At 40.9% G+C, this 144179-nt stretch overlaps 3 protein-coding genes across 4 annotated transcripts in view; all 3 read right to left on the reverse strand.

The window, feature by feature from the left end:
- Positions 1 to 9752: 9752 nt before the first annotated feature.
- On the reverse strand, positions 9753 to 50189 carry FCRL5 (Fc receptor like 5). Its single transcript, XM_058660476.1, has 17 exons — positions 50064 to 50189; positions 41878 to 41898; positions 40359 to 40610; positions 38646 to 38900; positions 38082 to 38360; positions 36356 to 36637; positions 34744 to 35019; positions 32616 to 32894; positions 23446 to 23724; positions 20321 to 20599; positions 14892 to 15173; positions 14404 to 14517; positions 13772 to 13799; positions 12748 to 12830; positions 12489 to 12557; positions 9941 to 9972; positions 9753 to 9865 (listed from the first exon to the last, which is right to left on the reverse strand). Exons 1-17 carry the CDS (start codon positions 50092 to 50094, stop codon positions 9776 to 9778), a joined length of 2931 nt encoding a protein of 976 aa, XP_058516459.1. The 5' UTR covers positions 50095 to 50189; the 3' UTR covers positions 9753 to 9775.
- Positions 50190 to 70578: 20389 nt separating this feature from the next.
- On the reverse strand, positions 70579 to 97841 carry FCRL4 (Fc receptor like 4). The gene is made up of 12 exons (XM_058655944.1): positions 97628 to 97841; positions 95248 to 95268; positions 90169 to 90423; positions 89056 to 89310; positions 88502 to 88786; positions 87458 to 87745; positions 83565 to 83672; positions 74381 to 74408; positions 73454 to 73536; positions 73160 to 73228; positions 70819 to 70850; positions 70579 to 70720 (listed from the first exon to the last, which is right to left on the reverse strand). Exons 1-12 carry the CDS (start codon positions 97656 to 97658, stop codon positions 70667 to 70669), a joined length of 1509 nt encoding a protein of 502 aa, XP_058511927.1. The 5' UTR covers positions 97659 to 97841; the 3' UTR covers positions 70579 to 70666.
- A 31605-nt stretch (positions 97842 to 129446) lies between these two features.
- Positions 129447 to 144179, reverse strand: part of FCRL3 (Fc receptor like 3) — a 17197-nt gene continuing 2464 nt past the window's right edge. Inside the window, exons 2-13 of one of the 2 annotated variants that reach the window (XM_058660477.1) lie at positions 143974 to 144179; positions 143242 to 143502; positions 142720 to 143004; positions 141678 to 141962; positions 141029 to 141307; positions 136267 to 136545; positions 135792 to 135917; positions 132692 to 132719; positions 131839 to 131951; positions 131557 to 131622; positions 129870 to 129901; positions 129447 to 129783 (exon numbers count right to left, since the gene is read on the reverse strand). The exon at positions 143974 to 144179 is cut by the window's right edge and continues 37 nt beyond it. In XM_058660477.1, coding sequence (XP_058516460.1) covers positions 129640 to 129783; positions 129870 to 129901; positions 131557 to 131622; positions 131839 to 131951; positions 132692 to 132719; positions 135792 to 135917; positions 136267 to 136545; positions 141029 to 141307; positions 141678 to 141962; positions 142720 to 143004; positions 143242 to 143502; positions 143974 to 144179 — 2104 coding nt within the window. In that variant the 3' untranslated portion in view covers positions 129447 to 129639. The remainder of the gene's footprint in view (positions 129784 to 129869; positions 129902 to 131556; positions 131623 to 131838; positions 131952 to 132691; positions 132720 to 135791; positions 135918 to 136266; positions 136546 to 141028; positions 141308 to 141677; positions 141963 to 142719; positions 143005 to 143241; positions 143503 to 143973) is intronic. The other variant, XM_058660478.1, reaches the window with a different exon arrangement.

Genomic DNA, 144179 nt, shown 5'->3' on the forward strand with positions numbered 1-144179 from the left:
AAAGGAGGCAGAACCAACAGTAGGCTTGGAGACTCATCCCTGGACAAAGGTCCCTTTTCTCCGCTCCATCGGCTATCCGCGGCTACTCCACGCATCAGATCACATCCGATTTAGATCATGACTGTTTCAAACTGTCTCATTTTCCCTGAGCTTGTATCTCCATCTTGTCATTTAGCATTGACCATGACCGCTTAGGATTTTTTTTTAAAGATTTATGTTTTGAAAGGCAGGAAAGGAGTCCAACCCAGCATGTGTTGACTCAGCTGTCCCCAAGGGCTCTTGCCGGTGTGACTCTCTGTAATCTCAGGCCACATGGCGTGCTGCATTTCTTGGCCCTGGAGGTATTCCAGCATAGGCAGGAAGGCCATGGGGGCCCCCAAACAGGAGAAAAGTACAGGGTGGGTGATCTTTATTATTATCAATTATTGAGGTCTCCTGTGTCACTGGAACTTAACAATTAGATAGTTGTCCTTTCCCTGGCCACTCCTATATTGCATAACCAGAGTCACAGTCATTGAGTCCCTGGGTGGAGGAGTGGGGTGGCAGGCAGAGCTTCTGACGGTTCCCTGACCCTACCTGTACCCTATGACTGCTTGGTTACAGCCAGGGCATCTCCTTCCTCCTCCTCTCTCTCACAGAGCCTCATCTATGTCTGGGCGGAGTGAGAGTGCAGCCTGGGCAGCTGGAACGAAGCAGAGTGAGGGTCACCTGCATCTCAGCCTTATTCTTGTACCACTTTTCCAACCTCTATCCCTGACCCACTGGCATTTGTGACCCTTCCCTCTGCTTTCTCTCCCAGGCTGCCTGATGCCGGGACATCCACAGCGCTCACAGCTGCAGGATGTGCTGCGCCCCATCCAACAAACCCTTTTCAACAACAGACCCTGTGGTGTGCCTCTAGGGAAGTCACCTGTCGGCTTTTTTTTCCTGGAAAATGAACGAATAATATTCAAATCATGGAAGTCAGTCTGTGAAACGCTGACTGTGGAAGTATGCCCAAACCTCCCATTTAAACATCCTTCCTACATTAAAGAAGATTTCAGATGATTTTTCCTCATTTTCTTCATATGGATTAGCAGCAATTTCACTTTATGTTGCGGGAGGGACCAATAACAAGTGTCAACAACTGCAAGCTGGCTGGCGAGCACTGCTAGGTCACCTCCACCTCAGGACATCTGTGTGATATTTACACTATCTTATCTACTTCCTTATGGGAGTCAGTCAAGCAGCTGGTAGTGTTTTTCTGTTTTACTCAGAGACCAAAGAGTAAGCACTAGTGGAGTGTGCAGAAGCCAGGTCTTCCGGCTATTACGTGTTTTTTTAAAAGATTTATTTCATTTTACTTGAAATGCATAGTTTACAGAGAAACAGGATGAGAGAGAGAGAGAGAAAATCTTCCACCCACTGGTTCACACCCAAACAGCTGCAGTGGTCAGAGCTGGGCCAGACCTAAGAGCCAGGAGCCAGAACTTCATCCCAAGCACTTGGGGTGTCCTCTTCTCCAGGTGTACTAGCAGGCAGCAAGATCAGAAGTGGAGCAGGCAGGAATCAAACCAGAGACCATCTAGCATGCCAGTACTGCAGGTGGTAACTTAACCTGTTACACCATAGTGCTAGCACCCTGGTTCTCAAGTTTTGGGTGTCGCAACTCCACTAATACTTCTGCCCATGAGCCTCTTGAAGGTGTTCAATGAAGTCATTCAGAGCTGGAACTTTAGTGCTGGACGGTCCCAGCTCTGTCTTAGTGATTGTAGCCTTGGGTTAAACTAGTTTCTTTCAGTCCCAGTTACTCACTCAGTAAAGCAGGAATAACAGTGGGTTCTTGCTGTATAGCCTGTGTTGGGAACACTAACCTGAGCTATACAGAGAGCTGAGCATGATATCTGGGCCCTACCTGATCTCTTAATACACGGTAGCTTATGGCTGGGTCTCTATAGAGTGAGCGGTGTTGGTCAGAGGACAAGATAGATAGCAGGGTCCACTAGATGAAGTAGAACTGCATGAGACCTTGCGTAGGTCAGCCAGATGTCAAAGAGCAAGATGGACGTGAAAGAGGACAAAGGGCATATCAGAGAGAGAAAGCAGAGTCAACCTTGGACTTGTTGGCTTTCTTTTAACCACAAAAGTGAGGAAAACAAAGTCTTGAAAAAGGCCCACACATTAATAGCCCTCCTCTTTACCAGAGTTCGGTAGCAACTGAGAAACATGTCAAGGAGTTTAGTCAACTCACAAGATGCCTGGACATGGAATAAAATGTTAATGTGGTGTTTCTGAAAGGATGTGTTAGGATGATGTGATTAAGCACTCCAATCATAGCATACCTATACAAAGACAGCTCTAATAGTGAAAGTTTTATGTTGAAACTCCCGGGGAGCACAATGGACAGATTCCTAAAGAAATGGAAGTACAATATTTTAAGTTAAAACTCTGTCTATCTTCCTCATTGTCCTGCTGGCTCCTTGGAGTCCTTTATTGTTGAGGATGAGGGGTGGCTCTTCCTGTACCTGGAGTGGACAGGGTGACTCACAGGACATGCATAGTTCTTTTTTTTTTTTTTAAAGATTTATTATTATTGGAAAGCCAGATATACAGAGAGGAGGAGAGACAGAGAGGAAGATCTTCCATCCGATGTTTCACTCCCCAAGTGAGCCGCAACGGGCTGGTGCTGTGCTGATCCGAAGCCGGGAACCAGGAACCTCTTCCAGGTCTCCCACGCGGGTGCAGGGTCCCAAAGCCTTGGGCCATCCTCAACTGCTTTCCCAGGCCACAAGCAGGGAGCTGGATGGGAAGTGGAGCTGCCGGGATCAGAACCGGGCGGCCATATGGGATCCCGGGGCTTTCAAGGCGAGGATTTTAGCCACTAGGCCACGCCGCCGGGCCCAGGACATGCATAGTTCTACCAGCACCCCAGGAACCCTATAAATTCAACACCAGGTAACTGGTATACTTCCTTTCTCCTCCACCCAGTGTTTTATTTTTAAAAATCCCAAGTATCAGGTAAGTTGAAAAGAAGACTAGTACAATGAACACTAATATGTCCTTTTTATGGTCATCAATTATTAATATTTATGCAGACATAATTATTTTCTATTGTTCTTTTCCTACACACCCACCCACACCTACTCACCCATAAGACAGAGCTCTCTTCATTATCCTTTCTTTTTTAAGTACACACAAAGACACATAGAGAGAGATATTCTATCCTCTGGTTCACTTTCCAAATGGCCACCATGACCCCAATCTGGACCAGGTTAGGAGCTTCTTCTGGGTCTCCCACAGGGACGCAGGGGCCCAACCACTTGGGTTATCTTCTGCTACTTTTCCAGGAGCATTAGGAGAGAGGTGGGTCAGAAGTGGAACAGCCAGTACTCAAACCAGTGCTAACATGGGATGCTGGTGTCGCAGGAGGCCACTTTACCTGCCATGCCTAATGCCATCCCCTAGAGTTTTCTTTCTTATCTATCTGAAAGTACTTTGCAAAGTTTAAAAATGTATTTTGAAAGTGATTTTAAAATTAATGATTTGATAGTATTTACAATATAGAGGCCACATTCAACTTTCCCCAGTTGGGCTCTGAATTTCTCTAATGGATTTCTTAAAACCCAGAATCCACTTGAGTTTCCCCTTTGACTGTCCTAGCTCTATAGCTTTTCTGGGTTGCCCTCATGTTGTCATCTTTCATGACATTCGAATTCTGAGGCCTTTCAGTCAGAATGCCTCATCGTCTGGATTTGTTTGTTTCCTCCAGTAGGTTCTAGTTAATCTTTCTGGCAAGAGTCCTCCTTGGGTGAGATTATGCAGCTCCCTTCATTGCATCAGGAAGTACATAGAGTCAGTACTCCCCACTGCTAGTTAGGCTGCATTGGGTCTCTCCGTTATAAAAGTCCCCATTCCCTTTGAGGAGTCGGTACCAGGGGTGGCGATGCATTGAGATCCTGACAATATCCTCTTGCACAGCAGCCTCCCTTGTCCTGCTCTAATGCTGTTGGTGGCCCAAACTCAGTTATTCCTATGAGAAAAAAAAGTATGATTTCCTCATGTCAGCATCCTTCTATGTAGATTGTCTGTGGCCATCTGTAAGGAAGAGCTTTCCTTTGCTCCCTTTTTAGGGGAACGGGACAGGGAAGCATATTTACCTTTAAAAAGTCAATGCATTAGAATTTCAATATTTTCAATATTATTGTTTATTAACCCTGATATTCTTTTTTCATGTTCAAATTATCCTAAGCTTAACTAGTAGGTTAAACATACTATTTAAAAGATTTTGGAGACTGAATGGGACATACCAGACTATCTCTGTGCTAGCTCCAGAATCCAATGATTTTAGACAACAAATTCAATCTTTTAAAATACACCAATAAAATTATGTCCATAGAGCCCAATACTGAGTGTTCCTGAAGAGGTTAGTGTCTAAGTCATGCAGGCTTTTGTAATATTTGTCTCACTACAATGACATCTGTCAGTTACATCCGTCCTGCGTCTATGATCTATAACACAAGTGGCAGAAATAGTCTAGCAAGAAGTTTGTTTAGGCCCTGTGCAACTATCATTCTGGGTTAGGGGCTGCACATTCACGTAGGCAGTGCCTTTCTTCCCTGATCAGGGATTTTAAAATCCCCCTCTTTGAAGACGGCGCTTTGTCTTCTCAGAGTTGCTTTGAGCAGTTTGGTAATGTGGCCTTCCTAAACAGGTTGTGAGCAGGCTTTTTCCTAGGGGCTTTGAGATACCTTTGCTGCTGGCCTCTCTTGATTTGCAGCTAGACCAAAGAAATCTGCTACCTGGTTCCACTTTCATGGTAGCTGCATGTCTGTCGTGAAGACAGATGCTTCTTTCTTTAGAAAGACTCTGCCAAATTTGGGTCAGCAGACCCAGCCCTGCCCAACTAGTTAGGCTCTTAGCATGAGAAAGCATCAAAATCCAGGTGGCATACAGAGAATTCCACTGTTTTTGTACTGAAAGCAAAAACTACCACTCTGTTCTTAACATGCCAAAGGCTTAATATAAATGTTCTTTTTAAATGGCTGAATTTTTGCTAGGGTCACAGATATTTAGAGAAGCTATATCACTTCAAAGAAGTGTATGCACCTTTTCAAAGATTTTAGGGTTGCTGAGTCTGCCCTTTCAGAAACCACATTTCTGGCAGCTCATGATCTAGCCCCACATGCCCATGTCTGACTGAAACTCGCTTAGCTCTGGTTCTCCACAATAGCTTGAAAGCAGACGGCTGTGTGCAGTAACCCAGAATGGGAGAATATAAATTCATAAGGCAGGAACAAGAGACAATGGAAAAGGGAGGGAGGGAGGAGGACACATGCTGTCAGGGTGTGTGTTCCCAACCTGGCCACCACTTTGTAACTGGTTGATTGCTTGGTCTCTCGGGATGTCCTCCTATCAGACTTTGCATCTCTGATAGGTGCGCTTGAAAGGATGGGATGAAGGAACTAGAAACTGGGGAGAGAAGCCTTCAACGATGGCTCCAATATCTCACTACCACTCACTTTCTTCAGTCCAGTAGGGAAGCTCAAGTTGGAGGTGAAGTTGCATGGTATGCATAAAGGAGCAGTGTTGGGTCATGTCCCCAAGTTCCAGGAGGAACAAGGACCTTTGGTAAATGTAGCAGTCTGAGTTTGCAACCACAAGGATAGTGTGACTTGTGACTGCAGCCAGTCCATCTGGGAGGATCCAGCACATCTGCCTAGCATTCCATACCTGGTTGCCTCAAGACAAAGCCTTCCCAACTCAGGAAACCCCACCCCAAAGACTGCAGCCTGGAGTTCAGGGCCTCTCTCCCATGGACAGTAGCTAAAAGTCACCTTAGCTCCATACAGACTGCTGGCGACTGATTGCTGTAAACAGCCACGGTGAAACCTGGCATGGCCTGTGCCAGGTGAGTACCACCAACACATAAAGCTGTATTCCTTAGCTGTGGCAGATGCTTACGACTCTTCTGTGTGGTTTGCTCCCAGCCCCCCCTCCATTTTCCTGATTTCTCAAAGTTTTAATTCCTGTGAGGTAAGGATTAGCCCCTGAAACTGCATGTACGTCTCTGTCAGATGAGGCAGAGCCTTTTAAAGCTCACAGCAGAAGCCTGCGCTCACCTGGGACACATTTCATAAGGGACAGATGAAGGTGTGTCCAGACACCTGCCAGTAATACAGGTGTTGTATAAGATATCATTCATCTCAGAGTAATGGCTGGGTTTGGTAAAATTGCTTTATTACTATCCTCAAAAAGCCCTTTGAGATCCAAAAACATGAATTGAATTTCCCTTGAATAAACATGATACGCTATGGCTAGGTGATGTGGTATAGTAGCTTAAGCTGCCACCCACAATGCCAATATCCTTTATGGGCATTGGTTTGAATCCCAGTTGTTCCACTTCTAATCTAGCTCCCTATTGTTGGGCCTGGGAAGGCAGTGGATGATGTCCCAAATGTTGGGGCCCCTGCCACCTACATGGGAGACCCAGATAAAACACCAGCTCCTGGTTTCAGCCTGACCCAACCTTGGCTTTTGCATCCATTTGGGGAGTGAGCAAGGACATGAAAGATCTCTCTTTCTCTCTGTGTCTCTCTCTATGTAACTCTTTCAAGAAAATAAATACATATTAAAGCAAAGAAGTGAGTCAGTGAAGTTCCAGATGAATTTGTGGAATTGAGTGTGTTCATTTGTCAGGGAGTCTTAGTACTCAATATAGTTACACATTGTTGAGCACAAACTGTATACCAGGCACCTTGCTGGGCTCTGTATATGAAGGTACTTTGAAACATTTGTGGAAAATTGAAATTAAAAGATACATCTATTTTGGTACAAGCATCTTAAATTTGTATCTTTTCCATGAAAAGTCCTCATCTGCGTGAGGCAAACATTCCTGTAACAGAGCAATGTAGGGGGAAAAATCACAACCCCAGGGGCAGGACCCCTGAGTTCATTTCAGCTAGCTTGCCACTAACTGGTTGTATAACTTTTAGCTAATCCCTCTGTCCTCTGGTTGTCAATTTCCAACTACAAATTAGGAGTTCGCCTAATAGACTCCAGGTTCCCTACTAACATTGGTCATCATTGATTCAGGGTCTCACTGTCTCAGTGGGCTGTGGGAGCCCAAAGGAGGGACATGGCGTCAGGTGAGAGCTGATCGTAGAGCTGGGGCTCACAGAGGGCAATAGCCACTGGGAGAGGGCCATGTTGCAGGGAATGTGGAGGAGGAACTTCCTCTGACGGGGGCACCATGGGAGAGGCTGGAGATGTGGCTGGGCAATGCTCCATGGAGGAAGGCGTGGTGTGTCCCAGGCAGGATTTTATTTCAGGGAAATATTCTAAATGATGCCTACCATACAAGCCACCGAATCAGAGATCAACAGACACTGTGGAAGTAAACTGAGTGTCTGAAGGCTGAGGCGGGAGAGAGCAACTTTGAATTGGGAAAAATAAGGGGTGTACTCATGTACCCTTCTCAAGAGAAGGTATGAGGCCTGGGATGGGGAAGCCGGGGGTGGCCGGGGGTGGCAGCTCCCTGGGCAATGGCAGCTGGTCGTGCCCTGGTAAGGGGAGGCTTGGGGAGGAGCAGTGTGATCCCCGTGACTCCCCATGGAGTGAGCCCAGTGCTGCAGAGCCTGCCTGCTTCTCATTGGGGCTTGCCTCTCATTGTGTCCCCTGGCCTGACTGCATCAGCCTCATGTGAGAGTGTGATCACAGTGCGGAGTCTCAGGCTCTCCCTACCCCTGCTGGATCCGAATCCTCAAGAGATCTCACAAGTGCACTGCAGTGGGAGACACACCCTTTTAGCTAAACAGAGTCTTCTTCGCCCCACCTCTGCTTTTAATGTATTTCCTATTCAGGGAAGAGATAAGTGCCGTCAGGATTTCCCAGGGAGTACACTGGATCAGGAGCCAGCTTGACTACTCATAGTGTTTTTCTCATGCATGCATTCATTTAAATAGTAACCAAGCACCTGCTCATAAACCAGTATGCTTCCTGTCTGTACCCCTGGTCCTCATGCCTTGATTTCACTCAATTACTTTTGGCAAGAAAGAAACAACCTGGAACTGGGATGGGAAATCCATGCACTTGATTGCCACATAGGCATTATCCTGGTGGCAGGGAGGCTGCCCTTAGAGTTGCATAGAAGAGGTGTGTGAAATGCAGCCTTACTGTGGAGAGAACCATGACAAATCCAATGTACCCAAAGCATGTGCATTCCATTTAGCAGAACTTTACAGCAGCTCCATGGGTTGATGGTGGTGAGAAATACACCTGCCAAGAGCAGGACCCCAAAGTGGAACAGAGGTTCTGTCTTCTTAGAGAGCTGGTAGGATGTGTGTAAAAGCAGGGCCTGAAACAGCAACCAAAGCTGAAGCCCACTGAGAGCCAAGAGACACGATGGGCTGCTCTTTGGGAGGACTGCTGGGGTCAATGCACTGGGTGTGGATGGCATGAAAGTGTGCAGAAAACAGCTTCCTTGTTGGCAACGCTGCGAGGAGCTTCCATCTGAATGGTAAGGCCTGGTGGATGTCTCTCCAACCACTTCAATGCAGTTTCATCCCCTTTGTATGGACACTCAACCACCCCGCTAACAATTCTGTAATCCATTGAGGCATTATTGTTTGCCCTTGTGAGATGGGTTTTGCAACCAATGTGAGCTTGGGAGTTAATGTTGCTGATCATGTCTTGGTGAGTGGGAGTACGATTATACCCATGCCGTTTCTGGACACCTTATTGTGTCCCTAACCATGGTCTCAGAATCTGGTTCAGATATGTAGTGTGCCTTCTGGGAAAGGGTTTGATAAGTATCCTAAATATTAATGGAAGTGATGGGAGGTTGGGCTGAAACTGCTATGGTGATAAACACAATTACTATAATCTTAAAGGCTAGCCTGTCCTTGCAATTATTTGAAGCATAGAAAATGTATCTGTTTCAATTGCTTTTTATCATTTTTGGCTGGGGGAATTTAAGAATGCTTTTATTCATAGAGTTATGCTTTTAATTATTGTTTGATTGCTTATGGGGTTGTAGAGCCTGTAACTGTAGGGAGATTTAATATTTGAAAATTTTGTCTTGGAGTTTTATGTTTTTTTCCCCCTTGTAACATATTTTTCCCATTAAGTGATTATAAATTCTAGAATAGAATAGGAATGTAGTAGGAATGTATTACTGATTAGCAGGTAATCTCATGTGGCTTGGCCTTGGACTCCTGGTTGTCGCTCCATGGCTACTACTCAAGAATGAACAACAGCTTGCTTGAAGAATAAGAATATTGTATTTGAAGAATTATCTTTAAGGGCACCTGTTTAACTGTGAAGTACAAACAGAATGAGCAAATGCCTGTGCGTGCCCCCTTAGTCATGAAGTAAAAATAGAACAATTAAACGTTTGTGCAAAAGGTTATGATGTGGCTGGGTAAATTTTTTAAAAAATTTAAAAACTTCCAGCTTTTTGAGCTGTTAATTGAGGACACCAATTGACAGAGTCCACGTTTCTCTTTTTTTTTTCTGACTCCACATACTCTTTTTGAGCTCCAAACTTGGCTGGAACTGGCTTCCGGCAGAGAATCATGTTACTGGTAAAACACTGCCCAGACAGAGCTGTAGGCGACCAAACAGATGGAGGCAAGCTGGACCCCGGGCTCTAGTCAGACTGAGGGCACTGGACATGGACACAACGGTTACAGGAGGCACCTGGAGCAGTTTCAATCTTCCCCTCTCAGTGCTTCCGCCTCCACCCCCCAGGACAATGCTGGGTGCAGAAGATGAGACAGCAATTGGGGGGTGCTCGGACTCATCTGTGAGGAGCTGAGGCGGTCAGGAGCTGGGCCCTGGAGGCTGGAGTGGAGGCCACCTTTACCTGGGAGTAGACGACAGAACAGTCCTAGGAGAAGGATGCAAGGGAGTGAGGCCAGAGCTGCAGCCCACAGTGGGAGGCCTGGTAGGGCAGGGGACTCACCTTGTTCCTGAGCAGTGTGGGTGCAGGGGGTGCTGTGAAAAGAAGGAAAGTGCTCAACTGTTGTGGCTTCTAGCAGCTGCCATGTCCCTGTGCCGCTAGATCCCTGCCCTCTTCAGTTGGCCGTTCCTCCTGGTCTTCCTGCTGTGCTGTGATTGCCTTGTCCTACGCTGTCCAGCCCTCACAGCACTGACCAGCCCTCTCCACAGGGTTTCTTAAAACAGAGATATGTATGTTTCATCTCATCAGCTGTATCATCATAGATTCATCTGTGTAATGAAGAGGGATGTGGCCAGGTCCACAGTTGCCTCAGCCTGGGTCCCGGGCCATCTTTGCCACCTCTGGGGCCTAAGTTATTAAACATCACCTGCCTCTTGTCACATCTATGTGGCAGGAAAAATAATGTCATCTGCCTGCAGCATTAATGTAAAGTTCCCTGGGTTTACACATATGTATGTGTGTTTGTGGTTGTGTATGCATGATTTTCTACCATCTACAGGTGCTGAGCAACTTCTATGTACCAGGAAGGGTTCTTGGTGCTGTAATAAATCACACCCCAGTTATTATATGGTACAGTATATGGCATTGTTCTCTCTCTCTCTCCCTACACACACACACACACACACACACACACACAGAGAGAGAAAAATAGAGAGACAGACAGAAAAAATGAGAGGGGGGGAGAGGAGTACCCAACTACAGGCACACTTCTAAGGGGGTGGATATAAATGTGTATGTTATGTGTTTATTTATTCAAACACTTAGAACTGTACCAGACACCTAAGAGTTTCTCAACACATAATAGAGAGTGGGAATTATATTTTTATTGTGTTAACATCAAGCTGGAGTGAAACATGACACTCTCGGTACGGGGATCTCCCCTTTGGTATTGAAATCAACAGCACTGAGAAGCAAAGTTTCAGCCAAGTTTGGGCTCTGAAGACAAACTGTGATTTGCCAGTGAGATGACTTTAGGACAACAATTTAAGGTGCTCGTGCCTCAGTTTCCTCATCAGTAAAATCAGGAATAACTGTGTTTTCTTCATGGGGAGTTGTAAATGAGAATGAGTTTCTACATGTTAGAGGGTGCTATGGAAACAATATTGGGCACAGACACAATACACCTGTTCTCCCACAAGACACTGCTAAAGCCATACGCGGCTGTTCACGAAGCAGAACTGGAGAGGAAAGCATGTCCCTGGATCTCCTGACTGCAGATCACTTGTCACGAGTGATGACAGATGACACAGCTGGACACACTGCTTAATACCCTACTATTTTCACATCATTTCCACATCTATCATCTCACTTTACCCTCAGAATGACTCTAAAAGATACTGTGGCAGTAAGGATAGTGTTCCCCCAAGAGTGTGCATACCATGTTCCCTGGAATCTGTGACAGTGTCACCTTAACTGGAGAACAGGACTTGTCAGATGTGGTTTTGCTGTGGCCCTTGAGGAGATAATTCTAGATCGTCCAGGTGGTCCCAACAAAATCATATGAAGTCCTAAGATTGGAGTACGTTTTCCAGCTGTGGTCAGGGGATTATGGAAGCACAGCCAGAGAGATGCACCATGCTGGCTTACAGAACACAGTAGATGAGCATGGGCCGAGGGAAGGGAATGGCCTCAAGGAGCTAGAAAAGGCAAGAAGCAATTCACTGCTGGATTCTCCAGTAAGGAACGCAGCCTTCCCAACACCCTGATTTTATTTAACATCCTGATTTTAGTCAAGTGAGATCATGTCAGGCTTTTAACCTACTATGCTAGAACATTTTGTAGGTTTTTTTTTTTAAATTTCTGCCAAGTTTGTAGTAATTCATCAGAGCAGCAGCAGAAAGCAACTACATGCATGTAGGTAAATTATATGAACTGGATATCTGTGTCCCTCTCCAAACTTATCTTTAAGCTTATCAAGCTATAACCATGATAGTATTTGAAAATGGGACCTTTGGGAGGTAATTAGGCCATGACCCTTTTAATGCACTTATAAAATGAGAGAGAGAGAGAGAGAGAGAGAGAGAGAGACTTTTTTCTCTGCTGTGTGAGGACATTGAAAGGGGGAATCTTTATGCAAACCAGGAAGATGGACCTTGACAAGAACTTTATTGTGCCAGCACTTTTATCTTGAATTTCTAGCAACTGGAACTATGAGAAACAAGTTTGTTCTTTTAAGCTAACTGGTCCATTGTATTCTGTTATGGCAGTCCAAACTGCCTAAGACTATGGGGAATAATAGCCCCATTCCATTTGCAGGTGGGAACATTACAGCTCTGAGAGGCTATTGTTTTACTTAGGCACAGGTACTTAGAGCACTGGCTGTAGGTTTTGTTACTTGGGTTATGCTGAAGTCACCTGTACAGAATGGAGAGTGCATTGGTGCATGGTGGGCTTGGAATGAACAGCAAAGGCACATCCCGGCCTCCCCCGATGACTCAGCGTGAGAGGCAGCATTGGGCCTTGTTGACCCAGATCTTGTGAGTGAACTACATACACAGCATCAGCTTGTCCAAGTTGACGGTTGATCAGAAAAGACCCTCTTCATTCTTACCTGTGAGCTTGGCTTCCCCTCGGATTCTTTTTACTTCTGAGTAAACCACGTCTCTTCCTCTAGGATTGACTTGAAGAAAAGTTGGAAGTTTTAGAGGATGTTAAGGTTCTTGCCTCATGTTTGACTTCCTTCCTCCTCCCCAAAGCTTATTCTCTGGAGGACTAGAACCCTTCAGACTTCTGCACAATCCCCTTACCTCTCCTGCCCAAACCTACAACCCCTGCTGCCCCTGCCAAAATGGAAGGTTTGCAGTCCTCACCATTGCTGTACACTGGTTGCAGCTCTATCCAGGCTGGTACGTTGTGGTAAGTGGGCTCTTGGGGATCTGAGTCTGACGGGCTCCTGTGCAACACAGAAACATCAGTGTTCCCAAGAAATCTCGGTCAAGTAGCTACAAAAATCCCTGGCAGTCACTTTTTTTCACACAGACAATTGCCAAACTTGGAAATAGACAAGCATAACTAACGGTTTGTGAGTTTTGCATTAAGAATCATGACAAAGGAATATTATCTATATTGCCAGATTTTTATGGCCATCTAGTATGTAACAAATACTGTTACTATGTTTATAATATCACTGCTTGTTCTACTGTATACCTGCTTTATAGTGGAAGAATGGAGCTTCTGCAAAGTGAAATGATTTACTGAGATCATGTAGCCAGTAAGGAGGACCTGGCACTAAAGTCTTTACTCTCAAAGCGGTCTAGGTCCCAGAGAAATCAGTCAACAGGCCCTGAGAAGCTCTGGATATCTTAGGTATTATTACCATGAGCTTGCCGAGGAGTAGTTTGTGAGCCATAGTGTGGCTCGTAAAAGTGGCCTCAAGATGCAGAATGGTGGTCCCCTCTTCATAGGCATCACAGTTGGATGGCAGAGTGCCCTCTCTGGATGACCAGGAATTTGACTTCCCTCTCCTGGTTTTCATTCCAAGAGATGTTAATTGAATTGACAATGTCTGCAGTTTTCCAGGCTGAGCAAACTAAATCATCTCAAGATACGAATGGGTTTCGTGGTCAAATTGGTCACTTGGTCAACCAAGGTAGGCATGGTACAAACCTTTGAGTGAATAAATGAAAAGCAGCTAACACTTGACAGGAGCAAAGAAGGCCTCTGCACTTCTGATGGTGGGTGAATTTCCATGTTGTTTCCTTGAGGTCCCCCAAGGGCAGAGACAACAGGAAGTAGAGGCAGCCCACCCAGCCACATGAGCAGAAGCTGTGCTCTTGGTGATAATTGGTCCAGTTCCATTTCATGAACCACCCAGGAGTATAGCCTTCATCTTACCTGGAGGAGTTAGAGGAAGGCTCTCCCTCTGCAAAGAAAAGCAAATGAGCATTGGATTCATGAAAGCAAACCCTTACCAGGGGCATGGCTCATACGAGTCACACCTGGAAACTGCCAGGAGTTGCTGCCTGATGAAGTCTGAATCTTTCTTTGCTAGCTTCAAGAGAGATAGCTGATTTGGCAAAACTACTATAATTATACCTGCCCTCCAAAAGATATAATTATAATGTGGAAGTGGAGACCACATCTCACAATCCTTCAACCTTGAGTTTTAAAAGACAATGGTTGATGGATGGAAGCAGCAAAATAGACTTGAGTAGCTATACAAATATCATACCTTAAAAAAAAATTCATAAGTTGCCCAATCCCATTTGTTCTCTGTTTTCACTTCTGAGTCTTTCCCTCCTTTTTATTGTTTGGGAATCTTCGGGGGTCAAGGGGGACAACACTGCAGTTTGTAAGGTTAGATAAAGTATATGATTTCAAGCCATCTTCCACTTAAACGGCTGTTTTGAATGTTTGCATTCCACAAGTATGCATTATAGCGCACCCAGAGGGAAAGGAGTGAGAATAGGGGAAGAGAGAGCAGGAGAACTGAGAAGAAAAGAGCGTGGGTTCAAGGAGCGACGAACCTGCTTTTTTCGAGAGCCAGCAGTAGAGCAGCAGTGCACCTGCAGCAAGGCCCACCATGAACAGTGCCCCGGTGACTGCTGTGGCAACTGGACTGCTTCTGTTCTCAGTCAGCCCTGAGGGGGAAACCAGGCACATGAGCGAGAGAGAGAGGCATGAACAGCCTCTGCCCCTGACACTGATGCCTAGACCTGAGACAGAGGAGGACTCTGGGTGATCAGGACTCCTGGGACTGAGTAGGTGTTGGTGTGGCCTCTGTCTGTGCCTGGCCATGGCTGATGGGCAGGATGGGCTGTGGCCAGTGAAGAGGCGGTTAGCTGATGACCTCTGCCTCCAGGAGTGTTCTTTATCTTTGTCCTCCTTCCCACATCCTATCACTTGGAGATCCAGCAACTTTGTGTATCTGACCCTGTGGGTATCATGTGGGATTCCAGAACGCCCTTGGAGGAACTATTTGTCCACATTTGTAACCTGGACATAAGAAACTTACCTGAGATGGAGAGTGTCACCACTTCACTGCATTTGGTTTCCACCTGATTGTCGGCCTCACAGGAGTAGTTTCCAGAATGTTCTGAGGTCAGGGAGAAGTTGAATGATGCTCCTCTTCCTCCAGAGGGTGCTGAGAGGTTCCCCAGGATGACATTCTCATGATAAAATCGGTACAGGATTGGGGGTGAGCCTATGAGAGCCTCACAGTGTAGCTCCACTATGTCCCCCACCACAGCCTGGGCCCCAAAGACTCGCAAGGTGAGGACAGGGCGAGACACTGGAACTGAAGAAGAGGAAAAAACCACCATATGTTTTTATTCCTAACATATTCATAAAGAAAAAGATATATTATAAGCAACTGGAAAGAGATCTCAGTCTTGAATACTAGACTGGAACACAAATGATAGACAAAAATCATCATGTTTGTCTATAAATAGCTGTCAAGGTGCAGAACATATCCAATAGAAACTGTAAAAAGCACTGAAATCACTAAAAACTTCAAATAGCTAATAAATATACAGAAACAAATCTTATCTTCAGTGTTAATGGAATATATGCAAAAAACAACATCCATAATTTGCTATTCTTTTCCCATTCATCAGATTGGCAAAGTTCAAATAGGTTCATATCACTCATGAGATTGCAGATTATCAGGCATCTTTGCTCTAAGTGGGAATGCAAATTTAAGACACAGTGTTTAATGGCAATTTTGCAGAATACCAAATTAATTATGCACAAAAGCTTTGACTTACCAAGTCTACTTCTCAGTTCATCTCCTTTAGAGATAGTGTAGAATATGCCAAGACAATTGTAAAAGGATTTCTATTGCAAACTTTGGAAAAAATAGGTAAAAAACTAGAGGCAGTCCAGGCACAGTAGCCTAGTGGCTAAAGTCCTTGCTTTCTTTGCACACACCAGGATCCCATATGGACATTGGTTCTAATTCTGGCAGCTCTGCTTCCCATCCAGTTCCCTGCTTGTGGCCTGGGAAAGGAGTTGAAGATGACCCAAAACCTTGGGATTCTGCACCCACATGGGAGACCAAGAAGAAGCTCCTGGTTTCAGATTGTCTCACTCTGTTCATTGTGACCACTTGGGGAGTGAATCAGCAGATGGAAGACCTTCCTCTTTGTCGCTCCTCCTCTCTGTATATTTTCCTTTCCAATATAAATTAAAAAGCAATAAATCTTTAAAAAACCTAGAGACAACCTAGTGGACAAGGCAATGAATTGGGAAAGTCATCCAAGTTGTACTTTTAAACTAAAGGCAAGAAACAGTTTTAACAGAAAACTACAAGCTGTATAGTGTGATTCAAGTTTGATAATAACAATTCTATGCTTATAGACTATTTCTAGAAGAAATATGCATGAAGCATTTAGCAGTGGTTATTTCTGGTGCTTAGAAAGTACATGAATATGCAAAGATGTGTCAACAGGTAAAAAGAGTATGGCAATAGGTAAAACGAGGACTATCTTTCTTTTATATTTTCTAAGGATTTATTTTATTTATTTAAATGGCAGAGGGAGAAAGACAGAGGAGGGGGAGGGTGGAAAGAGGGATATATCTTTCTTTGACTGGTTCCTTCCCCAGACGCTCACAAAAGCATAGACTAGATCAAGCCAAATCCACCTAGGTTTCCCATGCGGACAGGGGTTGAAGTATTTGGACCATCTTCTTCTGCTTTCACAAGTGCATTACCAGGGGGCTGAGTTCAAAGTGGAGTAATCAGGACTTGAAATAGTACTTGGATGTGGGGTGCCAGCATGGCAAGCAGTCACTTAACACACTGTACCACAGCACTGGCACTTCTACCTTTATTTTTACATTGTCCCATTTGTATCATTCAAAATTTTATCAAAACTACTTATGTATTCTTGCAGAATAGTATCTTACCAAAAACTAAAAGGTTTTGTTAAAGTATGAACATGAAGGATGAAGGAATTTTGTAGTCTAGATTAACACTGAGACTGATAGGGCCATTTTTCAACCTGGATTTCCCATTATGCCTGTAAGCTATGACTCCATTCTTCATGCTTCAGTTTCCTCTCCTGAAAACTGGGTATCCTCACAGGCATATCTTCATGGTTACATGCGACTTTGCATGTCAAGCCCGAAGCACACTGCTTACCACGTGATGAAGGCTCAGTGAATGTTAATGATAATGTTGTTAGGAAAGATGATAATGAAACATTTACTGCTTTCCATGACCCATGCTGTAGTTCCAGAACTCAGGCACCACTCACCTAGGCTACAGAGGAAGACTTCAGCTATGATTGCAGCAGCATTAGAAACAACAGACATTGTAACTAAGAAATCATAGAAGTGTTGTTGTAAGGAGAAGGGAGCAACACTTGGTCACTGACACATGCCTCAATGGGGGAATCTTAAGAAGTAGTTGTTGAACACAAGTAACAATAGTTCCTGTGACTCTTAGAGGAAAACTGGATGAGGCAGATGCTGTTGATGGAGGGGAGAACCATGAGTTGGCCGAGTGGAAAAAACACGATCAGAAATCAAGTCACCTCTGGATGTGAAAGGAATGATCACACAGGCTACTTAGGAGAGATTCTGGATCCTGGGCTAGCATTGCTGATTGAACTTGGTCATTGAACTGGCCCATGGGAAACTAGGAAAAGGAGTCCATGTCTTCCTGATGCTTATAGTGTTTCACAATCTCTCGCATCTCTGGGATGTATCCCAGGAACAGAGATAGTAAGTTCTTCCTTCGCACATTTCCTTCATATTCTGTTTGTCCAAATCACAGAATTCTTTTTTTTTTTTTAGATTTTAAAAATTTTTTAATTTTTATTGAAAAGGCAGATATACATAGAGGAGGAGAGACAAAGAGGAAGATCTTTCATCCAATGATTCACTCCCCAAGTGAGCGCAACAGCCGGTGCTGCGCCGATCCGAAGCCAGGAACCTGGAACCTCCTCCAGGTCTCTCACAAGGGTGCAGGAACCCAAGGCTTTGGGCTGTCCTCAACTGCTTTCCCAGGCCACAAGCAGGGAGCTTGATGGCAAGTGGAGCTGCCGGGATTAGAACCGGCGTCCATATGGGATCCCGGTGCGTTCAAGGCGAGGACTTTAGCCGCTAGGCCATGCCGCTGGGCCCCAAATCACTGAATTCTAAGGCAGGGTAACCGACACTTGGTATAGCATGTCAGCACCAGATCAGCACCAACAGCCTGCAGCACCAGATCCTATATGGGAGGTAATTTGAGTCGTGGCTGCCCCATTTCTGATCCAGCTCCCTGCTAATGTGCCTGGGAAGGCAAATAATGATGTCTTAAATGCCTAGGCTCCTATCACTCACAAGGGAGGCTTTGGAGAAGTTCCTGATCCTGGCATTGGTCTGCCCGCCCCACCTTTTTTTTTTTTTTTTTTTTTACCATTATGGCCATTTAGGAAATAAATCAATAGCAGGCAGATCTCTCTCTTTTTCTCTCACTCACTGTGTCCTTCTCTTTTTCTTGTTATAACTTTGGTTTTCAAATAAATAAATAGCTCTTTTTAAAAAAGAATTCTACAGCAAGGGAAGACTGTGATCTTCATCTTGTCTTATTTATCCAGTGTGAGTGAGGAAATTTAAGTTAATATAGGACAAGATGCTTGGCCAAAGTCATACTGCTTGTTCTTAGGAGCTTGGTCTAGCACCTTCTCTAAGCAAGTGTTTGGAGTTTTTGTTTTATTTAGGGCCTTTTAAAAATAGAAGCAAAACTCATTTTCTGTTGGTTATTACACTTCAAGGCAAGAGAACAAAAGACAGCTTTGAGAATTCGATTTCTATTCCATAACACCCTGCTCTAGATTTCTCGCCTGGAAACTTGATTCCTTGCTTTAAGATATTTCAGCATCTCCCCTGGAAGGCTAGACACACAGCTACTATTTATATGGGATGCTGTAGAAATATAAGGAATATTAACTCTATGGTAATAAAAGAAGCTCAAGAGAAGCTTATTGGAAGTCAATGAGAAGAAATCAGACAAGGAATGTTGTAATCTTTTAGAAGTTTCTGGTTTCCTTTCAGTATCATAATTTCAGATCAGAATATAGTCTAGGGTAAGCATTTGGAGTGCCCAAGTTTCGATTCTGATTCTGCTTTCCAGTGCTGCTTCCCGTTGAGGCACATCCTGAAGGCAGCAGGCGATGACTCAGGTACCTGAGTCCCTGCCACCCATGTGGGAGATCCTGACTGAGTTCCAGTCTGCCAGCTTCAACCTGGCCTAGCTCCTAGGGGAGTAAAGTAGCAGATGGCACATCCTTGTGTGTTTCTCTGCCTTTTAAATAATAAAAAGGAGATAGTTTATGGTCTAAAAACACCATTACATTTTGTGGGTTTTTTATTGGTTACATTGCAATACGTGACACAGTTTTATAGGCACTGGGATTCCCCTCCCCTCCCCAAACCCTCCCCCCATGGTGGATTCCTCCACCTTGTTGCATCACCACAGTTCAGATTCAGTTAAGACTGTTTCATTGCAAGCATCTACCAAGCATAAAATCCAGCATCTTACTGTTCAGATAAGTTCAACGGTTTCTTGGGGAGACCATCTCTGGTCTGAAGGTAGAGCCGGCAGATATCATCCCAATCAATTAAAAGCCCCGACATAACATCAGTAACAATTTATAATGTTATTGAGTTAATTGACATGGTATTGAGTAACCAATATGTTAAAAAAAAAAGAATGCAAGTTCTGAATCATATCCTGTGACTTATTCATTGACATTTCAATTGTAAGTTTATACACAACCGGGTTCTATACACCTTAAAATGGCTATAGATTACTATTTAGCTCTCTCGTGTCTATTTTAATTTTAGTATTTAGCAGTTTATAGCGTTGAAGCATGATTTTGCTGAACCTGGCTGTTTTTCAGGTAGTCTAACTCTGTAACTCTAATAAGAAATGTGTCAACAGTTTAGGTGAACAGTTTTAGGAGGGGTGTGCAGAGAAATCTTCAATACCCTAGTGAGGAGTAACTAATCTTTGCGTCCTACCTAGTGAGGTATAAGTGCATCCACTCTGACCGTTTCCTGTCTAAGCTTTCCTTGTTGTTCTCTGTCAATCTATTCTAGATTTTTGTTTGTTTGTTTGTTTGTTTGTTTGTTTGTTTGTTTTGAGGGGTTGTTGGAGCGATCCTGATGGTCATTGCGAGAGAGGGTGGGGACCCAAAGTCAGAACCAGGCAAGGACCAGAGAAAGCTCCCCTACCATTACATTTTCATTGAGATTTTATCGCATTTAAGAAGACTAGTTGACCTGTGAGCTGGGAAAGTCAAGGTTCCTTAAAGCTACTATAGGAAGGACCCAGTCTTTAAGTGCTATTGATAGGAGGGATGTGTGGGTTCTATGCCAACACATAACCCTGAAAAACTCTATATTTCCATTTTCAATTCTTGATTGTGCTGGTGGTGGGCAGGATCAACTCACCTGTAACGCTGAGTGTCACTGTATTACTGTGCTGGGCTCCCAGCATATTTCTGGCCTCACAGGAGTAGTTTCCAGAATGTTCTGAGGTCAGGGAGAGGTTTAGTGATGCTTCTCCTCCATAGAGGGTTGAACTGCTCCCAAGGGTGACATTCTCATGATAAAATTGGTACAGGATTGGAGGTGAACCTGTGAGGGTCTCACAGTGCAGTTCCATGACATCCCCCACCACAGCCTGGGCCCCAAGGATTCTCAAGATGAGGACAGGGCGAGACACTGGAACTGAAGAAGAGGGAAAACAATCATCAGATCCTTTCGCTGGAATATATTCCTCCTAATAAAAGTCGTTTCAAGCAGGGAACATGCTTTTTCACAGTCTTTAAGACTCTTCTGACATTATTCATAACTCGGGAGTAACTTCATCAGTTTTCAGAAAACAATAGCATACATGTAATACTACACATATTTGGAGCACTGGGAAATGCAAACTCAAGTATGTTTGACAAATCTGAAAACAAAGATTACACTGAAACCTGGACATGTCAGAAGTCAAAGGAGAACTGAGGAATGTGAGAAATTAGTGAATAGAACTTGAAGAATACGAGGCAGTCAGCTTATACATAACCAGGGAGGCAATTCAGAAGTGAAGCCCACTACAGAACAAGTACTGACGAATCTGTTTGCTTATTGTGTTCATTCATTGAACAGTAATAGGGTAGTAAGTAGGTTGTGAGACCCTGATGGAGATTCAATGGAGAGAAAGCTGTAGTCTTTGCTCTCATGGAGCTCAGAACCTAAAATGGATGACAGGGCAGCAATTAAACAGGAATACAAACATGGAACTCAAGTGTCAGTAACTGATAAAAGAAAGCAAAGGACAGGGTGCAATGGAATGTACATCATTGGGACTTAATCTAGCATATACCAGTTGGAAGGAGTATCCTCATAAAGTGACATATGAAATTAACCACATGACGGAAGATCTGGTATATGTAAGAGCCCTGAACTGGGAAGAAGCTGGCCCTGATGAACTACTGAAACAGGGTGGCAGCATCACTCAAAGAGTCTGAATTGGTCACAAAACAGGAGGCTGGACGCTGGGTAGAGACTCATTAGCTGTGCTGGAGATTCTGACCTTTCATGGAGCAATACAAAGTCTATAAATCTACCATTCAGGGGTGTGAGGTTGACCCAATGCTTTCGTTTAAAAGACTTCTGATCTTCTTGTGTAAAATGACCCTAACTGGGGCAGAAGTGAGTAGTTAAGTAGAATTGTGTTAATTATAAATAATGTTAAATTTGACCTGGATAGCAGTGGTGGAGATAGAAAGAGATTCACAAAATGTTTACGAAGTAACAAATTAGACTTAGTAGTTGACTGACCATGAGGAGTCATGAGCTTTTGAGATATTTGAGTGCAGGTGAGGTGTGTGCAGGTGCTCAGATGAGAGGTCTCATTTAGAGACAGAAGTGTAGAAGTCATTATTTGCAGATGTGCAGAGCACTTATGGATAGCATTCTGAGGATCTCCAAGAAAAGAGAAGATAAAGGGCACAGCCCTCAGTTCTTGAACATAGTAGTGCTTAAAAAAATATAACAGAAGAGGTTAGGAAAAATAAGACTGAGAAGGAGTGGTCAGAGAGAGGGAAGAACTGCAAGAGGAGAAGTTTGTTAAAATTAAGGAAGAGAGTGTTCTGAGAAGGAAGAAATGCTTACCACAGCATGTGAGATTTTAAAAAGGAGAAATAAGACAAGTTGTGAAAACAGACTGTTGGATTTAAAGCCATGGAGGTTTTGTGTAGCCTATTTAAGAACTGCTTTGAGTAAGAGGTCAGAAGAACGTAATGAATTAGTACCTAGCAAGTAATGAGGGAATGGAGCAGACTTGGGAAGCTGTTTCTGAAAGTTTAGCTATGGTGGAATCTAGGGTGGAGGCATAAGTGGGATTTGGTAAAGCAGATTTTTTTAGATATGGAAGCACTGTAGCATGTCAATGCTGAAGGAAAGTAGTCAACAAGAGATGTCGGAGGTAAGAGGAGATAAAAGGATAGCAAGAGTTTATGAGAATATATGAAAAGTGGGATCTAGGGATTAGGTGGAGGGGCTCACTACATGTGGGGGCAGAAAAGTCCTCCATCCACACCATAGAAAGACAAGAGTTGAATTAATTTATGAATACAGAAAAAGACTTAAGTTTGGTGGTAGAAGTTGAGGGTGACATTGGATTAGGGAGGACGTAGAAGTGGTAACAAACTGGAATTTCCATAGATATATGAATAATGGTGATAGAAGGACTTGAAACAAGAAGAAGGATGGGAGACTGCTCAGATAGCAGGTGCTTAAAACTCATTTTGGAGATGCAATGGTGTGTGCTTGTGTGTGTGTGTGTGTGTGTGTGTGTGTATGTGGGAAATGTGTATGTGTGTATGCAGAGAAGAGGATAGGGCAAGGTACTGAGTGGGCCACACCTGTGGATATGATTCATAGTGACGGCAGAATGTCAGATAGAGAATAAGATACCAAAGCCTTCATTTAGAGTGGACACAGCCGGGAGTTCAGCTGACAAGGACAAATGGGAAACAAGGATATTGCTGAATGGACAGGAACATGTAAGAAGGCAGGAGAATCATGTTGGGAGGTTCCTCAGAGGGACTCTAAGCCACACTGGGACAAGGGCAGGAGAAGCTAGAGAGAAATTTGTGAGCCAATAAGAGAATGTGCTTGCGTTTTTAATGACTGATATAAAACTGTGATCACATTATCTTCTGAGGTGAGACATAATAACTTCATAGCTTTCTTACTGATCACTATTGACCAGGATATAGTTCGTATTTTGAAAATTGTATTCTTTGTTGGGGGAATTTTGGTCATTGTGGACAAAGAGTGTTGCCATAAAGAAAAATTCATGGAGAGAAACAAAGGTACAAGTTTCTGAACATGTAGAATTTGAAGCTTCCAGATAGAAGTCACGTAGGCAGAAGACATGTCATAACATCATATATCAAACTGTAAAGGAAACAGAGTTCCAATCATCATATATCAAATTGTAAAGGAAACAGGGCTGCCTGTTGGGGAAGGTTGGAGGAGATAACGCATCCCTTGAGCTGTTAGTCAAAGAATCAACTCACCTGTAACAGTGAATGACATGGTGTCACTGTGCTCAGTTGCTACATCATTGTTAGCCTTGCAGGAGTAGTTTCCAGAATGTTCTGCAGACAGGGAGAGGTTGAAGGATGCTCCTCCTCCTGTGGGGGCTGAGTGGCTCCCCAGTAAAACATCTTCATGATAAAATTCATACAGGATTGGGGGAGACCCTCTGGAGGCATCACAGTGCAGCTCCAGCACGTCCCCCACTACAGCCTGCATTCTGGGAGCCCTGAGAGTGAGGACTGGGCGAGACACTGGAACTGAGGGAGCAAAGAGTTAATTGACATGAGTTTCTTTTTTATAAAATAGCTCCTCATTTACACATGCACACACACAATCAAATGATACAGAATTATGCAAAGTAAACATATATAAAGGTCTATACTTGTCAACGATGTCTTGAGTATTTGGTAAAACTGTCTAGATCTTTTCTAAGCATAAATACACTAACTCACATGAACACATAATCAACTCACATATGTGGCAATATAATACACACACTGGTCTACAATCTGCTTTTTCCCTTAGCAAAATATTGTGATTATTTTCTACGTCATTACTTAAAATCTCTATGACTCACTTAAAAATAATTTTTATCCAGGTCTAATTTTTAAAGATTTATTTATTTTTTGTTGGAACTGCATTTTACAGAGAGAAGAAGTGATAGAAAGATCTTCCATCCACTGATTCTATACAAGTGGCTGTAACGGAAGTAGCTGAACGTTTCTGAAGCCAGGGGCCAGGAGCTTCTGCAAGAGCTCCCAGGCAGGTGTGGTGTCCCAAGGCCTTGGGCTATCTTCTACTGCCTTCCCATGCCATAAGCAGAAAGCTGGATGGGAAGTGGAGTAGCTGAGACACAAACCAGTGCTTATATGGGATCCCAGCACTTGAAGGTGCAGGATTAGCCAGTTGAACCATTGCATTGAGCCTTCAGCTCTAATTTTCATAAAGTGAAATTTCTTAAAATTACAACTTAATAACTTTGAATTTTTTTTATAATCACAAAGTATTTCACTGCAGGGATTTGCCATGAAAACATTCAAGCAAATCTTTAATAATGAGACTATTGCTATTTTTCAAGGTTTGGATAATGTTGCTTTGAAAACAACTCTACATTTGTACATGAATTGCTTAGGATAAATTCTCAGAAATGGGCTTTCTAGGATAAGTGAATATTTTTAATAAATATATGTAATACCAGGATGAATGGATCAATTTATGCTTATACTAATATTATATATGAGAATTTCTGTTTTCTCATTTTCCTTACTTTAATGATTTATTGTCTTTTTGCAGTTTTACTGTCTATAGTTGTCCCATTTGCACAATTCACTTATTTTGTCCTATGTAATCCTACACACTACCAGTGGAATGTCCATGAAACTTTGATAATTTATTCATGATGGGTTACTGTCAATAAAGTGTTAGTAACTGATTTATAAAATGGAAGAATTGAAATCTGTTCATTTTTAAAAAACTGTTGGTTACTTATTTTTTTCCATTTCCCATCATCAGAACAGCAGTCATGGGAAATAGCTGTTCTTTACTTCCACTTCTTCTGATCAACTGATTTGTTTTTTCTCTGATACATTTTTTTCTTACATTTTCAGTGTAACAATAGTTACTTTCTATTCTGTAACCACAATTATCACAGTTGACTAGCCTGTGTTTCAAAAACTATATAAGTGGTTTACAACTTTTTTCTCTTAATTAAGGCCTCTTAATTATCCATATGTAGTAGATCTCCATAGTCAAATCTCCTTCTTCATACTTACTTACTGCCTTTCTACTTTGTATTCTGCATTATTTTCTCAAACTGATTCTTCATTCAATTAACCGTTTTCAAAGATACCCATTCCATTATTATTGCTTGAAATTTATATTTCAATTCTAAAATGATTTTATTATTTTTTCTCTTGAATTTATTAGAATTTTAAAAATCTTTTCTGAATATCTTATCTCTTCTCCGAGTATTTTAAATTGCTTCTTGCACTTTACATGTGATCCATGCTTTCTTTAATTATATTGGAAATAGTCACAAGAACATGAGCTTTTTTTTCTTTTCCTAAAGTGATTTTTCTTCTTCTTCCTTTTTAAACATCTTTTATGATGTCATGATTATAGAAGCCCATTACACATTACAGAGCATAAACAGCTGTGGATTTTAAGAAATAGCAAAATTGGACCCAACATGATGGCTCAGCGGCTAAATCCTCGCCTTGCATGCGCTGGGATCCCGTATGGGCTCTGGTTTGTGTCTGGGGTGCTCCACTTCTGTTCCAGTCCGTCTGTGGTCTGGGAAAGAAGAGGATACCTAAAGCCTTGGGGTGCTACACCCATGTGGAAGACCCAGAATAAGCTCCTGGCTCCTGACTTTGCATCAACTCAACCCTGGCCATTGTGGCCACTCGGGGAGATCTGATAGAAGATCTTTTCTCTTTGTCTTTCCTCTTCTTTGTAAATCTGCATTTCCAATAAAAATAATTTTAAAAGAAATAACAAAATTAAGAAAAAGAAACTAAGCAATCGTAGTAGTTTTGCCATTATTAATGTGCTCAAACCTTCCAAAATGTATAGTGGAAAATATAATGCATCTGTAATAAAGATGCTATTGCTTTGTAGTAAAATTAACTTTGGGCCTTAAATCAAGAGCTCTGAGCATGAGTTCAAATTCTGTGTATGTAGTAGTGAAAATTTGGACAAGACACAGTAAAGTAGACTTAAATTTGTTTTCTAATTCATGAAATAAGTAAATTGGTAAATACTCGTACTTTTATCCTACATAACATTGTTGTATATGCTTTTTATATTTACTTTTAAATATTAAGAACTAGAAATTTTAATACTTTGCCATATTCATCTCATATATAGACATGCATGCATACACAAAAGTACTAACTTTTTCTTGAAAACAGGATGCTAATGTTACAAGTGTGGGATTCATGAGAATGCTCATAAACTGAGGAAAGAAGGGCATACTGTCACATAGTGTAACAAAGTGAAAACAAAATGTATAATTATCTGTATACCAAGTAACATGACAACCACTCCATTTTAAGCTTCCATATATTGATTCCTACATATAAAAGAAAACGTGATATTTGTCTTTCTGTGTCTGGCTTATTTCAGTTATCATAAATGATCTTCAGTTCCATCCATTTTGTTACAAATGTTGAAATTTCACTGTTTTATGGCTTAGTGATATTCCATTATGTATAAAATTTTATATTTTCTGTCATATTTTTAAAAGATCTATGTATGTATTTGAAAGTCAGAGTACAGAGAGAGAGAGGGAGGGGTGAGCAAAGAGAGAGAGGAGAGAAAGAAAGAGAGAGAGTCCATGTGCTGGTTCACTTCCAAGGTGGTTGCAAATTTCCAAGGCTGGACCAGGCCAGAATCAAGAATCAGGAGCTTCATCTGAGTCTATCATGTGGGTGGGAAGGGCCTGAGTATTTGGGCCGTCTGCAGTTTTCCCCAGGCCAATAACAGGAAGTTGCATAGGAGTGGAGCATCTGGGATTCTATCCTGTGCCCTTACATGATGCTGGCATTAAGGTGGCAGCTTGACGCACTATTCCACGACAGCCCCTGGAATACTCTTTAAAAGATATATGTATATGTGTATTTCTGTTTCTTTTTATAACTTAAATGCATCTATGCAAAGTCTACATTTTGAATCATTTTTGCTTACAATTTTATCCTGCAATGAATGAAATTATACTCAGGGTCTGGTATATGCTATATAACACTGTGAGTGTGTACTGCAGTAATCTCAGGGCTGCTGGTAGGTTCAAAAGGTGTATTCAGTAGAAAAACTTCCCTGGAAATGATTTTAGTAAACTTTACAAATTTTAGGAAATATTTGGACATCCAGGCTCAGGAGGGTCAGAGGATCTTTAATAAATTCAACAGAAAGATCCTTCATGAGATGTGTTGTGATCAAACTGTCAAAAGCTCAGGAGAAAGAACTGTTTCTAAATATTTAAAACAGCACAGGAAAAATATTAAATTGCATGTAAGAGAATCCGCACTAGACTAACATCAGACTTTTCAATGGGCATTTAAAGATCAGGAAAATGGAACAAGGTGATAAGCTCAAACTTCAGAAAGAAAATAACTGACAAGCAAGAATGTTCACACCCTTCAATGTTAGCCTTCAAAACTGAAGGAGAAATAGTCTTCTCATGCCCAGCATAAACTAAATGAATACACCATCACAAGCTAAGCCTATCCTGAAAATGCAGAAGAAATATTACTCTAAAATAATAGGATGATGGTCACTATTATGAAAACATGTGAAAGTAAAAAATGCAATAATACAGCAGATTCAAAAAAAGAGAACGAGATTTAAATTCTATCATTACAGAAACTGCTCAGTTTTGAATATGAGCAGTAAAAAAGGAGGAAAGAATATACACACAAAACAACCAGAAGGAAATTGCCAAATTAATAGAAATTCCTCTTTGCTTATTAGTAATAATCTTGAATGTTAACAGATAAAAATTTCCAGTCAAAAGATATATACTGGTTAAATGGATAAAAACCAAGATTCAGCAGTACACCACCAGCAAGACACTCATTTCAACAATAAGATTCAGATGGTTTGGAAGAGGAAAAAGTAAATAAATAATATTAAAAAAGATATACAGGTGGCGGATGAATTGGTTCAACTGACTGATTCTCCACCTCCATGCACAGGTATCCCATATGGGCACTACTTCGTATGTCAGCTGCTCCACTTCCAATCCAGCTCCCTGATTAGTTACCTAGGAAAGCAGCCTCAGGACCACTGGGATGGGCCAGTGCCTTGGGACCCTGCACCCACACGGCAGAAGCTCTAGGTTCCTGGCTTTTGATCCGCTCAACTCAGGCCATTGCTGCCATTTGGGGAGGAACCAGAAAATGAAAGATTTTTCTATCCCACCCTCTCTCTGTAAAATCTGCCTTTCCAGGCCCGGCGGCGTGGCCTAGCGGCTAAAGTCCTCGCCTTGAAAGCCCTGGGATCCCATATGGGCACCAGTTCTAATCCCGGCAGCTCCACTTCCCATCCAGCTCCCAGCTTGTGGCCTGGGAAAGCAGTTGAAGACGTCCCAATACTTTGGGACCCTGCACCCACGTGGGAGACCCGGAAGAGGTTCCAGGTTCCCAGCTTCGGATCGGCGCGCATCGGCCGTTGCGGCTCACTTGGGGAGTGAATCATCGGATGGAAGATCTTCCTCTCTGTCTCTCCTCTGTGTATATCTGGCTGTAATAAAATGAATAAATCTTTTTTAAAAAATCTGCCTTTCCAACAAAAATAAGTACATCTTTCATAAAAGATATACAAATGGAAAATGAAAGCTTTTAGGAGTAGCTATAATTTTACTAGACAAAGTAGACTTCAAGCTGAAAATCTTCAGAAGAGACAAGGAAAGTCACTGTACAGTGACAAAGGAATCAATTCAACAAAATAAAGGGACACACGCATATGTATATGTAATAAAATATAAATAAATAAAATAAAGTATAAATAATTCTAGGGGACCTAGAATTATTATTAAAGCTAAAAGGAGACATAGGGAAATAGACTTCTATTATATACCAATAGTTGGAGGACACCAACATATCATTTTCTTTTTTTTTTTTTAAGATTTAATTATTTTTACTGGAAAGGCAGATCAGATTTACAGAGAGAAGGAGAGACAGAGAGAAAGAACTTCTATCTGCTGGTTCACTCTCCAAATGTCTGCAATGGCTAGAGCTGAGCCAGGACCTGGGAGCTTCCTCCAGGTCTTCAAGTGAGTGCAAAATCCCAGAGCTTTGAGTCATCCTCTACCACTTTCTCAGGTCACATACAGTGAACTGGAATGGAGTTGGACAACCTGAACAAAGACTTGTGCCCATATGGGATCCCAGCACTTGCAAGGTGAGGACTTAGCTATTGAGCCATCATGCCTGTCACAACATACCATTTTCATCAATGGGCAGGTCATCCAGACTAAAAAGTTAATAAAGAAAAATCAGATCTAAAATAGTTACAGAATGTTTCACCTAAGTGGTGAAACATTAAGCATCAGCATTTAGAGCATTCTGTAATGACTGCATGTAAGCCTCAAACCAAAGCACAAAACATTAAGAAAGAGAGAGAACGAGCAAGTTGGCAGCCAAGTCACTGCAGTGACCATTTCCATACAACCTTTGAGCAGCTATGTATGCACCAAGACATCTTTACAAGCTGATTCTGGTATAATACAAAAAGAGCACAGAAGTAGAGTTGATTACATAGCCCCTCCTCCAGCTTCAGGTGGCCTACAATGGAGAGAGATGACTTTCTCTCTGCTTGCCTGAGGGGATTAAGTCCATATCTTGGACTTGAAACCAGCATCAGGTTGTTTTCTACATGACAATCTGTGATAGACAAAGCCCCAAGACCTCTTCTCCTAGTTCCTTATCAGCAGGCTGAGGCTTTGAACCATGCTTGGCTAGACTGCCTCCATAACTCTGCATCCAACCTCCATTAGACAGTGATACAAGACTCCTAACGCTGGGAACGATGCAGCAAAGGGAACTTGGGATCCTGCCTGAACCACAGAGCTGAGTCAGCGCTGAGAGACTCAGTACCTCTTAACGCCCAAAGGCCTCTGCACCCGGGTAAGGCCAGAGCTTCATAATATCTGACTTAAAACATACAACAAGGCTGTTGTAGCCAAAAAATTTGGCATAAAAAGACACACAGACCAGTGAGTAAAAGAACAGAGAATCATATTTCTATAGCCAACAGATTTTTTATGATGTCAGTAGCAGCACACTTTACAGAAAGGAAAGTTTCTTCCATCAAAGGCTTTGGGAAAACCAGATATCCATTTGTAGAAAACGGGACCCAGATTCCCATCTATCATACACAAAAATTAACCCATTTGGATGAAAGATTTAAGTAAGATCAAATGTCATGAAACTACTGGAAGAAAACAGGGGAAAAATTGGTCAGAACATAAATCCTGGGGAAGACTTTTTAGATAAGAACACAAAAGCAAAATCACAAATTACAAAGGGCATTATATTACACTAAAATGTTTCTGCACAGCAAGAGAAACAATCAACAGACTGCAAAGAAAATCTGGATTATGGAAGGAGAAAAATATTTTCAAATTCTTCATTCAAGAAAAAATTATTTTCCAGATTACTCAAGAAACTCAGGCAACTCAACCACAAATAATCCAACCTGATTTTAAAAATAATGGGCATATGGCATGAATAGATATTCATTTACTTAAATGGACAACAAGTATATGAAAAAATGCTCAGTATAATTAACCTTCAGAGATATTCAATCAAAAAGCACAATTAGATATCACATTACTCACATTAGAATGACTATTATCAAAGCTATAAAAGCTGATAAAGGGTCCCAGCGTAATGGCTTAGTGGCTAAAGTCCTCATCTTGAATGCGCAGGGATCTCATATGGGCACCTTTTCTAATCCCAGCTCCCTCTTCCCATCCAGCTCGCTGCTTGTGGTCTGGGAAAGCAGTTGAGGATGGCGCAAAGCCTTGGGATCCTGCGCCTGTGTTGGAGACTCGGAAGAAGCCTCTGACTCCTGGCTTTGGATTGGTTCAGTTCCAGCCATTGTGGCCGATTGGGGAGTAAACCATTGAACAGAAAATCTTCCTGTCACTCCTCCTCTCTGTATATCTGCCTTTCCAATAAAAATAAATAAGTCTTAAAAAAAAGCTGGTGAAGATGCAGAGAAAGGGGAACCCTGAAACTGTTGATGGAAATAAAACTGCATCAAATTTTCTCAAAAACTGGAAATACATCTGTTGCATAATTTGGCTCTCTACTGGATATGTATCCAAAGAAATTGAACTCAGCAGATAAATTGAAACATCTGTAGTCACACATTGATTGCAGCACTGTTCACAATGTTAGGATATGGAATCAACCTGTGTGCACTGTCTGATGAATGGATAAAGAAACATGTTATATACACACAGTGAACTATTATTCAGTCATCCAAAAAGAGGAGTGTAATACTGTCGTTCGTATTAATATGGATGGAACTGAAGGACATTGTTTGGGACTTTGACAAGTGTTTCTCATCTTCCTCTTTTTCCTTCAGGTTTCATGAACTCTTAGGTTTGGCTTCCTATCTCAAATCAAATAACAGAATTCTGGAGCTCCAAAGGATCTTGATTATTGCCTTATCTGACATTCAGTACAAAACGATGATACTGAGATAAAGCTTAAATGCTTTGTACAAAGCATGAAGCACCTATCGTCATAGCCAGAGAGAGAATTTAGGTCTTCTGATGCCTGGTTACCTCAACAAGTTGAGCAACACATTTTTCATCTCTATTGACTCCCTGGGAAACTTTGTGTTGTGCGTTTGGGTCTCTAAAAAGTTATTTTCATAACTTTAATTTAGCATATCTAGTGTTGTCCAAGTGCCCCTCCTGTCTTGGTCATAAATTGTTTAATGGAGATTGGCAGTTGGTTTAAGAATAGCCCATTTGGGCTGACATTGTTGTGTGGAAGGTTGAACTGCCACCTGCAACACCAGCATCTCATATCTGAGTTTGAGGGTTGAGGGTTTGAGTTCCAGCTCCCTGTTAATGCACGTGAAACGGCAACAGAATATGGTCCAGGGGCTTGGGCCCCTACCATGGGAGACTCAAATGCAGCTCCGGTCTTCTGGCTCCAGCTTGGCTTAGCCCCAGCTCTTCTAGCTTTTGTTGAGTGAGTCAGTGCCTAGAGGATTCTCTCTCCTTCCATTTGACTGTTGTTTTCTTCTCCCTCTGGCATTCAGCTTTTAGAAACACTAACTCATTCACTAACTAACTAGATAAATTTATCTAGAAAATATAGGAAAGTTCATTAAGAAGTTTCCCAGTGGTGAGTGGAGGCTTTGAAGCTAGGCTGTTCAACTGAAGTTAGACTAGTTAGAACCATGACTCAGGCACTGACCCATGCAACGGGAAAGTTGTAGCAGACACTGTAATACTGAACTTTCTCAGAGGTCTGTGTGAAGACTGAATGAGGACCTAGGTCAACAGATAGGTAACTCACTGAGAGGAGAGACAAGAGTGGGGATCAGGTTGACTGGGGTGAAGATGGAAGCTTTCTAAAGGGGTTGGCAACAGAGAGGTTGGGATTAGTGTAAATCCAGGGCATACCGGTGATGGAGAGACTCACTGGTTCACTGTACTGGGTACCAAGGCTATTGGAAGCACTGCAGTGGTAGTTTCCAGAATGTTCTGCTGTTGCAAAGAAGTTGAAAGATGCTAGTCCTTCAGAGGTGATTGATTTCATCCTCAAGGGGACATCCTTATGATAAAACCGGTACAGAATAGGAGGAGAGCCTCTCCTGGTTGCACAGCGAAGTGTCACAGAGTCTCCCTCAACTATCTGGGCCCGGGCTGTGCTGATGGTGAGGACAGGCTGAGAGATAGGCACTGAAAGAGAGAAAAATTAGTCAACAGTTACTTGTGCATCTTCCTGTCAGTTTCATCCCATGGTCTGCGCAAATGTTTGTCTCTGTTGTCCACCAGTCCACAAGGCATCCCAGAACACCACACAGATGCCCTACAACTCTGCCTTGTCTACCAGGCTTGTCTTCCAGTCTGTTCTTTTCCTATTAGACTTCTAGTTTCTTCTCTTTCCTTGGATCTCCCTTTTGCACAGATGGTGACTTCAGGTTAAGAAGTTCCTTACCTCCCCTTTGCTAGACACACCCCCTCACTCTCTCAGTTCCTTCTTGCTTCCTATAGCCAAGGAAGAGCTTTTGCTATGTCAAGCAAAATAGAAGAGATTATTAAAAATGAGGTTTACTGGAAGCAGAATGATATGACAATGGGGATACCAGGAGCATATTCATAGATATAGAGGTAAGGGGTAATTTTTTAAAAGGAGAAATGAGAAGGGTTGTGTAAAATATCTTGAAACTATAATCCTTGGCTGTAAGGGTCAACAATACGGGTGGTGGTCTGTTCAATACCACACGTGTGACTGTTGGGCACATGCTTCTATCTGGAGTGCAGCTTCCTTCTCTCAATACCTCCCCTGTTCTCCTGAGATGCTCTTACTCATCCTCGGATTTCAAGTCATACACAAATTCTCCTGGAAAATCTCCCCCATCTTCCATCTCAGATTGGGATGCCTCCTCCAGGCGCTTCTATTGCTCAGGTTGGTGTTGGTTCTGTCCTTCATCAGTACCTGCCATTAGATCCCCTGTATACAGGGCATATTAGCTTAGTGTGATATGTTCTTAGCCATCAGTATAGTTTGGTATACATAATCTATAAAAGCATTCTGTACTGGGTGAATGAACAAGTCATTGTATAGAACTTCACACATTTCTGGGTGCCTTAAATAGTGTTTCACCATCACTGATCTTCTTGGACCTTGGGATGTCAGGAATATGCCTGTCTGTTTCTTTCATCTGATGACTCTCTTCAAGATCCCCTGGTCCTTCCCTTTACGCTCTTGCACATAATGTTGTAGAACAGAATGGATTTTGGCTCATCTACAGTCAGGCTTCAGTGTTTTACAAGAGAGGGAATTGAGTCAAATTTCAGGCTTAGCCGAGACTAGATCCTATGCCAGAAGTTCAGGCCCAGATTGCATTGTGTGCCTGAAATTAGACCTGAAATTTGGCCACACAAGGATGGTGCAAAACTGAGATTCAAGGCTTAACAGAAACTGCTTTAACTTAACTATCATAACTATCTGACAACTTTAATAGCTGTGAAGGCATTAATCCAAGCATGCAGAGATATAGTGTCTGCTGGTGCTTCTAGTCCATTCCTTATGTGTAACTCTTTTACATCACTGCCCAATCAATTCTTAAAATACCTGAGCCAGAGGGAGATCTTTGGAGTGCTTATAGATTTTCTGTCTATCTTTATATCTCACATGACTTTGAACAGTGGCGATAATCAATGTCAGATATGACATGGATAGGGAACACCTCTGTGCACCAGGGAACTGATGACATAGTTAGTGAAATCAGTTTAATGAATACAAATCATGCAGAGCAAGAGAAAAACAGTCCTCAGAAGTTGGGGTAAAAGGAGAGAGAAAGCTACTGTGCTGACAATCAGGGTGGGATGATTGGGCTGCTGAAGGGACAAGACATGAAGAGGCAGAGAGGTGTTTCCAAGAGCTGGCATGTTGTGAGCAGGGCATTGGCTTGGCCAGAGGAAGAAACGGAAGTGCTTGGAAGGTGAGAGCACACTTCTCAAGGGTTTGAGAAGAGAGGGACCTGGGCCAGGAATGCATGAGTGGCAGAAATCCAAGGCTTACCAGTGACAGTGAGGCTCACTGCCTCACTCCTCTGGGGCCCCAGGCCATTGTCAGCTGTGCAGTAGTAGTTTCCAGAATGCTCGGCAGTCAAAGAGATGCTGACAAAACTTACTTTCCATGAAAGGGTTATCTTCTTCAGAAAAACATCTTCCCGATAAAACTGGTACACAATCGGGAAAGAACCTTTCCAAACTTTGCAGTAAAGTGTCACTGTGTCTCCCTCAGCAACCAAGTCCCTTCGAGTTCTGAGAGTCAGCTCAGGCTGAGACACTGGCACTGAGGGAAAGAAAATTAGTGAACAGTTACTTCTGCCTCTTTCTGTCACTATCAGTCCATGGCCAGTGCCCAAGCACTGTCTCCAGCGCAGCCTCCATGGACTCTCAGGACAGGACAGTGACCACCCTCCCCAAGCTTCTCACATGAGCTTTGTCCTGGCTGTAGTGCTGTGCTTTCTACTCTGTTCTTTCCTGCCCTCTGGGATTCCCTAGTTATTATGCAGCTGCTTACTGTTTATGAAACAGTAGAGAGGATGCTCTTGGGGAAGAAGTCTCTGCTCCTGCTGCTTGCTACCTGTACAACTCCCTTCTTTGCCCACTTCCCACTGCCCTGTGACCACAAAGGAGCTGCCCCTCCTACACACATCATTCTGAATCTTGTCAATCCTGAACCTCTGTTTTTCTCACCAGCTCGGTTGGCCTCAGGGCTCTGCCCTAGACTTATCTCTTCTGGAATCACACAGCCTTCTAAGGTCTCCTCCAGTACTCCTACCTACCCCCAACCTTGACCTTCTCTGTTTACAGATGAGAAGACCAAAGATCAGGAAGAGGCAAGAACTTCTGTAGATGAAGTTCTGAGCTTTTTGGGGACACACAACCTGGCCCTGACTGATCCTACTGGCCAGGTTAGCTTACTTCTTTAGCTCCCTCTGACAGAGAGTGGCCTCTTGTTGCTGTTTGGTTCCCCAGTCCACTGTCTGGGCACCAGGTTCCTTCCCAGAGTACAATGAAGACAGGAGATGATTGAAGGGAATTCTGTCTCTGTAGGAATCTGATTCTTCAGAATTTCAGCCTCATGATAAAACAGAGAAGACATGGAATAAGCCCCTCGTGATTCCCTAGCACATTTTCCACAGCATGCTAATCCCTAGAAGCCCTGAGAATTATAAAAAACAAAAATTCCTGGGGACTGGAAAGAGACATTGGAATGTCTGGGGAGGGTCCCTGCACATTCTTAAATCAAGGGTGCTTGTTAGGAGGCGTGGCCATGGCTTTGTCTTCACTCTAACAACCTGTTTGCTTTGGCTGTATTTTCAAGGATCGTTTACTTAAACTTGACAAGGTATTAGAAAAAATTATATGTTTGGACATATAACAAATTCTTGGACATTTTCTTTATGCCTTTCTCTAAGAACTTCCAGAAATTTCCACTTTCTGCAGTGCCTTCCGTCCCTAACTCCCTCTGCTAATCTTCAGCTAACTGCTGGTAGGTTTTCCAGAGCTTTGTTATTGATAACCACCAATAACCACCTCCCTCTCCCAAACTCATGGTGTTTTAATGATCCTCGTGTGTGTCTTGATAATCCATTCCTCAGGTGATACCCAGCAGGACACACCTTTTACCGTGATGGTCACTGGCCTGTTGGCTTCATAGTGATAATGACTATTGTTGGCTTCACAGGTATACATTCCGGCATCGCTGCTTTTCACCTCCAAGATCTTGAATTCTGCTGCTGGTGAAGCCTGAATTTTAGTTTTTTTTCTGTTTGATATTTTGTACCAGGACACTGTGATGGGCCCACGGATGCCCTCTACTGAGCAGATGAACACCAGCTCCTGCCCTTCCAACACTGACTCTGAGGCTGGGACAGTGTGTACTTGGACTTTGACAGCAGCTCCTAAAGGAAGAAAGATGATGTATGGCATGGTTAGCAGCAGGTTATTCATGGGTAGAAAACATCGCAGGTTAGAACAGGCTACATTTAATGATGTCATGTGGAAAGTTGGCCTGGGATGAGGGAGGAAGTGGGAGAGTGTCGTCCCTCCTTGGTTAGAGAGGCCCTCTGCTCTTACACAGAGAGGGATAAGACACAGAGGTAACTCTGCCTACCTTGCTCCATATCTACTTATTCAACCTGAAGAGCAGTACAGAGATGATGACTAACGCACTATAGTTGGGGGAAATGATGAAGGTATTAATGGGACAGGGAGGCTTGATAGCACAGGTGACTGTCCAGGGGTTCAGTGTTAAATGAACCATTGGCACGTGCAGTATGTTTGCTCTTGAGGGAATACCTCCCAACCCTTTGTGCGTCATTTAGTCAAAGGGAATTGAGCCAGGACAGTTCCCCTGAGCAGGAAAATCTGTGATATAAAGGTCCCACATCTCAGATGGATGTGGTATTGTACAATGATTTTGACAGAGTGGTGCCTTTTTGAGTTATCCTGAAGACTTGAAGGCCAATAAAAGCTGACTGAAGAGAGGGGAATAAGAACTGGAGGTTGTTGTCCTATCAGTTATGTTGAATGAGAGTTTATGTTAGAAGTTACTGTGTTATAACTGTTGAGTAACTCCCCCCACCTGCCCCATCTTCTTCAACTTTTTTTTCGTTAAATCAATGGTCTAAGAAACATCTGGCAGCTCTATCTGCCAGAAAGATCAATAACGTTGTTTCTGACTAAGAACAAGAGTTAAGGGAAAACTGTCAATTCTATTTCCTCTTCACTTAGTAAAGTGTGTATACCAGATTATGCATCTTTTCCAAATTCTCAACCAGATTTTTCATGAAACAGACCAAATTTAAGCTGGGAAAGCATTTGGCCAGTGGTTAGCTGTTATGCTTGAGAACCTATACACATTTAGTAATGTAGGAAAAAGTGACAATGGATATAGGCCTACCCCTAATGGCATGAAGTTGGAACGGTTTGTTCCCCAAGCCACTGTCCTTTAGTTTTCCTGTTCTTCAGCTCTTGCCACTAAGCTCTTAGCATTTTGAGATTTTGTCCTTAAGGTTGGACAGGGTCTGTTGAAGCCTGCCAGAGGGCTCTGCCATGCCCACTGCTGACACCTACATGTTTAGCAGAAAAATATAGTATCAGGGAACCAGAGAGTTCAGAGACAAAAGAGAGTTGTATCTAATGACATTAAAATAAAGAAAAGGGGAAAAAACCCTTCTTTTTCTGGACTTCACTTGTTCTTACTTCTCCTAAGAGCCGTTGAGAACTGAGGTCTTTCTTTTCATTCAGCTCCCTTTCCTACACATAGGGGAAACACTTTACGTGAACCAGTGGCCAGCTTAAAACACCATGCCTGGGGTGATCTTAGAACCCACACATACTCACTCTGTACTTGAACTGAGAATGTAGGACTGCTTTTCTCAATGGAGGAACCCATTGCCTCACATGAGTAGCTTCCTGAGTCTTCTTCCCACACAGCAGGTATTTGGAGCTCTGTGGATCTCTGCCAGCCTGATCCCAGGGTCTGTTTCTCTTTGAAGAAACGGAACTGGAGCTGAACACTTGACTTCTGGGGAGGGAGTTGGGTCTCACAGGTCAGGGTCAATGGGTTCCCTTCTACAGGCCTCCTGGAACTGGCTGTCAGCACAGGTCTTGGAAACAGCTCTGGAGAGAAGGATCACAAGCACCCCAGAGCAGTGAGACTTGGAGCTGCTCTGGAGGAGAACACAATTCATTCTCAGCACATACAAACAAAACATGTGGAAGAAGCAAGCAAACGGGTGTCATGTTTGATTCCTAACCCCTCTTATCACCGAGCACGGGGGTACTTTGTTCCTTACAGGAATGGGCCCTGAAGTTCAATAGTATTTCAATCCACCTTTGTCTTCTGTAACAACCCCAGGGACCGTCCTTTTGACCAATCCCTTCCCAAAACCATGATGGCTTTACCTTGGACTTGGATTTTGACTGTGTTGGAGGAAGCATTACAACACTCTTTCCTAAGTTCAGTGCAATGGTAGTCACCATTGTCTTTCAGACCTGCGTTACGAATGCGGAACTCAGAACTTTCACCAAGAAATTCCAGATGTTTGCGATTCTTGTTAATTGCCTTTGCAGTCGCTGCTGCTTCTGCTCTTGACTTGCACCTCAGAATCACAAGGTCCCCTTCAAAAACAGCAGGTGGAGCCTGCAGAATCAGCGAAGCTACAGAAATCATAAGACGAGTTATTTGGTTCATTCAGTTTCCCCCCTTTCCTTTTCATTGTTATTGAAATTACATTTTTATAGGAACAGGAACATGAAGGAAGGATTCTTGGAAAATCATCTTTCTTTCCTGACTGTAAAATGAACACATGTACTTTTAGAAAAGTTGGAAAGCAGAAATGTGAGTAAAATCACCCATCATCTCAACACTTAGTTTTTTTTCAAAGTTCTTTCACCTATTTATGTAGATAATAATTCATGTATATTTTTCTTATTATGGAATGATTTGATATTTACAGGTTTGATAATCTGTCTGTAACTTACCATGCTATGAACACTTTTCTATGTCATTAATATCATTGAACATGATTCTCAACAACACTAATTCTGTTTACTTCCTAAGTCTTCCATTCTTGAACATTAGGGATCCTGCATTTTGAGGGATAATGCCCATGACTGTTTCAGTAGGTGTTTCCTTAGAGGAAAATTGTTAGATGAAGCACATAAATGTGTTTTTCACGTCTTGGTGCTGTGCTGCTTTCTGATTCGCGAATTAAAGAGCATTGTAACTATGATAACACTGCTGCAACTTCGAAGCAGTGATTTTCAAAAAAAAAATGTTTCTTCCTCTCTCTGACTTTTACTGTGCTAACCTACCTGTCATCTATATAGAGCTTGTTGAAAAAAGATCTATTTGTTTATTTCTAAGGCTAAGTTACAGAGAGAAATGAGAGAGTTCTTTCATCTGCTGGTTCACTCCCCAAATGGCTATAAAGCCTACAGCTTGACTGATCTGAAGCCAGAAAATAAGAGCTTCTTCCAGATTGCCCACCTGGGTGCAGGGGCCCAAGTACTTGGGCCATCTTCCATTGCCTCCCCAGGAAAATTAGCAGGGAGCTAGATCAGGAGTGGAACACTCAGGACTTCACATGGGAGGTCAGTACTATAGATGACAGCTTGACCTGCTAAGCCAGCGTGCCAACCCTTATCCAGATCTTTAATACAAAAAATCTGCATGCTATGTATTATTCAAATTAAATAATATGGATCAAAACCATACACAGATTCAGAAACCATTCACATAAGTGACTTTTTAGATTTCATTTTACTTGAGCAGCTGCTGAGAAAATGAAGATTCTTCTGTTTCACCCTATAGGATTTTATCTAATCACTTAGTGTCTGCTTGATTAAAAAGGTACCCAGGATTTGACTCTGATCAAGTAAAATTGTGTTTGTATGTTTAATCTATCATCCTCAGCTCTTCACGCATAACAATTACTACTTCAGGTCATTGGTCAATAGGTTTTATCCCAGATACCTTATGTCTTTTTTTTTCATTTTCATGTAATCTAATTGCAATTTGGGATAAAAAAAGTTTACTCACAGGTTATTTCACAACCAGGAAGGAAAAATGGATTGAACATGATTTCTGAAGTTTTCCTTTTAGTTCTTTCTCACCTTTAGAAAAGTCCAAGTGCACAGAGCTACTCAGAGCTGAGCCAGTAACTTGGCACCTGTAGTCTCCAGACTCTTTGACCTGTAGGATTCTTCCACGGATCTTCTTTACTGTCTTATAAAATTGCTCATGATACCATGTTGTTTTCCAGGGTGAATAGAAAGGAACTACATTGCAAGTCAGTGTCACGGACTCTCCTTCAAAGTTGACGGTCCATTTAGGCTCGAGGGAAATAAAAGGCTGGGGTATAGTTTCTGTGGAAGAGAAGATGAATCTGAGATGGAGGAGTCTGTGGTTTGGGCTGCAACGATCAGTGAAACATGGACTGCAGAACTACTACAGAGTCTTCTGGGCAGGACATGAATCAGCTAGGAAACTCATTTCCTCCAAGAGAGAGTGAATAACTGCTCAGGCAATGGTCATCAACAAAACGATTTCAACAGGGCAATGGCAGCAGGATACACTGTAAAATGCCAAAGGTTAGTTTTCCCAATGCCAAAGTGGATCCAAAAACAACAACAAAAAATGACCCTTGCTTCCATTTCATCATGCTCATAAACTCGAAAACATATTCAAAGATATTGTTAAAATTGTGATTTTACTCTTCCTCTAAAAAAATTACATTATTTTAAGAATTGTGTCCTGAGAAAAGCTCAAGAGATCAATTTATCTGACTCCTTCATTTTACAGATAAGGATTTGATCACCTAGAAAAATCCCATCATCACTAATTGTGGCAGAGCAAGGAATGGACAATTTACTCACTGGAATCCAGAAACAATCTAGGCAAGGTATTAGCTGGATAAGCTGATTTTGGATCAGAGAGGGACTTGAGAAGAGGGAGGGTGTGGAAAGAGAAAGAGAGAGAGAGAGACAGAGAGAGAGAGAGAGAGAGAAATGAAAAGAAAAAAAAAAAGAAAATTCTTGCTATTGTTGGATCTTCAAATAGCCAATACAGTGAGTGAGAAATTTTTAAAAAATGTGTGATATAATTTTTCTTCTCTATCAATTTTGTACATTTCTTTCTTGTTTAAGGGCTCGCATGTTGGATGTTCTAGTTCCACACATTTCGTGGAGGATTTTGCTTTTAAAACTACAGGGGATACAAAACTGCTTCTGGCATTTCTGCTTTGGGATGTTTTCAGAGTTTTCATGGCTTGCTGATCAGACAGTTTGCTATCCTATGTCTTACATATTTATTATGGAGTTGAAGACATTTTGCTTGGCAAAGCAGTATCCGTTTGCAAAATGCAGGGCTTTTACTGAACAAGACTAGTTGCTAATTGTGCACACAGAACCATGCCCAGAGAAAGAGGGTGATCATGAGCTTATTCTGGCCCTTTGTGATACCAAGAGATCAGATAACACTGTCACTTGGCCTTGACAAAAAATGAAAAAAAGAAACAAATGAACAACAACACCAGGAGACATTACAGACACCCAGGCAGCTGTTGCAAATGTCGCACACTATAGGACAACAGTCTTCTCCAGAGACATTGAAGGCAAAAGAAAGGAAACTCACCAGAGTGTCCACCAATGGGAGCTGAAAGAAAAAAAACCACAGATGAACTCGGAGCAAAGTAATAGCTGTTTTTCACCCTTATCCATGATTATTATTTCTTCCCTCCATTAGAATTTATTTAAGTAATTTAGTAATTATTTATCAAATATCTAAATATACTATGGCGTTACATTTTGAATATTAAAATTAATAAAAAGAGATATCTGCTACCTGGACATTGCGTGGCAGGCCTGGTGCGATGGTGGATTGGATGTCTATATTGGAATGCTGGTTTGAGTGCTGGCTGCCCTGCTTTATCTCTAAACTCTTGCAAATGTTAAAGTGGAAGCCGGTTTAAACATTCATGACCTTGCCACCCATGTGAGAACCTAGAATGGAGTTCCAGACTCCTAGTTTTGGCTTGTTCCTCCCTGACTGTCACAAGCATTTGGGGGGTGAATCAACAAAATATTTCTTTTTTCTCTTTCTCTGTGTTTCAAACAAGCAAATAAATAAATGAATGATTTTTTTTTTTAGAAATTGACAGGAGAAACACATGAAGTCATATAATTACAAGTCAGGTTGTAAGTGCAATAACAGAAATATACGTGAAATCTCTGCTGACGATGGTGGATGGACCATGTAAGGTACGTGAAAGAGGTGCTATTTGAGAATATTTGTGGATGAGAACAGTGGAGTGAGGTGAAGGTCAGAGTTCGTAAAGCAGATGATGGGGAGGACAACCAAGGCAGCAAGGACCCAGCAGTGAAGAAATGAATGAATGTTCAGGAATGGATGGGTGTCCAGAAGGTGTGGAGTAGAGGGGCAAAAAATGATTAAGGACGCATGCAGGGGTCAAGTCAGTAGTGCTGATTTTATTATGAAAGCCACCAGAAGCCATGGAAAGAAACATTTCAAGTAGGAGTAGGACAAGGTTGAAATTTGGAACTTAGATGGAACAGTTTGGCAGTGGGGAGACTTTAGGGGAACAAAATGTGAAGGGAGAGAGAGGTTTGTTAGAAGGAAGGTCAAGAAGAACTGGCCATATATAGCTTTCTTTAATATGTTTATCTAAATTATTTAGATTTTTAAAAACCTATTTATCTTATCTACTTGAGTACTATCTCCTCTCTAGAAAGTAAGGCCTATAAGAGAAGGGATTTATCTTGTGTCCATTGATTTTCACTAAGAACCTACAGCAGTATCTAGGAAAGAGAGAGAGAGAGAACCTCCTATGTGCTACTTCACTCCTCAAGTGACTGCAAAAATGTCAAAGCCAGGGTCCAGGAACTCAGTACAAGCCTCACAGGTGAGTGTGTGGGACTCAAATACTTGAACCATCACTTACTATCTCCCAGGATGTGCATTAATAGGAAGCTGAAATTGGGTGTGAAGCTGAGATATGAATCCATATGAATCCAGGAATTATGATAAGGGCTGTGAGAACTGCAAATGATGTCTTAACCACTGGGCCAAATATCCTCTCTCTCTCTCTCTATATATATATATATATATGTATATATATTTATTTATATATCATATATTTCATACATCATGTATTATATATTATTATATATTCTATATTTATATATTCCATATTTATATATTTATATTTATATTTATATATTTTATATGTATTATGTATATATTTATATATTTATATATATATAAATTTTATTAATTTGTGTTGAATACTGAATGAAAGAACTAGGTCAGAAATTATTTAAAAAAAAAGGAAAAAAAAGAGCAGAGATCCGATATGATAGCATAGCAGTTAAAGGCCTCGCCTTGAACGTGCTGGGATCCCATATGGGCATCGGTTCAATCCAGGCAGCTACACTTCCCATCCAGCTCCCTGCTTGTGGCTTGGGGAAGCAGTAGAGGATAGCCCAAAGTCTTGGGACCCTGAACCCATGTGGGAGACCCAGAAGAAGCTCCTGGCTCCTGGCTTCGGATTGGCTCAGCGCCAGTCATTGAGGCCACTTGGGGAGTGAACCATCGGACAGAAGATCTTCCTCTCTGTCTTTGCAATAAAAATAAATAAATAAATAAATAAATAAATAAATAGCAGAATACAGGCTTGAGAAATCATTAATGATGAGAGAGAAGAGGTAAAATTGGAAGAATTATCAAATGAGGAAATTTTCTAGATTTGGCTGATTTCTTGGGCAAATATTTTTGGAGAGTCAACCATAGGCCAGGGCCAGGCAATGAACCTCCAGCAGTGAGTCAGAGACACATTGTCTTTGTCCATACTGAGCTAATGGAAGAGTTATCCAAGAATAATGGATGATTACCTGGTCACTGTAATTTCTGTATTATTTTTAAAGCAGCTACTATGTCTCTGAGAGATTTCTATGTGATATACACTTAGCTACACTGTTTCATGAAATCTTAATAATTCCTTGAGATAAGTACTGTGATCATAATTATTCAGATAAAAATTATTTAAGTAGCTAATAAATGATGAGATGGAATTGTTTTAAAAAAAGATTTGTTTGTTATTTTTACTTGAAAGAGTTTCAGAAAGAAAAAAGAGGGAGAGAGAGAGAATCTTCCAACTGCAGATGGTCACAACTGGATGGGTCCAAAGCTTGGAGCCTTGGGATATCCTCCACTGCTTTCCTGGGCCATAACTGGGGAGCTGTATGGCAAGTGAGGTAGCTGGGAGTTGAACCGGCGCCCATATCAGATTCCAGAGAAGGAGGCCAATGAGCAACCTATTATTCCACTATACCTATCCCAAGGCTGGGAATTTGAACCCAGATTTTACTTAACTCAAAAGTGCATCCAGCCACCACGTGCATGTGGTGAGCCGCTCCTGGACCTGCTTAATGGAACCACAGGAGCTGACCTCTCAGAGGTGGAACTCTGGCTTTGTTAGGTCCAGCTCCTCCTACTGCTCACTTCGGCTGGAGTTGGGGAGGGGAATGGGAAGGGGTGGGTCTTTGAGTCCAGGGATCTTAACTTCTTGTAGCTGTCAGGCTGTGGAGGCACCCCAAGGCTACATGGGTCATCCCATGCCTGCTTTGTGCAACGGCTGCCATGTGCACGTGGTGAGCCGCTCCCGGGTGGCCAGTGTGCCATTTGGCGCCAGGTTCTGCCTGCTTGCCACCCGGCAGGGGAGCTCTGGGATTTTGGTTATTTGATGTGCTGCTTAGGTAGCTCCACGCTGAACCCACAGTGCGTTAGAGCCGTGAATCAATCCTAAAGATTCCCAATGACAGTAGATCTTCCTCTGAAGAACCTGAAATTACTTAATAATGCTGAACACCGAATACCAGTTCATTCAAAAGCTCAGACGCTGGGCATGCCCAGCAGGATGTTCCCATTACTTGCCATGATGATGGATCAGCAGAAGGGTCACAGTGGGCAGGGCCATGATATTAACTAGAACTCAAGAACGATATCTGGGGGTGGATTATATGGGGGGTGTGGGCCACACCCTGTGGAAATTCCAATCCCACTGGGTGACTTAGGAGTGGGGATGGTGACAGTCTAAGCTGGGTGAAACCCAGGAGCTTAGCCACAGTGTCGGGACACAGTTGTAGCCTCCCTTGGCACAAGTGTGGACTGGGACTTGGCACACTTGGCCGGGTCAGACTGCAACACCTTCTGGTGTTCTGGAGGACCAGGGTAGATGTGAACTGACTAGGCTGGGTTTCAACCCCAACTGAGCCATGTATGTGCTATATGTGGGTATGGACGAGTCGTGGCTGGGCTGAAACATCCAAGAGTAAGAACCAGAATGGGTTGAAGGCCAGTAAATAAAAGCCATTGTTCCTGCTAGGATGGGAGATGAACTGAGTGGTGCTGGCCCTCGGACCCAATGGCAAGCGCGAAACCTGGCATCAGGAGGGGTTCTGAGGGAGGAGCCTGAGCAACTCCTCTGACAGGACATGGATCCTACAAATCAACGCAAGAAGAATGGAAGGAAGCAGCCCAGAAAAAAATGCACCACTGGCATACATTTGGCATGGGCTGGGGGCTAACCAGGCTGAGTCAGTTTGTGTCATCCACTGGCAAATCCAAACGCCAGAGCAGAGTGTGGGTCGAGCCAGGTTCGGTCGCGACAAAAGCAGGATACAACACAGAATGCCAAGGTGAGGCTGCCTGTGCCAGATGAGACCGCAGCACCCAACCAGTACACGTGAGAATCAGGAAGGGAGGGGCAGAGCCAACAGGGGAATAAGGGGTGGTTCCCTTGCTGCATAGCTACTCCCACTGTAAAGCATTAGCTGGGACCAGACTAGGCAGGGCTGCAGCACTTGTGCGCCTCATATGGACCAGATCAGGGAAGAGCCAGGATGGGTGGACTATCCCAACTAGTGTTAACAAAACTGGAGGGGTAAGAGCTGTCAGGGCTTAGCCATAGCAGAAGCTGGCACTAGGGGCCAATACTGTCAAGCCCAACCACAGGGCCATCTGGAGAGAATATAATCCAGGAGTGAGAGTGATCTGGGAGGGAAATAGTGGACTCCCTCCTCTTGGGTTAATACTCCCATGGGAGGGCACAATAATAACTAGGATAGGGACTGGGATGGCTAGACAGAGAGGCACTCAACAACATCCATGAGGGCTGGACAGTTGAGCTGGTTGGATAGAACTAAGCTCCAATACCCTTCAACTTTTACGAAAGCCCAGTGGGATATGGTGCAGACTGAACCAGGCTGCTACACGTGCTGCCAAATCAGGGCAGGGGCGGGCCTGGTGGGGGTTATTGGGGGTCGCTCTCACTAGACTGCAGCTCCCACTGGTTGGTGTGATGGCCAATTATGTGATGAGCAGAACCAGGATGGACTGCAACACCCATTGGTCAAGACGGTTGAGGCTCAAGACGGAACCAACCCAACAACTGCAACCACCAGCTGAATGGGGAGACGGACTCTGCCAGGTCCTGTACTTGCTAGTACATATAGGATTCTAGTCTGGGAACACCTCAAAATTTCTTTGGGGATCCCCTCAACCGGAATAGCGGACTTGGAACCTTAACTGAGAAAAGATGGAAAATAGAACAGGGCAGTCAACCACCACAGCTATACGTTGGCAGCGAAACACTGGACAAGGGGAGACTCTGTGATGGACTGTGTCAATCAGTAGATTATTCAACAGTCTCATCGTGTCTGGAGTGGCGAGATTGGCAGCAATGCATAACTGGTGAACTACCGGGACCACGTGAGCAAGGATCCTAGAGCATGCCCTACATCCGGGACCTGGGGTGGGTGGGAGACTGGGTGGGGCTTCTCCTTAATATTCCCTTCAGCCCTTGTAACTTTTTACCCTAATAAAAAAAAGTACATGCCCTCGGCCATTACCTTATTTGTCTTCTGTATCGCTGCCACACTAGACTGTACTTCCAACCTCTGGAATTCATGCACCTTCCAATGGTGGAGTCCTCTTGGTTTGTATCATGACCGATTCTGTTCCTGGACCCTGCTCCTTCTCACAGTGTTTATATTTGGTATATAAGATACTTCTCGACTTACAGTGTGGTTACCACCTCATAAACTCATTTTAGGTTGAAAATAGTTAAGAAAAAAAACTATTTAATACATCTAACAGAATTTTATTGTTTAGACTAGCCTACCTTAAATACCTCAGAACTCACATTAGCCTACATTAGCCTACATTAGCCTACAATTGCTCAAATCATCTAACACAAAATTCATTTTTAAAAATCATGTGAAAAAAAATCATGTGGTAGTTAATATAGGGTACAAAATATGTAAAAGAATAAAACTGGACAATGTTTTTATCCTTGTCGCTACTCTGTGGAACAGTGGTCTTTGTAGATTTACTTGCTGAGTATTATGGCTAGTGATGCATCATTAGCCTATGATTATAAATTAAATTGAAATTATAGTTTTGAAAAATTTGAAAAAAGGAATGACATGGAGAGAGAGAAAGAGAGAGAGAGAGGAATCTTCCACCCACTGGTTCACTCTCTAAGTGGCTGCAATAACTGGGGCTCTGTGAGGATGAAGGCAGGAGTCAGGAAGTTCTTCCAGATCTCTCCTGTGGATACAAAGGTTCAAGCACTTGGGCCATTTTGCTCTGCTTTAATAGGTACATTAACAGAGCATTAGATCAGAAGTAGAACTATCTGGTCTTGAATTGGAACCCATGTGGATGCCGGTGTTGCAATTGGCAGCTTAACCAAAAAACCACAATGCCGGTTTTCTCTCTTTATATTAATTAAAAAATGGGGAAAAATCAGGCTGTCTCAAAGTCAGGAGCTGCTCTTGTTTATGAACTGGCTTCTATAGCGAGGTTTTAGTTGCCTCTATACTGTTTCTTAGTTGTTACTACTACTCAAGCAAAAAGTTTTGTAAATAAATTTCATTCTTACAACAACAACAAAAAAAATAATCAGGCTGTCTAGAGGAGGGACTGATACTAAACCAGTGCCTCTTAAAAATATTCATTTTATTTATTTGAAAGGCAGAGTAATAGAGCAGGAGAGACAGAGACAGAAAGATCCTCCATCCTCTGGCTTGCTCCTAAAATAGCTTTGATAACCGGGGTTTGGATTGGCCAAAGTCAGGAGCTATGAAGTATAACGTATATCCACGTCTCCCTTGTGTGTGTCAGTGACTTAAGTAATTGGGTCAATATCTGCTCCTTTCCCAGGGATGTTAACAGGCAATGGATTAGATATGGAGCTGTTGGGACTTGACCAAGTGCTCCAGTATGGGATTTTAGCATCCCAGGTGGTGGCCTATTGTGTCACAGCACCAAATACGCAAAGTCTATTTTATAGTGAAGAAATGACTGTTTTGTGTGATATATTGAAGCCAGGATATGAATGAACAACACAAGAACAAAAATTCTCTAGCAATGTAGTACATTGTGGAGTATTGGTTGTTTCCCCTGGTGATTGGGTAATGACTGGGAACCATGGTTCATTATCACTGCCCAGCCTCATGAGAGCACTGCACAGAAAAAGAAGGAATTTCAGAATCTAGTTTCTGCTGAATGGGTATCATCTTTTTACCATTGTTAAGGAGTCATCCAGCAAGCATTTTAAGTTGGATATTATCTATAGTTCATTATTTGCCTGCACCATGCTTTGGCAACTTTGCCTGTATAGTTATTTTTGTTGCATAGTTGTTTTTTATACATTGTCTCAACTAGAACCCTTGTATATTATGAGCTTCCTGCGTAAGCAAGTCATGCCTTTCATGTATTCCAAATATTGTCAGCAATTGCTTCAGTGTTGTGTATGGATATTTCTTTTTTTAGCATTTATTTATTTTTATTGGAAAGGCAGATTTACACAGAGAAGAAACGCCAGAGAGAGAGAGAGAGAGATATCTTCTGGCCACTGGTTCACTTCCCAAGTAGCTGAAATCACTGGAACTGAGTCAATCTAAAGCCAGGAGCCAAGAGCCTCTTCCAGGTCCCCCACACAAGTGCAGGGTCCCAAGGCATTGGTACATCCTCCTCTTCTACCCCAGGTCACAAACAAGATGGAAGTGGAACAATTGGGATATAAACCATGCCCAAATGGTACTCTGGCAGTTGCAAGGCAAGAATTAGCTACCAGGCTATCGTGCTGGGCTCCGTGTATGTATATTTGTAAAAAATATTTGCTGAACAGATGAATTAACATAATGAATTCTAATTGTTTTTCAACCTTGGTAGAAATCAACCAATCTGGTAGAGACTTATGAACAGTCAGGCACAATAAGAGCATTGCGCACTTTGCCTGTCTCATATTCTAGGTCTGCCCCCATCACCCCCATCCCTTTTCCTTGCTCTTAATCTCCCATTTACCACTGTGGTTTCGATTTGTATGCAGAAAGAGGCATTATTGGCCCAGCGGCAGGCTCTAGCCTTGTCATTCAAGAAATTTAAAAATCTCTGTTGCAGAGAGGAGAGAGGTCTCTGGAAAAGACAACACAAATAAGCAAACTCAACACTTGTCCTGGATTTCATGAAGTATTTACTGAAGAAAATAAAGGCTACCTTAATTGTGGTCACTACAGTTTCATTTTCTGTTATGGCTGAGGTTTTCCTCCACCTGTGACCACTTTCTTCAGGCCCCAGAGAGGAAGTCCTGAGATATACAGTAAAGTTTGAAAAGACACTCTCCTCATGTGGGGATGGTTTCTCATTAGGAGATGGGCCCCAAGAATGGCCACATCTGTGGTGGAAGAAGACCTTCTCTCATCTCACTCGGTGCCCATGTTGAGCCATCTACTCACCCAGCAACAGTAGTATCGCCCAGAGCTTCATGAAGAGCTGGAAGGCCCAGGACTGAGACTGCCAAGAGAAGCTTTCTTGGGAATCCTTGCCGTCAGTGCATTGTTCACACCAGCCCCAAAGTGCACAGCTAGGAAGCTGCCCCATTGGAAAGTACATAATGTATTAGTGAATTAGAAAGAAGGAAGTAGTAGTTCCTGTCTTCATCTACCAATCATGATTTCCTGCCCTGTAATACAAGTGAGAAAATGAATGTTAGGGTCTTGAGCCCTTGACCCTACCCTTTCTGCTTATAGGAAATTATCTTTAGGAAACTCTGCAAAGATAGATCTGTAAGAATTTTATTGTAGTATCTTTCACATCATTCACTGTTGACTAAATACTGGAAGCGATATAAAAGACTATGAATGTATGACTGTTGGAGATTATTCTGATTCATTGTGCAACTACAAAAAAAATCATTAGGAATGAATTAAGCCTGCAGAAGCTAAGAGGAAGACTACATTGACTCATAAAGAGAAGACAGTGAAGTCTAGCTTGATATTAGTGTGTTGTGGTAGCTGAAAAAAGAAAACATGAAAGAATAAATTTGTAGGTGTGTGTTAATTACCATACCCCTTTTCTCTCTGAAAGTACAGGCACCAGTAAAGGTTATACTTGAGGAGCTGGAGGTTTGTATTTTGTGTGATCTTGCGTCATTGAAGCAGATTTGCAGTTATCCATTCTTTGAAAGTTCAAAAGAATGAAACTATGTTGCACTAACGGTTTTTAAATGGAAAAGTTACTTGACAAATGTCTAAATTTCTACTATGGCAATTTATCTGATTTTGGATAAAAATCCCATGAAAATTCTGTTTTATTGCCTAATATTTGTTTATTTATTTCAAAGGGATCAGTTCTTGAATTTAATTATCAGGTTTGTTTTGTCTATTTTCCTATAATTACTCTTTTTCTCAAGTATTGTTTTTGGTTTTTTAAATTTTAAATGGAAAATTGATTTCTTTTCATTTTTATTATTTCAACAGTTTAAATAGCCAAGGCTAAGAACTTTTAAGAGCTTTAGGATGTTCTGCAAATATTGATACAAAACCTGTTCATTGCACTTGTTGTAGACAAGTGATAATTCTATTTTGATTTGGGTGGGGAGAATCCCAGTACCTATGAAACTGTGTCACATAATACAATGTAATTAATGAATAAATTAAAAACAATTTAAAAAATTGTAAAAAAAAGAGAAATGCTAAAAGAATTTTCAAATATTTGAATGTTGGATGTTTCTTTTTCCAGTTTTGCTGTTTGTGATGACATTTTATTATTCATTGCACTTCAATAGAAAAAGGTGATATGTATACTTCCCATCCAGCTTCCTGCTTGCGGCCTGGGAAAGCAGTTGAGGACGGCCCAATACTTTGGGACCTTGCACCCGTGTGGGAGACCTGGAAGAGGTTCCTGGCTCCCGACTTCGGATCGGCGCAGCTCAGGCCGTTGCACTCACTTGGGGAGTGAAACATTGGACGGAGGATCTTCCTCTCTGTCTCTCCTCCCTCTGTATATCTGACTTTGTAATAAAAAATACACAAAATCTTAAAAAAAAATTTACTCTAATTGTATACTGCCTTGTTTTTTTGGTATGGTTTAATAATTTTTTTTCTTAAGTTGAATTAGAATTGCTTGTCATTAATGTCATTAGTTGTGTTCTATGAGTTTGTCTGATATGCTTTTACCATCGTTTTATTACTTTGATTGCTTTGTTTTGGAAGTATTTATTGCATATTATATGTGGCCATGTCTTGTTTTTAGATCACAAAAGTATTTCTTTTACATAGTTATTTATTATTTTCATACTCTGAAGACAAATACTATTGGTCTTACACATGTTGAAACATACCACATGTTATGCAAGTTTACCTTGTGGATTCCTGGGAACGAGATGCAACTGGAAAGAAATTGGGGATCAGTGCTCTCTTGGGCAACTGACAAAATTTATTTCCAGGGTTACAGTTCTTACACACTTAATAAAACAATAGTTCAAACACAACTCAGAATTAGATCATGTCTGGAAGCAGAGAGTTTAAGGAAGCTAACAGGGCAATTTGGTCAAAGCATTATTGCAATAGGGAATAGATAAGGGGTACTGTCTGCCCTTGGTTAGCTCACTGGACAGAGCACAGATGCTCACCTATCATCAAGGACAGCACGAAAGCACATTCAGGGACTCACTGGGCAAGAGTTCACTCTGGGTAAGAGGCCTTCCACCTCCTTTTTCCTGGAACCTCTTCCCAACAGGATTTTCTACCATTCTAGCTATCTTACTGGATATATTATGACACTCTAAATATATGTAATTATCGGATGTCTATTTAAGTATTTGAAAAATAAAAATGGTAAAAAAAAAATCTGTAAAAATCAATTAATGTTGGTTTTAATGCAGTTATCTCATTCCACAGTATTAAACTTTTGCTTTTTAATGCCCTACTTTCTTTGAATTCTTTGTTTTTACTTGTCTAAAGTGTAGATAGCATTGCTTGTGTTTAAAAGGATATAGTTCTAAATTATCCAGGTGGCTAATTTTGTAACTCTAGTATTCTGATACCTCTTTTTCTTGATTTGGCAATATGTGCTTATTTCCTGATAAGCAAAGTAAATGTGAGCCTGCTTTCCCCATATTCTCCTTCACCTGATTTATAATTGTTCATAATTTCTATTGTTTTGATGGTTTATAAGTTTTATAGTGTGTTAGATAACCATGTTTTCCCACAACTGCTTAGTTTTAGTACTATATATTTAAATTAATTGAATATCACAAGATTTGAGTTAGATTTTGTCTTGAGGAGCTCAAGTGACTGCATTATTACTTGTTAGAGAACATTTTGCCTTTTTCTAGTGGAAATACATGTGTTCAAAATTCTTGAGTTAAACCATCTCCTTTAAGGACCTTTGTCTTCTGGTTTTGGATGTGGCCATATGGTCAGAGACAACTTTTTCACCTTTTCTGTAACTGTAATTTCTGTTATTGCCCTTAAATTCTTAGTTCTTGAAGTATAATAACTCGACCTGAATCTATCTTTCTGCTGGTTCTGCATCCATTTTCTAGCTGCCATCCTCTAGTCATTAAATATTTTCCATTTGTATTTATTTTGTTGTCTTCTTTTAGAATACCTTTCCGAGACCTTTTGTGTGTCAAAAGGTATATTGGAAACCTTTTGTCTGCCATTCATATCAACTACTTTTCTCGATACCATCATAATTCTTTCCTTTTTGGTTTTGCTTAGCTTTTTCAAAACTTTCATTTCTGTTTTTAGAATTCTTCACTCTTTTTCTTTTGTTCTGATTTTAATGAAACAGATTCTTATTCTTTTTTTGAGATTAGCTTTCTTTCAGCATCCTTCTGTGTCTTCCATTAAAAAAAACTCCAATGTATCTATCATATGAAAAAGATATTTTTAAAATGTCTTCCATGTCCAGGAGAAGAAATAATTCATTGCTTTTTCCCTTAAGCTTGTCAGGGTGGCTCTTCAGTTGTTTTGTTCTTGTGTATATGCCTGAGTCTTATGCTACTGACGTGGCAGCTCTATCTTGTCTCAGTCAGGATCTTTCTTTCCTAGCTGTCCATTAGCTGAAGGTCAGTGTGCAAAAATTATTATTTTTTTAAAATATTGTTGTTTAGTTATTTGAAAGGCAAAGTTATTTGAAAGACAGAGAGAAGATCTTCCATTTGCTGGTTCACTCCCCAGATGGTTACAAAGGGACCAGCCCAAGCCAAAGCCAGGAGCTTCATCCACGTCTTGCACATGTGTGCAGGGGCCCAAGCACTCAGGTCATCTGCTGCTGCTTTTCCAGGCACGTTAGCAGCAGCTGGATTGGAAGTGGAGCAGCTGGGACATGAAATGGCACAGACATGGGATCCTTTGCTGCAGATGTTGGCTCCTTTGCATCACAGCACTGACCTCAGTGCATGAAATTATCAAGGATCTGTGCTATGGAGACAGATAGCTCAGACGTAGGCAGCTTGCTTCACACCATTTTCTGTTGCAGCCAAGAGTCACTTTTGTTTATAGTTTCTTTGAACGTCAAGAGCCTACCTTGACTTGATACCCTGTATTTCACATATTTTCTCTGTGTTGTTTTAATATGTCCTTTCATCAGCTGATAAGGTTCACAGGTATTATACCAACACTATCTTCTCCCCTGTTATCTATGAGGAATCTCATTCAGCATCACCATGCCTGCTTTTTGAGGAAACCAGCGAGACTCAAAGACATTCTCAGAGTCTCCATACTCGCCAAGCCTCTAAAGGTTTACTGGTTTGGAGCTTCAAGGTTTTGTCCTTTCCTTTCAGAGAACTTGGGAGCTTTTCCTACAGGTGTGTGTTGTGTTTTTCGTTCACTGTCAGCTTTATTCTCTTGCTTTGGTTAGAATTTTCACTGTGGATAGAACCTTTCATTGGGGCTTGTAAATTGAGGATGTGGCTTTCAAAAGTTTCACTGAAGATGAAACTTTTCATTTCATTGTTCGTTTCTTTTTTGGTTGGGTGTGGATGGTTTCAGAAAGCCTATTGTATTCGATATGCTTTTATTTTGAATTTAAGGAGGTTCTTTTCCAGTAATCACTATTATGTAATGGAGAGTTACTGTAGAAGAGCATCACTCCAAGTACTTTGTAAGCATTACATTATTTTACATTTGAATCAGTGCTACAAAGTTGTTCAACAGTAAAAATAATATAGGAAATGTCATATCTGATCAATCTTGTTCTCCCCATTTCATATAGAAGAAAAACTGAGGCTTGAAGAGAGTAAAGGCTTTCATTTCAAGTACCTTGTAAATGAATAGACTCACAGAGGGCAAGTGATAGAGCCAGGATGGACATCCAGATGTTCTAAGCAACAGTGCAACAAGTTGAGTAAAGAAGCAACAGTCACAGGCATCTGGCCAGGATTCCAGATGCGACACAGTTTCACTACCGGCTGCACATGCAGCAGCTGCCATGGCTCAATAATCACTTTTCAAGAGGTGTCAGTAAATGGAAACTTGGTATTCTGAAGTTTGTAAATGAACCTTTTACCATGCAGGCAGATCAAAGACAAGGGGTTTTGAAAGGCATAGTTAAAGCAGTAAGTAAGGGAAATAACCACAACAATCTCAGGATTGTTAGGTGAGCTTGCAGTAGCTCCCAGGGCCTGCCAATCAAGTTATAGCAGAGGTGGAACCTCTCAGGAATACTTCAAGTGGTGGGGAGAGCTCAATGTGTTGATGGGGATGTTCTGGCCATAGCAATTGAGAAAAGCATCATATACTTATCATATAGAGAGGGGGGAGTGTGGATATGGTACACTCTCAAGGGAGTCTCAACACTAAGAACAATTCTGGGAAAAATGGATTTCGTTTCTTAAATGTGAATATTGGATCATTTTCTCTAGGGGCAATCTCACTGGCAGTATTCACCTTGACAAGGATGTGGAGTGCAGGTTTTATCACTTCAGACTTAAGGTCTGATGCTTCCCAGCCAGATGACCTTGAGCAGATTATGAACCTGGAGCTTACATTTCCTTATCTTTGAGACCATGACCACAATGCCTTCTTTACAAAGCTGGCATGGAAATCAAAGGAATAGTAGTTTCATGGTATCGTCAAAACTCAGCTCTGTGTCATGCTATCCTACCCACTGCCTACACTCCAGCCTTTTCACTGAGTTTCCTTCATTTTTGGTAGTAGTTGATTATTAAGTTGCTAGGTGAATGCATCTATTTGCTCCACTGGGCAAAATCTTATTTTTTATTTACATTTTATTTTTAAGATTTATTTTATTTGAAAGGCATATTTTATAGACACCCACCCCCCCACACACACACACACACAAACACATACAAGGTCATCTGTCAGCTGGTTCACAATGACCAGAGCTGAGCCAATCTGAAACCAAGAGCCAGGAGCTTCTTCTGGGTCTCCTACAGAGGTGCAGAGGCCCATGCACCTGAGACAGCCTCTGTCACTTTCCCAGGACACAAGCAGAAAGCTGGATTTGAAATGGAGTGGCCAGGACATGACCTGGAACCCACATGGGATGCCAGCATTAGCAGGTGGAAGATTAGCCCACTTAGCCAGTGTGCCAGCCCCCGGGTAAAATTTTAATGCTAAATATACTTGTTTTATCACAGAAATCTAATTTTAAGACATTTCCTCTACCAAAGAATGGAACCTAGTGCACATTTACAGTTATTCTCAGTTCTCACCCACAGATTCAGTCAATAAATTACTAATGTGCTTTTTTTTTTCTTACCACTGATTCTCCTATTCTGCACACAGAGAAACTGAATCATACAGTATGTGGCCTTTTGTGTTGACTTCTAGATTCCAAGTCCTTGTTTCCTTACTTACAAAGCAGTATTTGTTATACTTGCCTTCTAGTTGTTGTCAGAGTTAAACAAAATGCTTACAAATGTTATATGGCAAAGCTCAGAGTAGAAGCTACCTCAGTGGCAGTTAGGGAGCTTGTTTGCCTGCCACCTTGAACTCTGACTTCAGTTCTTGACTGAAGGCTATTCTTAAGCTTTCTGGTCTGGTTGCCTTACAAGTCCAGCATTATTATAATCAAATACCAATGGGAGGTCCAATAATGACCAAGAACTGAAAGCAGGAGAAGTACCATTTGTTTTGAAAATGTTTGACTGTAGAGGATCAGTTCTCCAATGGAGGCACATCAGCTAAGCCTCTTGGCATGTGATGAAGACACTGAACTGCTGCTTGCCTCTCACTTCTGCTGTTCTATATATAGGCCCCAAACTTTATTTTATTAAGGCTTATTTATTTGAAAGGCAGAGTTATAGAAACAATGAAGGAGAAACAGAGAAAGAGATCTACCAACTGCTGGCTAGTGAAAGGGCCACAATAGCCAGGGTTGGCCAGACAGAAGTTAGGAGTTTCTTCTAAGTTTCCTTTGTGCGTAGCAGGGGCCCAAGTGCTTGGGATATCTACTGCTATTTTCCTTGCATTTTCAAGAAGTTGGATCAGAAGTAGAGCAGCAGAGACTCAAAAACTGGTGCCCATATGGGATGGTAACATTGTAATTGATGGGTTAACCAGCCATACCACAATGCTAGGTCTGTCTTTTTTTTTTTAAGTATTAATTTAGTTAGTCGAAAGGCAAGGAGAAAGAAGAGAGAGAAAAAGAGAAACAGAGAGAAAGAGAAAACTCTTCTACTTTCTGGTTCATTCTCCAAAGGACTTTAAAAATCAAATATGTGCCAGGCAAAAATTAGGGACCATGAACTCTATATGGACTCCCACATAAATGGTAGTGACCCAGTTAGACCATCTTCTATTACCTTCCCAGGCATATTGTAGGAAGGTGGACTGGAAGAGGAATAGTAAAAACTGGAACCAGCCCTCCAATATGGGATGACAGTACTGATAGCTTAGCCTGCTGGGCTATAACACTAGCCTCCCCCAACCCCAGGTTTAGTTTAATACTCTTATTTCCATCTTCAAATACCTAGTAACTTCACCTTTAAAACTGAGATCTGTAAGTGAAATCTGATGATATACAAAGTTGATTCTAGGGCTTAGGAAGTATCTACAATCTGCACTTTTTGCCTTCTGCACTGCCTGTTTTCCAGTAAAAGTCTCAATATCCTAGTGCCAAAGAATTTCACATGAGCTCACTGTGTGTGGGAGTTCAGAGAGACTCAAAGCAAATCTGATGTAAGTATACCACTGTGACTGGTAGCCCACTTTCCATTTGAATCGAGATTTGCCTCTCATGTGGTGAGAAGGCAATGGTGTTCTGAGAAGTTTGGTCACCTAACTCCTTTCATTTCCGTTTTGACATTACTTCCCTGTGTTGGATAATAGCTTATGGTGAATGTAAGAGAGAAGGAAGGAGCAAGACAGTGCAACCTGGAGCTGCGTTTTCTTCCAATCCTTCCTTGTTTAAAGTAAGAAGGTGATGGTGGAGGGTGGACACATCAATAAATGAACTAAAGACAGATGACTTCTTTCTTATTTTGCAGCATTTTCACTGTTCTGACAAGAACGCATACATGTGCATACATGTGGATAAGCTATAAAACATAAATCACCTGATTTTTGTGATTCCACAGTCTTATATTTGCAAAATCAGTTTACGAAATATTAACAGGAAGCTAATTAAATAATTAACATATTAACAGGAAACATCATTTGCTAGAAGGACATTAAATAGCAAGAAAAAATGATCATGACAAGTAGAGGGAGAGACCAAACTGTGCAAAAAGAAAAAAAATTCATGATTTTAGTGATATTTTCCCCTTGCTTTTTGAACAAGAGGTTTTGCATTTTCGTATCGCAGCAGACCCTGCAAATGATGTAGTAATTTAAAAATAGAATGCTGTAGTTTGTGGGCAATCTATTGGGGGAGAACTTCGGCCCCTTGAGTGGGTGTGGTGTCAGGAAAAGAGAGGCTGGAGCAGATGCGCTGACTTTGGTTTCTAATTAAAATTCTCAATTTTAAACCAGAAAATAGTAGAAGAAGCTATCTACCTTTTCTGATACCTTCTCATTAGCCCTTTGGGTTACATAAACATTTGAGATGCTATTTTTCCATGCCCCTGGAAAGTCCAGTGACCCAACCCAATTTTTCATATGCATAAATTATATATTTGTCTGGGGTTTTTCATTCTGTAACATTGAAATCACATTTGGGTGGGGAATATTTCTACACCTTGTTTCAAGTTCATGCTCAGCTTTGACATTTTTAAAATATGGCTAGCGAGATTTTGGGACAGAACCTACATGCATTGAGGACTGGTGATGCTCACAGGGAAATCAAGAAATAGACAAGTTGTCAGAATGAGGTACCAGTCAACTTTCTAACCTGGTTCAAGAGTAAAGTCAAGGAATTGTCAAAAATCAGCAAAATTCTTTTTAAAAAATATTAGACCACATAATGATGGCCCAGAGGGAAAGAAAGTTGATAAACTATGACATTCTTAAAAGCTGTTTGGGAGATTTGGAAAATTAAACACAGGTTCGTGAAATACAATATAAGGAAGAACTGAATGAAGCTGCATCATGGTTGAGTAGCTTTAAGATCATGCTTTAGTCTGTCTCCGTTTACAACTCCATTATTCCTATGCAATTTGGTGCAAACCAAATTCCTGGGGGTCATCCTGGACTTCTTCTTTGAGTCATTCAACTGCCTTCAGTGAGTTTTCTACAAAGCAAATGTTGCACTCCTCCCCTCACACTTTTGTGATTCTGACCTTCTTTACCCAACTTCACCTAACTTCACTCACAGTTAGAGGACTGTGAGAGTCTGTAACCACACTGCTGCCGCTAGCTAGCCTCTCTCACCTTAAAGTCATTCCTCAAATACAGTGGATTTCTCCAAAGGTCAAATGATTAAGTTTCTTGATTAAAATCCTTGGTGGTTCCCTGTGATTATAAGTGAAATTGCAATGAAGCTGGTGCAGTGGGTGGCACCAGATCTATAAGAAGACCTGGCCTTGCATGTGCCAGGATCCCATATGGGTTACAGGATCCCATATGGGTGCTGGTTCCAATCCCAGTGGCACCACTTCCCATCCAGCTCCCTGCTTGAGGCCTGGGAAAGCAGTTGAGGACGGCCCTAAGCTTTGGGACCCTGCATCCATGTGTGAGACCCAGAAGATGCTTCAGGCACCTGGCTTCAGATTGGCTCAGCTCCAGGTGTTGTGGCTGTTTGGGTAGTGAATCATAGGACAGAACATCCCCCTCTCTGTCTCTCCTCTTGTCTGTATATCTGACTATCCAATGAAAATAAATCTTTTGAAAATAAAAATAAGTTACCATTTCTGGACTATCTTACTGATTTTCCAGTAAAGAAAATTTTATGCTCACCAGCATGCGTAAGGGGCATGCGATGGGGAACTCTGGGGACTCCCTTGCTGGGCTGCAGCTCTCACTGGTTCGGAAGCACGTACGAGAGCTGGAACTGTGGGCCGACCAGTCTGGGTAAGGCTGCAGCATACACTGGCTGAGTGTGGGCTGGGTATGGGAGTGGGCCAAGCTGGACTAGGCTCTGGCACCTTTTGGAACTCATGATGGCCAGAATGGATGTCGGACAGACCAGGCTAAGCTCCAGTCCCTGCCAGGTCACTTAAATTGTCTGTGCTGACCCTCCTGCACTGCAGGCTGCAACAGTTTTTCCTTGTCTGCATGGCTCCTGCTTCCCTTCAGTGGCCTCTAGGGAGCTTTGGTCACCTTGCCCAATGATTTTCCTTCTCCAGCTCTCTGCTCCACCTGTTCCTGTTCCAAAGCTGTCTGCACTCTCAGCTACTCTTACCTTCCTCAATCGATTGGCTATTTTGCTCCAACCTCAAGACTAACTCATTTATTTAAAAGCCAAAGTGGGCCCAGCACAGTGGCCTAGCAGCTGAAGTCCTCGCCTTACATGTGCCAGGATCCCATATGGGTGCTGGTTCTAATTCTGGCAGCTCTGTTTCCCATCCAGTCCCCTGCTTGTGTCCTGGGAAAGCAGTAGAGGATGGTCCAAAGCCTTGGGACCCTGCGGACAAAAGCATGGTGAGTTTCAAACCAGTGCAGTGGGAACAGGAACTGGGATTCTCCCACCAGGAGCCTCCGCAAAGAAAGAGGGGAAGGCAAAAAACCCATAGGACAAAACTCTGATGAAGGAAGGCAAATCTGAGGAGAAATCCACAGACACCCGATCAAATCTTCCTCTGTTCCACCCCCTGCCAACTGAGGAGGGCACTCCATTGGGGAGGGAGCATCTGGGGAATGAACCATCCGAGAGGGACATGCAGAGTGAGAACTGAGTCTACCCATACCCAAAGGGTCTGCGCTCTAAACTCCAAGGAGAGATACTGGACCACCCAAGAGGGAGACACAGGACCCCTATGGGGCAGAGTCTGGATTGGGAGCAACTTGCTTGAATCCCAGTGTGAACCGCAGGAAAAACCCAGATGCATTTACACCAGCGAGGACTAGGACACAGACACGGAATAATGCAACAGGGTATAGACTTGCCTCCACACAGGGCAGCTGCAAGTGCCTGGCAATGCACGTACCTGGGAACCATCAAGGTTGTGAGAAGGTGAGTCAGAGAGGAACTCTCTCAAAGCGGGTGCACAGTGGATGTTTCTCAGCTGCTTGAACTGCTGTGTGAGCTGCAACTGGCTAGCACTGAAACTCAGACACAGAATAGCACAGCAGGATATAGACCTGACCCACATGACCACAGCTGCAAGTGTCTGGAGGCATAGAAGCTATAGACAGTGCAAACCAGAGAGGAATTTTCCCCAAGAAGGTGCACAGCAGATGCCTCTGTACCTCAGCAACCTCACTGACCCCAGGTACCTCAGAAAGCACTAGCAAAACATCAGAGACTGAAGGCCCACAGGGGTATGGACATTGCCAACAAGAGCAAGAAAACTCACAGCTCTGAAAAGCCATGGGAAAGAGCAACAGAAAAAAAAGAAGCAGCATAAATGGGGAAACTAGTGCTTCCCTCAAAAACGAAAAAAAAAAAAAAGAAAAATATCATATCAATCTTAGAGCTGCAGGATGAAGATATTGAGGAGCTCCCAGATAGAGAATATTAAAAAATCATCATAAAACTCTTCAGAGACAATGAAAAACAATGGCAAGAATTCAAGGAATTTTAAGAATATATCACCACAGAGATAAAATCTATAAAGCAGGTCCAAGCTGAAATACATAAGCTAAAGAACATAATAGAAAGCCTCAGCAGTAGAATGAATGCTGTAGAAGAAAGACTATCAGATTTAGAAGATAGCCAATTCGAGAACACACAATTAATTAACCATATAAAAAAGAATCTGTAAAAAGTTAAAAAATCTATCCAAGAAGTGAATAACACCTTCAAAAAGCTGAATAGCAGAATTATGGGAATTCCTGAAGGAATGGAAAGAGATGCAGGATTGCAGGAGGAATTCAATGAAATATAAAAGGTAAGTTCCCAAGCATTGGAGACACAAGAGGAGACCAAATACAAGAATGGCAGAGAACCCCAAACAGATTTGATCCAAAAAGTCCCTCACCCAGACACATTGTCCAAGTTACCTTCAACTAAACATAAAGAACTCTGAGCCAAGCACAATAAAAGGATCAGATAACATATAGGGGAAAACCAATCAGAATCACTGCTGACTTCTCAGAAGAGACTTTTCAAGCAAGAATACAATGAAGTAATATTTGTCAGATCCTAGAACAGAGAAGCTGTCAACACAGAATTAAATACCTATCAAAACTCTCATTTGTGTTTGAAAATGAAATTTAATATTTCCACAGTATAAAGAAGTTAGGGGCCTGGCGCGATAGTGTGATGGCTAAAGTCCTCGCCTTGAACATGCTGGGATTCCATATGGGCACCAGTTCTAATCCCAGAAGCTCCACTTCCCATCCAGCTCCTGGCTTGTGGCCTGGAAGAGCAGTTCAGGACAGCCCAGAGCCTTTGGACCCTGCACCCGTGTGGCAGACCCAGACAGAAATTCCTGGCTCATGGCTTCGGAACGGCTCAGCACCGGCCATTGTGGCCACTTGGGGAGTGAATCATTGGACAAAGATCTTCCTCTCTGTCTCTCCTCCCTGTACATCTGCCTTTCCAGTAAAATAAATAAATCTTTTTTTTTTTTTTTACAAAAAAGAAGTTAGAATATGCTAACAATAACCCAGCCCTAGAATCATGACTCAAAAACATATTGAGGCCAAAAAGGAAGGAAGTTAACCATAACTAACAATGGCAAAGGGAAAGATCTTCCCACTAAAACCCATGAAAAAAGCCAAAGTTAAACAGAGCAGCCCAATCAACAGTCACAAAAACGTGAAAAGAACCTAGATGTCCATTGTAAAGAAACTGTGGTTCACCTACTCTACGGGATACTACTGAGCTATTAAAAAGAATGAAATTATATTGTTTGCATCCAAATGAGCCCAACTGAAGACCATTATGCTAAATGAAATGAGCTAATCACAAAAGGACAGATATCATATGTTCACTCTGATATAGGACAACTTCCATGAAAAATACCTAGAGGTGAATTAATACACATATGTAACTCCACAAATGAAGGATGTAATGGAGAGCAGAATACCAGGAATCAAAGAAAATCAGCAGAATGCATTTCTACTAAGGAATGAAGGTGCACTGCTATTGAAACGACTAAATATACCTAAAGAACAAAAAAAGTATAATCTCTAGTACTGCTTGTACCACAGCGTCATGACCCACACAAAGAGCAGAAAATTGGAACCATTCCTCTTTTATCCCTAATTGAAAGTGATTGTCCTCTCCTGATGTTCTTTGTTAATATGGCTAGGGTTTGTTTTGCTCTTCTTAGGGACTTTTTTGCTGTGAATTTTATCTTTTTTGCACTTTCTATTCATTTGTGTCTTTTTTCTTTTTTTGATGCTTTTTTTAAATTTTTTTTATTAATTATTTTGCATTATGTGACAGTTTCATAGGCTCTGGGATTCCCCCCACCCCTCCCCATGCCCCTCCCCCAAGGTGGACCCCCCCACCCCATTGCAGCATTACAGTTCAAATTCAATCAAGATTCTTCCCTTGCAAACAGATGCCAAGCACATAGTTTAGCTGCTATAAGTCTTTTTGATTTATGAATAGATCATTCATATGAGACGTTCTGATTATTGCACCTGATCATAAGCACTTAATGTTGTAAATGTCCTTTTCAACACTGTTTTTGCTACATCACATGGGCATTGATATTCTTGTTTTTTGTTTTTGTTTTTTTTTTGTCATTTCTTCACCTCCACATGGGTCATGCAGTAGCATCATTTTCTACAAGAAGGGTTTTCATTTGCAATGTCATCACTTTAGCAATGCATGATCATTCTGTAGCATGTTGTTTAACTTCGTGCTGATGTATATTTTCTGTTTTTTTCCCTGTTGTGGACTGTGTTTTCTGGTGGTGTATTTAAGGGGATGTATAATAGAAGTGTAGCGGAGACTAACAAGTCCAGATGTGCAGACATAGTGCAGTATGCCCCTCTGCATCCAGACCAAAGATGGATTCCTGGTGAAAATGTTGAATATATCCTGACAGTAGGATGCTGGACTCTCTGACATTGCCCATGCCTACAATGTTGGGAAACACTTCAATAGTGGAATGATGGACTTCTGAAGTTCATGAAGGACTACCCATTGCAATACTAGAGGGGCAATTAGGGAAGGGAGAGGCTTGAGTGAGGTAGACGGGAAATCCCAGAGCCTATGAAACTGTATCATGAAATTAAGAAAATAATCCTGAAAAAAATAAATGAATAAATCTTTAGAAGAGAAAAGAATGTTAGGTGGTGAAAATTACAACTTAGTATAAAATGAGCAGACTTGGTGGGGTTTAGGGTATGTTGCTATCCTAAGCAAATGGCAACAAAGACTTCATAGAAAAGGTAGTGTTTGAATAGACACTGAAAGTTGTGAAGGAGCAAGTAACAACAATCAGGGAAAGGGTACTGTAGCTAGAGGAACCAGCAAGTGCCAAAGTCTTGAGGTAAGAAGGTACCCACAACAGCTGGCAATAACGTAGAAATTTTGCATAGCAAGATTCTGAACCCCCCAAATTTTAAGAACTTACAGCTATTAATCCACACATTGTGAACTTCAACTGAAATATCTTGAATTTTAAAAGCATGCCTTATTAGTTATGCTGCAAGTATATACAAACATACATATGCACACACACACACACACACTCCAACCTACAGGAACTGTGGTGGCAGATCCCCAAGAGTGGGTCTCTTAATATCAATCCAACTTTCTAGAATATCTCCTTGATTACTGGAGACTAATGGGATAAAGCCCAGGACTCCATGTACTGCTTTTCCTTCAGTGAACAGACCACCTTCTGAACCAGAGGTGAGTTCTGTGTAATGAAGTCATCCCTATATGACTCCTAGAAAATCTGAGTGATGGAAGTGAATATTTTGATTCTTCTGAGTTTCTACATCTTGTCAGTCTCTAATCTGTGGCTTTTTGGATCTTGATTTAGCCATGGTAACAATGACTGTCTCTTGCCAGGCCAGGTAGGCAGTTTATTCTGATAGTTGTTCTTGAGACTCATTCTAAAGTCTCACTCTCCAGCCATTCTCCCAATACTCTAAAACGAATCCCTTGCTTCAGAGATCAGCTAGAGTGGATTCTGTTGTCTTCCATTGAACTCTGAATGGCACAGTAACCGACAGCAAAATATGCGTGATTACAACTCTTTCTGTGGATTTAAGCTAGGCTTTGAGTTTGTCTTCAGTTATAAAGTCATGTCACAATTTTTGTTACTTGTAGCATTCTGACTCTGACCTCCAATTTGGCCTTGCTTCCTGTTATTGTTGCCACACCTTGTCTTGTCTATGTTGATAAATGGTATTCTGCTCCATCACAATCAGGGCATCCATTACGGCAGCAGCATCTTCACTGTTGCGCCCGATCTGTTTCTGTTAACTTTTCAAAGACACTCGTACTTCCATCATTAATGTATTCTTCAGTGCTGTGGGGGAAGGGAGTGTCCTCTGAGGAGATGTAGTTAATGTTGAGTTAGGATCACATGTGATGAATTCACATCAACAATTTCATTTGTAAAAAAGTGTCTTCTCCGTTATCTAAGTTTCATGTATACCAGATCACTCTTGAATGCGATTCTTCTTATTATTATTTCTAATTATATAAAATAAGTAGATTTCATACTTTTCATGACACATTTTAGAAGCCTAGGAGTTCCTCCTTCCGTTTGCCTCCTCCTTCCGTATTCCCCGTCTTATTTTTATTTTTTTTTGCAATTTATTGCAATAGAATATCCATTCACTTGACGGTAACAAGCTTAACTTCTCATTTTACAAAGGTGTTATGACTTAGTAAGTAGAGGAATAAGAAAGAAAAATGATAAAAATATTTAGTTATTATATTTTTGTGCTTTGTGTATTAGTTGTCACAGAGAGACATGTCATATTTGGTACTGGCTTATTTTTACTAAGCATAATTGTTTCCAGCTGAGTTCATTTTTTTGCAATCATTAAGATTTCATTCTTTTTATGGCTGAATAATTTTCTATGGTGTGTCTCTGTGTGTGTACACCATATTTTCTTTATCCAGTCACCAACAGAAGGGCATCTAAGTTGTTTCCATATCTTAGCTATTGTAAATTGCACTGCTATAAATGTGAGGTTACAGGTAGTGGTCTCATATACAGATTTCATTTCATTTAGATATATTTCCAGAAGTGGAATGCCTGGTCATATGGTAGATTTATTTTCAGATACCTGAGGAATATCCATACTGTGTTCCATAGAGATTGCATTAGTTGGCACTCCCACTGGCAGTAGATTAGGGTACTTCCCCCAACCCAATGTCCTTGTCAGCATTTATAGTTTGTGTGTGTGTGTGTGTGTGTGTGAGAGAGAGAGAGAGAGAGAGAAAGAGAGAGAGAGAGAGAGAGAGAGAGATTCTGACTAGGAAAAAGTGGAATTTCATTATGGTTTTTATTTGCATTTCCATGATAGCTAGAGAATTGAGCATTTTTTCATGAGTCAGTTGAATTTCAACGTTTGAAAAATTCTTATCCATGTCCTTTATCTGTTTTTAACTGGATCGTTTGTTTTGCTACTTTTGAGTTCCTTGAGTGCTTTGTAAATCCTGGGTGTATGTCTTCTAACTGTTGTGTGGTTCATATTTTCTTCCCTTCTGCTAGCTGCCTCTTCACTTTAATGATTTCCTTTGCAGCACACAAATTTCTTAGCTTTATATAATCTCAGTTATGTATTTTTACTTTCACTGCATGTGATTTTGGAGGTCTTTTCCACGAAGCCTTTGCCTATATCTAGGTATTGCAGAGTGTTCCGGTGTTTTTCCCTAGTAACTTGATGGTGTAAGGTTGTATCTGTAGATCTATGCAGTTGATTTTTGCGTAAGGTGTAAGGTAGGGATCCACATGTGTAGATCCAATTTTGCCAACACCATTTGTTGAACAGACTGTCCTTTCTCCCTGGATTGATTTCAGTTTGCTTATAAAAATAAGATCATAAAAATATGTGTGGGCTCATTTCCAGGATTTCTATTCTGTTGAATTCATATTCATGTCTATTTTTATGCCAGTGCAGGCTGTTTTGATTACAGTGGCCCAGTAATATGTGTTGAAGTTTGATATTTTGATTGATCTCTCCAGCATTGTTTTTGTTATTTAAGATGGCTTTGGTTATTTGGGATCTCTTGTGTTTCCATATAAATTTTGCATCACTATATTTCTAGAGCTGAGAAGAATGTCATACATATTTTGACTGGAGTCATATTGAATCTCTAAATTACTTTTGGTAATATGGAATTCTGATGATGTTGAATCTGCCTATCCACGAACATGACAGATGTTTTTCCATGCATTGGTGTCTCTTTCATTTAATGTTTTGTAGTTATCATCACAGAGTTCACTCACGTCCTTGTTCAAATTTATCCCAAAGTATTTAAGATTTCCCCTCCTCCTGCAATTGTGAATGAGACTGATCCTGAAAGCTAAAGAACTTTCTCAGCCAAGAAATTGTTTATGTGTACAAAGGCAATTTGATTTTTGTCTTGCAACCTTGACCAATTCTCTTATGAGTGCTAATTGTCTCTTGGTTTAGTTAGTCTTTTGGTTCCCTTGTATGGAGGATCATGTCATCTGTAAACAGGGATAGTTTGACTTCCTTTTTCCAATCTGAATCCCTTTGATTTCTTTTTCTTTCCTAAAAGCTCTTGATAAACTTCCTGGAATATATTGAACAGCAATGGCGAGGGTGGACATCCTTATCTGTTTCCGGATCTTAGTGGAAATGCATCCAACTTGTCCTCATTCAATATGATGCTGGCATTAGATTTTTCATATATTGCCCTGATTGTGCTGAGAAATATCCCTCTGTATTTAATTTGCTTAAAGTGTTTAGCATAAAAGAACGTTGTATTTTATGAATTGTTTTCTCTGCAACTATTGAGAAAATCACGTTTTTTATTCTTGAGCTTGTTAATGTGGTATATGATGGTCACTGATTTGTGTATGTTGAACCATCCATGCATTCCAGGGATAAATCCCACCTGGTCTGGAAAAATTATATTTCTGATTATGTTGTTGGATTCTATTAGCTAATATTTTGTTGAAGATTTTTGCATCATTTGTATTCCTCAGGCATATTGGTCTATAAATCTCTTTCTCTGTTGTATATTTTTCTGATTTTGGAATTAAGGTGTTGTTTGCCTCATAGAAGGAGTAGGTGGGATTGTCTCTCTTCCTATTGTTTTGAATAGATTGTAAAGCATTGGAATTAGTTTTTCCTAAAAGGTTTGGTAGAATTCAGCAATAAATCCTTCCAGTCCTGGCCCTGAGTTGTAGGTTTTCATCTACCAGTAGAGTAACTATTTGGTGTCACTCCTAGCTGAGTTAGTACATTGGATTCTAGCTGTCTTTTAAATGTGCCTGCATAGATTCATTTAGTTCAAAGTATAATTATTCCTTCATCCCTGACATACTGTCTTCAGCAAAATATCTATGTTTTTCTGATGTAAAATACCAGATTATTTTACTTCCTTGAACATCTAATCTTAGGTCTTATTGTTGAACTGACAAACTGAAACATGTGGAAACAATTTTGCCAAAGAAAGTTAAGTTGTCACTCTCATTATGTTAAGAAACTCAACAGTTGGCAGGCTCTGGATGTTGAGTTTGGTTGTTCTATTTGAACTCATGACTGAATAACTATAAGGCTACTATCTTTTAGTAGATCCCTGACCAAGCAAGGTGCCATTAGCTTGTCCCAGCTATTCTGCAACCAGCTCATCCTTGGTTTTTGTGATTCAGTATACTTAAAGGGTCCAGTGTACCTTGCCCATCTGGTGGAATTCCCTATGATCAGCTGGAGGAAGAGACAAAGCCTCCTCTATTCTGGTTTAAATATGCCAGCTTGAACTGAAGGTGACTATTACAATACTATAGCCCTACTCAGGACTGTGAAAAAAGTGGACATCCAAGTGTTCCACTCTGCCTGGAAGATCAGATTCCAAAAGTGGGGATCTAATCTGACTTGTGAGCTGTGGCTGGTGGTTGGATTCGTAAGATCAAGGATTCAGAAAGAATCATATTGAAGATTAAGGAAGAGTCATCCTGATGGATCTCTCTGAATGACCCAGAGTATGAGAGTATTTGTGTCTTATGTGAACACTCTCGTAACACTGTAGGGGAAGATCCAAAGAATGAGGAGGGCAATGCCAATCTGCTTTGAGTGACCATTGGGGAACAATCCTTGCTCTCTACTCCAGTTATTGCTCAAGGGCTTATGTAACAGGTGGCTTGGCAGCATCTGTTTATCAAGGACACTCAGACCACTACTAAGTTCTAAGCATGAACCTGAAACTTTCTAGAGGGCCAAAGCCTTTGCTCTGTTTCTGTTAGATCTCTTCTTCCTGAGGGCAAAATTTTTTATCACTTTAAAAGAAAACTTCATTCATTCAAAATTATTAATAATACATCGTGTATTATAAACAGTTCTAGGTGTTTGAGAGATATATCAGTGAACAACAAAGGCAAACATTGATGTCTTTAAGAAACTTATAGGATATCATCTACAAAAGCACAGACTGTTTGGTTTTTAGTTTTTTAATATTAATCAGAAGCTGTAAAATCAAACATCCATGCAAAATTGTTGTGTATTTCCTTCACTCCTTCTCCACTCATTAGAATAATTCTCACATTAACTCTTTGTAGCAGCCCTATTTATTATTGAATAAAAAATAGTATTGGGAGAACACAGCTGTGTTACGGATACTTGTTGCTGTGGAGTTGGTAATTTTTCCTAAGTATTTTCAGTGGGCAGATCTAAGAAATATATTTTGCTTTTATATTAGTTATGCTTTTACACATTGCTTTTAAAAAGCAGAGTTTATCAAGAGTTTATGCAAGTGTTTCCAATGTAAATTTGTGTTTACGGAGTTGTAACTCAACTAACCAGGTTATGTTTGTACCTCTTTTCTCTGATGTTGAAAATCTTTGTGGCAATGACATGACTACATTTAACTTTTGGAAGGTCGGCCTGGACCTTGTTTCTCTAACTTTTGTCATGATTCTGTAAAGCATTAACAATCTCTCTTAAATCTCTGTTTCTGTAAACAGTTTGGGGTGAGTTTTTCTGTCTGCATCTGCATCCCAGCTATGAAGGCAGAAGAGTCTGTGCAGTCATAGTGCACCTGCCCACGGTAATACCAACTGATGCAGGCGATTTCACAGTGAGATGTGGTTGGAACATTCAGCAGCACACAGGATCACTCACTCTTCCACTTCTGGGAACATCCCAGTTCACCAAACTCTGTATGTCCTATTCTCTCCTGTTTCCTTCCCTTACATCAAACTCTGTAAATTAAGTGAAACCCAGAGCAGGCAAAGAGTGACATCTGTCCATCCCAGCCACCTCAGCAAAGTCTTCCAGAGGCCATTTTGCTTCAGGAGTCTTTGGAATGAATGAACACAAGAGAGGTTTGGAAAGCTGAGACTAACTGGTCACGTCAGGGGTCATGAGGACTGTGGTAGGCGTGGAACTCTGGATCACAGACAACTCACGGGCGTAGGACATCCTGCTGCCTTTCATGATGGATCTGGAAGCTCCATCTTCACATCGGAATAGATGACTGAGACACCCTGGAATGGAGAGAAGATGCAAGGAGAAGTGGAAAAAGAGGGCAAGGAGGAGGCTATGGAGAGGAGCGGGGCAGAAAACAGTGGGGAATGAAACTCACCTGGTCCTCTAGAGATGCCATGAGGGTATCAGCTGTGAAAAGAAAGGGTGTAGAATGCACTTAGGTCCACATCTGCTAACTAACTGGCCAAAACCCATTACTGTCATGATTTCCCCACCAAAGCCCCAACTTGTCCTACAACACATTTAGTTTTCCATTTCACCATTTCTTAACACAGCTCTCTTCAAGTTCATCTCAAGCTCCATTGGTCTGTGAAGTCCTCCCTTAATATCACACAGAGAAACCACTTCCTCCACCAAATGTTGAGAAAATTTTCTTCCTTGGTCTTACTTCTCTTATCTTATAATTAACTTACACTTAAGTACATCAGTACCAACATCTTGGGTAAGTTTCCATTAGGTCTCTCCACACATACATACTGTGGGAGGGATTTGCTCTTTTACATGAGCACATTTGCCATGCTTTCTTAAAGGTGAAGACACATGAGAAGAAAATTTCGCAGATATGATTCCTTTGCTGATACATACTAAAAACTAAGATCGTCAAAGAAAAAGGCAGATCACCAAAGCACCATTATAGCTTGGTGGAAGGGAAGGCATACTCTGAAGTACTTTCTGTTTCACCATGTTCTAACCATCAGCTGCTTGGGGCCACAGATATTTTTAATGATGTTAAGAAAGCTGTATACTCCCTCTTCCACAATAATGGTATTATGCACAGAGCTTTGCAAATGATTTCAGGGTCTTTATGCAAACTTTGAAGGTTTAGTGAAGGAATTTTTCTGCAAGGGCTCGAGATACATCTCATCTCACAACAGAATGTTTATTTCTAGTAGTATTCAAGGGAGCTCTGTAAGATCCAGTGCACTCAAGCAGCCCAAGGAGGGTAATATCATTTTTGAGTCTGCTGTTCAGACTCCTGATGAACAGCTCAGGGAAGCAATGGGATAGACAAGCCACACAACCAGGTGGTACACATGAGTCAGAAACAGTGACAGACCAAATAAGCAGCATATATTGTAAGGAGATAGAAGGCCCGGTCTAAACCTCTGCCTTTTCCTGGTTTTGTGGTCTCGGAAATGCCCTTTACCTCTCTGAGTCCTATATAGCTCACACAGAAATATCCATATTTCATATATATACTCTTACATATAAAAGTATCTAGTTGCAACTAAATTCCCACTAAGCACAAAGATATTGGAAATTTGAAATTCTCAAAAGAAGAATATATGTATATGTGAGAAGTTAGCAAGTTTATGCAAAAACATGAAACAAAAGGATGTGTTTATGTCTTTTGGAATCTATACAAAGCTGTTGCACATCACACTTGCACACACATTTTAAGGACTCCATGTTTGCATGGATTTTACATTTTTTGTGTTAAAAATATGCCCGTGTTTGGTAAAGAGGTAGAATATTATCTTTCCTTGACCCAAGAGTTTGAGTTAATCAACCAGATGGAGGAAGTGTGGGGATGGAAAGGAGGAAGGCCACAGCAGCGGCTCTTTCGTCATCAAGGAGTTCTACCAGATAGTCTCCCTGTCCCCGTGTCCCATGCTCCCGCCCCAAGTGTGTCAAGGCAGAGATGGTGAGGGAGTTCCCAGAGGTTCTTCTGAAGAATTTTGAGGTGACTTCCTTGTTATTTGGGAAATAAAACCATATACCTAAGAGAGACAACGATTAAAAAGGTGAAATAGAACTGCTCATTCTAGTCAAGCTGAGTAGCAGGAGCTAGATTTATCTTTCCATGTTAAACAAGAAAAAGATTTTTTAAAAAGATGAAACAGTGGTTTTTAGACATTGGCCAACAGGCAGAATATTCTGGGAACTTAAAGAGGAAGTAGAAAAAGCTGAGCCCTGCAGTTGTGCCAAGTCAGCACATGGGGGCAACTTCGGAGCTGTAATACAGGTTGGAGAGCACAGAGCCTCTTGCTGAACCAACTGGAATTTACTGACTTCCACAGGAAAGCAGAGAATCTCATGATTGAGATAGGTAGAGAGGGGCACTTGGGTCTTTGCATATCAATAGGCACATCTGTGAGAACTAACGATCATAGGCTAAAGGAAGAATCACCATTAAGATCAGGCAGAATAATATGAGGCTCATGGTGATCTTTTACAACAATGAGACGTCGGATGAATCCTCAGAAATGCACTAATATTGGGACTAGATTAACTCCATTATTGGGATATGCCATTTTAAAATCAAGCTTAAGAGTAAGCTTGGAAAGGATACCTCTCACACTCAAAGGTTTAAGTTCCATGTTGTAGGGTTCTGCGTCTGCCCTGTTTGACAGCCCTGTTTTTAGTAGTCCCTAGCACACAGGAGAAGCTCAGAATTTATTGTCATTTACAGCCAGAATCTCTTTCCAGAAACGTACCATTCCCATTGTCTTCTATCTGAATTATCTGGACCTCAGTGTATTCCAAGTCTTCCTCTTTGGGGTTCACTGTAAGAAACAATATTTTTAGCCAGTCTCTATGAGTGTCAGTTGCTAAAATACCTCTTCCCACATGAGCCCACGACTCCCCATAGACATCAACGAAGTGCGTATTTATTGGGGATATCTGAGTTTGGGACACCTTAGAGATATGATGGATATATCATAGGAATTAAGACACATGAACCGTGTCTAACTGAGGTCGAGAGAAGCTTGTTGCAGTGGAATCTTTACCATTGCTGTATACTGGCTGCTGCTCCGCTGGGTTAGAGTGGATGGAATGGTAGGAATTTCTTGGACATGGGCTGGGAGGCCTCCTGTGAGACAGAGAAACATGTGATTATCCATGGAATAACATACTATGTACAAAACTGAGATGATCAGGGAGAAAGGCTGGAGGGAAAGTAAGTTGGGCCAACCATCAAGAAGAACTAGGGCTCCTGAATGGCTCCATTAGAGCTTCATAAGTCGACATAGAATCAGACAGATACTTTGAAAGAAACCCCGGGTTGTAGTATGAACAAGTTGCCTAGGAACAAGGCCATAGAGTTTCTGCTATCCAAGACACGATTTATCCATAAAAATCTGTCCCGTCATCAGAAAGTAGTGACTGAACATCTCCACATGTCATGTTGGATCCGTTCAAGAAGGAACCAGACATAACCTATGCCCCAATCTCTGGCTATGATCTCACACTGAGACAATGCCATAGAAGCAAAAAGAATATGTCCCAAACCAAAGTTAAGGACACAAAGTCTGAGTGTATGTGGGTGCCTACAGAAAAAAGGATTATTGGAAATGTGGACTTAATCTGGAAAATTGAGAATGTAGAAAATCTAGGATCCAGTAACGATAGTCTAACAATCAGAATTATTTATAAAGGAATACCCTGTGCCAACCCAAAAGAATACGTAACCTTTGAGTAATAGGTCAATTTTAACTAAGAAACTGATTCAAATACAGGGCACTTTGTAACCCTAGTGGATAAGAATTGTGTAAACGTGATTTTTGGTCAATTCAAGGAATATGAAAACAGAATGTCTTATCACATTTAGTCAGAGAGAAGTAACTTGAACTAACTGTGTACCTCTGTCGTTTTGCATGCTGTGTACAAGGGAAACAAACATACAAAAGGCGTTTGCAGAGAAATTTAGGGCTCACCTGATGTCTTCCCTCTCAAAGTCATTTCCTGCAAAATAAAGCAAAGGCACATTTGTGTCAGCAGAGGGCACTGTTTTGCAAGGACTTCACACAGGGGAGCTGTCCTCAAGAACTTCAATTGCCAGCCAGCACGGTAACACTGGTTCCTGTGGACTGCTTCACTTCCCATCCTGCTCCCTGTTTATGACCCGGGAAACTTGCTTATGCCTTGGGAAAGCAGTAGACGATGGCTCAGAGCCTTAGGACCTTGCACCTGCATGGGAGCCTGGAAGAAGTTCCTGGCTCCTGGCCTTGGATCAGTAAAGCTTTGGTTGATTGGTCACTTTTCTCTGTAAATCTGACTTTCCAAGATAAATAAACAAAAGAAGAGAAAGAAAATCAATTGCAACACAGGCCTAGTTTCAGGCAGTCCTGGATGAAGCACAAGGGGCAGATTCCAGGAAAAGATAGAGATTAGGCCAACGGTCGAGGGGGTACCTGGAGACCGCTGGACAGAAGGAAGCAGCGGCAACAGTGAAGTGGTATTGCAGTGACCAGATAAACCAGCAGCAGTCGGCAAGCAGCGATCTGAACTCCAGTGGCAGCCAGGTGGGAAAGGGAATTCACCGGGAACTTGGGAGGTGAACACAGCCAAAGAACTTCCCATCCTGCTGATTTGTTTGACCCAACCATGAGCAGAGAAGGAGCAGTGGACTCTGAGGGGCAGCGCAGGAACAGAGTGGATCTCACAGCCCAGAACCCCACCAGTGCTGAATCAGGCGCTGTTTTGTGTAGTGCAGGAGACAGTGTGGATTTGGATAGACAGCCCAGCTGGGAGCAGGCTCATTTCTGGTTCAGCGCACTGTGCTGATCCCATACGGAAAGCAGCACTAACTTCACATCTTGCAGGTTACACACATGATAGGTCTGTGTGGTTCCTGGATCTGACAGCAGGCAGTTCCAGAACTTCACCAGCGCCAAGTCAGGCAACATTTTGCACAGTAGAACAAGGGCTCAGGGGGATGGGAGGAACAATAGTAAGCTATGCATGCACTAAAAAAGGAGGGATCAGGCACCATTTTCATGGGACCAGAGGTTGTGAGACTGGAGGGACAACAGCGAGATGTACAAACACTAAACTAAGAGCAAACTCCCTTCCAGCTCAGTGAATTGCACCGGTCCCCCAGAGAAAACAGTTCTGACATTGAATTCTACAGGTTCCACCCAAAATAGGTCTGGGTGGCACCCATACCTAATGGCCAGCAGGTGTGGCCTAGAAAAAGCACCACTGACAACACAATTATTTAGGACTGCTGGTGTCTCCCTAATCTTACTTAGGACAGCTGGTGTTTCCCTAATCTGGAGCACTTCTTGAATCAGAAGTGAGAGAAGGGCTGTATAGACATCACTGTGGCACAGCATGAGAACACAAGAGGTAGAGAGTGGTGAACCAGTGGCTGGGGCTACAGAGGGAGATTGTGATGGAAGCCTAGTGAAAGAGCCTAGGCATGAAACCTGAGAGAGGGAGTGGCACAAATGACTACAAAGAACTGGATACCAAACACAGTCAATAAAATTGACCTGTACACCTGTGGATGACACAGCTTAGAAATCAGCCCTAAGGAGAAGAACCTGCTAACCAGAATTGCAATGACCAAGAGCAAAAGAAGAGATAGAGACACAACGAATATTAGTGAAGACTGCCCTGCAAAGGAGCAAAAGCCTGTGCCTATCTCAGAGTTAACTGAAAAATATAGAGAGGAAATGGGGGATAAAGAACTGAAAAAAAAAACTTATTATAAAGCTTCTTACTAACAAGCAGAAGCACATACAGGAATTTAAGGAATAGATCACACAGGAAATGGCAATACCAAAACAAAATTGAGCTGAATTATTGGGAATGAAGGACATAACAGAGCAAATTTAAAATTCAGTGGAAAATCTCAGTAACGCAATGAATGAAGCAGATGAAAGAACATCAGAATTGGAAGGTATTTTCTGTCACAAGGGGAAACAATCAAAAAGTTGGAAGCAGAGCTGGGTCAAGTTAAAAAAAAAAGTATTGAAGCATTAAAGTAAAGATTAAAAGACCAAATATAAGAGTTATGGGAATTCCAGAAGGCGCAGAAAGAGAAGCTAGGCTTACAGATGTAGTCAATGGAATAATAAATGAGGGCCGAGCATGGTAGCCCAGTGGTGAAAATCCTTGCCTTGCATGCGCCAGGATCCCATATGGGCACCAATTCTAATCCTGACAGCTCCACTTCCCATCCAGCTCCCTGTTTGTGGCCTGAGAAAGCAGTTGAGGATGGCCCAAAGCCTTGGAACCCTGCACCCACATGGGAGATCCAGAAGAAACTCCTGGATCCTGGTTTCAGATCGGTGCAGCTCTGATTGTTGCAGCCACTTGGGAAGTGAATCAGCTGATAGGTGATCTTCCACTCTGTCTCTCCTCCTCTCTATATATCTAACTTTCTAATAAGAATAATATTTTTTAAAAAAGAAACAATACTCTTGGTCGTGTGCTTCCATCACTCTAACACTCTCGACTTTTGGCCTCCCCAGTAGCTGCTTGCTCTCTGGCTCCCCACGGACAGACTCTGAGGACAGACACAGGAAAGCAGCAGACGCAATGGTGTGGTGTTGCCGTGACTGATAGTCCTGCGGCATTCAGCTAACAGTAATCTGAACTCCACCAGCAACCAGGTGGGAAGTGACATTTACCAGGAGCTCAGGTGGTGAACCCAGACAAAGAACTGTCCGTCCTGCTAGTTTGTTTGATTTGACCAGTAGCAGAGACAGAGCAGCACGTCCCAGACGGGCAGTGCGAGAACAGGGTGGATTTCACAGCCCAGTCGGCCTCCTAAAGCTGAATCGGGTGCCATTTTGTACAGTGTAGAAAAACTTTAAGATTGCAGGGTCAACAGTGAGCTGTGCATGTGCTGAGCTGGGAGTGAACTTACTGAGCTCAGTGCATTGCACTGGCCCCACAGGAAAATAAAAACAACTTTGGCATTGTACAGCCCAAAATAGGTCAGTGTGGCCCTCAGACCTAATGGCCAACAGGTTCCGGCAAGATCAGTACCAAAACCTTAGCTGTATAGGACACCTGGTGTCTCCCTAATCCTAGGACCTGCTCCAACCGAAGTGGGAGAAGGGTTGTACAGACAATGGTACAGCCTCAGCGAGCGTGATATCACAGGAGGTGGAGACTGGTCAAACAAAGAGCCATGTAGCAACTGCAATAAGTAAAATTGAGCTGTAGACCTGTGGGTGACAGAACTTAGAAACCTGTCCCAAGGAGAAGAATCTGCTAACCAGAAGTACATGACCAAGAGCAAAAGAAGAATCAGAGGCACAATGAACATTGCTGCAGACTCTCCTGCAAAGGAACAAAGCCCTTTGCCAACCTCAGAGTTAACTGAGGCAGACATCGAGAAAATGGGGGAATGCAGAATTCAAAACTCTTATCAGCAATGAGAAGTACATAAAGCAGGCATTCAAGGAATTCAAGCAATAGGTTACACAGCAAATAAGAGCTGTGAATCAAAGAAAGCTAATATATCAGAAATAAAAAATACAGTGGAGCAAACTAAAAGTACAATGGAGAGTCTTGAAAATAGAATGAAGGAGGCAGAAGAAAGAATCTCAAAATTAGAAGGTATTTCCTGTTACCAGGAGGAAACAAACAAGAAGCTGGAAGCAGAGCTGGGTCATACAAAAAGGAAAAAGTATTCAAGAATTGAAAAGATACTATAAAAAGGTCAAATAAAAGAGTTATGGGAGTCCCAGAAGGTGCAGAAAGAGAAGCTGAGTTCGCAAGTCCCAGGGCCTATGGAACTGTATCATAAAGTGATGATAATAATAATAAGGCTATGAAATTTTAAAAAAGAAATAATAAATGGAAACTTCCATAAGATTGAGAAAGAATGGTGAAACAACATCCAAGAGGGGCAACAAACTCCCAACAGTGTTTATCAAAAATGATCTTTCACAAAGACACACGATAATCAAGCTTTCTTCAGTCAAACATAAGGAAAAGATCCTTAAATGTGCAAGTGAAAAAAAAAACAATTGACCTATAGAAGAACCTCAATCACATGCACAGCTGACATCTCAGAGCAAACTCTATAAGCCAGAAGAGAAATGAGTGACATAGCTCAGATTCTAAAAATAAAAAAATTGTCAGTCCAGAAAAACACACCCAGTGAGGTTTTCCTTTGTCTTTCAATTAAAATCCTTTCACAGTGAGGAAAAAACTCCAAAAGAATCACCTCTTCCTGACCTGCCCTACAAATAATACTTAAAAATGTTCTCTTGACAGAGAAAAGGAATAGCAACTACCAAAAGCATAGGCAAATGTGAAGAGTAACCCAGTAAAATAACAACAGAAGACTAAATAATGAACAACCCATTGCTAAAATGACAAGACAAAACTGCCATTTATCCATAGTAGCCCTGAATGTCAATAGCTTAAACTCACCAATCAAATTTAATAGATTAACAGACTGGATCTGAAAACAAAACCCATCTAGCTATTGCCTACACATCTCTCCAACAATGGTCAGCAAAAAATGGAAGGGAAAGGATGGAAAAATATATTCCAAGCTAATGGTAAGGAAGAATGAGCGGGTATGGCAATTCTTATATCAGAGAAGATTCACTTTGACATGAAAAACACTAAGAGAAATGAAGAAGGACACCAATGATCAAAGGATCCATTCAGCGAGAAGAAATCACCATAATACATATAAATGTCTGGCCATCCTGCTATGTGAAACAAATATTAGCAGATTTAAAATATTAAAATATTTAAAATATTAAATATTTAAAATATTTTAAATATTTAATATTTAAAATATTAAAATATTAGCAGATTTAAAGGGAGAACCAGACTTCAATACAATAATAGTGGGGAATCTTAATACCGCATTAACATCAGTGGACAGAGTTATGAGATTGAAACTCAGCAAGGAAACAACAGAACTCACCCTGACTAGAGCAAATGGACTTAGCTGAAATCGACTGAACCTTTCATTCTACAGAGAATACACTTTTTTTCATTAGTACATGGAACCTTCTCCAGAATTGACCATGGTATAGGCCACAAAATATGCCTCAGGAAATTTTCAAAACTTAAAATCATATCATGAATCTTCTCAGATCATCATGGAGTGAAACTAGAGATCAGTAAGTCAAAACACCCAGGAAGATATGCAAATACTTGGAGACTGAATAAAATGTTACTAAGTGAGCAATGGGTTAGAGGGGAAACCAAAGGGGAAATTAAAAGTTGCTTGAAACAAATGCAAGTATCAACACAACATATCAAAATTCGTAAGACACAATCAAAGGAGTGTTAAGAGAAAAGTTCGTCTCAATCAAGGTTTATGTTAAGAAATTAGAGAAGAACCAAGCAAATGAGCTAACCTTATAGTTGAAGGAGCTAGCAAAATAACAGCAAAGCAATCCTAATATTAGTAAGAAAAAAATCAAAATAAGGGTGGAAATAAACCAAATAGAGATAAAACAGTACATAAAAGAAATTAATCAAATAACTTGCTCTTGAGAAAATCAACAAAATAGATTCCCCACTAGCCCAACTAATCAGAAAAGGGAGGGAAATGATATATACCAATAGCATCAGAGATGAAAAAGGGAATATATCAACAGATACCTCAGACATACAGAGAATTATTAGGAACTATTACAAGCAACAATATGCTGACAAATCAGACGAGCTAGAAGAAATGGACAGATTTTTGGACACAATGATCCACCGAAATTGAATCATGAGGCAATAAATAATCTAAATAGATATACAACATGTACTGAGATTGAATTGGTAATTAAAGCCCTTGCAACAAATAAAATCCCTGGAACAGATGGATTCACTGCTGAATTCTACCAAACAGTTCAAGAGGAACTTACCCCAACCCTCCACAAGCTTTTCCAATCAATAAAAAGGGAGGCAACTCTTCCAAGCTCTTCCAAACAATATCACCTTAACACTAAAGTCAGATAGAGACACAACAGAAAAAGAGAACTACAGACCAATATCTTGGATCAACATAGACACAAAGCTCCTCAACAAAACATTAGCCAACAGGATCCAACAGCACATCAGGCAGACCATTCACCCGGACCAGGTGGGATTGATCCCAGGCATGCAGGGATGGTTCAACATTCACAAATCAATAAATGTGATACATCACATCAACAAATTAAAAAATAAAAACCTTATGATCATCTCAATAGACATAGAGAGGTGTTTGATAAAATCCAACAGCACTTCATGGTAAAAACCTTATGCAAGATAGGCATAGAAGGAACATTCTACAACACAATCAAAGCAATATATGAAAAACCCAATGCCAGCATCATACTAAATGGGGAATGATTGGGAGCTTTTCCACTAAAATCTGGCTATACAAGTTGTTCACTGTCATCACTACTCTTTAATACAGTATTGGAAGTTCTTGCCAGATCTATTAGGCAAGAAAGACAATTTAAAGGAATTCAAATTGGGAACAAGCGACTGAAATTATCGTTAATAGCAGATGACATGATTCTCTACACAGGAAACCTGAAAGACTTTGTGGAAAGACTGTTGCAACTCATAAGAGACTTTGGCAGAGTAGCAGGATACAAAATTAATGAGCACAAATCAATTGCACTAGTGTACACAATAATGCCATGGCTGAGAAAGAAATTGTAAACACAGTCGCCTTTAAAATAGTGGAGAAGAATCTTCAAAACCTAGGAATTAATCTAACCAAATATGTGGATGACCTTTATGACGAAAACTATAAAACATTTTTTAAAAGAAAAAAAAAAGAAATGGAAGAAAACATTAAAAATCAAAGAAACTTACCTTGTTTCTGGATTGGCAGGATCAACAGCATCAAAATGTCCATATTACCAAAAGTAATATACAGATTCAACGCAATCCCAATAAAAAGATCCCAACAACATTCTTCTCAGAAATAGAAAAGAAGATACAAAAGTTCATCTGGAAACACTAGATAACAACGAATAGTCAAAGCTATCCTGAAGAATAAAATTCAAGCTGAAGGAATCACAATTTTAGACCTTGAGACATACTATAGAGCAGTGGTCATCAAAACAATCTGGTACTGGTACAGAAACAAGAGATCAATGGAACAGAATAGAAACCCCAGAAGGGAACCCACACATATACAGCCACTAATCTTTGACAAGAAAACTGAAAGCAATCCAGAGAAAAAGCCTGGTCTATTCAACTATTCTAAATGCTGTCGGGACAATCTGCAGAGGAAGAAACAAAACCCACAACTGTCACCTTATACAAAAATCAGATCTACATGGATCAAGGACCTAAATTTACACCCAGAAACCATAAAACTATTAAAGGAAAACATAGGAAACATTTCACAAGATATAGGAATGGGTAAAACCTTCTTGGGGAAGACAGCATAAGTACAGGTAGTCAAAGCCAAAATAAACAAATGGGACTACATCAAACTAAAAAGCATCTGTACAGCAAAGAAAACATTTAACAAAGTGGAGAAACAACCAACGTAATGGAAGAAATTGTTGTACACTACAGGGGACTAATATCCAGGATTTACAAAGAGCTTCATAAACCCAGGGTCAGTAAAAAAAAAAATCTTGTGAAGAAATGGAGAAATGGGAGAAAGAAATAAACAGATATTTTTCGAAAAACAAAACAAAACAAATTCAAATGGCTAACAGACACATGAAAAGATGCTGAGACTTCCTAGATGTCAGGGAGATACAAATGAAAACTACATTGAGGTTACATCTAACTGTAGTGAGATTGGCCTACATCCAGAACAGTGCTAACAACACCTGCTGACATGGATGTGTGGAGAAAGATATCTAAGAGAACTCCAAATAAACTTGCCATATGACCCAGCTATCCCACTGCTTGGAATGTATTGACACATTGATTATTCAGTAGCATGTTACTTAACCCCATGGTGCTGTAAAGTTTTTGTTTTAACATTATCTGTTGATTTAGTTTCATGACTTCTCATTTAAGGGAATGTATACAAACTGCATAATAGAGACCTTCATATCCAGATGTGAAGATACAATGCAATACACATCTCTACCTCTAAGTCAAAGATGGACTCCCAAAGAAACTGTTAGATATATCTTGACAATAGGATGCTAGACTGTCTGGCATTGTTTGTACCAGCAATGTCTGAACACACTTAAATAACAAAATGCTGAACTTACAACTACTTATGAAGGACTATACTATTCTTATAATATGGGGAAAATCAGTCGGGAAAGGGAGTAGGGGAAATCCCAGAGCCTATGGAATTGTACCATAAAATTAAAAATGCAATAGAATAAAAAAGATTTGACAAATTGCTGGGATTGGGGACACACACTCACAAATTAAATAGTTTATTAAGGTTCAAGGTGTTTACATCCAAAAATAAATGACCTATCATTCTTGCAGAGTATTGAGCTGGCATTGTTCTTTGACCAACATTAGTGTCATGCCCAGAGGAATCTTGAGCTATTACTCAGGCTTACTGACAGCACATGTGATCAGAGGATCAAAGCTCACTAATGCAGCCCATCCCAATGCACAGAATATGCTCACCAGAATCTATAGAATTGAAATAAGACACAGAATTGAAGGATGTGGGTAGTTCTTTTTAAGTTGGAAGAGTTCTGAGCCTGGAAACTAGCCTGATGAAGGCTTAGGCAAGAAACCTTTGGGGTCACATGGCTGACAGTGCCTGGGAAAAACTCTCTCCTTGCTATCCTGTGGAGAGCAGGGTGTTGGAGCTCAAGAGAGTTGGTTTAAATTTTGATGCAAGCAGTCTGTGATGAGGCAGAAAGAAAGTAGCCAGTTTCTATTTTCAGCCATTTCTGCAGAGACTTTTTGCTGATTTTGAAGTGCCTAGCTGGCCTGTCTGTACGAACCCGAGAAGCCACTCAGTGTGAAGTTTTTCTAACATTACCTGCACTCTTCCCTTCCTCCCACTTGAGATTCAACACACTAGGCCAGCTCTAAGCAGCCATGGCCCACTCATCTACCTGGGAAGGTGCAGTTTAAGAAGGGATGTGTGTGAAATTTGGGGGTGCTTGGGTGGGGAGCAGTAGTGTGGTGGTAGTTACTGAGGCATGGAAGGGACAGAAATTTTATTGAAGCCTTGAGCAGTGGTAAGAAAAGTCCACAAACCTGGTTTCCTCCAGCGCCAGTAGTAATACAGCAGAGCCACTGCCAGGAGAATGAAAAATCCCCCGCAAGTTCCCACAGCGACAAAGGCATTTCTTTTCCCTGGAGTCCCTAAGGAGAAATAAAGTCTGTGAGTCCTGGCAGGGGGAGGTTTAGGGCTGGGACCTGCCATACAGCCCTAGAACATTCGCTCAGCTCAGCTGGAGTCTTGAGTTCTAGAACAGAGGATTTAGGAAAGGAGGTTCGTGAAGATGCCTCGGGCCAGGTTACAAACAGAGAAATCACCCTGGGTGGGCTAAGTGGGAATGGCAGAGGGAACAACTGCCTGTACCTCCAGTGAACTATTTTAGAAACCAGCACTTTGGAGGAAATTCCAAAGCATGCAGGTGCATACTTTGCAGAATATGGAATTACCTTATATGGATTACCTTATTTGGGAAAATCTGAAATCCATGCACTTCCCATGAACTTTTTGGATGACCCTTCTTACGCATGGATTTCAAATTTCTCTGCATCAAAGTAAACTTAAGCTAAATATATATGTGTGTATATATATATATATATACACATATATATGCATGTATGTATGTGTATATATATATTTATTTATCTTAGAGGCAGAGGAACAGAGAAGTAGTGTGTGTATGCTTCTACATGCTGGATCACTCATAAAACCGTTCCTTAAGTACTCTAAAGGACAAAAAAGAAAAAAACCGAAAAATGTATACAATAGAGTAAACTGTTTAGAGTTTCTGATGTTTCCATTAGGTCAATTTTGTGTGTGTGTTTTATTTATTAGTTTTGAATAGACATTATTAATTTGTGCACCATGTATGTGCATATGTTTAGGATGTTTCCCTGAGTAGAAGGCAAGGACCTGGAATAAAGTTAAACCCCACCTCTTTCACTGTAATCACTGTGCTAGCTCACCACTTGCACAACAGCAAGGTTCTCTATTTATTTAACATACTTGGTTCTTAACTGTGTGGCACAGATTAGGAGTGATTTCATGTTACTCTCTTGCTCTGAGCTAAATGATTTTACCAAGGTTAGATCTGGGTTACCATGTACAAGCTCCATGAAGTATTATAAATAACTGAAACCCTCTGTGTTTCTTCAGTTCCCTTTTTCTGAAGAAAGTTCGTAGTAGTATTTTTATATTCTAGGATCGTTACTATAAAGATAATGTGTGAAAAATTTATTCATTCAATAAATAGTTATTGAATATGGAGTTGAGTCAAACATTGTTCCAGGTATGTGGAATATAATAGTGGTTTAAAAGGGGGATCTACCATCATGAGGCTAATGTGAGAAGAGTGGAAGGGTGGGAAAAGATAAAAAACAAACAAGGGCATACAAGGCACAGTAGAGAATGATAAGTGTGGTGGAGAGGGACTCAAGCAGGACCAGAAAGCGTGGCATGGTGGAAAGAGCTGTTGTTTCGTTAAAGGTGGTTGAGGCAGGACTCATTAAGATGAGCAGAGCTCTGGAACGAGCAAGGAGATGAGCTTGAAGATACTGTGCAAGAGCAACTCAGAGGCTCTGATGTGGATGGTGCCTGCAGAGTTTGAGGAAAAGAATGATGACCAGAATGTCTGGAAAGGAGTTGATGAGGACACAGTGGTGAGGGGTAGGTCAAAGTGACATGGGGGCAGATAATGCCAGTCCTGATAAGTCATTGAGAAAATGTTGTGTCTCATTCCGAAGGAGTTGGGCAGCCAAGAGGTACTTTGAACAGAAAGGTAACAGCATCCAATTTAAAGGTTCCCTTTGATGCTATCCTGAAAACTATCAGAGGAGCAGAGTGAAGCAGAAGACCAGAATTTTTATATTTTTTACTTTTTATTTTTATATTTTATATTACAAGAATGCAGGCAAGGATGCCGGTGGAATAAACCTAGAATGAACCTAGAAACAGTCGCATTCTGACTGTGTTTTTACAGCAGAGCCACCAGGACTTGCAGGTATTTTGAATGTGGAATGTAAAATAAAAGAAGTCCAGAATTTTATATATATATATATATATATATATATATATATATATATACACACATACATATATATATGTGTGTGTTTGTTTGTTTATTTATTTTACCTGAACCAGTAGGAGAAGAGAATTTCACATTCACCCAGAGAAAGCTATAAGCAGGAATCTATATGGAGTGAGAACCCAGAGATTGGTTTTGGATGAATTACACTACAGATGCTAAGGAGCTACTCCTGTGGAGCATTTGATTGAGACATTTTAGTGTGAGAATCTTGAATTCAGACTGCAGGTCTAGGGTGTAGGTTGAGTGTGGAGTCCCAAGTGCATATAGTAACGAGTGCATTCACAGTCTTGAGGCTGGCTGAAGTGACCTTAGGGGGGGGGACTACTTAGCCCACAGCCACAGGAGGCCTTCTCCGTCATGTGGTCTGGCCCTGACAAGGTAACTGTGGTTGGGACTCATATTCAATAAGTCTATAGCAGCTTACTTTTTAAGTTGATAATTTTATATGGTGCATAATTGAGGTTATAAATATTCACATGGCCCTTGGCACAAAGGAGTTTCCCTACCCTAGTCTAGACAGTAAGCAGAGGTTAGTCTGAGATCAGAACTCTAGGAGTCTTGGGTTAGAAACAGGATGAGGAGGGGCTGGTATCATGGCTCAACAAGCCACTGCGCTATAGTGCCAACATGTCCAATGGTACTGGTTCATGTCCTTGCTGCATCACCTCCAATCCCTCTCCCTGCTTACGGCCTGGGAATGCACATGAGGAGGGCTCAAGTACTTGGGACTTTGCACCCATGTGGAAGATCCAGAATAGGTTTTTGACTCCCAGCTTTGGATCAGCTCAGCTTTGGCCATTGCAGTCATTTGAGAAGTAAATCAGTGGACGGGAGACCTCTCTATATCAATCTTTCTCTCTGTAAATCTGTCTTACAAATAAAATAAAGAGATCTTTAAAAAATGATACAATGAGAAACTAGAAAGAAAACCCAATAGGAATGTCTGAGGGAGAGATAAAGCACAGAGAATTACGTTTCAGATATCAAGGGGTAAAGTGTTCTAAGGAGCAAAGGACTCATTCTGTCCAAAGGGGGAGACAGGCCAAGTAAAGTGGAAGCTAAGCCTGATAGTGGTGGAATTGAGAGCAAATGGGGCAAAAGAGGAGAGTGCACACTGATCATTCTATTGAGATGCTTTTCTAATCCAGTTTTTCAGTAACTTATTAATAAAAAAAACTAGTGTTATTGAGCACTCGGTGATGAAGCTCAATCTTCAACAGAGAGAGATTGGAGCCCAGCAGAAACTGTTTCCTTTAGCAATGTTGCAGAATGAGAAGACAGGTTAGCTTAGTGTGGCTTTCCAAGAAAAGGGGAAGAGAAGAATGCATGGTAGAATTTCACAATCTCAGAGCAAGATTTCTCTCTTCTATGAACACAACCAGGCTTAGGCTTTAACCTCTGTACTTGTACGTTTCCCAACCTATTAAGAATGTGATTACTGAGGCTTCCACAGGCCTAAGTAATGAGGCAAAAAAGTGTCTTGCACTTTTGATTCTTTTGGACTTTAGAGCACTATGTGAAGTGTTGTGAATGATTGCTGGGAGAAGCATAGGAAACGCTTAAGGTGAGAGACTTGCATCCCACACTAAGGTACTGCTAAGGAAGCAAGTGTGCCCTTTGACATCATTAGAGCATAGACACACAAAATCTTCCCCAAGAGGCAAAATGGCTGCGTGGCCTGCATCCCTCACTGGGATAGTTCACTCTAGTCTGAGTTATTAACACTCTGATGGAAGACATTGTTGATCACAGTAGAGGACAGCAAAATAGAAACAGAAAACTGGAGAGGCATACAAGTGACATTGGCCACACTTACCCCTAAATAAGGCCCATGTTTACACTCACCTGTTACCGTGATGTTCACCACCTCGCTCTGGACGGGGCCAAAGCCGTTGTCAGCTGTACAGTAGTATTTCCCAGTATGGCTCTCTCTGATGTTAGAGATCTCCAGTTCTGCCCTCTGGGAACGCTGAGTTTTCTGTCCCACATGCTTCCTTGTGTTCTCTCTGTGCCAGGAGAAAGTGGTCTCCCCTGTGCCTTCGACCACAGAGCAGACAAGGACCAGTTTCTCCCCTTCAGATGCCTGCCCCCCTGGAGGCTGGATCTCTATGGACACTTGAGACACAGGGATCCCTGCATGAACAAGAGATAGTAGGTGAGGACCAAGGGTGGGAGAGGAGCATTGGTCAGGGTCATTTTTCTTGGGATTTCAAGTTTATCTTTGTTAGATACTAAAATATCACCAAATGTAGTGTCATCCTCATACATAAGACCTCAGATAAACATTGACTATCCTCAGAGAAACATTTTAGGTTTTGCTGGATATGTCAACAGGTGAGCTGCACTGTTTTGAAGGACAGGTAATAGCAACAGTGGCCATAGTGCTGTAGGATGGACCCCCACCAGCTTCCAGAAGTTCTACTTTTATGCTCATGTCAAGATGATATGTATTACATCTCTCTTTAGAGTGCTCCTTCTTTTCTGCAGTTTGCATCACAAGGATTCAAATTGCTTGTTGCTAATGATTAGGAAGAGAGACATGCTTGTTTTCTAAATGGGTTGCCTCAAGCTATGGCATCCTGAAATATGCCAACTAGAGCAGGACCCTATGTTTTCTTGTATCTAACTTCATGAACCACGTGTACCTCTTCCAGACGATAGAGTTTGAAAGGAAGACTGAGTTTGTAGGAAAATGGAGGAGCAAAAGAAAATCTGTATTTCTTCCACTACAGCTCCTTATTTCTCAGTCTAAGACTGGTGACTTGTGAGGATGACCAAACCCACCACTGTTGGACATTCCCTGCCCCACAGGGACAGAAGCAGCTCAAGCAGGTGGCAGGGAGGATGCCTCTTGGCCCCACCTGGCCCACCAGGCTCTCCCACACTCACTTTGCACGCGGATCTCTAGTAGGGAACTGTGTTTGTAGCCACTGTGGGTCAACGTTTCAGCACTGCACCCATACAGTCCCGAGTTTTCAATCCAGATGGTTGGGATCTGGAGCTCTGAGGACCTGTTCCAGTCAGACAGGATGACCATGTCATCTCGGAAGAAGATGAATTGGAGAGGAGTGTCCCACCGTGCTAGAGGGAGCTGTGTTTCACAGCTCAGGAGGACAGGACTCCCCTCTATAGGCTCAGAGTCTATGGCTTTCAGCTCTGGATGTGGAAATAACTCTAGAGAGAAAAGGTAAGTCAAGTTCTCAGCATGAGGGTATACATAGCACCCTGGCTGAGGCAGGCTCAGAGCCTCAGTCCCAGGAAACTCCAGGCACACAGCAGAACAATCCCATCAAACTGAGTTTTCTTCCAGCCCAGTCAGTCCAATTCTCCACTTCTTAAAGGCCTCATGCCTTTCATGGATCTAGAGTTTCAGTGTTAACCCTCCAGCCCACTTTACTCACCCCACTGTTGCTAGGTAAATCTATAGGAAATGAAGGATTTACCTTGGATTTTAATAATTCTATCATCTGATTCAAAATGAGTGTTTTGGTTTTCATATCCATGGCATTTGTAATGGCCACTGTTATTTAAACTTGCTTGTGGGATGATAAGATCCAAGCCTTGATTAGAATTAGGGAGATGATGTCCATCATGAAAATATTTTGCAGCAACCAGTTTCTCTTTCCCCCTTTTCTGGCATCTCAGAACCAACGTGTCACCTTCAAACACAGAATAAGGGGTCTGCAGGATGACAGAGGCTGCAAATGACACAAAAACAATATCGTTCAGGGGGACTTCTTTCCAATGTGTGTCTCGAATGACAAAGACTTTACTGCTTTCTTCTTCCATGGATTTGGTTTACCAACTCTAGCACATTAATCTCCTTTCAAATCAGAGTGAGGCATATCAAAAACAATTCATTACTAAATACTAAACACATCTATTCAATAATCAATGGCAATTTCAAAATATAAAGTTTATGATACAGAGAAGAAAAGCCAAACAGATGTGATCAAAATCCCTGATGTCACAGAATAAACTCTTATCTACTTACTAAGTCTGAGGGTAGCTGTAGAAGAGGGAACATTTAGGAAAATGTACCAGGCACTATTATAGTACCTGCAGTGTTTTAAGTGGCAAGGCTATTGTCAGAAATTTATAGTGCAGGGTGTTATGTGGCAGAGATATTGTTGGAAATGCAAATCCTCATTGGCTTTATGTCCAGTCTAGAAAGCTTACGGGAGTTGAAGTGACTGTTTTGGTCCAGAAAAGAGAATCCACAGGGACCACTCCCGTCCCTAAAGTCTAGCCTCAACCTATTGCATTAAGTACCGCCATTACTAAACTCCTTTCTGTGCTGAGGGGCAGTTTCAGTTTCGCATCTCCTGAAAGTAGCTGGTTTTGTTGACTATGTGAGAATGTAAGAAAGTGTGTAGATTAATGCTAAACATTTAAACATTCTAATAGTAGGTTGGAAAACACTGGTAGATTGTGAAACAAATAGCTGAGGTCAAGAGTTAGAGAGGGATGAAGGACCTTAGTTCGTGAAAGTTCCAGGGAGCTGAGTTAAACCATAATTGTGCTTCAAGATGTAACCAAGTCACCATCTTTCTCACCTTTAGCAAAAACTAAATTCACAGCGTCACTGTGGGGTGAGTCCTGGATCTGGCATTTGTACTTTCCAGATTTATGAGCCACAAAGGTGTTTTCCATGACTTCTCCTTGTGTCTCTATCTTATTGTCGTAGTACCATATTGTTTTCGTTGTATTGTACAAGTGAAATCCATTGCAAGTCAGAATCACCGTCTGTCCTTCGAAGACTGTGGTCCATGGAGGATCAAGGGAAATCACAGGCTGAGGTCGTGTAGTAGCTGAGGAGGAGAAAAGAAGTGGGTCTGAAATGGAGGGGCTGCACTTTTAGCTGCAGTGGTCGGTGTGAGACGAGTGGAAGACCTGGCTTTGGAGAATCCTTCAAAATCCCCAGCTTACTAGTCTTACTAGTCACTATACCTTGCTTTAGGGTGCAGCGGCTTCTCCCAGGTCTTCAGAGGGAAACCTTAGCTCCAGCCATTCACTGATGGCACATGGAAGGAGCCTCACCAACTCTGTTTCCCAGTGCACCAGACCTTCAGGTAGATACTTGGGAACTGCATTTCTCCTAGACTCACACAGGGGCTCCCACATTGCACACACCTTTCTCAGATCAGTGCTTGTGGGTGAGGGGCACCAGAATCAGCATCTCCAAACATCCCTTTTGGTGTATGGATTATTTTAGGCTAAAGGGCATGAAGAACTGCCTGAAGCAGCAGAAGTTCTAAAAACGGGGCACTAAATTTCCTTTTGTAAAGAAAAGTTCCATCTTTAGAAGTTTTCCCTCTCTCCATACTTGAATAGAGATCCCTAGATGATTGTTAACATTGGAGAAGCATTGACTTAAGTGTTGGTAACAAACTTTATTAAGGGGCATCTGTTATATTACTTTTATGGCCACCTTCCCACAACTGACCTCCTGCACTCAATAGCTTGAACTGCACTTCTCCTTGTTTGGCCTGAGAAGGTAGGTAAGTCTCAATCATCTGGCTATCTTCTGCAGTTATGTGTTTCTTTGAGAATTTCCCTGTGAATATATGTAATCAAAACATCCCCTTGGGCCCGGCCCAATGGCATAATGGCTAAGGTCCTTGTCTAGAACATGCTGGAATCCCATATGGGTGCCAGTTCTAATTCCGGCAGCTCCACTTCCCATCCAGCTCCTGGCTGGAAAGCAGATGAGGATGGCCCTCAGCCTTGGGACCCTGCACCCATATGGGAGACTCAGAAAGAAGTTCCTGGCTCCTGGCTTCGGATCGGCACAGCACCAGCCATTGCGGCCACTTAAGCAGTGAATCATCAGACGGAAGCTCTTCCTCTCTCTCTTCTCCTCTCTGTATATGTGCCTTTTCAATAAAGTAAATAAATCTTTTTTAAAAAGTCCCTTGCCGCAACCTCTTATTTATCTTTTACCAGTTTGACTCACAGGCCAAAGCCCATGAAACGAAGATGAATCGAGGGAGATGTCATTTTTTTTTTCTGCAATGCGTGGCATGGGTTTGTGGTCAGCTGTGGGTTAAAGATGGAGGAAGTATAGAAGTCTGGGGCTCAGTTATGGAAAAGGGCCCAAGTTGTGTTTTTACTGATAAGCAGCAAGTTTGGGAGAAGTGAACTGGCTGTTGTCTGAAATAAAAGATCTATGCAGATAGCTACAAAGAGACCAGGTGCAGGGAGCCAGGTGCTCCTCACCGCCTGAACCACAAAGATACTGTGCTGTGACAACAGCATGTTAATCATCTACAAAATCAAGCCCTAAAATTCTTCAAATAGGGATGGGAAAAAGCCAGAAAATGCAAGTGTAAATGTAAATTGGATACAGATAGCTTCACTCTCTCACTGCTGAAAATAAAGGAAGGTGCTTCCACCTCTGGGTCATTCCAAATGTTTGTAAATCTTGTGATGGCTAAATAAGCCCATGACCCATTTGTAATCTCAGGAGCTGTCTTCGAACAACATCCCTCACCTCCCCGTTGCTGCCTGAGGACAGAACCCCAAGTGGGGTAGGCTCAAGTGCTTCAGTGTGTGGAACTACCTGCTGGCATCAAGCTGTAAGGAGTTTGTTTCTCCTCTGTGTAACAGCCAATTAGCTCAGACAAGTGAAGAGCAAAGGGTGCTGTTCTTGAGGACCACTTATTATTTCCCTGCATGGGAACAAACAAACAAAAAAAGCTAAGATTCCTATGTGTCTTTTGCAGTGGACTGCTTGTGGTTCACATCACATTCTGGTTTAATGCTTATTCAATTACAAGTTTCTTTCCATCTTAAAATGTTTATTTATTTGAAAGGCTGAATTATAGAGAAGTGGCGGGGTAGAGAGAAAGGGAGGGAGAGAGAGAGAGCAAGACTGAGAATTCCACTGCTGATTCACTCTTCAAATGGCTGTAAAGGAAGGTCAGACCAAACCAGGAGGCAGGAGCTTCATTTGGGTCTGCCATGTGGGTTACAGGGGCCCAAGCACTTGGACTATCTTCTGCTGCTTTTCCAGGCACATTGGAAGTGACCTGGATTGAAAGCAGAGCATCCTTGCTGCTCAAATTGGTGCTCCAACATGAGATGCTGTCTTTGTAGGTAGTGGTTTAAGTTTCTGTGCTACAATGCCAGCCACTCAATTGAGGATTTTCTTTGCAACCTTTGTGGAGGAGATTTTAGGTTAGAAGAAGCAGCGTACAAGAAGTGGGGGTTACTGGGCTCTTTTTAATTTATCTATCTATCTATCTATCTATCTATCTATCTATCTATCATCTACCTATCATCTATGTATCTATTTGTAGCTATGAGCCTGTGGGAATTAATAACTAAAACAACTATACTCAAAGTATTCACTGATAGGTATGTTCATTGGAATATTCTCCTTGATTTAATGGTACCTTCTCTAGACTGTAGAAATACGAGTAGTTTCAATGAGTTACAAATAGACATGATCCTATTTCAGAATCTGTTCAAGATGCAATTATTTGTGAAATTGGTTAGTTATATAGGTGGCAGACTTCTGGACCAGCAGCTAAGATGCCAACATCCCATGTTGGAGTAACTGGATCTTATTTCTGCTTCTAACTCAAGCTTCCTGCTAAAACACACCCTACAAACCAGAGAGTGATGGTTTAAATAACTGAGTCTGCTCACCTACATGACAGACCAGGATTGAGTTCCCAGCTCCCGGGTTTAGTTTTAGCCCAGCCCCAATTATTGCAAACATTTAGGGTACTGAATCAGCAGATAGGAGCGCTCTCTGTTTCTTTTTCTCTATCTTCCTGCTTCTCTAACAATGTTATGTGGGACCACAACTCTGACAGCTCACAAAACCAGTGAAAAGAGTGGTAGCAAAAGACTGTTAACAATGAAGAGAGCAAAATCAGTAATAAGGAAGGCACTTTTTTGCCTTTCAAAAATTAGTTCCAGTGCCTTTCTCTCTAGTCTGTTACCTACCAGCAGGTTTCAAAAAGCAAGACACTGATTTCTCAGCTGTGTAATCCAGGTCTGGGTTGAGAGATGTCAGAGAAACAGCACATAGAGTGGATTGAAGAATGAAGGTTCCAGGGAAAGGAGCCTGATATTGAAAGAAGAGAGACACACAGGAAGTTCTTGGATTCTTGGAAGCTTCAATTCCCTATTCAATCTCCTTCTTGCCTACCTGAAACACAGTCAGGATGCTGCAAGCAGTGGCAGCCTACAAATTAAAAAAAAATCAGTATTAGACGTCTATTTTGTTTTATAAACTACCTAAGGTAATTTGACTTTTACAAAGCAGAAAATAAAACCAGTATTTCAATTTATTTTATCTTATTTTTCTCTTTTCTGGGTTGTACTATTTACCGTAAAATTTTATGTGGAATTATTAAATGCGTTTTCTTTCTGGTGTATTTTCAATTGAGATAAGGGGAAATATTTACACTTAAAAACTATAAGAAATTGCTTTTTTAAAAACTTGAAGTTAATACTCTTATCTCCACACAAGCTGGTTTTTAATTTATACTCAAATGTAATGGGAATATCCTCTTTTTTAGGGGACTAAAATTTGTAAAGTATCTCAAATGCAGGTTTTAGAGAAACTGGATTTTCATATACTTCAAACATATTCTCCCTTTAAGGATTTGGACAAATGTTCTATGTCTTTCTTGGCAATAGGGTTGTTTTTCCTGAAGAGAAGACATTCCTACTAGTTACATACATGGAAAGCACTTGAGGATAGGAAACCAGGCAACCAGGCAGTGGCTCTTCTACTTGAGAGAAGGAGACATCCTACCTGTGCTGTAGGCAGCCTGGACCTCTTTGGTCTAAGAGCGCCTAGTCTGTGCAGATGACCCTATGGTCAAGAGGCACCTCTTGTTAGGAACTCATGAAGTTGCCAATAAGCCTGTGGGCTCTGAGACTAAGCTCATCTGGTAGCTGACATAAGGCGCTGTTTGCGTTATTTTTCTTTCCAAGAGCCACTACAGTCTTCAGTAAGGCAGGGATGTATAGGAATTGGTCTTGGTCCACATACTGATGAAGAGTGTAGCAGATCTTGGAACCACAAGAAATATTATATATTGAGAAAGTTGTGGCTCTTGCTGACTTAAGCAAGGACAGCAGACAACTCCCAGAAAGTACTTGGTGAATTGTAAATATTCCAACAGGTATGCCAGAACAGCTCCTAATGGAAAACTGGACTTTCTGTTAACTACCAGATGGATAGGGACTCAGAGTCATCATACTTTGAACTATTAACAGAAAAAATATGTCTATGCTGAGTGCTGCAGTTTGGACAAGTTACATGTGCCTGGGGACAACACTGTACCCTTGGGGTAGAGTTTTATTTTGGTCCTGGCCCACAAGAGTTGACATGTTTTGTAAGGATGGGGTGGAGTGCCCCTCCCTGTTCTGTGACTCCTGTGACTCATAGCCCAGTCCCTGCATGTTTATCCAACATGACAGTGGATTTTCTTCTGGAGAGTAGTCCCCCAAAGCCTGATTCTTAGGGAGAAAGTCACCAGACTGACATATTTTTTTGTGTCCCTACAACCCATAGGAAAGGGGTGAAAGGGACAATTGGATCTCCTTTTCCAAGTATTCGAGATACAGAATGTCTAATAAGTAATAAATGAGAAAAAAGGGAGAGCACTTACCCAGTTGTCCACTGACTGCAGCTGCAAGAGAAACAAGAGCCAGATATCAGCATGAGCAAAGAGGTCCAAACCATGTACCCAAGAGCTACCTACCTTCTACTTCAGCCAAAAGAAACAGAAATGCATTCAGTCCTATTCACTCCAGAGAAGGCAGATGGCACAGTGGCCCAAAGCCCAGGCTGTGGACTCAGGCAACCTGGTTTGAGTTTTAGCTGTGTGACTCTGGATGAATGTAAGTTTCCAAATTTCATTTTCCTCATTTCCAAAATAAAACACAGTATTAAGTCACACTCAAGCATTAAGACCCAGATGGGGAGTGGTATTGTGGTATAGTAGGTGAAGCCACCACCTGCAGTGTTAGCATCCTATATAGGACACAATTTGTGTCCTGGATGTTCTGTTGGGTAATAATCTTGTAAAAACAGTGGAAGATGGTCTAAGTGCTTGAGTCTCTGCATCCATGAGAGAAACCCAGATGAAGTTCTTGACTCCTGGTTTTAGCCAGGCTCAGCACTGGCTGTGGCAGTGTTGATGGAATATCTGTGGATGGAAGATCTCTCTCTCTCTCTTTTTCTGTCTGTAACTCTTTCAAACCAATCTTTAAAAAAAAAAAGACTAAGATGATGTCACACCTCCTCCTTGGAGCCTTCTGAGATGCCTTTAGGCTGAAGCATTCTCCTTCTTTTCCTGACTTTGGACACTTTCATAGCTTATTTTGAATATATATGTGTGTGTATATATATATTCTCTCTATATATAAATATATAATATATATATTTATTATATATGATATATTATATCTATATATAAAATATATTTATTATATATAACATATAAAACATGTATATATTTATATAATATATATTATATATAAGAATATATAATATATATGTAATGCAGTATGGAATAACAGTCAAACAACTAATTTTCTAAGTCAGATTGTGAGTTTGAATCCCAATTCTGCCACTGTGTGAATCTCAGGCATGATATTGAAGTCTGCATGCTTTAGTTTCCTATTTGTAGATAGGAATTATAACAGTCCTCACCCATTGCTTGTCTAATAATTCCTTAAGTTAACACATGGGATATTCTTTATTAAAAAAAGAATTTATTTCTTTGAAAGGAAGAGTTCCAGAAAGAAATGTATAGACACAAAGGGGATGATATCTTGCAGCCTTTGGTTCACTTCTCAAGTAGTCACAGTGGCTGAGGCTGGGCCAGGTCAGAGCTGGGAGCCTGGGACCCTGTCTGGTTCTCCCACATGGATGTAAGACTTCAAACATTTTGGTCATCTTTTGTTTACCCAAGCACATTAGCAGGGAACTGGATCAGAAGTGGAGCAGCTTGGATTCAAGCCAAAACTCATAAGGGATGTCATTGGAAGCAGTGCTTAATCCACTGAGCCACAATGCCAGCTCTAAATGAAATATTACTAGAAGAGCGTCTGAGACATTCATGTAATTGAAATTGAACAAGAACTAATTATTACCAAATGATCCTATGATCTGTTGTATAGCAATTTTCTTGCATGCCAGGTCAGAAGTTCTTGCACCTGTACTTGGGTCTCTCAATTAAAATCACAGTTTATCAGGGCAGAGCCTCTCTCTCCTAGATCTCTATCTTTTGTGATAGGCTATGCATTTTGTGTCATGCTGATTATATCCATTCATTCAGTATTAATTGAGTTCTCATTATGCATCAATCACACCTTCCTTTAGTTAAGGTCTTAGGTACAGGTAGGACAAGATAAACACAGAGATATATACTTAGTGTACAAAATATTGACTGATCTTTAATTCGCTAGCCTGAACTGCTGGGAATTCAGTGCCTATTGTGAACCAGCACTGACAAATACTGCAGAAGTGGAGCATGGAGGTTGTTGGGAACCCAAGGGAAAGCCATTTTATTTATTCACATGTTCTTTTCAATCATTAAAGTCACTTAGATCTTACACTACAGAGAAAAAATAACTGCTTAAAAGATCATTTTTATCCTAATTCATGATTAGGACATAGTCCTACCCACAAGGAATTCAGTTCTTTTGCCTTGGGTTTCCAGGAACTATAATTTTAACAGGTAATTGACTATATCTATAGCTTTTTGTTTGCTTGCTTACTAGTTTCATATGAGTAGAAAGTTCACTCTAGAGTAGGAGGAATTTTCTTAGGTGATTAAAGGCAGAGGTGGATAGAAACATACCTTTGGAAATCAATGATTACATTGCCTTCATATCAATAAACTCGTATCTTTCCCCCTTCATTTATTTCCTGCTAGTCTGAAACATGAGTCAAAGTCTGTGATGCGGCATCCCTGAAGAGAGGCTGTTTGCTTACAGTGAGACCCCGGCTCCCCAGAGTGGAGGTTCCTCCTTACCACTTACCGAGGATCAGCAGGGATGACCACAGCAGCATGGAAGTTGATTCCAGGGGTTGGAGGAGGAGAAAATCTTAGAAGGCAGGCCAGTTTCATTCAGGTCACAGAAGCAGTGCGTGCCCTGACTGCAAGCTCACTCTAGTGCTAGAGAATGAGTAAGATGCCTCTCGGAGAACAGTGGGTCAGGATATTAGAGTGAAAAGGGGAAGTAAAACAGTCTCTTAAAACACCAGACACCATGTGACCCAGACTACAATGATCAGTAATTAGTAGAATTATGTAAGCACTTTGCTGGCATTCTGGTGTGAAGAACTCCTCAAAGCTTCACTTATTATTCATTTCCTCTTTCTGGGAAATAAAAATTACTTCCACCAGATCCCAGGTGAGACTGCAGTCCAATTGAAATTCACATAATCCAAGAATGTACCTAAATTGCCCTAGAGATGGGGAACTTCTCATCAATGCAGAAACACTCCTCCAACCTCTGTTGCCTCCTTTGGACCCCATTCTACTGACTAGCCACATACCTGATGAAACCCCTCAGCTGCCAGACAACTCCCACTTTGTCTCACAGATACAAAAATATCCTTACTTATCTGTCTCAAGGGGAAGCCACAGCTTTGATCAAAGCAGGAGGCAAACCGAAGAGAAAATTATAGCCCTGTCATGCACTTGCTAGACCATCAAATGTCAATTAGATTTTTTTTAAGGACATATTTATTCATTTCAATAACAGAGTTAGAGAGGGAGGAACACACACACACACACACACACACACACACACACACACAAGGAGAGAGGAGGCGGGAAGGTGACAGAGAGAAAGAGAGATTCTTCATTGTCTGATTCATTCCTTTGGTAACTGCAATGGTCAGGGTTGGGCCTGGCAGAAGCCAGGATTCAATAACTACATCATCTGGGTTTCCAACATGCATGGCAGTAGCTCTAATACTTTGACCATCTTCTGCTGCCTTTGCAAGGCCGTCAGCAGGGACCTGGATTAGATATGGGACTGGAACCAATGCCTACGTGGATTGCTGGTATTGTGGATAGCAGATTTACCCGCTATTTCATGTCAATCCTGACCCTCAAGTTTTTACTTAAGGTCCCAGAATCTAAAGTTTTCCACAAGAATGTCTTGGGAAATACATAGTGTTATCTGTGAATAAATGACCCTTGACCTTCCTGTAAGCAGAGAAGAAAGGATAAAGGGCAGATGAAACATTTTTCTGATACAGCATCATTTTCTATAAAACTATTTTTTTTCTACTTGAGGTTTGTATTGAATGTCAACTGTATTCTAGATAAGGTCAGTGACCTTTGCTATATAAAGAGGGCTCACAGCAGACATAAAGGCACACGGTGTCACAGGTACATGCAAAATGTCAAGGTGACCCTCGGGTTCGTCTGGCTTCGTGAGTTTTCTGTCATCTTTCAGTTGCCTTTGTTTTTTGCCTATTATGAGTTGTGTGACTTGAGCTTCTATAGGAATCAATTTCACACTAGTGAAAAGAAATAAAAATACCCACTTGAAGGGGATATTGCTGTTGCTATGAGGAAAAAGCAATTATATTGTAAAAGTCTTGGCCCAATGTCTAAGATGATGTAAACACTCAACAAGTAATAACCACAAAGGACTAGACATCCTGTTACACTTGGAATCATAGCTGTAATCAATAGAAAGGAACTTTACAACTGGTATCAATAGCCTATCAATATTTGTGTATCCCCTATTACTCAAAAATGTAGTGATTGTTTAAGGATTGAGTGGGAGTTGAGATTATATTGCTTATTTTCTTTTTCTAGTCTCAGTTTTGTTGAGTGAAGGAATTTCACCTAGCAATATAAAATTTTCCATTTATGATACCATAAGAATATGTCAAAACATAAAAAATCACATTTGTTTACAGGTGTAGTATGAAAGTTCACTTTAAATAAGCCCTAATATATTGTTGTGTTTAAGTTACTGATACAAAAGTCATAGTTATTGATGTCAAAAGTGTAATGTTACCTTTATCTATTTTTAAAAAAGATTTTTATTTATTTGTAAGGCAGAGTTACAGAGAGAGAGAGAGAGAGAGAGAGAGAGAGAGAGAAATTCATTCTCCAAATGGCTGTGATGGTTGGTAGCAGCCCAGGTGGGAGTTAAAGAGCTTCTTCCAGGTCTCTCACATGAATCCAAGCATTTGTGCCAACTTTCACTGCTTTCCCAGGCGCAGTAGTAGGAAGCTGGGTTGAAAGTGAAGTAGCTGCATGTTGAACTGATGCCCTTACAAAATGCCAGTATTTTAGGAGGTAGCTTAACCTACTACATCACAATGCCAACACCCCGATTTCACTTTTCAATGTTGACTGTGGACAGCATAATTTATTTAGCTAATTCGGTTCTATTTTTAATTTTTATACTGAATTTTAAAAAGTAACTATGCTTGTTTTTTTTAAAGTATTTTTTTCATTTTGGTCAAAGGAGAAAAAGAGACAGATTAATGTAGATATATTGTCCATTTGCTGGTTCCCTCTGAAAATATCTGTAACAGCTAGATTTGGGAAAGACAGAAGTCTGGAATTCCATCTGGCTCTCCCACATGTATGGCATGGATCAAAATATTTGAATTGTCAACTGTTGCATCCCAGAGTAAGAAGAAAATAGTCAGCACTCAAACCAGGCACTCTGATATGGGATGTGGAGCCTCAAACAATTGTTTAACTGTTGTACCAAACAAACATGCTTGCTGTTTTAGTGACAATTTAAGAAACTGAAAGCTCTAAACTTTTCTCATATATGTAAAAAAGAGTATTTGGCACAGTGATCAAGTTACTACATGGGATACTCATATTCCACATTTGAGTGTTGGCCCTTTACTATCTAGCTTCCTTCTAACAGGTGATCTGGGGGGGTGGGCAGTGGAAGAAGATAGTTAAAGGGAGTGTGTGGTCTTGACAGGGCTTGGTGAGTTAAAAAAAATACTAGACAAATAAGTGTGTTGTTCCTGTTGTTGTTAACCTTGCCTTGACTCCAACACCAGCGGCTGTATACAGAAATGTGTGTATATAATGGTTTCTGTGGCCATCTGTTGGTGGTACAGAAATAAGATCTGAGAATAATCATTTCTGAATTTCAAGGAAAATACAGTAGTTAAGTTCATTCAGGTTTCTTTGGAAATTATTGTCATCTGGAAATCTTGTTTTTCCCCCTGCCTACAGATAAAAATATTTCCACTCTCTAGTGTTAAAAGACTTTCTTCTTTAGCTTTAGAGACTTTTCTTAAGTGATTTCTTGTTATGAGTTGAGACTGCTTCATCCCCATGAACATCTAAGTAATTTTGCTTAAAAATTGGGGGAAAGTGAGAACAGAATTATAGAGTGAACCCCTTCATTCCAGTGTCACAGATCCACACTCACATGACAACAGGGGCAGAATAAACACTAGATTTGAAATCTAAGGCAGTGGTTTGATTCAACATTTACAACTCCAAAGCTCACTTCGTGACATGGAGACTTCTTGTACTAGTAAAACTGTCATTTCTTCTACATTTCTATTTTATGAAAATGCTAAACCTTCTGAAAAAAATTGCAAGCATAACACAATGAGTGTATGGTCTTCACTGAGACGCATCAATTTTTAACATTTTCATCCTTGTGACTTTCTTTTTTCTGAGGAATGGCCAAGGTATCACTTATTGTGAGATGCATAAGAAAATTGCAAGTACAGGCTGGCTTGTCTCACTATTGTGTTGTATGATAGAGAAGGAGGAAGCTTCCAACTTGGGGTTGGAAACCAGAGACTTGTTATACTTATGAGACATGTTCCACTGTGACATTCTGAGGATCTAAGAGTCTTGTATTTGAATTAGGACTTCCAGGTCCTTGTGAATGCATAAGTGCTGAGGCAGGAAACCAAGCATATTTCATGAATTCATCAAGTTGATGTGCTACCTTTAGAGCCCTATGTGTATAAGACTACTTCCAAACATTCGTTGAAAAATGGAATTTAAAAAGAGATAACTCTGTTTTGATGCCAAAAATAAATTCTATGCAGTTTTTTTATAACACATATTTTCTCAAACTTTTTAAATCTTCCTAGTATACCATAAAAGCTTCCATCTGTACTCTTGTTCTGATCCTTGAAAAGGTTAGGGGGCACCTGCTACTTATCTGGGAGTGGAACTAAAGTTTTTCCATTAATTTCATTCCATATAGAAACTGATTTTCTCACTGTTTCACTTCCCTTGACCAAAACTGAATTATCATTCTGAAATTTAAAAAATAAACAATTTAATACTTTAAATTGTACAGTTCAAAAGGTTTTGTGATTTTCTAAACTCGGGACATTTTTGGAAGAAAATATATTAAAGAATTTAAAATTTAAATACTAATATAATGTTATTCATCTACTGGTGAGCATTCTATGGCTTCTTAATTTCATGTGTGACTATTCATTTGCAGCTCTCACTGCATTTTACAAAAAACATTCGCCTGATAATTCTGCTCTGGAGAAATGCATTTTTAAAAACTATGCTGGAGGGTTCTTTGTGCTATATGGGTGTTGAATTAGCTTACGTTTTATGGATTCGCTTTGGTTTGACTGCTTTTCAAGATTGGCACCTCTGGCATCTGTTTGAATCTGATTTAGCTTGTTACAAAAAACATAAATTCAGAGCCTGAGGGAGTCAGACAGGAAGTGTTTATAGATCAAAGAAAGTGAGGTAGAAGACACATCAATTGCCAAATGCAGTACAACTTAACTATTTTTATAGGAATATTGGCATTATGTGTAACACCACATAATGTAAAGTGAGCTCTATATTTTAAACCAAAAATTGGAATGTAGATATGATTATTAACTTCCCTTCATTATTCATTGTGACTGAGCTGTGAGTTGGAAACTTCACATCCCTTCTGCTCCAGGAAATCAGTGTCAGAGCTTACATTTCACATTGTATGTGCCACATAGGAAGTGTCACTATGCTCTTAGGTCTGTATATATGAAATACATAAAGTTTGCTCATCTACATAAACAAAAATTAAATTAATTTTACATAGTTGGAGGGGAGGGTCAAAGTATGGAGGAAGGTGGGTGGGATGAATGTTTCCATTTTTTTTCTCCTGTTTTCGCACTGAAGGAAGGAGAGGGGCCACTCCTTGCTATCAAACTACATCAGCACCCAGGGGTAGGGGATGGTCATTTGATGACATGTTAGAGACCTCAATGTGGGGAAGAGTGTTCCAAGAGTGTTACTTGAGTAATTTTGAAAGTTCTGAGATGTTGTCAGTTTTGTTGCACTGGGATTTTAAAAATCTTTCTAAGATCTATTGGCTGGCCAAATCCACCTTAGTGCATCCCCAAGACCAGGGCCGTGTTGCAAAATTTGGCCAAGAGAGTGGTCCAACCTATTCTGCTTTCCATCTTCTGATGAGGCAGTTGACATCCTCTACTGGCCTAGATGAGGACTTGTCTAGAATGACCTCAGACTTGACTCTTGTGCCAGCCAATGGACAATTAGGTTTAGTTTGTCACTTGCACCAGTCAGTGCACGTACTGGTAGATGCAGTTGCTTTGTCAATTCTGCATCCCCATCACCATCTCTCATGTGAACTGATGGGTGCTGTGGCCTAGCCCAGCTCAATGTTCAGACAGTCCTGTACTTCAGACACATGAACATAACTTGCACTCAATCCCAGAACTTGACAGTGGGTGCTGCAGCCTAGCCCAGCTGGCCTTCACCCATTCTGACTCTTACGTATGCCAGTGGGTGGATGTGGTGGTCTAGCCAAGCCTGCCCTGCCCCTACACTGGCCCGCCCGCAGCCTCAGTCCCCATGCTCCACAGTGAAAGTAATGGCCCAGGAAGGCAGTCCCCAAAGTTCCCCTATGAGACCTGCTTGAAGCCCCGAGTCTTGCATATTTCAGCAGGTGCTGTGGCATAGTCTGAAAAGGCCTGCCCTCAGTTTCAGCATTCTCTAGCAAGTGCTACAGCCTGGTTCAGCCGGGCTCACTCAGTTCTCATGTGAACTGGTGGGAGCTGCGATCTAACCTCATCTGGCCTGAACCCTGACTTGGCTCTGACTCATGCCAATGTGGGCTATGGACTAGCCCAGCCCAACCTGCTCTCCCCTCGCCAAACCCAACCAACTCACACATATTCTGATGGGTGGTACTATAGCCCAGTCTGGTCTGACCTACCCCAACTCTGCCTCTTGGGCTCATTTGTAGGAGCTGAGGCCTAGTATGAGAGCTCTCCAAGTTCCTCTACTAGGCCCACTCTCAGTCCAGATCTCATGCACCCAGATCTCAGGCTGGTGCAATAGGCTGCATTTGGCATGGTCTACCCTCAGTCTCAACATTTACAAATGCTGGTGGGTGTTGCAGCCTGGCCCAGTTCACTCCCTTTCCATCCCTGGCTCCCTTGAGTGTGAGTTCCATGATCCAGCCTGGTTCAGCTCATAACCACCTCCAGCTCTCCTGGCAAATCCATGAGCCCACAAATCATCTTTAGAATCTGCACCAAATCTAGTTTTTCATGTCTGGGTGGGTGCTGCAGCTCAGCCTGATTTGGCCCATCTCTGCTTTGACACTTATGAGCAGTTTCATGACCAACCAAGCATATCCCTCAGCCCCATTGTGCATGCACCAGCAGGCAGCAGGCAATGCTATTTAGCCAAGCCCAGATTTCCCATGTGGGTGGGTGCCCTGGCCTGACCCAGACATGGCCTCTGGTTTCCCCTCTTTAATCCACTCCATCATAGTTCCCTCACCTAGCTGTAAGTGCAGTGGCTCAGTCCGTGGAAGCTCCTAGAACTCACTTCTCAATTGTCAAACATGCCCTTGGCAGCAGCTCCCATTCCAATAAGTCCCCAGGCCCCCTTTCCTCAGCAGTCTGCAGCCTCCAGTCTAGGGGCTAGTGTGGCATGTTCTGGTCTGACATTCCTCACTTTCCCTACATATCTAAAAAAAAAAAAAAATAGGTAACTATGTTGCTATGTTGGTACACTGGTATAGTTAACTCAAATTTGGTATGACCATGCCCAGAATGTCTGCCAGCTGCTGGCTGTTTATCTCCAATCACTTTAACACTTGCCAGGCACAAGGCAGTTGCCTATTCCAGGGGAAAATTAAATTTAAAAATTGCTATAGAGTCTGGCACAATGGCTCAATAGCTCAATCTATACCTTGCAAATGCTGGAAGCCCATTTTGGTACCACTTCATATCCCAGCTGCTCCACTTCCCATCCAGATCCCTGCTTGTGGCCTGGAAAATCAGTCAAGGATTGCCCAAAGCCTTGGGACCCTACACTGATGTGAGAGATGCTTGGCTCCCAGGTTAGGATTGGCTCAGCTCTGACCATTGTGGCCATTTGTGGAATGAACCAGCTGATGGAAGGTCTTTCTGTTTCTCCTTCTTTACAATAAAAATAAATAAATATTTGTAAAAGAATGGCTACAAGTTCTTCTTGTAGCTGTAGTCTTATGGTTTGGCTCCTGTTTCAAAGAGGTGGAGTCTATTTCTCCAGGCCTTGATTATTCTGGCTTTGTGTCTTTTTGACATGGTAAAAATAAATTTTTGATCACTGGCCCTGGTTCCTGACACAGTTCCTAAAACTTGCAATTTCTTGAATGATAGGAGGACTAGGATCATCTTTTAATATCCTAGTTGGTCTTTGACACTAGTTTCTGATCTTGACTTCCTAAAACTGGGAGTTTTCTAATAATAGGAGCAACTTTTGTTCTGGTGAGGCAGCTTTTTGTGGACTCTTTGGCACTCTCAGAATAATAGCTTGTTAGAAAAAAATCAAAGCTCAGAGCAGTGCTATTGCACAGTGACTACAGCTGCCTGTGGCAATAGTATCCCATGGGAGTACTGATCCAGCGCTCCACTAATGTGCCTGGGAAAGAGCAGCAAATGGTTCAAGTCCTCAGTCATATCTACAGATGTGGAAGATCTGGAAGAAGTTCCCGACTCCTGACTGGCTCCGCTTTGGCCACTGTGACTCTTTGGTGAGTGAACTAGCTGATGAAAGATGTCTCTTTCTCTCTCTTTGTCCCTGTCTTTCCTTCTCTGTAACTCTGCCTTTTGAATGAATGAATGAATGAATGAATGAATGAATAAATAAATAAATAAATAAATAAATAAATAAATCTTTTTTTAAAAGTTACTGAAAAGATAGGGTCATAAGCAAAGTTTGAATCTTTCAGCCCAAATCCATTTTCTGTGAATGCATGGAGACTGAGTTAATAATCAACCACAACCATGTCTGGGTCTGGTGTTGTGGTGTACTCAGTAAAGCTTCTGCCTGTGAGGTCAATATCCCATGTGGGTTCTGGTTCAAGTCCCAGCTGTTCCACTTCTGTTCAAGCTCCCTACTGATGGTTTGTGAAAAGCAGTGAAAGACATCCCAGGTATTTGAATCCCTGACACATGGGAAACCCAGACAAATCTACTGGCTCCTGGCTTTGGCTTTTTCCAACCTTGGCTGCTGCAACCATTTAGAAAGAAAACCAGTGAATGGAATATCTCCTTTTCTCTGAATTCTCCCTCATTTTGCTCTGTAACTTTGACTTTCAAAATAAAGCAGTAAATCTTAAAAAAAAATCCCTCATGTCCATATGAGTAAGCCTGAATAAAAATCCCCAATTCAAAGTTGAGAAAACTTCCTAGATGATGAGTACATGTGCTCACAGATACTTCAAAACTTTGTGCTTTTTGGCTGATCATCTGTTAATAATATCCTTTATTATAAAATGATAAAGGTAAATAAGGCGTCTCTCTCAGTTCTGTAGACATTACATCAAATTACGAAACTGAAGAAGAGTGTGGGAATCTCTGACTTGTAGCTAAGTTGGACAAAGTGTGTGCACTCTGAGCACCCAGTACTTGTGGCTGGCCTCCAAAGCAGAGGACATTGTGTGAGACTAAGCTCTTAAACTGTGAAATCTGTACTACTTTGGGTAGTTAATGTCAGAATTTAATTAAGCTGCAGGACCCTCATTTGATGTCTATAGAGAATTAGATACTTGTTTCACATGAGAAATTTCCATGTTTGATGTTAGAAGTGGTATGATTTAATAAGCAGTCTTCTTTTAGTCTTACTTTGGCCAAGAAAATTGGAAAGAAGGATGATATATAGTTCTGAATGTGAGTCTTAAGAAGCCCTGCATGCTTCTGGTTTTACTGTTGGTAAGACCTTACTTGCCATCTTTAAGGACAATGGAAAGAAGACCAGGCATTCCAGCTGATTCAACCAGAAAGCCCAATCCTAAATACCATCCCACAGAATAAATACATATGTCCACCCAAGATCAGTTCAGCACTGCCAAGCTTAGAAAAACTGTCTTGATGTTCTTAGTGCAATTGCCAAGATGCAGAATAAGCCACAAATAAATGACTGAAGTTTAAGGTCACTAAGTTTTTGGGTAGCCTGTTATACAATAATGCTAAGATTTGCTTTAATACTCAATACATGTTAACTCCCTTTTAAAATTTCAAATAAAATATTTATTTTTTAATTTTAATTTTATTTTTTAAATTGATTACATTGCATTATGTGACACAGTTTCATAGGTACTGGGATTCCCCCCAACCCCTCCCCAAACCCTCCCCCCCATGGTGGATTCCTCCACCTTGTTGCATCACCACAGTTTAAGATCAGTTGAGATTCTTTCATTGCAAGAATATACCAAGCATAGAGACCAGCATCTTATTGTCCAGACAAATTCAATGGCTTGTTGGGGAAACCATCTCTGGTCTGGAGGTAGAGCCGGCAGAGTATCATCCCTATCAATTAAAAGCCCTGACATAACATCAGTAACAATTTATAATGTTATGGAATTAATTGACATAGTATTGAGTAACCAACATGTTGAAAAAAATGCAAGTTCTTTACCACATCCTGTGACTCCTTCATTGACATTTCAATTTTAGTTTATACATGACCAGGTTCTATACACTATAAAATGGCTATAGATTACTATTCAGCTGTTTCATGTCTATTTACATTATAGTATTTAGCATTATATAGCGTTAAAGCATAATTTTGCTGAACTTGGCTTTTTTTTTCTGGTAGTCTAGACTGGCTTATAGCTCTAACAAGACATATGTTAACAATTGAAGTGCAGAACAGTTTTAGGAGGGGTGTGCAGAGAAATCTTCAATAGCCTAGTGAGGAGTAACCAATCTTTTTGTCCCACCTAGTAAGGTATAATTGTATCCACACTGACCGTTTCCTGTCTGATTCCAAGCTTTCCTTGTTGTTCTCTATCTATTCTAGAGTTGTGTTTGTTTGTTTGTATCTTTTGAGGGGTTTCTGGAGCGATCCTGATGGTCATTGCAAGAGAGGGTGGGGACCCAAAGTTGGAACCAAGCGAGGACCAGAGAAAGCTCTCTTCCCTAGTCCCGAAGGAAGTTTACTGTTATTCTGTTTCTGCGGACTGCTCAGGGCTCCTGACTGTTGTTCTTATGCCCTTGGATCCTGTGAGGAAGGATTTGGATTTCTTTCATCCCATGTGGTGGATCCAAGTGGGAATGGATGACCTCAGAGTTCTTGGCCTCCGAAGGCACTCCAATTCCCCGTGGTCTCCTTGGCAGTTGGGATGTAGTCCTTGGTACTCATACTGATGGTCCTTGGTGAGAATCCGTGAGTTTTCAGGGTTGGGATACAAGCCTCCTCCTGTCCCCCTGCTCCACTCTGGGGTCCCCCCTGCTCTGTGCATATGACCTCCTGTTAAGAGGTTGTCAGGACCGCTCTTAATTCCCCTTATATGTCTTTGTAGTTTAACTATTGTCTAATGCTGATTCCAGTCTGTTGTCTATGAGTTACCAGTTATGATCCTGGTAGGTTATATTTCACGTCTTCCTTACACATTCTAGGGAGATGGAAGATTTCTCTGCTCTTCCTCCCCACTATGGGATAACATAGGGTATTAAAAGTATATTAGCTTGCAATACTCATTGGTTCCAATGGAGGTCGGGGCTCAGAATAGAACCAACCCAGGGGTTAAAACCACCAGCTGATCGGAGGGATGGACTGTGGCGGGCACTGTGCTTACTAGTAGTGCATGTAGGAGCCTGGACTGGGAACACCTCAAAGTCTCTTTGGGGATTCCCCTGAACAAAATGGAGCAATCAGAACATTAACCAAGAAAAGATAGAAGATGAAGTAGATCAATCAACCACCTCAGCTATATGTTTGCAGCAAAAAACTGGACAAGGGGAAACTCTAAGATGGACTATGTCAATCAGTGGACTCTGCACCAGTCTCATCGTACCTGAATTGTTGCTGATGATATGTTGGAGCTTCTAATTGATCGAGGTGACGCTCTGCTGGCTCTGCCTTCAAACCTGAGAGGGCCTCCCTAAGAGGCCGTTGGACTTGACTGGACAAGTGGGATGCTGGACTCTGTATGGTGTGAGCTTTTAATTAGGGAATCTCAACGGAACTTGAGCTGTGGTTATGCATCAAGGTGAAGGAGCTCACCATGGGGGAAGGGTTTGGGGTGAAGGGGGGAGAATCCCAGTACCTATGAAATTGTGTCATGTAATACAATGTAATTAATGAATAAATGAATAGGAAAAAAAAAGTATATTAGCTTTTACAGTTCTTTGATATAGATCATAAGCAGTCTGACTTACATTGATTGTTGGTTCGTTGCTTCACAATATCTTATTGCATGTGAGATAGGCTGCTTGAGGCTGAGATAATATTACATTTTACATATACTGTTTTTCATATTAACTTCATGTCATCTTAAATTAAGGCAAACATGTGGTATCTAATTTGTGGGATTGGCTCATTTCCCTTAGCATTATGGTTTCCAGTTGGGCCCATTTAGTCACAAAGAACTGCATTTTTTTACATTTTATTATTATTGCTATCATTTTATGATACAGCTCCATATTCCCTTATCCCCTCCCTAATTTCCAACACCCCTATCTAGTTCCTCTATATCATCACTAACATATAGTTCTTCATCCTCAGTCATATGTCCATCATTGCAGGCATGGACAATGGCAGAGAGTCCAGAATGTTATTGTCAAGATATAGTAAGCAGTTTCATTGTAGGTCCATCTTTGTCTGGAAGCAGAAATGCATACCATACTACATCCTCACAACTGGATGTTAGTCTCCATTTCACAGCTACTGTACATCCCCTTAAATGAAAAGTCATGATACAAAATCAACAATAGAAAGAAAAATAGAAATTTACAATGCCATGAAGTTAAATGACATGTTACTACACATGACAGTCTCCATTACACAGCTACTATACATCCCCTTAAATGAAGAGCCACAAAACAAAATCAACATCAGGGAGAAAAAAGAAATTAAAAACACCAAGAAGTTAAATAACATGCTACTAAATGACTAATGTGTTGCTGAAGAAATGAAAATCAAGAACCTTCTTGAAGAAAATGATGCCACTGCATGATCTATGAGTCATTGAATGATTTAATCAGAAGAAAGTGTTTTGAAGAGATGAAACCAACAGAAAACAACAAAACCCATGTGATATAGTTTCCGCTCATCTTTGTTGAAGTGTGTTTCCTCCAGACAATAAACAGATGGGTTTTGTTTTTTAATCCAGTCTACTAATCTATGATGTTTGATTAAACTTAAGCCATTCACATTCAGAGTTTAATATACATGGGTGATACTTTGGTCCTGTCATTTTAGGAATGGGTTGTTCATTGATTTAGTCTTCTGTTGTCATTTTACTGGTATGTTCTTCCCATTTGCCTTTGGTTTTAGTAGGTGCTATTCATCTTCTCCGTCAAGAGAACATCTTGAAGTATCATTTGTAGGGCAGATTTGGAAAAGGCAAATTCTTTTAGCTTTTCTTTACTGTGGAAGAATTTTATTTCATTTTCAAAGACAAAAAGAAAGCTTTGCTGGATAGGTTATCCTAGGCTGACAATTTTTTCTTTTAGAATCTGGAATATGTCAATCCATTCTCTTCTTGTCTGTAGAGTTTCCTGTGAGAGATCTCCTGTGAGCTTAATTGGCATTCCTTTATATGTCAATTGATTTTTTTCAAGTGCACATTTAAGGATCTTTTCCTCATGTTCAATTGAAGAGAGCTTGATTATCATATATCATGGTGAAGATCGCTTTTGATCAATATTTTATAAAATATTTATTTGAAAGACAACATAATGGAGACAGAAGGAGAGAGAGTGAGGAGAGGAGAGAGAGAGAGAAATTTTAATCCTCTGTTTCACTTCCCAAGTTGCCACAACAGCCATGGCTGGGCTAGACTGAAGTCAGGAACCTGGAGTTTCATCCAAGTCTCCAACATAGGTGGCAGGGGCCTAGAGACTTGGGCCATCTTCTGATTCCCACCAAGTGTCATTATCAGGGAGCAAGATTGGAAGTGGAACAGCAAGGACTCCAACTAGTGCTCATATGAGATGTAACATTACAACTGGTGGCTTAACTCACTTTACTATTGTACCAACTAACCCCCACCTTAATTCCTAATGATATTGAAATAGATATCAGTAACCCACGTATTACTATTGATATTTTTATTCTTATAAACTGTCACATAAAATTCCACAAAATAATTAAAATTTTCACACACTTGCCCTTTCTGTTTCAAAGTATATTTGCAACTCCCTGAATTCCTGTTCATTCCTGATACTATTCAAGAAATGTAATTTTACTACTCTCAACTGATTTTTCTTAATAAGAATAATATAGAAAAAGGTACATGTGTTTTCCAAACAATTAAATAAATAGAAATACTATATAATCCAAAAATCTACTTCAGGTTATATTTAATACTATATTTAGTAAGGCATAAATAACCAGTTTGTTGTGATAAATGCACTCCCATGTTCACTGAAGCATTGTCCAGAGTAGCCAAAATAATCAATCTAATGCTCATCGATGGATGAATAGATTTTTTTAAAAAGGTGATAGACATGTGTAATGGAATATTACTCAGACTTAAAACAGAAGGAGGCCCTGTCTTCTTTAGCAACTTGGATGCATTTAAAGAACACAGTGTTAGGTGAAATAAATCAGGTGCAAGAAGGCAAGTATTGCATGACTTTATTTACATGTGGATTTTTAAAAGTCCAATTAATAGAAGAGAACAGAATGTAGTGCTTAGAGGCCAAATGATGAGGGATCTGGAGGGCAGTGATTAAAGTCTAAGATTTCCGATTATACCTGAGGAGTAAGAAATTTATTTAACATTGTGGTGACTGCAGTTAGGAGCAATAGGGTACATACTGAAGATCACTCAGAATATTTTCTAATACTTTCATCATAAAAAAGATGCTTTAGCATGTGAGGTGATGCTACGCTAATTAGCTTGATTTAGCCATTCCATACATCTCAAAACATTATGTTGCACACCATAAATATACAAATATATATTTTAGGGAAGCTTATTTGACTAGCGGTAGATTTTCAGTCAAAAATTCACTATTTTCGTTTGTCAATTAAAAAGTTTTTAAAATGAGACTTTTACAAGATCTCACCCCTGCAGCCTTCACAGACTGGCAGATGTATGCAGCGCCACACAGACATTCAGACTCTAGGCTGTGTATATTGATCCTTTATCCTGCTAGAGTGAGCAACCACCTTCAGCTCTATCTAACCACGTAGATGCTCTGCTACCATTGCCACGCAAGTGGTACTACATCCTCCGAGTAGCTCCACCCATGTGGTGCCCGTGGGGACGGCTAGGCAGGCATGTACTGCACTGCCACTGACAAAGTACATCAGTGTGTCCCCATTACCGTGTGGCCAATGGAAACCAGCAGAGACATTTCTGCTGCCACAATGCACACTGCACAATGCACCTCACCTGCCTGGGCCTTCAGATCCAGAAGGCCTAAAAGATACCAAATGGATTTGACCAGAAAAAAAGATTGCATTCACAGTGTATTAAGCTCAAGCTGTCCAAAGTCTAAGACAAAGAGAGAACTGCAAAAACAGTAACAGAAAAGCACCCTGGCACATTTCAGGGAACCTGATTTGACTAATGGCAGATTTTTCATTTAAAATTTTACAAGCTAAGAGGGAATGAGATGATATAATCAAAATTCTGAAAGAAAAACATTGCCAATCAGAGGAGAAGCAAAGACATTTTGAGATGCATAGAAATAGGCAATTCATCACTACCAGTATGGTCTTACAGAAGATACTGGAGGGAGTCTAGAATCTAGACGGAAGGATAACCATCATCATGAAAGCTCGTGAAAGTATAAAACCACCAGGAGATTAGACACACCAAAGAGAAATAGAAAAGGATCAGATCTTACCTATACAGAGAACCACCAACCCACAAAAGAAAACAACAAGAAGAGGAAAGGAACAAGTATGTTCAAAACAACCAAAAGGAAATTAACAAAATGACAAGAACAAATCATTATCTCTGTGTAAGAAGATTAAGTCTCCTAACTAAAAAATTCTGGCTTAATAGATGGAAAAGCAAGATCCAGTGTAAGCTGTCTATAGCAACACTTCACCAGTAACAATACACACAGATTCAAAATGAAAGGATAGAAAATGCATTCATTCATTTTTCCAGGTAAAAAATATTTATTTTGAAAGGGAGATTTACATGAAATGAGACATCTTCTCCCTCTGCTAAAGAAAGAGATAACAAAAGCAAGAACAAGAAAGTAAGAGGGAGAGGGAGATAAACACAGATTTCATCCACTAGTTTACTCCCCAAGTGGCATCAGCCATGAAAGCTGAACCAGGCTGAAGCCAGGAGTCAAGAACGCCCCGAGTCTCCCATGCAGGTAGTAAGTGTCCAAGGACTTGGGCCATTTTCCTTTGCATTTCCAGGTCCATTTATGCCGAATTAGATTGGAAGAAATGTAGTACAGGGACTTGAACCAGTATTTATATGAAATGTCAATATTGCAGGTGTTGATTCAACTGCTGTGTCAAAAAACTGGCCCCCATTTGGTGCTTTTTCTAACGCATAACTAAATTATAAAACATTTTGAAGTACCATACCTGAAGGCAATGCATTCCCTTTTTCTTTTTATTTAAAATGTTTAAATGTGTTCTTTAAAAGAGGAAAGCAAAGGCAAGTGAGAGTAGCTATATTGATATTAGGTAAAATGGATTTTAAGATCTTGTGTGGGTCTTGTTTTCAGAACTGCCATGCTTCTCCTGGTGTGGATTTCCAACTAGGGAACCCTTGGGTGCCATATTACACCCGTGAGCAGGTGAAAAGATTGTTTGGCTTTATTTTCATCAGCCTTCTCCTTTATTTTCAGAAAGGGTTGGAAATCACACTCCTGCAGGACAAAGGCTTTACGACGGAGCAAGGTGGAATGGATTAGAGTAACTGTGCATAGAGAAAAGGGCTATAGTTTCCTGAAGCTGTTGGGGCCAGGACTGGCACAAGTTTTCCAGGCTCCTGTGTTGGGCATGATTTCTCTGAAACCATTCAGAAGAAACAGAAAGGAACTTACAGGACTCTCTTCCATCTTGAGGTACAAAAGAGTGAGACATGAAAAATTCACATAGCAGAGAGATTACTTCCTTCACCACACGCTCAGCCTTTCTCTTTCTTGTATGTCTTCTCCACACCACTTCACTCCAACCCATACAGCTGATGGACATTCTCTAGTTCATCAGCAGGACCTGTTGGCCCCTCGGCAGTTCTGTCTTGTCCCAGGCTGAGGTGGAATGACAGAAAGGCATGGGTCCAATGGAGAAGGAAGTGTCAGAGCACATTTTCCTTGTCTACTGCAGTTTGGCCTCATTGTTCAAAGCATTGTTTAGTACCTGCCTGTTCTCACTGAGACCTTTCTTTGGGGATAACAGTTCCTTTACCAGAATATCCAGTGGAGGTCAGTTGTTGGGCTAATGATTCAGCAAACATTCAATGAGTACTGTGAAGGCAGGCACCTACATATTACAATTATTAAGAATAAAATACCACTCTTATTGTGAAATCTGCAGTCTAATAGAAGAGACACTATGTTTAAAAACTAGTGATAATACAAAATGGTAAGGCTATGATAGCAAGAAACATAGAAGTTGTAAAAGTGTTGATGAGATTTTTTAACCAAATAAGAAACACAATATGTATAGCTTGTGATAGAAAAAGAGAATTCAAATGTAGTGTTTGGAGCAGTGGCATAGTGGGAGTGGTGACATCTGCATCCCATATCAGTGTACCAGGTTGAGTTCCTGCCCTCTGTATCTGACCCAGGCTGCTATGGCACCTGGGAAGGCAGGGAGTGATGGCAGGAATACTTGGGTCATGTGGGAGGCCTGGGTGGAGTTCTCAGCTCTTGGTTTCCACTTGCCTCACTGCCAGCTGTTGCTGGCATTTGGGGAGTAAAACAGTGGATGGAAGATCTCTCTTGCTCTCTGTTTCTGCCACCCAGCCTTTCAAATAAACAATAATAAATAAGTTTTTAAGTTAAGCTTATTATTATAAAGTCTGAGACCTCTTCTAAAATTTATAACATATATTAAATGTTTATTTTCAAAAAGTAAACACAGAGGGACTAGAATTGTGATAAAATTGGTTAAGCTGTTGCCACACCTCTATCCTATATGGATGCCAGGCCATGTTCCAGCTGCTGCACTTTCAGTCCAGTTCTCTGTTAATGGCCTGGGAACAAAACAGCAAAAGGCCCAAGTATTTGAGTCCTTGAGCCAACATGGGAAAACAAGATGAAGTTCCTAACTACAATAGCCATGGCCATTGTAGCCATTTAGGGAATGAACCAGAGGATGGACAATCTTTCTGTCTGTCCGTCTCTCTCTCTGAAACTCTGGCTTTCAAATAAAAATAAATAAATATTTTTAAAAGGAAATACTTGTAAATTCTAGCCTTTTTAATTAAAGATATGCTTTCTACCATCATTAACATAGTCACTGTAATATACGATAAAACACCAAAATTTCTTATTTCTATATGATTTCATCAGAAAGAGTAAATTTTCAAGGAGGCAGATATGTGTAATCTGATTTGAATATTATATAACTGTACGGATATGAAAACATCATGATACTCTTTGGCTATATATAACTTTTATGTGTCAATTTGAAACTGTCTTGACATTCATTTTCTTACTTTCAGAGCTCATGTGGTTTCACAGTCTCTTTCATTCAAGAGATGTATATGCACTTAACCTGATTTTAATAAGATACAGTTTTGTGTTATTTGATTTCCTCAGTATTATAATAACTACAATGAGTTTTATTGTATATGTTATCTTCTTACTCTCACCCATGCTTCTTTCTTGTTTTTATTTTTTCTTTTAAGATTCCTGGAGCTGGGATTAGTGTGTCATAATACACCTCACTTTTGCTGTTGATTCACTAGTTCTCCAAATGAGTTGTACCATTTGCAATGCCAGCAGCAGCTCATCCAATCTCTCTATACTCATTCACAAGCATTTAGCCATTTTGTACATTGTTTCTGCAAATGTAACAACTATATACTGTACCTTTATCTGAATTTCTTGAATCCATTTTCTTGTTTATTTAAGATAGAATTATCAAGTGCCAAGCAATCCACTATGTTTTGGGGGAGCTGGCAAGCAAGTAAGTAGCTTTTGGAGGGTGTATTTTTGTGTTTAAAATGATCTTTAAGCATTTGCCTAATAATTTTTCAAGTTTTTCTATCCAATTTATGTAAGTTATTTAATCACATTTCAATGCTTCTCCTGATGTGGTGCAGATATTTTCCTAACATTGGCTTGTATTATAGTTGTGTTATTGTAAAACATAAAGTTTCTACCTTATATTAGAATCTGTTATTTGCTATTGTATAATTATAGTTGTATTTGTTATTGTATATTATTTATATTAAGCTTTTAATGTTGATATTGTGAGATATCTGACTTTTTACTACTAATTGAGGCTAACAATAGCTTTAATTTAACTTTCCATCATATTTTTGAGAACTAAACAATAAACATCTAGTATCAAAAAAGTTTATTTTAAAATCTGTGGTGAGATTTGCAATTATATGCTGTTTGTGTCTATTTACAATATGTTAAATAATATTTAATGAGAATATTTCTGTTTATATTATTTTCCATTTCCATATTTTATATGCAGATGGACTCTTAAATATATATTAATTAAATAAGCAACATGGCTCTTCTTGTTCTGTGCTTATATAATATATTTTTTTCAGATATACTTGGAACACTTTATTGAGATTCAAGGAAAACTCTGTAAGTTAGTTAAAAGTATACAAAATCTACAAATGCAGTTGGGAGAACCAACGTTTTTATAAATACTACTTTAGTGTTTCTACCTAAGCTAATGGTATGTTTTATCCATTGAGTAAAGAATGACTGATTTAAAAAACAAAAACCTTCAAATACATATGTCTCTTATTTTTTGCACTAGTATGGTCAATTTGCCAGGATTTAAATTTTGTTACAAATGATGATGATTGCATCCACTTTGATTTTGGCTCCAATTTGAATGGCAATTTGTTTAAAGATTGATTTATTTTTATTGCAAAGTCAGATATACAGAGATAAGGAGAGACAGAGACGAAGATCTTTCATCTGCTGGTTCAATTCCCAAGTGGCTGTAACAGCCAGAGCCAATCCAAAGCCAGGAGCCAAGAGCTTCTTCCAAGTCTCCCACGTGGGTGCAGGGTCCCAAGGCTTTGGGCCCTCCTCAGCTGCTTCCTCCGGCCACAAGCAGGGAGCTGGATGGGAACCGGGGCTGCCAGGATTAGAACTAGCACCCATATGGTCTTCCAGCGAGTTCAAAGCGAGGACTTTATCACTAGGCTACTGCACTAGGCCTGAATGGCAATTTTGATCTTGTTGTATTAGGTATAATGCTGGCTGCCAGTCAGGAACACACATTCTTTATCATGTAAACTATTCTAGTTAAACAATACTTATTTTAGAAACACATGCTGACTTTTAGTTTTATTCTAATGCTTTTGGCATCAGTTATCATTACATGCTTACCTTTATTCAGCTTGTTAATATGGTTTTTTAAATTTAATAACAGAATATCTTCATATATTCTTTTAAGTTTTTATTATTTATTATTATTATATATCCTTTTTAACTTCTATTATTATTATTGTTATTACTATTTTCCATGATACTGTTTTGTAGGTATAGGAGCTCCCCTCTACCTCTCCTTCTGCCCTCACCATACCCCTCCCCCAGCATTATTTTTCCTACATATTATTACTATATAAGGACTATAGAAATAGTATAGTCTTAGCAATAGTCACAAATGCAACATTATGCTATCTAAGTGTATCATGACATTGTAGGTATAGACAATGGTTTTCAGTTCTGATATACACCCTATTTGGCAATAGTTAGTGCCGGAATTAGAAAGTATGAATGTGAGGAATCCATAAATAGTAACATTTCACCTACAGTCATTTTTGTATGAACATGATGCTAAATTCTCATTTAAGAGGCTGAGGATCCATATCCCCAGTCCCCTGTGAGCCTAGAAACCGAAAGCATTCGACACCAGTGCTTGGTGGGAAAGCTGCAGCCAGTCTACCCAGGTCCTGCTTCACGTTGGTCACTTGCTTAGGGCAAGCATTGAAGACCACAGAAGCCTGAGTGCCTAACCTGTGAGGCTGAGAAGGCTTCTCTTGGAATTGACTTGTCCACAGCGGCACCATGAGCTAGTCTAGAAGATGTTGAACAGGGCAAGCCATGGGTACTTTTCTTTGCTAGAAAACACTTCCTCTGCTGTGGATCCTATAGAAATGCAAGGTCCTCTTGTTTACAGATCTGCTATATGCACAGTTTGAGTGATGTTATGACTAAAATAGATGCGAAGCCATCCAAGGGTATTTTAGCCTTACTGTCCTGTTATAACTGGTTATATCTCCTTAGCTTCAAGAGCTGGCTAACTTCACTGGAGTATTTATTACATCCCATGTGCTGAGATACTTGCCTGAGCTCTCTCTTACTAATGGCAAAACTGACCTGATTTCTGCTCTTAAGGGATTTCTTACCTGACCAGAGGAGAAAGAATTAATAAGGAGTGACATGACCTCTGCAGGTCTGTTGCAGGTTCCAAAACTTACTTGATGACCTTCAGTAGCGCACACCTTACCTACCACTTATCTATGCTCTGTGTAACTTTGTAGTGTCTTTACCCTGCAAACACACTCACTCCCATGCTGTGACCCACCCCCCTTGAGTAGAAATCTCAACTTCTTTATCACTATTAAATGAATTAATAAGTGAAAGTCCTGAATATAGTTTCTGACAAATTTAAGAACTAAATGAAGATGTTATTTCTATGTGTATTAAACTTGGCCCATACTCAGTTGTCCCAGTCCATTCCAGAGTATCTGCACTCCTGTTCCTTTCTCACCTTTGGGTCTTGATGATCCCACAAGCTTTACAAGGATGTGACCTTGGCAGTTCCACAGGCTCATGGGAGGTTAGGGCTGAGACCAAGGGTTGACAGTGGAGTCTCAGGGAAGCTTCTTTGGAAAGAGACACCCCTGGATGGGTCCTTTGCTTTAGTCACCACTGCTGACTACAAGATGCCCTGCCCTATAGCAGATGCTAGGGTTGTCTGCCCTGAGACTCCCTGGGACATAAATAGGCTCTGCAAACCGTGTCATGGAGATGCTGAAGACTGTTCAGTACCGCAGGGCTGACAAAAAGCCCCCTGCTTTCCCCTGTTCTCCCCTATTTTCATTTCAGGTCCCTCTACCAGTGCGTTTGCCTTCTGAACTCAGGCATTTATTCCCATTTCCAGTAGAGACGCATAGTCTGTTAGAGGGAGCATAGCCCATCAAAGCCTCTGAAAGTTTGTTTCTCCTAGGATTAGGGAGGGATCAGTTCTTTAAAGCCTTACCCTGTGGTAGGTGGAAATCACTGTCTTCCCATTTTTAAACATGCCCTGGCCCCAGACACAAAAACCCAAACATGAGCAGCAATTGTGCACTGAGGACACTACACGCCATATGCTTGTGAGAAGTTCTGAAATGATCAAGGGCCTTACTGGAATATATTCCTACATATTAAATATTTTAGATCACTATTTGCACAGATGGAAGCTGGCTTCTTGAATTACTTAGCTGCTTTTAATGAAACTATATGGCTACAGTTACCTCTGCTTCATGTATTCTTTCTACATATGTTTTTTGACTCAGCTGCCTGTGTTGTGTTGTGATGGTGGAGTGGAGAGGAAAGTTGAAGTCTGCAAAGGACTTCATGCAGTCTTGTTTAAAATAAAGCTAAGGTAACAAAAACAAAAACGTCCTCTTCATTCTCTTCATCATTCCTAATACTCAGGAAACATTAAATGCTATCTGTGGACAAAGTGCTTTACTTTCTCTTCATAAAGAAGAGACTATGGACTAAATTATTATTTCCTTTCCAGGAAATTGCCAAAGTTGAACAAAGTTGCTGCTTCTTGTACTTCAGGATTATTAAAGAAGGCTGTAGTTCTTGGTGGGCCTCTTTGGAGTTTGGATGACATAGCTTTCTCTTGATGTGCACTGTTCTTACCCACCTGCTGAGTAGCCTTGCTGTTTCTAGCAAGGCCCAGATCATGAACAGTTTCTGTAACAATGCCAGATTCAACACAGAAGCTATTCAGCACCTGAGATCAGATATGGCAGATCAGATGTTGTTAGAAGTGACTGGTGTGGAGGGTGCTTCTGTGGGGAGGAGAACCAGAGTGCAGATCCTTGAGATTTTAGGGAAAATTTTTTTTGCCTCTGAAGTTAAATATTTTCTGAGGGAGAACATTGAGTTGGACAGTGAGTCTTACTAGAAATTTGATGTTTAACCCTGGGATTTGAAGTGAGCACGTAATCTGTATTGCTAATCCTGTGCAAGGTGGCGTGTAGCCACAGGTTGTACATGCATGGTGGCATCGACCCTCAAGGGAAAACTATGCAAAAGAAGTCGGCATAAGCAGACGGTAAGTTGCGTGAGCAGAAGATGCTGATTGCCAAGGTACTGACTTCCGGTGCATTCTCTCCTTTCCTTCAATCCTCACCGATAGTTTCATGTGGAATTCTTTTGATGAGTTGGCTAAAGAAACTAGGGATTGTTTCATTGGTAATTTTGCACTGTATTAAGGACATCTGCAAATCTACTACTGCAACATTGCAACCAGGATCGCTCTTCAAAGGCACCGAGGAAGGACAAGCGCTGCATGGAGTTGTCTACTCAGACCGGCAACAAGTTGATTCTGATTGGTTCCACCTGACAGCTGAGGTTCTCTGCGCATTTCCCAGGACCAGTAGACAGAAACAGCGCTGGGGCAAGAGTTGGCTCCATTTCCAGAGCAGACAGAGAGGTTCACAGGGCTGGGTCAGAAGTAGGCTGAGAGTTCTCAGCCAACAGGGCACACCGCCTTTCTCTGCTGAGCTTGTGAAAACCTTCAACACTAATACAGAAAATGTATCGTCTACTTAAGAAAGCAAGAGCATTTCAAAGAGTAACAAGTTCTATGCAGGAAGCAATTGAACCTGAAATAAGTGGGAAGATTCAATGAAACAATCAGCAAGAGGAATGAGCATTGCAAGAGCTGAATTTTGGAGTGGTTAGCAAAGGTCAGAGAAAATGCCAAGCGCTTTACCTGTTTTAACTTATCCAAGGCTCATAAAAGTCTTATGAGGCAAATGTCATCATTCCCACTTCGTAGATGAGGAAACTGAGGCACATGGAGGCTGACTAACTTGCCCAAGGTCACAGACAAGTGGAAGGGTTTGCCTGCAGGGGCATAAGTGGTTCCAAGATGTCCACCCATTTCCCTCTTTCTGAGTCCAGTTTGTTTCTGACCTTCCTGTCCACTATTCTAAAAGCCATTCATTTTCATTTATAATAAGGTGACATTTGTATTTATGATCATATATGTCGATTCATATTCCCTACTACTTGAAAAAGCCCTATCAATATTTTGTGAATAAAAGCAATTCTGGGGTCAGTGCAGTGGCATATCAGGTTAGATTTCTGCCAGCTAGGCCTCTGGAAAAGCAAGTTAAGCTTCTGCCTGTGGTGTTGGCATATCATATGGGCACGAGTTCAAGTTCCAGCTGCTCTACTTCCCATTCAGCTCCCTGCTAATGACCTGGGAAAACAGTGGAGGATGTCCCAATGCATGAGTCGCTGTACCCATGTGTGAGACCCAGTAAAGGCTCCTGACTCCTGACTTCAGATTGGCCCACCTCTAGCAGTTGTGATCATTTGATGGAATGACTTTCTCTCTCTGTAACTCTGCTTTTCAAACAAAAAATAAATAACTCTTTAAAAAATAAAATTAATTCTATGGGGGTAAGAATTTGGCTGTGTGGTTAAGACATGCTGGTTGTGATAACTGCATCACACCATGGAGCACCCAGGTTCGAGCCTTAGCTCCACTCCCACCTCCAGCTTCCTGCTGAAGTATATCCTGGTAGGCAACAAGCAATGGCTTAAGCACTTGGATCCCTCATGCCCATGTACCCACGTGGGAGATGTGGATAGAATTTTAAAATTGTGGTTTTGTTCTGGCTAGACTCTGGCTGCTGTGGGAACTGGTAGGGCTGGTAAATCAGAGGATGTGGATGTCATTCCTTTTAAATATATAACATAAATAGATGAGAAACTAAACACACACACACACACGCACACACAGCTTCCCACTTCCAGTAGATTTAGATCTGCAGGCAAAGCAAAGTTCTTCTCTTTTCCATATTAATATTGAGGCCTTTCTTGAAGTTGTAGGATCCGTACCTGCCACTCCCAGTCATGCTCTGTGAGGCTGATCGTTTGGTCCTTTATTATTACTTGGGCAAGAAGCATGAGAGTATGTCTCAACTTGGCCTTTCCAATTAGTGGATGGGGAAAGTATTATGGATTAAGTAGGAAAAAGCTCATGTCTAGAAAAGCCTAGACAGGTATAGGCTTGGTATCAGGCTAGCAGGGCAAGATAGAATTTCAGTTTCAGATTTCCACGCTTGAGGGACTTCTTGCTTCTGAAGGGTCTCTGGTGTACTCAGCTTCCGGTGTTACTCTGACATCTTCGGTACTGCCAGTCAGATTTTCCTTCTCGTGTATATGCCTAAGTTGCATGTTATGTCATTCTTGGCTCTGCGTTCCCTCTCTGTGTATGCTAAGCCAGCAGTGGTGACATCTTAAGAAAGGTGAATTTGAAAAAATATGATCACATATTTTCCATGGTTAGAGCAGAAAAAAAAAATGGAAGCTTTCCAAGAGAGTGAGAAAGGAGAGGTCAAAGGGAAAGGCCTTGGTTTTAAAGACATTCCGCCTTTTCAGTGCTCTGCGGGTAAGGTTCCTTTTCAGGGCAAGCTCAGCTTGGAGACAAGTGTAACCACACAGCTCCTTTGGCCCAAGGTGATGGAGACAATACTGCAGCAGCACCTGAAGGGAAGAGACTTGAGCGGGTATCTACAATTCTCCTTTGCACCAGCTGGAAATCCAACCTTACCTGGAGATCAAGAAGTCATAATTTGTTTCTGTTTTGTTTTGTCTTTTTTTTTTAACTTCTTTTGACTGTAACCTCCAAAAAGGAGAAATCCAAAATGAGTACAAAATGACAAATATGCCAGATTTTTCAATCTGTAACCATCAGAGAACTTTCTCAGGAACCCACTAACCACTATTTCCTCTTTTTGCCACGACTTCCTTCTAAGTTTTCTTGACTCCTTACACCATATGTAAAGCAGCCCTATTCCAGCTGATTGGTTGAGAAATGATAGTATTGAAGACTCACATTACTCACTAATAAGAAGGAGGGGAAAGAATTTATTTTAGGAGAAGTTTCTGTCAAGAGATCCATTTAATTTTCCTTAATCTAAGGCAAGGAGAGAGAGAAATTTATAATGGTCAAGGAGGAATGTACAGTGAAAAGACCTGTAAGAGGCTGTTTGGTAGTCATTTGTTAGTCTGTATGTCCTTCTATTAATCAGCAAGGCACTGCTCTGTCTTATACATTAAGTGTATTTCTCCTTTGAGTGTGAAGTGTATAAAAATGGAACACTTCTGCATGCACTATGCTACCATACTCATTTTTGAAAAAGTACAACTGCTCTCTAATCTGTGTGTTCCAATGATAACCTAACAATTCCTAACAATAACCCTTAAACGGTGATTATGAAACGGTCCTTTCATGTTAGCAACTCCCAATCTTATTTTTTCTCTGATACCTCATGGTAACAGGTCCATCAAGACACTTTTTTTTAGAGAACACAGCTGGAAAGGTGGCTTGTCTTACATATTACTCAAGAATTATTTCCTTTTTTTCTCAAATTCAGGTCAAACCTTGGTTTCCTGTTTAGAGAAATCTTGGTCAAGATTCTTAGATCATTTAAACCAAGGCTAGACATAGCATTCAGTAAATAAATATATCTTCGTAATGTATTGAATAAGTTTGACATGCTAAAAATATAAACAAAGTAAAAGGCAAATAATGCGTATTAATATCTACATTAAACATAATGGATAAAGGGTTAATGACCTTAGTTTATAAAATACTTGTTTTATTTATTAAGAAAAGAGAATTTCAATTTTTTTAATGTGAAAAAATTCTTACGTAATTGACTAAAATAAGAAAGTTGGTCAACAAGCATAAAATGATATACAATTTCATTTATAAATTAATTTAAATAATTAAATATATTAAATAATCGAATTTTACAATGTTTTATATATTATATAATACATAAAATATAATTTCTGGTATAATTTTGGTACAGCACCATCCAGTTTTAGAATTCCAATTGAAATTATTCAATGTAAAATTTTCTGGATTAAAGACCTTCATTATGAAAAAACAATGAGATGAAAAAATTTCATCTAAATATTTTTATAAAAATAGAAAATGCAAAATATCTGAAAGTGAAAGAATAGCAAATCAGGAAACTATATCAGAAATATGTTGGTGTTGTTTCAGAAGAATATATTAAAAGCTTGAAAAAAAATTTAAATGCATTTTAAATACATTAAGTGATTGATACAACTGAAGCCAAAGTATGTGCATGGATCCTGAGTATTCCAAACTTTAGTTGTCAGTAGGTACAAATATGCCCTCTGTCCTCAAGCTGCAATCCTCTTTCTGGCACTATAAACTCCCTACAAACAAGCCTACCAGCTGGTAAAAATTACATTCTCAATGAAGCACAAAAAACACTACTTGTGGATTGTGAGGAGAGACAGACTGTGGAAGGAAGTTGAACTTTGGGGAAATGATGGGTGGAGAGATACAGTTTCCACGTTTGTATTCATACATTTCAAGTGCCAGCAGATTTTAACTTGAAGAGGATGACTAGAATATTATAATTTTTCCAGTCAGAGGAACAAAGAGAAGGAACCTGATTTACCAAAGGTAGTAGAAAGTGAAGGGAAACTTTTCGGAGAGAGTCAGAGAAATATATCTCTTACTTTTCTGCATGAATAATGCCCCAGTCTAGGCTGACCCATGAGCCAAGTAAGGTAGCCACAAAGCAGTACAGGAAGGCCCAGAGCAATGGCTTAGCAGCTAAATCCTCACTTTGCATCTGATAGGACCCCATATGGGCTTTGGTTTGTGCCCTGGCTGCTCTGCACTTCCCATCCAGATTCCTGCTTATAGCTTGGGAAAGCAGTGGAGGATGGCCCAAAGACTTGGGACCCTGAACCCATGTGGGAGACTTGGAAGAAGCTTCTGGCTCTTGGCTCCTAGCTTTACATAGGCTCAGCTCTGGCCATTGCCGCTACTTGGAGAGTGAACCTGTGAATAGAAGATCATTCTCCCTGTCTCTCCTTCTCTCTGTAAATCTGACTTTCCAATAAAAATAAAATATAATTTTAAAACAAAAAGCACAGGAATCAATCGAATTGAATTGAAATCTGAACAAAAAGGAAAGACAGAGCTCACATGTTAGCTCTAACTAGGTTGAATGGCAGCTCAACTTACACATTCTTCTGATGAGTGCAAAAAAACACAGGATCCACACAACGTAACATCCAAGGTATAATCCAAATTATCCAACATACAAGAGACGAAGTCTAATCATTTAAAATAAAGACTGTTGAGAGATGCCAAGTCCAAATGCTGCTGATAATAAAATTCAATATTTAAAAAAAACTTATAGAAAGGGAACTGGTTTCATATCTATCGTTTTTAAGAAGATGATGTTTATATTTAAGAAAATCCCAAACATTTGGAAAACAAAATGTGCTATTTGTTGTCTAATTAATATTTTAATAAATGCATTCTAGTTTCTTTTCATTTTAACCTATTTTATTTAAAAAAAATTTGACAATGTGGAATAGCATATGATTCCAGTGCACACGCACGCAATGCCAACTGATCAACCTGGCTTTTCATTTCCTTGTCTGTTCTTTGTGTTTGGAGCCTATTGTCTTCTTTTCTGGCCCTTCACACCAGGTAGTCAATATGATTGTGACCTGTGGTCACCCGGCCATGCTGTGAAACTCTGGAACTTCTTCCTTCCATCTGATGGAATATTGGAATCTGTTACCCAACATCCCTGTGTTACCCAGCCCACAACAAGCACCATCTTTCTCACGCATGTGGAAGTTAACAACATACTATTACATAATCAGTGAATGAGGGCTGAGCATTTAATGAGTGATGAAGATCAACCCACGGGGAAAAACATTAAATGTGAAATAAGCTTCAAACTTTTATGCTCGAGTTATTTTCAAGGTTTGCTGAGCTTGGTTGCTATGCAGTTACATAAAATCATGAACAATGACTGGTGTAAAACCAGTTTTGCCTACAAAATGTATTGTTACTGTAAATTAATCATCAATGAAATTCATAACTTATTTTCTTAATATAGACAATTCAGCGTAGAATCAGGTGATAAAGGCTAAAAAGTACAGTTATTACCTTTCTACCTCAGAAGCAATTATAAATGAAAGCAATTCTGTTCCTTTTTCTGAAACCTAAGCATAAGGGCTGCTTTTCTTTTTCTTCAGTTGTTTACACTCAGTGTTCATCAGGCAACTGACAAGTAGGTGAGAGGTATTTGAGCAAGGGGAAGGATGCCTTCCTTAGAGTCTACTTTCCAATCCTTTTTACTTGCAAATCCACTGGCAGCCCCGATCACAAGGGTCCCGAGTAAGGTGAACTATTGTATGTCCAAGTCTCTGAGGCTGATGTTACTCTTTGGTAGCCTTCAAATTGTAGGTGTGGAGATGAAGCACCAAAGCTGCAGTACTGTGACAGAGAAGACATGTTGAAGCTCACTACTGTTGTGCGGTATAGGATGTCATCTACCTGCACCTGTATTGTGTCTGTCTGTCTGTCTATCTATCTATCTATCTCTACCAATTTCAATCTGTGTTATCTAGGCATCAATCATCTATTATGTTTATGTATGCAACTCTCTAGTCAATTTGAAAACTTACTGACTACTAAAAGGAATGGATTATTTCTAAAAACTTGTAAAGTGATACATAACTCATGAAGAAATAGTATACCAAAGTCTCCACAAAGTTCATAGAAATTATGTGTTATGGGGGAAAACTCAGGCTATTTGTATTATAACATGGCTTAACAGAAAACCAATTTGAGACACCAAGAAGGATAAGACATTGGCTTGGAAAGAGACTACCCCATCAGAGAAGCATGAATTCTGAATTCAAGCAAAAGTATGAGGCTTGGGTGGAATCATGGTGAAAATGTTGGTACTTTGGCAACATCTCATCGGAACAATATCTCAAATAAGTCAAATAAGTTTAGAAATGGGTAACTCATTTCAAGAAAGAATGAGATGATGTTGAAGAGACCTGTAAAGCAAGTGTTCACTTATCTAACCTATAAATATTTTTGTTTACTAAAATCATGTGTATAAAAATCAAAATGGAGCCGGACACTTAGAACGTTTTCACTTTGGGTAGATTCAGGACTTGATTTTGTTCATTCCCAGAGAAGTAAACAGGTTGCGTGGAGCAACGTTCATGGTGGGTGAATTCACAGAGAGCCAGTGTTTACAAGTATAATTGGGAAAATTCTTCCAATGAGCATGAAAGCTTTGTTGGCAACTTTGGACGCCTCTTCCTCAGTCGAGGGCCTCCAGAATACCAGAAAAGCTTTGGTAAAGCTGGTGGAGAATGGACACCTGTGCTGAGTGTGTTTATTATTATTTTTTAAATCTTCATTCCCTGCTATTTATAATATCAATTCTAGCTGTATCAAATAATCCAATGCAGTAACGTTGTTATTTCTATTGCATGAAGAGTAGGATATTTTTCTCCTTTAACTCTAGCTTTTCCTTGTTTCTTCTATTTATTTTTTTATTACCAATTTTTGTTTCCTGTATGTCAACTTCCAGAAATGTAACATTTTTTATCATGGTTATAAATATTATGTCCATTAAAATTAATCATCTATAGTGTTCAACTGGTAACTAACTATAATCTTTATTACTTTATCAGCTCTTTCAATATCTATCTCTTTTGTGAGACTTCCCCAGAATTTAAAGATATATAAATATGCACAGATAATTTTCTACATACTATGGGTGTGCTAAAGTTTATTTCACTCATTCTCTAATTACATAATTCATATATCATTAAGTTTTACATTATTATCAAAAACTCTTATGGAATCAAAAAGTTAAAGGGATATATATTTAAAATGTTGCTAGTGGCTGCCAGAAGGATCTAGTAATTATTCCTTACTTGCCGTGTGAAATTGTCTATTTTCTCCTAACCTTTATTAGCATAATTTTAGAAGAGGCTGAACTTTGAAGTATAGTAAATCTATATTTTTTCATGAGAAAATAAAAATTTCTTATTATTAACAGAAATAACCACTGTTGAAAACTTGATGGATCTCTAAATCTATGCTTGTAGCCACATGTATGCATTTTTACAAGAATGGTTGCATTTGTAGAAATTTCTTAATTTTAATGCCTCAGAGTATACCCCTAAAGAATTATTTGACAATTTAGAAATGAACACTTCAATTTTCCCTTATGCATGCTTTTATATTATAGACATTAGTTGAATGCATTTTATCATTTGGAAATGCGGGAGAACAAAGTTTTAAACTGACTCACAGCACAAAAATACATTAGAGCCTAAATTGAGGAAGTGATTGAAGTGGTGGTAAGTGAAAGGTTAGTAGAGAATCTAGGCTGGTGTCAGACGGCCTTGTTCCCTTTTCACTGATTATGAAATTACCAGCCACGTCTTGACCTTTACAAATCAGAAGGCTTTGTTTTTTAACAACATAACAGGATCTACTTCATATCGCTGTCGTAGTAAATGAGATACTGCAGGTAATGCACATTGCACAATACCTGGCAAACAGTAAACCTTTAAAATGTGACATTAATTATTAACGTCAATCCTTAGCACTCCTCTGCCATGGATACTTAAAACGGGTGAGCATTGGGAAGTATGTGTAATAGAACTAAAACTTACTAGCTAACTAAATAGGGCTTTCTTATGAGAATTAGATTACAACGAGTACATTTTTCCATGAAAAGTCCCTGAAGTGAGGAGTAGAGAAGACACATATTAAGTCAGATTGCAGAAACTTTCATGAAACATTGAGGTAAATTTTCATCATAACAGGTTGATTTGGTTGGAAATGTCATAAACACAACAACGCATTTCAGACACTCACCTCAAAATCTTTTTCTTTAATTTATTTGAATTGTTAATTGATAGCAAGAGCACAGCATATATGCCAACTCATTAGCAATGTCACTATCAGCACACAACAGTAGCAATAACATGTTTAGAACAAGTTGTATACAGTTAGCCCATTAAGAGTTCTCAATCACACAGATCCAATGGTGATATGACTACAACCCTGGCTAGACCATCCTCCTCCTCTGTTCCAGAGCCCTGAGAGTGAAAGGCCCACCTGTCCTGCTGTAAATTTCCAGTGTTCTCACCTACCGTCCCTTCTGTTGTTTAGGGATACAGACTCATATCTGGAGGAGGTTGGTGGGATTTTGCCAAGCCTTGGGTTCCCTGCAACCCAGGTTGGAGGTAGTCTGAGAGCGAGGGAGGAGGCAAGAATGGAGGGAATGGGTGAACGACACGCGCTTCCTCCAGGAAGTCTTTGTAGGATGCTCTTGGCAAGTGGCTACTGCTCCAAGGTTGCTGGTGCACTTGGAATGTTCTCATAGTTTTCTGTAGCATCTTCGTGGAAACTGCCATTCCTACTATACTCCTCAGTGAAGCCATCTGTGTGTGACTTCTTCAACTCAGAGTAAATGATCATGGGTTCCTGGTGAAAGTCAAAAGACAATAACTACATAAACACATATGAGAAAGAGAACAGAAAAAGTCACGAAATCAGGAAATGTGACTCACCTTAACTGGCCAATGTATCCTGGGTGAATTTGCTGTTGGGTGCAAGTAGCAAAGTATTAAACTGCGGGTAATAAGTTTCAACTCACAATCACAGTGCATTCCAAGGCAATCAGCTCTGTTTCTATTTGTTGATGGTCTGCTCTCCTGTATAGTATGCCCTCACAGAAAAACACACATAAAGCCTCTCTCCTGCCCACTGAATGCCCAAAAAGACTTCCCCAATGATTTCCTCTTGCATCTCTGCTCATCACAATTCCTATTGACAAACAACATAAATAGCTGTATTGATCTTTGAGAGAAGGTGACAAATACGACTCCCTTTGATAATTACAGGGAAATTGGACGAGACCAGAAAAAGGTGGTTGGTAGTCGTAACACCACATGACTATTTCTCAGGAAGCCAAAGATTTGGAGTACAGTATTAAGAAAATTCAATGTGTGACCAATCTAGTGGTACAATGGATTAAGCCACCACCTACAATGTTGGTAATTGTCTCAGCTGCTCTGCTTCAGATCCAGCTCCCTACTTAGGCACCTAAGGAAGCAGCAGAAGATGGCATAAGTTCTTGGGCCCCCTGCAACCAGGCAGGAGACCTGGAAGAAGCTCCTGATCCTGGCTTCAGCCTAGCCCCACCTTAGTTATTGTGACCATTTGGGAAGTCAATCCATGAGTGGAAGATTCTCTTTCTTGCTCCTTAATTCTGCCTTTTCAAATTAATTAATCTTTTAAAAAGAAAGCAAGAAAATTCAATGTGTGTCTCTTTTGTCTCCCCAAGGGGTTCATGACATCTTTTCAATTTATTTGCTGAGTCAGTAACCATGCATTGCACAATGCCCTCCTATCAGACAATAGGTGAACTATCAGCTGATAGGAATTACAGGAACTCACCCCATATGATCAAGGGGCCCAAACTTATAAAAGGGAGAAATGGTTATGTAACCAAATGCAAAAATATAAAAAATATTATGGATACCAAGATAAAAATGCTTACTATAGTATGCTATTGTTACAAGAGATAATCATTGTCAGAAATCACTGCAGTAGTGCCCAAGCTGTGTTTTAAAATGTGGGCAGGGGTTGATGTATATACTAAGGAAAAAGATGTTTTAGGACAAGTAAGGACACTGCCAAAGTATGAAAATGCCAAGAATTGAGGATGGTTATAGGAAGGACAGAACTGTTGGAGTGCAAGGATTGACAAGAACCAGGTTTTAAAATGGAGGATTTTTTAAGGCAGTTAGACCAGGCAAGTATGTCATCTTTAGGGGCAATTCAGAGGGGTTGTGCTGGTAACATATTGTTGCAAGGTTGGAGGGGAATAAGACTAGAATTGAAATTAGATAGAAGTATAACTATCTATACACTAGATTAGGAGAGTGGTAATTTAGCAGAAACTTTTCATTCTTTCATTATTTCAAGGGATTTACAGTTTTCTAAATATTACACTAGATAGTATGACATATTAGGTAAACAGCCACACTGCCTGCTCCCAAAGAGCTTATGCATTAATGGTGGCAACATGAACAAGTAAGAGGCAATGGAGAGACGATGTGACTAGTAACGCAGAAGGGAACAGGCAATGCCTTCCATGTTGGATTCATAGTTCAAATGACTCGAATTGAAGAAACCTTGCTGGTTCTGATACTATCTGCCACCTCACCTCTACTTGTTTGAAAGTTATCTCACCTGAATTTTTATTCATATGATGAGGACTGCAGACCTCAGAATAAACCAGGTCTTCTTTGGGATGTACTGTGAGACAGGAGAAACAGTATCATTTTGATTGTAGCCAAGAATCCCACATTTTGGACTCTCCTTTCCACCCACCAAGTTCATACCCACCTCTATACCCAAAATAATGCCAAGAATGTCACTTGAAATCTGATGTGGCAGGTCTATGAACTGTGCTCTGTCACTCCTCCTGCCCTAATTCATCCCTGAAGCCCTCCGCTCTTTGTGAGTGCTCACCATTGTTGTATAGTGCCTCCATTATGGCTGGTGGCTCAGGGTTGGGAAGCTGTTGGAAGTGGATGTTGGAAGGCCTGGACCGGGAAGTCTCCTGACACTCACTGGAGCTATCACTGTGACACATGAGGAAGAGATAATGGATGAAAACTCTATGTGGGTTACACAGAACCTCAAAAAACTATCAGAAGTAGGTGGCAAAAGATGCAGTCTAGAGCAGCATTATGGGGCAGGCTGGCCAAAGAAATGTCAGAGGGCAAAAGCTATATAATCTCAAAGCCTCTTGAATGGGATTAAAGACTCAAATTTTCCTAATTTTCAAAGAATATTGGTGCACAAAGGCTTCTTCATTCCACATAATTTAACTTCTGCCATTTTATTAAAGACCCTTTCAATTTTCTATTTCATAGTCTAATAACCTAGACTTCCTGTAAGATATGAGGACTGCAAGAAAATAGTTTTTCCCTTAGTCTCATTTTTGTCTGCATTTAATATTGGGGACTGAACATTTCTAGCATTCAATAGTTATTTCTTAAATGAGTGTGAATGAAGGAATGAGGGAACCAGTGAATTGTAGCATTGTGAGTATGGTGTTACTAAGACTGCAGCACACTTAAAGAAACAGCTACGTTAACATAAATCACAAACAACATGAATCCTGTGTTTGGCTAGACGTGACTGAGTATCATGCATAAAGTGAATGAAAATGTCTTCCTTATTACAGCTTGGATTTCATAAAAATGTTAAAATGGTGACAGAAAGCCCATCCAAATCTTTTTAAAAACATAGAATTCCAAGTGCTTCCATTGTGGGTATAAAGAAATCACGTCACAAACATAAGAAGCCGGAGCCTCACCAAGATGTTCCAGGGATGCGAAGTCCTCCTGCAAAAAAAAGGAATACTGAGCATGAGGGAGCTGTGTGCGCGTGCTCCAGCAGGACCCTGGGCATGAGCGAGCTGTGTGCGCGTGCTCCAGCAGGACCCTGTGTAATAGAAATCTGGGGCATTTCAGACCTCGGGTACAGCAATCTCTGGGAACACCCTAGATTCCCCCAGCCATGTCATGTTACAGGCAAGCCAAGGTTGGGTCTTTAAAGACTTTTAAAGAGTCACATTTATCCTAAGTGATTTTTCAATCAGAAATAGCTGTGTACACAGCATCTTCACATGGTTGTGACTGGGTCGCAAACAAGAAACACACTGGTGTTTCACTCTAAGCCAAGCACTTTCCTCCCACACCACTCTGTTATCCTATCTGCAGGATAAGGAAGAGAAGGAAACCCAGCCCTCGAGAGGCCACAGGGGAGTCTAATCCAGTGTGAATGAAACAAACTGAACAAGCTCCTCTTTCTCTAGCTGTGATCCCTGCAAAACCATTCCAGGAACACTGGACTGTGTGTATTCCCCATACTGATCTTCACATACCTCTTCTTTACTTTTCTTTTCCCCCTGGATAATACCAACTTTCCTTTTGTTCTCCACAGAATTCCCTGAATAACTGGTGGCTGGACTAAGTGGCCTTCATGAACATGGAGCCAAGCAACATTTAAATACTAAATTAGGCCAGCACCATGGCATATAGGCTAAGCTTCAGCCTACAGTGCCGGCACGCCTTGCGTGCATCAATTCAACTTCCAGCTGCTCTATTTTCTGATTCAGCTCCGTGCTTACAGCATGAGAAAACAGCATAGGATGGTCCAAGTCCTTGGGACCCTACACCCACATGGAAGGCCCAGAAGAATCTCCTTGCTCCTGGCTTTGAGTCTTCTCAATTCTGGCCATTGCAACCATTTGGGGAGTGAACGAGCAATGAAAGATCTCTCTCTCCCTCACTCCTTCTCTTTCAAATAAAAACAAGAGAAATTAAAAAGAAGCACTGAATTGTGTTGTGATGAGCCCTTTCTATGTTTGCTTCTAATTTCTGCTTTATATCAAAGTGTGTGGCACTTGAGGCTGTACACCTTGTCTTTTTGTTTTGTTTTGGTTTTGGCATTTCCAGTACTATGCCTTGCCAGTTGAGAAAATATTCTATAAAGAATTTTTAAGTAGGCCCTGTTCAATAGCCTGGTGGCTAAATCTTCGCCTTGCAATCATCAGGATCCCAAATGGGCCCCAGTTTGTGTCCCGGCTGCTCCACTTTCCTTCCAGCTCCCTGCTTGTGGCCCGGGAAAGGAGTGGAGGATGGCCCAAGGCCTTGGAACCCTGCATCGCATGGGAGACCTGGAACAAGCTCTTGGCTCCTGGTTTCAGATAGGCTCAGCTCCAGCCATTGCGGCCATCTGGGGAGTGAACCAGCAGACGGAAGATTTGTCTATCTCTTCTTCTCTCCATAAATCTGCCTTCCCAATAAAATAAAATAAATAAAATAAAATAAAAAATAAGTTTAAAAATTGAAGTGTGTACTTTGAGGACTAAAACAATGACAAGTTGACTTCATTGCTTTTAACAACAAGGCAGTTTTAGTCATAGACATACTGAATCTTTCCCGTCGGCCCAGGTACAAGTCTTGTCCTAGTTCTAGCCCTTGTCAATAGCTTTTTAAATCGGAGTTGTGAGGAAAAATATGTAAGGTTTTTCAGCAAATCAAGGCCTGAGTGTTCTACCTTTATGCTTGATTGAAGCCTTTGTTCCTATAGAAGAGGAGATGCCATGTTGCACCACTTGGTGGCAGTGATGGGCACAGGAGTCATAGGAAAAGTAAAGCAATGGGAATTCCAGCATAGGCAGTTTTGAAACCTTACACCTCAAAGCACCCAAAAGAGGGAGGGAGGGATGAAGGGGGAAGAGAAAGAGAGAGAGAGAGAGAGAGAGAGAGAGAGAGAGAGAGAGAACTAATAAAACATAGATCAATTCTGGAATTTCTTTTATTGATTTCCTTATCTTTTGCTCCATAGATGGTCACATTTGCATCCAAAAATAAAAATATATAGAAGTAATAAAATCTAGTGATCAATAGCCTACATAAACACAGACATAGATACTCTTAACAAAATTTTAGCAAGTGAGATCCACAATCATAAACAAACTGGACTGACTCCATAAACGATAGGCTGTTTCAATATTAAGGCTAGCTTAACAAGAGAAAAAAAGAAAACCAAATGATTGTCTCAATCAATGCAGAAAAAAATATATGCACATTTGTTCCTATAAAATCTCTCAACAAGTTAGAAATTCTAGAGGCTTCCTCAATCAGACAAAAGAATCTATAAAAATCCTACAGGTTAACATTGTGCTTATAAAAACAGGTGAAAATCTTCTGTTTTTCTCACTTTCTTCAGCATTGTAAGGCAGGCTGTGGGCAGTGTGAGTGAACAAGACCCCAAAAGCAAGAAGTACAGATGGGAAAGAAAAGAGTAAACCTTTATTAGTAAATGTGACCATCTACGGAGCAAAACATAAGGAAATCACTAAAAGAAATTCCAGAATGAAGGGCTGAGTTCAGCAAGGTCTCAGGCTATAAGATTAACACATGCAAATCACTTATATTTCTATACATTAGAAAGAAACTATAAGAAACTGAACCTTTTAATCTCATTTCCAGCATTGTCTATTGATTTTATCCAAATTTCACCATGTCTGGTATTAAAGTATCAAGGTTTTTAACAGCACCTATAAAACTTGTCTGTTTTTTTTTTATTATAAATGGAGGATTTACTTTTCCTCCTTTTATTTCCTGTAGAATTTTGTAATGGTGGTGTAACCGTAGCTATTAGCTTTCTAATTTGCAACTGGAAACAAAACTCGAATGCCAAACATATTGAGACAGAAACTTCACTAAACAGTCTTTTCCACCTTTTTCTTCTTGTTTTTTTTTTTTTAAAACCTATGTAGGGCTGGTAGGTCACAATACTAAGTCTTGGGCTTGGAAGGGAATAACGGGTCTTCAAACACTACACAACACCCAATGGCAAAGTGGCAAAGTCACAGCATCAGAAGGTGAGATGTCGACACACACCTGATTTCCCCTGGGTCCTGAAGCGAGGCAGCAGAGCAGCAAGAGTGGCAAGACTGATGCTGGTGAGGAGGAGCAGCCCACCGATGGTCCCTCCAGTGACCAGTCCTATTCTGCTCCCGGAAGTACCTGAGGGGGGAGATCTATGGTTGAGTTGCCAGGCAAAGGATTTGGATAGAGGTTAAAAAAAAAAAAAAAAAAAAAAAAAAAACCACACTTGAGAGCTGACAAAGGCACTACTGCACTACTGATTAGGTCTGCTTTATCCATTTAAATTATCTCCTATAGCTTGTGGTTTTCATGGCAATGATACATGATACATTTTCTTTTCTTCCCTCCAGCACCAAGCTCCAGAGGATCAAGGTCTGTTTTGCATGTTCAGAAGTTCTTTAACTATAGCTGAATCTCCATAATCTGTCAGATAAGCATTTTATTGAACATAACTGTGGCTGCTAGCCTGGGTACCATTATAACACACCTCTGAAATTGAGGGTCACCACTTCACTGTGCTGAGCCCCTAGGCCATTGTCAGCATCACAGGAATAGTTTCCAGAATGTTCTGTGGTCAGAAAGATGTTGAAAGATGCTCCTCCTCCAGAGAGGGCTGACTTGTTCCCCAAGGTGACATTCTCATGATAAAATTGGTACAGGATGGGGGGAGAACCTCTAAGGGCCTCACAGTGCAGCTCCACCAGGCCCTCCACCACAGCGGGGGTCGCTGGGGCTCTGAGGGTGAGGACAGGGCGAGACACTGGAACTGCAGGAGGAAAAACAGGTCATTGGCAATTTTGCTTCAGGGTGAGTACAGGAAAACTTAATACGAGAAAATGTAGTATAATTTAGTAGTGGGAAAATAGACCTAGATTTGTGAAAAACTAAACTTGAATTTTGCCTCTGCCTTTTATTGACTTTATAATCTTGATGTGTTAAAACAATAACTTTTCAAAGTTTCAGTTTATTGCTTTATAAAATGGACCTGCTGACAAATAATAGCATGCAATTGTTCTAAGAATCATATATGCAAAGTGCTCAGTGAATGTGATCTATTGTAATTGACAGAAATGGCAACTGAAGTCATTTCATTTCTGAATATTCCTACTTTTGAAACTCAGCTGTAGAAATGATGTGTTTCCATATCCATCTAAATTGGGACATGACTACAGTCTATCAGATGACCTTACTTTATTTTTCTACATAACGTTTAATTCTATCTGATATCTGTTAACCCATCCATTTACCCATCTGTCCCTCCATCCATCTGTCTGCCTATCATTGTTGTAAGTATTTATTTGTTTTTTGTTTGTTTGTTTTGTGATATAGTTCTATAGGTTCTGGGATTTCCCTTTTCCTCCTCTCCAAAACACCTCCCCCAACTGACTTCCCCTACATTATTACAATAGCATAGTTCTTCAAAAACACTCATAAGTACATATACTCAATGGAATATTATTCAGCCATTAAAAATGAAATTCTACTATTTGCAACGAAATGGTCCCAACTAGAGACCATTATGTTCAGTGAAATAAGCCAATCCCGAAAAGACAAATATCATATGTTCTCTCTAAGGCAACTTCATGCAAAATATAAGATATTTAAGTAAGCATGTATGTCCATATATTCCATACATTCATCTAGAGGAACTATGTAATAAAGACTATCCTATTGATATTTGAAGACACAATGCAATATGCATCTCTATTTCCAAATCAAAGATGGACTCCCAACGAAACTGTTAAATATGTCTTCATAGTTTTTTTTTTTTTTGATGGTCTGCATTTCCCATGAATGTCTAGAAGATTCCCTCATAATACTTAAAAAGATGGTAGAGGGATTCTTTTTTTTATGTATTTATTTTTATTGGATAGTCAGATATACAGAGAGGAGGAGAGACAGAGAGGAAGATCTTCCGTCCAATGTTTCACTCCCCAAGTGACCGCAATGGCTGGTGCTGTGCCAATCCGAAGCCGGGAAGCAGGAACCTTCTCCAGGTCTCCCACACAGGTGCAGGGTCCCAAAGCATTGGGCCATCCTTGACTGTTTTCTCAGGTCACAAGCAGGGAGCTGGATGGGAAGTGGAGCTGCCGGGATTAAAACCCTTGTTCGTATGGGATCCTGGCACGTTCAAGACGAGGACTTTAGCCTACAGGACACGCCGCTGGGCTCAAATATGTCTTTATAATAGTAGGCTGGACTTTCTACCATTGTCCAAACTTACAATGTCATGATACACTTAACTTGCAGAATGATGGACTTACGACTTCCATTTTAGTTGAATGATTATGGGAGTAGATAGCAAAGTCAGGGAGATAGGAAACCATGAGTGTGGAGGGTCAAGTGTGGAAAGTCAAACATGGGTGGTGAGTTTGCTTTCTGTTAAGCTTTGGGGAGATCTGGATGAGCCCATTTGTGTGCAGTACTTTAGATATAAACAGAGCACTTAATTGGCAAGGGAATCTTGGTAAAGATTTTCAACTCTGCTTTACATCAGAGGTTGGCCATAGGGAAGTAAGTGTGAGTGTGAAAGGACTCAGTGAATGGCAATGATTAGACAGGCTTGACGATGAGCCATCTGCTGGCTATAAAGAAGATGACGCTTGCTACCTCAGATGAGAAATGTCAAGTCCTGGTGTGGGAAGTGTATGCTAAATGCTTAACATATTTACATTTCTACACAATTTTATTATCAGAAAAGGTAGAAATGATCAACTTTAAAAATTCATAAGTGGATCTTTTCAAATCCATGGAAACAAGTGCAATTAATTTGTAATTCTTTCAAGGTTTGACGCCACTTCTTGTAAATTTGGACAAATAGCACTTCCACTTTACTTACTTTATAAGAATAACCAATGATCTCAATGGAAGTACAACTTACCAGACACATAACAATAAATAGCTTTGCAAAATTAGTGTGTGAGATTAAAAAACAAGCACCACAGATTTGAGAAAAAAAGCAACCAGTGACATTCTATTTTTACTTGAATGTATTGGTAACACAACTTTTTAAGCAATAACAATTACTTAAACCAACTGGAGCAAATCAAGCACAGAACCAAAACTCAAGGAGCTATACTACAAAAAACAAATTGATATTTCAAACTGAATGAAACATATTCAATTATAATTTTAATTAGATTTTAAGTTAAAGAGCTCAAGATATTATTTCTTCCTTATTCAATTAATGCTTCTTTGTTTCCATTATGTGTATATTTAGTATAGTAGTACATGTATGAGGGAGTTTCAAAAGTTTGTGGGAAATGGACTTAACAATAGGATTATTTTGGGTCTAGTGTGATGGCTTAGTGGCTAAATCCTTGCCTCACATGTGCCAGGAACCTATGTAGGTGGCAGTTTGTGTTCCAGTTGTTCCACTTCCCATCCAGCTCCCTGCTTGTGACCTGTGAAAGCAATAGAGCATTGCCCAAATGCCTTGGGATTCTGCGCCCATGTGGGAGACTCAGAAGCTCCTATCTCCTGGCTTCGGATTAGTTCAGCTCCAGTTGCTGTGGCCATTTGGGAGCAAACCAGCAGACAGAAGATCTTTCCGTCTCTCCGTAAATCTGCCTTTCCAATAAAAATAAATCCTTAGAAAAACAGGATTACTTTGGTGGAAAAAATGCATAGGAGTTGCTCAAAAAGATCATAGAAAATGTTCACTGTGGAAAACTGTATATGAATTTCAAGCTTTTTAAATCTAAGTTTATCTTTTAATTACATTTTCCACAAGCATTTCCAAATACCCGTGTGTATGTATATATATAATATGTATGTATATAATTAGTAATTATTTAGAGCACATGCTTAACATCTTTGACTGAAAGAGATATGAGATCAAGAACTCTGTACTTCCCTGATTTACTTGATTCAATTACATTGCTAGTGAGGAAATTAGGGATAACATCAGAGAAGAGAACTGCTCAAAAGTTACACAAATAAGCATTTTCCTCTGCAAAGTTAGAGTCCTAGTTTCAGAATACTGTCTATTGGGCCCGGTGGCGTGGCCTAGCGGCTAAAGTCCTCGCCTTGAAAGCCCCGGGATCCCATATGGGCGCCGGTTCTAATCCCGGCAGCTCCACTTCCCATCCAGCTCCCTGCTTGTGGCCTGGGAAAGCAGTTGAGGACGGCCCAATGCTTTGGGACCCTGCACCCGTGTGGGAGACCCGGAAGAGGTTCCAGGTTCCCGGCTTCGGATCGGCGCGCATCGGCCCGTTGCGGCTCACTTGGGGAGTGAATCATCGGACGGAAGATCTTCCTCTCTGTCTCTCCTCCTCTGTGTGTATCTGGCTGTAATAAAATGAATAAATCTTAAAAAAAAAAAAAAAAAAGAATACTGTCTATCATTGCCAACTCTAACACTAGAAGTCTGGGCTAAGCCATAATTCAAGTTTGGCCGATTAAAAGTCATGGTTAGCCAAGCATCATAAGTGTTATAACAATTTAGAATCCTCAGAGAACAAGTCCACGGCAAAATCCACAGCAGGCATGGGCTTGAGTCATTGGAAATCATTGCAGCATCTCTTTCATCTTTCCATCTTCTATATTCCAGTGTCTACCCATTTTACCAATGCCAGGCATTTTTGGAGAAATATGCTTTGGATTGTAAGGAGGGAATCTCTCCTTAATGGCCAAACACATATATTGTCAATTGCCAGTATGGGTAGAAAGTAGAAAATATGCCAAGAAAAATTTCACTGGGGGATGGATACCAAGAACATCACAGTAAATGAAACTCTGAAGAGTATAGAAACATTTGAAGGACATGAGATGTTTAGACAGATCAGTAGCTCCTGTAGGTGGGGGTATCCACAAGGAAGTACACTGTGTTTAATGACCCATGGAAATAAACAAGGATTTATATTGAATCACACTATGGGTAGGAAACTGTAGCAAAAGATTGGTTTGGTTATTTTCCCTAGACAAAGGAAATCAGGAGTAAGGCATGCTATGTACCACGTTCCATTGTCAGCAACTTCAGAACCATCAAATAGCTACTATGTTGGAAAGTGTCTGGTGCTTCTACTATATAGGAAGATTGTATGGACTGCTATGGACTATTCAGGACAATGGCAGAAGAAATAAAACAGTGGACTAAGTTAATGCGTGTATAATCAGAAGGAAGAATCCTAGAATTTGCAAGTGGAGGCAGAAGTTTACTTGGATTTTCACATTAGGAAGTAGTTCAGTAGAACATGAAGACATGTTTAGCTATGGGCTCTTAACTGTTGTGAGCATATCTTGCTTACCTGTGACAGTGAGACTCACTGTTTGACTTTGCTGGGCCTCCAGACCATTGTCAGCCTGACAGGAGTAGTTTCCAGAGTGTTCTGTAGTCAGGGAGAGGTTGAAGGATACTCCTCCTCTTGAGGAAGTCGAACTGTTCCCCAAGGCAACCTTGTCATGATAAAATTGGTACAGGATAGGAGGAGAACCTCTCAGAGCCTCGCAGTGCAGCTCCACCACATCCCCCACCACAGCCTGGGCCCTGGAGACCCTGAGGGTCAGGACAGGGAGAGACACTGGAACTGAGGGAAACAAAACAGCTGTCAGAGGAAGGCACCCTCTCCTGCGACAGATTCATAACGCTCTAGAATCAAACACAGCCCTTGATCATTTCTGTTTCCCAGTAACCACACTCTCTTGATCTAATAATCACAAGCATTTCCATAAAACCATGAGAAGTAACTCTGGATTATTTTGCTTTTCCCACCCTCAGTCCTTTGCCCAAGATGTGAAGTGTCTTCAACTCATATTTACCATTTTACCAATTCTTGGACAGCTTTCGAATCTTCACACCTCTGTTCCTTTACCTCCTTCAAAAGCTTGTCAAAGCTGACAGAGAAGCTTGAGCCTGGCCCAAGAACCAAGTCTAAGTGAAAATAGTTGGGAACTTACTTCTCACAGTGACTGTAATCCATTTGCTGAGGATGGGAACATGGTTGTTGTCAGCTGTACAGTAGTACCTCCCAGCATTGTGCTCCTTCACGGCACGGATCCGTAGCTCTGACAACAGGGAATATTGGGTCTTTCTGCCCAGGCACATTTTTCCTTCTCGATGCCAGGAGAATGTGACAGCCCCTGTGCCCTTCGTTACTGAGCAGGTAAGGACCATGTCTTCTCCTTCAATCAGTTCCCCCCCACGGGGCTGAATCTCCAGATTCACATCAGATACAGGGACACCTGGGAAGACACAGGAAGTCATATGAAGATATCAATGACAGGAACCACAAAGTCAAGCCGACTGACGCTGCTATAAAATACCAATAGCAGCAAGTGCAATAGGGAAGGGTCTGAAGTAGGAAATAAGAAATTACAAATAGATCAACATTTCTCCCTACTCCTACAACAGTTCCTATCTTTGGTGAATGTGGGCGTGCAGGTCCATGATCTTCCTAAACTGAATGTTACCTAGAGTCACATTTTGCAAATATTTGTCTCTGAGGAATCTCTAATGCATCAATGAACCACAGGATACAAGGAAGCAGTAGAGCTGTGACTTCTATCTAAAGTGACCTTGTTCGGAATCCAAACCCTATTTCCATAATGAAAGGCTTATCCAGCCTCACCTCCATGTCCCCACATTTTTCTCTAACTATTCCAGTTCATATCCTCCTGTCTGTTTTCCTGTCACCTTGTATGAGTTTGAGTCAACAAATGAAAGACCCACACAGCCCACAAAGCTTGTGTGTTGCCAGCAGGCTTCTTTCTATCTGTTGAATCACTTTGTAACCTTCAGAGGGTTGGGCACCCTGTAACTGATCAATAAGTATTATCTGACATGGGTGGAAAATGGCATTGTAAGAAAGTTAGGTCAATGCTGAACCCTCAGAAAGGCTGACAGCCTTCATTGTGCCCTTATCCCAGGAGGCAGGAATTATCCTTGTCCTGGTCTGCTAGTCCCACCAACTCTGGAAAGAGAAGCCTCTTGAACACTTACTCTGCACCCGTATCTGGGATTTCAGGCTCTTTTTGGTGATGCTTTGATACACTGTCTTTGCCTCACACTGGTAAATGCCTGCATCTTCCCTCCTCACGGTGAGGATTTGGAAATCTTGGGAGCTACTCCAACCTGATCCCAGAAGCTGGTCTTCTTTGAAGAAGCGGAAGTGGAGCTGGACATCTGACTTCTGTGGATGGAGCTGGGTCTCACAAATCAGGGTCACTGGACTTCCCTCAATAGGCTGGGATGGTCTGGCTCTCAGCACAGGCTGTGCAAACAGTTCTAGAGAGAAGAACAGACACTGTCCCCAGGGCAGTGGAAGGGCAGAGTTCCCAGACAGAAATGTCTGAGTTTTCAGTACAGTCATCAGGAGTTAGAGAATCATGCAAGGAGAGCCCTCTCCCTCCATGGCTATGCACTATGAAGCTTTTCATAAAATCCTCACTAGTAAGCACCTTCCCTCAATTCCCTCCCAGTTTCTCTACCAAAATCTGTAACCTACCAAAGTCCAGCCATTACCTTGAACTTGGATCCTTAAAGGCTTTGAGGTTTCTTTCAATGACCAAAAGGCTATTTTCCTTGAGGCAGTACAGTAGTATTCATCTTTGTTCATGAAGACTGAATTTAGTTTAATGGAGTCTGGATTGTAAATGTCTTTAATTTTCTTTTTATTCTTGTAGTACACCTTTTCACTTGCCTTTTCTTCAACTTCCCCACGGCATCTCAGAGTTACATTACCTCCTTCAAAGACAGGATATGAAGCCTGGAGAATCAACCAGTCTGCAAAAAATGGAGAAACACATTCAATTTTTTTCCCTTGATAACTTCTTTGTTAATTCTCATTTCTGCCTGTGAGGTGGGATCTGCAATCCTACACATGCCTGCAAATGTCATCTTTCAATGTTTCCTCACAATCCCAACACCCAATTCTTCAGGGAGAGTGAACTAACTTCCAGAAAATATCCTTCAGAAAATCCTCAAACATGTATTTAAGGAGGGATTTTTGTCCCATACATTTTTTGGACCTTAGCCCATTTTTGTCAGGTAGCCTCCTAGGCTGCCAGGGCTTCTCTGGACAGGGATGGACAATGCAGCATTATATTGCTGCCCTTGCGCCTTATTTTCTCTGCTGGAGTCAGCACATCACAAACCCCCATGCCTGTTTACAACTCTATGATTCCTGAATTAACGCAGCCCTAAGATACCCTGTCCAGTGGCTTGAGTTTACAGACACCCCTTTCCTTTCCTCACCAGGTGAAAATTCCACATGCACAGAGTCGCTGAGGGAGGATCCTGGTGTTTTGCATCGGTAACAGCCAGATTTTTCAATTTTGATCTCATCAGAATCTTCTTTCCAGAACTTTCCATTCTGATACCAAGATGTGGCCTCCTGAGCTGGGGAATGGAAATCCTTGCACGTAAGAGTCACTTTCTGCCCTTTGAAGGTTGTAGACCAT

Source organism: Ochotona princeps, chromosome 2, assembly GCF_030435755.1.
Source record: "Ochotona princeps isolate mOchPri1 chromosome 2, mOchPri1.hap1, whole genome shotgun sequence".
NCBI classification, from domain to species: Eukaryota; Metazoa; Chordata; class Mammalia; order Lagomorpha; family Ochotonidae; genus Ochotona; species Ochotona princeps.

Bases quoted from the DNA above. Each gene is read 5' to 3' on its own strand.
- FCRL5 (XM_058660476.1), bottom strand. From the start codon at position 50,094: ATGAAGCTCTGGGCGATACTACTGTTGCTGG. The intron at 40,611-41,877 runs GTGAGTTTCCTT...TCTCTTCCACAG, and splicing joins TCCCATTGGTGGACACTCTG to AAACTATACCCCAGCCTTTT. The intron at 35,020-36,355 runs GTGTGTCCTGCT...TCTTTCCCTCAG, and splicing joins AGTGACCATCACGGTAAAAG to TGCCAGTGTCTCAGCCTGAG.
- FCRL4 (XM_058655944.1), bottom strand. From the start codon at position 97,658: ATGCTGCTGTGGTCATCCCTGCTGATCCTCG. The intron at 89,311-90,168 runs GTGAGAAAGATG...TGTCATTTGCAG, and splicing joins GAATTTAGTTTTTGCTAAAG to CCTCTGTCATCCTGCAGACC. The intron at 70,851-73,159 runs GTACGTTTCTGG...TTCTTTTCACAG, and splicing joins GATAGAAGACAATGGGAATG to CTGATACCCTCATGGCATCT.